Source organism: Pseudophryne corroboree, chromosome 3, assembly GCF_028390025.1.
Source record: "Pseudophryne corroboree isolate aPseCor3 chromosome 3, aPseCor3.hap2, whole genome shotgun sequence".
NCBI classification, from domain to species: domain Eukaryota; kingdom Metazoa; phylum Chordata; class Amphibia; order Anura; family Myobatrachidae; genus Pseudophryne; species Pseudophryne corroboree.
Window position 1 is genome coordinate 41,435,125 of NC_086446.1, and position 144,179 is coordinate 41,579,303.

Genomic DNA, 144,179 nt, shown 5'->3' on the forward strand with positions numbered 1-144,179 from the left:
TTCAAGTTTAGATGACCTTCGGTGGACGAAAGCCTTTTCTAAATGTATATGGAAAGGCAAAAAAACCTAAAATTTCCAAACTAAAGATGATTCAACCAAAGTCTAGAGGAGGCCTTCATCTACCAGATATTCAGACATTTTCTAAATAAGCATTTTGTTATATTTCCCACTGTTTACGATTGTCTCGTTTCACTAGTTTACCATTAGAGGAAGAGCTATTTTCACCATTCTCTCCTGCCGCCCTTCTGCATCTGCCCCGTACATAACGTCCTAGAGGTATACTGTCACATATTTTATTTACAGACACTTATAAGACTTGGGTGACTATTAATACATGTTTACATACAGATCTGCATTGTTCCAGATATGTTCCATTTTCAGGCAACCCTGACCTCTTACCCTCTCTCACAATAGCTCACTATCAGACATGGAAAGATAAAGGTATTCCAGCATTTCAGGAAATCTTGGGGCACTATTTATTCCTATCAACAAATGTGTACAAAGTACAATCTCCCACATTCCCTATTTTTCTTATACCTACAGTCCAGACACTATGTGTTTAGTAACCTTCCTCCTAAAGTTTCCCATTTACCTGCAACTCCATGTCCTCACGCTAGCTTCTCTATGTCTGTTGAATAGTTTATTTTCATGTTGTATGAAGTAACAGATTGAATTGGATTCAGTTTAATAAAGAATTATTTATTCCAAAGACCACGCCCTTGTACAGACTGAGAGACAGCATTTGTTTCTCTCAGGGTTACAGGAAGATAACTTGAAATTTGATGGTGCACTTATTTTATAATACTTGGTTACACCCAATCCTTTTGCCACACCCACTGATCTCATACATTCTTGAAGAATCTGTCTATGCTCTTATTCAGAAAGGATTGTAAAATTTGTAATTCGCAATCTGGCCGATTATCGAACGACTGTGCAGGTGCAGCGTTCGCATTGCACAAGCGTTAGCAAAAATAGCAACATATATTATGTACAAATCATGAGCGCAATGCAGCCGCTGTTTGACTGACAGGAAGTTGGCGTTTCTGGGCGGAAACCTGCTTTTTTCTGGCTGTGTCTGACAAAATGCAAGCGTACCCAGGCGTTTTTAAGGAGGGCCTCTGACATCAGCGATGACCACTTCCAGCGTTTGTGTCACACGAATTGTGGATGACCTTGCCTGGCGCAGATAGGAAAAAATCGACGATGCTCCGATAACTGTGTATGGTTTTGCGATCAACCCGCATATTGCGATGCATTAGCAATTTCTGCAATGGGCGTTTTCAAAATCTTTCTCTAATTGGCAAAACCATGTGCACTGTAGGTGGGGCAGATGTAACATGTGCAGACAGTTAGATTTGGGTGGGTTATATTGTTTCTGTGCAGGGTAAATACTGGCTGCTTTATTTTTACACTGCAATTTAGATTTCCGTTTGAACACACCTCACCCAAATCTAACTCTCTCTGCACATGTTACATCTGCACCACCTGCTTTGCACATGGATTTTCCCATTAGAGGAAGATTTTCCTTTTGCGATCGACCTTGAATTAGGCCCATAGATGCTTATATAACACTATGGTCTGTTATTGATGTGGAGAGTGGTGCCGATATCTACTGCCAGGGACGAACTGGGGCTCCTGTTTGGATTGGGCATTTGTAAACTTGTGAGCGCACATCACTGGGGGGGAGGGGGCGCAAGGACATGACACACGAGGATGTGCTCTGAGTCAGGGGGGCATGGACTTACTGCACGCCCCCATTTCCATGGAGATAGACATTTTGGGAAGTAGGGGTGGCTAAACCAGAGAGCCAGAGGCTGCGCTGCACACGGCCTTCCCATCTCTCTGTGGAACTGGATGAAACCACCAGTCCATTGGCACTTCTGGAATATGCCACAGGTGACTGATGGGCAGTCCGGACCTGTCCAATGCAATAAAGAGTGTTGCTACAACCCTGTTGTGTATCAGATCATAGTAATGCTTTACTCCTGTGTGATTTCTGATGTTTAACTAGATACGATTTGCCTGCAAAACTTTTCCCACACTCAAGAGCATGGAAATGGTTTCTCACCTGTGTGACTTTTCTGATGTCTAACAAGACGTGATTTGAGTGCAAAACTTTTGCCACACTCAGAGCATGGAAATGGTTTCTCACCTGTGTGACTTCTCTGATGTCTAGCAAGCTGTGATTTGAGTGGAAAACATTTCTCACACTCAGAGCATGGAAATGGCTTCTCACTTCTGTGACTTCTCTGATGTCTAACAAGTTCTGATTTCCACAGAAAACATTTTCCACACTCAGAGCATGGAAATGTATTCTCACCTATGTGAATTCTCTGATGTCTAGCAAGCTGTGATTTGAGTGGAAAACATTTCTCACACTCAGAGCATGGAAATGGCTTCTCACCTGTGTGACTTCTCTGATGTCTAACAAGTTCTGATTTACACAGAAAACATTTCCCACACTCAGAGCATGGAAATGGTTTCTCACCTGTGTGACTAATCTGATGTCTAACAAGTTCTGATTTACACAAAAAACATTTCCCACACTCAGAGCATGGAAATGGTTTCTCACCTGTGTGGCTTCTTTGATGTCTAACAAGATGTGATTTGAGTGGAAAACATTTCTCACACTCAGAGCATGGAAATGGTTTCTCACCTGTGTGGCTTCTTTGATGTCTAACAAGATGTGACTTGAGTGAAAAACTTTTCCAACACTCAGAGCATGGAAATGGTTTCTCACCTGTGTGACTTTTCTGATGTCTAACAAGACGTGATTTGAGAGCAAAACTTTTGCCACACTCAGAGCATGGAAATGGTTTCTCACCTGTGTGACTTTTCTGATGTGTAACAAGCTGTGACTTGAGTGCAAACCTTTTCCCACACTCAGAGCATGGAAATGGTTTCTCACCTGTGTGACTTCTCTGATGTCTAACAAGTTCTGATTTACACAGAAAACATTTCCCACACTCAGAGCATGGGAATGTATTCTCACCTGTGTGAATTCTCTGATGTCTAGCAAGCTGTGATATGAGTGGAAAACATTTCTCACACTCAGAGCATGGAAATGGCTTCTCACCTGTGTGACTTCTCTGATGTCTAACAAGTTCTGATTTACACAGAAAACATTTCCCACACTCAGAGCATGGAAATGGTTTCTCACCTGTGTGACTAATCTGATGTCTAACAAGTTCTGATTTACACAGAAAACATTTCCCACACTCAGAGCATGGAAATGACTTCTCACCTGTGTGGCTTCTTTGATGTCTAACAAGATGTGATTTGAGTGGAAAACATTTCTCACACTCAGAGCATGGAAATGGTTTCTCACCTGTGTGGCTTCTTTGATGTCTAACAAGATGTGATTTGAGTGCAAAACTTTTCCAACACTCAGAGCATGGAAATGGTTTCTCACCCGTGTGACTACTCTGATGTCTAACAAGCTGTGATTTGCCTGAAAAACTTTTCCCACACTCAGTGCATGGAAATGGTCTCTCACCTGTGTGACTTCTCTGATGTGCAACAAGATGTGATTTGAATGTAAAACATTTCCCACACTCAGAACATGGAAATGGTCTCTCACCTGTATGACTTCTCTGATGTATAACAAGTTGTGATTTGCGTGCAAAACTTTTCCCACACTCAGAGCATGGAAATATTTTATCACATGTATGAGCTGCACGATGTGTAACAAAATCTGAGGTATTAGATGAACAGTCATCGCGATTAGAGGGATCAGATGAAGTATCAGTACTGTGAGGTACTGGATGTATAGTTAGAGTAATGGGGATGTCTCCTGGAGAATCTTGTGTGATGTTATCTTCTATTTTACTATCTGCAGACAAGATGAGATCTCCCTCCAAGGAATTCCTGCTTGTGCCTCCATCTGCTGGAAATAATATAACTATTATAATGCACAGTTCTATATACAGTACACACATATTACTCCGCTCTACAGAGGTTATCTAGAAAATCACATTATTTCCTGCCCCGGTGGAGCTAACAATCTATATTCCACATGACACACTAGGGTTCATATATGTCAGAAGCCAATTAAACTACCAGTATGATTTTTGCAGAGTTGTAGGAAACACATACAGACTCCACACAGATAGAACCTTGGCTGGGAACTGAACTCATCACTAATGCTGCGAGACAACACTGCTCACCACTACACCACTGTGTCACTATTATGAATAATGTTTAGTTGTTAAATTTCAACTTATAACCTATGACCACATTATTACAATTATAAATGTACTAACATCAAGTAAGACTCTCGGAGAACAGATAATAAGATTTTATTCACCGGTAAATCTATTTCTCATAGTCCGTAGTGGATGCTGGGGACTCCGTAAGGACCATGGGGAATAGACGGGCTCCGCAGGAGACTGGGCACTCTAAGAAAGAATTAGGACTACTGGTGTGCACTGGCTCCTCCCTCTATGCCTCTCCTCCAGACCTCAGTTAAGGAAACTGTGCCCGGACGAGCTGACATTACAAGGAAAGGACTTTGGAATCCAGGGTAAGACTCATACCAGCCACACCAATCACACCGTATAACTTGTGATAACATATCCAGTTAACAGTATGAAAAACAACAGAGCATCAGACAACCTGATGCAACATAACATAACCCTTATTTAAGCAATAACTATATACAAGTATTGCAGAAGAAGTCCGCACTTGGGACGGGCGCCCAGCATCCACTACGGACTACGAGAAATAGATTTACCGGTGAGTAAAATCTTATTTTCTCTAACGTCCTAGTGGATGCTGGGGACTCCGTAAGGACCATGGGGATTATACCAAAGCTCCCAAACGGGTGGGAGAGTGCGGATGAATCTGCAGCACCGAATGGGCAAACACAAGGTCCTCCTCAGCCAGGGTATCAAACTTGTAGAATTTTGCAAAAGTGTTTGATCCTGACCAAGTAGCTGCTCGGCAAAGCTGTAATGCCGAGACCCCTCGGGCAGCCGCCCAAGAAGAGCCCACTTTCCTTGTGGAATGGGCTTTTACTGATTTTGGATGCGGCAATCCAGCCGCAGAATGAGCCTGCTGAATCGTGTTACAGATCCAGCGAGCAATAGTTTGCTTTGAAGCAGGAGCACCCAGCTTCTTGGATGCATGCAGGATAAACAGCGAGTCAGTTTTCCTGACTCCAGCCGTTCTGGCTACATAAATCTTCAAAGCCCTGACCACATCAAGTAACTTGGAATCATCCAAGTCACGAGTAGCAGCAGGCACCACAATAGGTTGGTTCAAATGAAACGATGACACCACCTTCGGCAGAAATTGCGGACCTAGTCCGTTATTCTGCCCTGTCCATATGGAAAACCAGATAGGGGCTTTTACATGACAAAGCCGCCAATTCTGACACGCCTAGCCGAAGCTAAGGCCAATAGCATGACCACCTTCCACGTGAGATATTTTTACTCCACGGTTTTAAGTGGCTCAAACCAGTGTGATTTCAGGAAACTCAACACCACGTTAAGATCCCAAGGTGTCACTGGGGGCACAAAAGGGGGCTGAATATGCAGCACTCCCTTTACAAACGTCTGAACTTCAGATAGAGAAGCCAGTTTCTTTTGAAAGAAAATGGATAGGGCGACTTTATGGACCCTAATTTTAAGCCCATAGTCACTCCCGACTGTAGGAAGTGAAGGAAAAGGCCCAGCTGGAATTCCTCTGTAGGGGCATTCCTGGCCTCACACCAAGCAACATATTTTCGCCATATACGGTGATAATGTTTAGCCGTCACGTCCTTCCTAGCCTTTATCAGCGTAGGAACAACCTCATCCGGAATGCCTTTTTCTGCTAGGATCCGGCGTTCAACCGCCATGCCGTCAAACGCAGCCACGGTAAGTCGTGGAACAGACAGGGCCCCTGTTGCAACAGATCCTGTCTGAGAGGCAGAGGCCATGGGTCCTCTGTGAGCATTTCTTACAGTTCCGGATACCAAGTCCTTCTTGGCCAATCCGGAACAATGAGTATTGTTCTCACTCCTCTTTTTCTTACGATTCTCAGCACCTTGGGTATGAGAGGAAGAGGAGGAAACACATAAACCGACTGGAACACCCACGGCGTCACCAGTGCGTCCACAGCTATCGCCTGAGGGTCTCTTGACCTGGCGCAATACCTCTGTAGCTTTTTGTTGAGGCGGGATGCCATCATGTCCACCTGTTGCAGTTTCCACCGACTTGTAATCTGCGTGAAGACTTCTTGATGAAGTCCCCACTCTCCCGGGTGGAGGCCGTGCCTGCTGAGAAAGTCTGCTTCCCAGTTGTCCACTCCCGGAATGAACACTGCTGACAGTGCTTGCACGTGATTCTCCGCCCAACGAAGAAACCTGGTGGCTTCTGCCATCGCCACCCTGCTTCTTGTGCCGCCCTGGCGGTTTACATGAGCCACTGCGGTAATGTTGTCTGATTGAATCAGCACCGGTTGGTTGCGAAGCAGAGGCTCCACTTGACTCAGGCCGTTGTATATGGCCCTTAGTTCCAGGATATTGATGTGCAGACAAGCCTCCTGACTTGTCCACTGCCCTTGGAGGTTTCTTCCCTGAGTGACTGCCCCCCCACCCTCGGAGGCTTGCATCCGTGGTCACCAGGACCCAGTCCTGTATGCCGAACCTGCAGCCCTTGAGAAGGTGAGCACTCTGCAGCCACCACAGAAGAGACACCATGGCCCTGGGGGATAGGGTGATCAGCCGATGCATCCGAAGATGCGATCCGGACCACTTGTTCAACAGATCCCACTGAAAGGTCCTCGCATGGAACCTGCCGAAGGGAATGGCTTCGTATGACGCCACCATCTTTTCAGGACTCGCGTGCATTGATGCACCGACACCTGTTTTGGTTTTAAGAGGTCTCTGACCAGAGTCACGAGCTCCTGGGCCTTCTCCTCCGGGAGAAACACCTTCTTCTGGTCTGTGTCCAGAATCATGCCCAGGAAGGGCAGTCTCGTCCTGTGCTGTTGTAACACCTCCCGAGAGTGTGCTAGGCTGATCAGCAACTGCTCTCTGGACTTCGCCTTTATGAGGAGATCGTCCAAGTATGGGACAATTGTGACTCCTTGCTTTCGCAGGAGCACCATCATTTTCGCCATTACATTGGTAAATATTCTTGGTGCCGTGGACATACCAAACGGCAACGTCTGGAATTGGTAATGACAGTCCTGTACCACAAATCTGAGGTACTCCTGATGAGGTGGATAAATGGGGACATGCAGGTAAGCATCCTTTATGTCCAGAGACACCATAAAATCCCCCTCTGCCAGGCTTGCAATGACCGCTCTCAACGATTCCAACTTGAACCTTTTCAGGTATATGTTCAGGGATTTTAAATTCAATATGGGTCTGACCGAACCGTCCGGTTTCGGTACCACAACATGGTCGAATAATAATCATTTCCTTGTTGAAGGAGGGGCTAACCTTGACCACCACCTGCTGAAGATACAATCTGTGAATTGCAGTGAACACTGTTTTCCTCTCGTGGGGGGAAGCCGGCAGGACCGTCGGTGAGGGGGCATCTTCTCAAAGTCCAGCTTGCATCCCTGAGACACAATATCTATTGCCCAGGGATCTAACAGGGAGTGAACCCACTTGTGGCTGAACTTACGCAGGCGTGCCCCCACCGGGCCTAGCTCCGCCTGTGGAGCCCCAGCGACATGCGGTGGATTTTAGTAGAGGCTGGGGAGGACTTCTGTTCCTGGGACCTAGCTGTGTTGTGCAGCTTCTTTCCTCTGCCCCCGCCTCTGGCAAGAAAGGACGCACATCCGACTTTCTTGTTTCTTTGTTCTAAAGGCTGCATTTGATAATGTCGTGCTTTCCTAGGCTGTGCAGGAATATAAGGCAAAATATCAGAATTACCAGCTATAGCTGTGGAGACCAGGTCCGAGGACCCTTCTCCACACAATCCTCAGCCTTCCATATGCCTCTTAAGTCGGCATCATCTGTCCATTGCATATTCTACAGGACACGTCAAGCAGAAATCGACATAGCTTTGTCTCTAGGACCCAGTATACTCATGCCTCTTTGAGCATGTTTTATATATATATATATATATATATATATATATCTCTTAAGACAGCATCTTTAATATATATATATATCTCTATATATACATAGTAACATAGTATCTGAGGTTGAAAAAAGACAATTGTCCATTGAGTTCAACCTATTTGTGGTGTCCTATGCATGATGATTTGACTAAAATTTCTGACTGATGCTGCTGTCAGCCATTGCATTTTATCCCTATTTATAGTAACTATAATGCATGACTATGCACCATACCCCAGGATATCCTTATCCAATAGGAATTTATCTAACCCATTCTTAAAGGTGTTGACAGATTCCGCCATTACAACTCCCTCGGGCAGGGAATTCCAAACACGTATTGTCCTTACCGTGAAAAAGCCTTTACGCCGTATTGTGCGGAATCTCCTCTCCTCTAACCTGAGCGAGTGTCCACGAGTCCTGTGTTGATCTAACTAAAAACAGGTCCCGCGCAAGCTCTGTGTATTGTCCCCTTATATATTTGTAGATGTTGATCATATCCCCTCTTAGTCTCCGCTTTTCCAATGTAAACATGCCTAGTCTTTCAAGCCTTTCCTTGTATTCCATCGTCTCCATGCCCTTAATTAGTTTGGTCGCCCTCCTCTGTACCTTTTCAAGCTCCAGGATATCCTTTTTGTAGTACGGTGCCCAGAATTGTACACAGTATTCAAGGTGTGGCCTCACTAGTGATTTATATAACGGGAGTATAATACTCTCGTCCCTAGCATCAATACCCCGTTTTATGCATGCTAATATCTTATTAGCCTTCTTTGCTGCAGTCCTACTTTGGGTACTACTGCTTAGCTTGCTATCTATGAGGACACCTAAGTCCTATATATATCTACATACTAGGGTCTCAATTTCTGCTGATAAGGTACCTGTCAACGCTGCCACAGCGCTATAAACCCATGCCGACACAACCGCCGGTCTTAGTGTCCAGAATGTGCACGCGATCTGCAGGATCCCTGAGAATAGCTGTTACGACAGGGCTACCTTTTGGGCAAACGTGACACCCTGGGGGAAGATTCCCATCGTATCCTGGCCCTAGTGGGGAAAGGATACTGCCTGAGAATTCTTTGTGGGAAACTGCAGTCTCTGGTCTGGAGATTCCCGCTCTTTTCCATCATGAGAGGAGGAAAATTTACCTCAGCTTTCTTCCCCTTAAACATGTGTACCTTTGTGTCAGGGACAGATGAGTCATCAGTGATATGCAAATCATCTTTTATTACAATAATCATATATTGAATACTTTTCTGCCATTTTGGCTGTAACTTTGCATTATCGTAGTCGACACTGCAGTCAACCTCCGTGTCGACATAAGTGTTTATTATTTTGGATAGTGAGCATTGAGAGACACTGAAGGTCTCTGCGACAGAGGGACAGACATGGGTAGATTTCCTGTCTGTTCTCTAATCTTTTGTGCAATAAATTCACCTTAGCACTTACACATATCCAAACAGGTGTCGGCGTTGCCGACGGAGACACCCTCTCACACACATATTAGTTCCATCTCCTCCTTAGGGGAGCCTTTTACCTCAGACATGTCGACACACACGTACCGACACACCACACACACACAGGGGATGCTCTATTTGAAGACAGTTCCCCCACAAGGCCCTTTGGAGAGACAGAGAGAGAGTATGCCAGCACACACCCCAGCACTATATGACCCAGGAATCACACAGTAACTTAGTGTTAACCCAGTAGCTGCTGTATATATTGTTTTTACGCCAAATTTATGTGCCCCCCCCTCTCTTTTTACTTTCTTTCTACCGTGATTCTGCAGGGAAGAGCCTGGGGAGCTTCCTCTCAGCGGAGCTGTGGAGAGAAAATGGCGCTGGTGAGTGCTGAGGAAGAAGCCTCGCCCCCTCAGCGGCGGGCTTCTGTCCCGCGATTTTGTGTAAAATAATGGCGGGGCTCATGCATATATACAGTGCCCAGCTGTATATATGCCCTATTTTGCTAGGAGGTACTCAATTGCTGCCCAGGGCGCCCCCCCTGCGCCCTGCACCCTACAGTGACCGGAGTGTGTGGGTGTAATGTGGGAGCAATGGCGCACAGCTGCAGTGCTGTGCGCTACCTCATATGAAGACAGGAGTCTTCTGCCGCCGATTTTGACGTCTTCTTGCTTCAACCGCCGGCTTCTGTCTTCTGGCTCTGCGAGGGGGACGGAGGCGCAGCTCCGGGAACGGACGACCAAGGTTAAGTTCCTGTGTTTGATCCCTCTGGAGCTAATGGTGTCCAGTAGCCTAAGAAGCGCAATCTAGCCGCAGTTAGTAGGTTTGCTTCTCTCCCCTCAGTCCCACGTAGCAGAGAGTCTGTTGCCAGCAGAAGCTCTCTGAAAATAAAAAAACTAACTAAAATACTTTCTTATTAGCAAGCTCAAGAGAGCTCACTAAAATGCACCCAGCTCCGTCCGGGCACAGATTCTAACTGAGGTCTGGAGGAGGGGCATAGAGGGAGGAGCTAGTGCACACCAGTAGTCCTAATTCTTTCTTAGAGTGCCCAGTCTCTTGCGGAGCCCGTCTATTCCCCATGGTCTTTACGGAGTCCCCAGCATCCACTAGGACGTTAGAGAAAAAATATTGTCTTCTGCTCCCACAATCACAGATGTCATAGCCCCAGCCACAGGGATATGCAGATGGCACATCAACAATGATTATCAGGTTGCCCCCACACATACATACAGGACACTTGTGGGCTGAGCTACCAACATCTGCTTCCACACTACACAAAGTGCTCCAGGTGGATACGTATGTTGCAACAGCAACCTCTATATGGTCCTCTGGTCATCCCCAGGTAGAATAGTCCCACCAGACTTATGCTAGTAAATTAAGCCAATAAGTCAATCATTATTGTGACGACCTAATTACTGTTGTATGAGATACACCAAAGAGTGTGGGGAGGAGACTAGTCAGGTCTCTGGGTTGGATACACACACAGTGACATGATGTGATGGGGAGAGCAGGAGTATAATAGGGGCTGATGGCTCCTGATGTATGAGATACACCAGAGAGTGTGGGGAGGAGACTGGTCAGCTTTCTGGACTGATAACACACAGTGACGTGATGTGAGGGGGAAAGCAGGAGTTTAATAGGGGCTGATGGCTCCTGATGTATGAGATACACCAGAGTGTGGGGAGGAGACTGGTCAGATCTCTGGGCTGGTAACACACAGTGACATGATGTGAGGGGGAGAGCAGGAGTACAATAGGGGCTGATGTTACCCGACTCCCACATTGAGCAGATACATTTCCCTCATTAGTCTGTACTGATAGAGGAGGGAGTAGGGGAAGAGACTTCTGTAGTGATGCAGCAAGGAAAATATGTGTGTTAGGCGCCGTGGTCCGGGACTTCCTCCCGGCCCGGCGCCTAGCAACTAGGGACACCGAGCGCACTTAGCCGCCGGGTCCCTAGCAACGCTGGGACGCCGTGCGCGCTGAGCCGTCGGCTCCCTAGCAACGCTAGGACGCCGGGCGCGCCGAGCCGCCGGGACCCTAGCAACGGGGACGCCACAGGCGGATCGCGTTCCCCGTTGCAGGGTGGATTAATCACTGTGCACACATGTTTCTGGTCGTGCAGCAGGGCAGCTGCACGACATTCGTTAAATGCCTTCTCAGTGCCTCACACAGACGCCGGTGATAGCTTCCTGCATGCTGCTCATGTTTGGTTTATATCTGTTCCTGGTCTGCTGTGTCCGGTCGTTCCAGTCTTCTGAGTTCCTGAGTCTTGGTGTTTGTCATCTCATCCCAAGGAGTTCTCCTGGTACTCATTTACCTGTGACACTCTATAGAGGATCTCGCTTGGTTTCGTGAGTGACGGCTCTGCCGTGTGCTGCGGCCTAGGCCGCTTAATATTGTTTGCTGGTTTTGGAGCATTTGCGGAGGGTTCCGCTTCCACAGTCCTCTCCGGTACTTGGCGGTGCCGTGTAGGAGAGTGGACAAGTGGAGTATTTTGGTTGTCCTTTTCCCTGGCGGTAATCCGCACATACTTTAGTTTTAGGTTTGTCAGTAGCCCCTGGCCTTGTTGTTTAGTTAGAGGGCCCCTTGTTATCTCCCTGTCTCGGTTCACTCTTTGTCTCCCATTAAGACCTGAGGGGGCATCGGAGTTGGGCAAACGTAATCCGCCCTTCAAACGCGGCTGCCATGGGCTCAAGAAACCATAGTCTCGCAAGAGTGTACTGACAGCACGGGCGAGACAACGGAGATAGGGTGCCAGGGGCTATTCCCATTCCTTTCCCCTTTCCCAGCATTACGTTCCGGTATTCAGGTCCCTTCACATAAGATCACCCCAGACCTGAGTACTAGAATCATAACATTATCACCGGCCCAAAAAACGTTAAAAAAAAAAAGGGGGGGGGGGTTTGAATTTTTCCCCATTCTGTTTTGGTGAGAATAAAATCCGGCTTCATGAATCCGGCAGGGTTAGGACCAAATCCCGGTCAGCTTTTTGCTAACCAAATTCAAGAACTAACTCAGATGGTTCAGGACCTTTCTCTTCGGGTGAGATCGCAGGAAGATCTTTTGCGAGCCTCCCCGAGTGTGGTCCCGGAACCAAAGATGCATTTACCCGACCGTTTTTCGGGTAACCGAAAAGATTTTTTTCATTTTAAAGAAGCTTGTAAGCTATATTTTCGTTTAAGGCCTCGTTCCTCTGGTACTGAATCTCAGCGGGTTGGGATTATTATGTCGTTGCTCCAGGGGGATCCACAGACCTGGGCGTTTGGGTTAAAAACTGAAGATCCTGCTTTGTTATCGGTAAACGCCTTTTTTAAATCATTAGGTCTGTTGTATGATGACCCAGATAGAGAGGCGTCAGCTAAGAGTCACCTGCGTGCTCTTAAACAAGGGAAAAATCCAGCAGAGGTGTATTGTACCGAATTTCGCCGTTGGTCGAACGACTGTGGCTGGAATGACCCGGCCCTGCGCAGTCAGTTTCGCCTCGGTTTATCTGAACTTATTAAAGACAGTCTCCTTCAGTACCCCACTCCTGAGACTCTCGATAAACTCATGGAGCTTGCTATTAAAATAGATCGTCGTCTCCGAGAGCGGAGGGCTGAAAGAGGAACAACTTTTAGGCCTAGTCCTTGTGTTTATACCTTTCCAGAGGACGTCGAGGAGCCCATGCAAATGGGTCTCTCCCGGCTGTCCCCAGAGGAAAGAACCAGAAGATTAAGTTCTGGTCTCTGTTTGTACTGTGGTGGTAAGGGACATATTGCTCGCAACTGCCCGAACAAGTCGGGAAACGCTCTGACCAAGTGAATTGTGAGGGGGTCCACTTAGGTCTGCAGCTTATCTCCTCAAATGACTCTCTCCTAGTTCCTGTTAAGATTTCCTTTGGCAGCCTCAGTTCATTGGTGTCAGCCTTTGTCGACAGTGGAGCTGCAGGAAATTTTATGGATTTAACTTGGGCTAAGGCCTTAGGCATTCCTCAGATACCGTTGAATAAACGTATCACCATGCACGGGTTAGATGGGGGTCCGCTTTCCAATGGGATAATTACTCACCGCACACATCCAGTATTACTTACAGTAGGAGCCTTACATTCTGAAGAGATAGAATTCTACCTTACACATTGTCCGGCAGTTTCTGTAGTTTTGGGTCACCCTTGGCTTGCCTTTCATAATCCCACCATTGATTGGCGGTCCGGGGAGATTTCCCAATGGGGTCCTTTTTGTGTTAAGGAATGTATTTCTCATCCAGTCCGGGTTGCAGCAGTCGTCCCAGAGCTTATTCCTGTGGAATATCAAGATTTTGCCGACGTGTTCTCCAAAGGCAATGCGGACATTCTGCCTCCCCATCGGTCCTACGACTGTGCAATTGAGTTAGTTCCAGGTGCCACTTTGCCTAAGGGGAGATTGTATGCCCTGTCCGGGCCAGAAACCACGGCCATGAATAATTACATTCAGGAAAGCCTTAAGAAAGGTTTTATTAGGCCTTCAAAATCTCCGTTGAGTGCAGGATTTTTCTTTGTTGAGAAAACAGATGGGTCGCTTAGACCATGTATTGATTTTAGGGCCCTGAATAAGATCTCTGTGAAAAACACCTATCCTTTGCCATTAATTTCAGTGCTTTTTGATCAGTTACGCTCCGCTGTGATCTTTTCGAAAATTGATCTTAGGGGAGCTTACAACCTCATCCAAATAAAATCTGGGGATGAGTGGAAGACGGCTTTCAGCACTCAGTCGGGTCACTATGAATACCTGGTGATGCCGTTCGGCCTGTCAAATGCTCCGGCGGTTTTTCAAGACCTCATTAACGATGTTCTCCGTGACTTCCTTGGGAAGTTTGTGGTCGTTTATCTAGACGACATTTTGATATACTCAGAGTCTATGGAACAACATGTTACCCAGGTGCGTCTGGTTCTTCAAAAGTTACGAGAGAATCATTTATATGCTAAGCTTGAGAAGTGTGATTTTCACATCACAGAGGTGTCTTTCTTGGGGTACATTATTTCTCCCCAGGGATTTTTCATGGAACCGAAAAAACTCCAGGCCATCCTTAATTGGGCGCAACCCACTAATTTAAAAGCAATTCGGCGCTTTTTAGGGTTTGCTAATTATTATAGGCGGTTCATTCATACTTTTTCTGACCTGGTCGCTCCCATAGTAGCTTTGACTAAGAAAGGAGCGGATCCCTCCAATTGGTCGCATGAAGCTGAGTTAGCCTTCCGGGCCTTGAAACAGGCCTTTGTCTCGGCTCCTGTCCTTAGACATCCTAATCCGGAGCTTCCCTTTATTGTGGAGGTTGATGCCTCAGTGGTTGAAGTGGGAGCAATCCTTTCTCAGGAAGATCCGGAGTCTCAGGAGTTACATCCTTGTGCTTTCATGTCCAGGAAATTCTCCTCCTCTGAATCCAACTATGACGTTGGTAATCGGGAATTACTGGCAGTAAAATGGGCTTTCGAGGAATGGAGGCATTGGTTGGAGGGAGCTAGGCATACTATTACTGTTTTTACTGACCATAAGAACCTGCAATAAATTGAGTCAGCTAAACGACTTAATGCTCGGCAGGCACGTTGGGCATTGTTTTTTACTCGTTTCAGGTTTATAATTACCTTCAGGCCTGGTTCCAAGAATACGAAAGCTGATGCCCTGTCACGTTGCTTTCTTCCGGTTCACAATAGCAATCCTGTTACTACCCCCATAGTTCCATCTTCAGTCATCCGGGCAGGCCTCACACAGGATTTATTTACTCAGTTAAACCAGCTTCAACACCAAGCTCCTAGACTTACTCCTGCTGGTCGTCTTTTTGTCCCTGAATTTTTGAGAGGCACTGTTTTAACTGAGTTTCATGACAACAAAGTCTCGGGGCATCCGGGTATCACTAAGACCTTGGAGTTAGTTTCTCGCTCAGTGTGGTGGCCGAGTCTTTCTAAAGATGTTAAGGAATTCGTCCATTCCTGTCAGGTTTGTGCACAGCATAAGGTTCCTCGTTCGTTGCCTATCGGGCAACTCATGCCTTTAGCCGTTCCTCTCAGGCCATGGTCTCATATTTCCATGGATTTCATGGTGGACCTTCCCCTTTCAGCCGGATTTCGAGTCATTTGGGTGGTAGTGGACCGTTTTAGTAAAATGGCTCATTTCATTGCTCTTCCCCGATTACCCTCTGCTCAAGGGTTGGCAGTTTTGTTCCTCCGTCATGTGTTCAGGCTCCATGGTTTGCCCACTGATGTTATCTTTGATCGGGGTCCGCAATTCATCGCACGATTCTGGAAACGTTTTTGCGCCTCATTGAAGATGAAACTGTCTTTAACATCTGGTTACCATCCACAGTCTAACAGGCAAACCGAACGAGTCAACCAGTCATTAAAACAGTACTTACGCTTGTATTCGGCCAAACTCCAGAATGATTGGTCCGAGTTTCTTCCTTTGGCCGAATTTGCTTATAATAACTCTCGTCATTCCTCCACCAAGGAGTCCCCATTCTTTTCAGTCTTTGGTTTTCATCCTAGAGCCAATTCTTTTTTCCATCATTCTCCAGTTTCCCCATTGACCTTAACCTCCCATCTCAGAGCAATTTGGAGAAAAGTGCACCTTGCCCTCAGAAAAGCGGCCTTCCGAGAAAAGAAATTTTCTGATAGACTCCGACGTCCTTGCACTTTTAAGGTGGGAGATAAGGTATGGTTGTCAACTCGTAACATCAAGCTCCGACAACCCTCGGCTAGACTGGGACCTAAATTTATTGGACCATTTCTTATTATTAAGAAGGTCAACCCAGTTGCTTTTCGGCTACGCTTGCCAAGATCTCTCAGAATTGAAAATACTTTCCACTGTTCCCTGTTGAAACAATGTGTTTCTTCCAGGAGATTTCCTCGGAGGACCTTCCAGGGTAGATCTCCAGTGGATGTGCAGGGACAACAGGAGTCCTTGGTAGAGAAGGTTTTAGATTCTAAAGAGTCCCGAGGCTGGCTTTATTTTTTGGTTCACCGGAAGGGCTATGGTCCGGAGGAAAGGTCTTGGGTCCTGGATAAGGATCTGCATGCCCCTAGACTCAAGAGGTTGTTATTTCAGGAATTTCCTCAGAAGCCTGGCTTTAGGGGTTCGTTGACCCCTCCTCAAGGGGGGGGGGGGGAACTGTTAGGCGCCGCGGTCCGGGACTTCCTCCAGGCCCGGCGCCTAGCAACTAGGGACGCCGAGCGCACTTAGCCGCCGGGTCCCTAGCAACGCTGGGACGCTGTGCGCGCTGAGCCGCCGGCTCCCTAGCAACGCTAGGACGCCGGGCGCGCCGAGCACCTAGCAACGGGGACGCCACGGGCGGATCGCGCTCCCCGTTGCAGGGTGTATTAATCACTGTGCACACATGTTTCTGGTCGTGCAGCAGGGCAGCTGCACGACATTCGTTGTAATCAGGCTCTGGACTCTGATTGGGGAATTCCCTGTTAAATGCCTTCTCAGTGCCTCACACAGACGCAGGTGATAGCTTCCTGCATGCTGCTCATGTTTGGTTTATATCTGTTCCTGGTCTGCTGTGTCCGGTCGTTCCAGTCTTCTGAGTTCCTGAGTCTTGGTGTTTGTCATCTCATCCCAAGGAGTTCTCCTGGTACTCATTTACCTGTGACACTCTATAGAGGATCTCGCTTGGTTTCGTGAGTGACGGCTCTGCCGTGTGCTGCGGCCTAGGCCGCTTAATATTGTTTGCTGGTTTTGGAGCATTTGCGGAGGTATCCGCTTCCACAGTCCTCTCCGGTACTCGGCGGTGCCGTGTAGGAGAGTGGACAAGTGGAGTATTTTGGTTGTCCTTTTCCCTGGCGGTAATCCGCACATATTTTAGTTTTAGGTTTGTCAGTAGCCCCTGGCCTTGTTGTTTAGTTAGAGGGCCCCTTGTTATCTCCCTGTCTCGGTTCACTCTTTGTCTCCCATTAAGACCTGAGGGGGCATCGGAGTTGGGCAGACGTAATCCGCCCTTCAAATGCGGCTGCCATGGGCTCAAGAAACCATAGTCTCGCAAGAGTGTACTGACAGCACGGGCGAGACAACGGAGATAGGGTGCCAGGGGCTATTCCCATTCCTTTCCCCTTTCCCAGCATTACGTTCCGGTATTCAGGTCCCTTCACATAAGATCACCCCAGACCTGAGTACTAGAATCATAACAATGTGACTCTTTTCTGTAATAAGGATTATTACCTGTGCTGATATCTGTAGGGATTTCCTCTTCCTTACACTTCTGATCTCTCCTCACATACGTCTCTTCTTCTCCCTCTATATCTTCTGCCTTCATATCAGTCACATACGTCTCTTCTTCTCCCTCTATAGCTTCTGTCTTCATATCAGTCACATATGTCTCTTCTTCTCCATCTGCATCTTCTGCCTTCATAACAGTCACATACGTCTCTTCTTCTCCCTCTATAGCTTCTGCCTTCATATCAGTCACATACGTCTCTTCTCCCTCTATATCTTCTACCTTCATATCAATCACATACGTCTCTTCTCCCTCTATATCTTCTGCCTTTATATCAGTCACATACGTCTCTTCTTCTCCGTCTATATCTTCGGCCTTCATATCAGTCACATACGTCTCTTCTTCTCCCTCTATATCTTCGGCCTTCATATCAATCACATACGTCTCTTCTTCTCCCTCTATATCTTCTGCCTTCATATCAGTCACATACGTCTCCTCTTCTCCCTCTATATCTTCTACCTTCATATCAGTCACATACGTCTCTTCTTCTCCCTCTATATCTTCTACCTTCATATCAGTCACATACGTCTCTTCTTCTCCCTCTATATCGTCTGCCTTCATATCAGTCACATACGTCTCTTCTTCTCCCTCTATATCTTCTGCCTTCATATCAGTCACATACGTCTCCTCTTCTCCCTCTATATCTTCTGCCTTCATATCAGTCACATACGTCTGTTCTTCTGCCTTCATATCAGTCACATACGTCTCTTCTTCTCCCTCTATATCTTCTGCCTTCATATCAGTCACATACGTCTCTTCTTCTCCCTCTATATCGTCTGCCTTCATATCAGTCACATACGTCTCTTGTTCTCCCTCTATATCTTCTGCCTTCATATCAGTCAAATACGTCTCTTCCTCTCCCTCTATATCTTCTGCCTTCATATCAGTCACATACGTCTCTTCTTCCTTCTCTGTATCTTCTGCCTTCATATCAGTCACATACGTCTCTTCTTCTCCCTCTATATCTTCTGCCTTCATATCAGTCACATATGTCTCTTCTTCTCCCTCTATATCTTCTGCCTTCATATCAGTCACATACGTCTCTTCTTCTCCCTCTACATCTTCGGCCTTCATATCAGAAAGGTGCTCATCCTGAATAACAACAAAATAACACTTTAGTAATGTCTGATTACTTTAAGACTGAACAACAGAATATCACTGTATAAGACACACAGCTCCTCTACAGATCCTATAGGGATAGTGTGGCCGGAGATCCAGTCAGCCACAGGGACAATGGCGTCAGCGGCACTGAAGGAGTTATTCTTCCGTGTCCATCGCCATTTTACAGACAATGGGCGCTAGGCGCCCCATTCAAATGTACTAACGGCGCCGGGAGCGGAGTGTTTAAAAATGTGTCTATGTTATATGACTGCGCTGTGCGCAGTTGGAGAGTTATACACTGCACGTTTTATAATGTATTTGTATCAAAGATGATCTTAGTAACTATAGGATAAGGTATGGTACACTCTCACATAGGAAGTCATATGCGCAGTAACCTCCTAGTGTGATCAGACCTTTTGATGTGTTGGTCAGGGCACAGCAGGTAATGTGCTTGGGTTCTGCAGTTCCTGAGAAGGTGTAAGAGTGAAATGACCAATGCTTTGGTTACAGCACTTTCTGTGAAATGACCCATAGGTGGTCTTTTGGTGTGTCTATGCTACTGGGGAAATCAGTTTGTTTTCAATGATTTCCTGTATATTCACACCAGATACGTGAATGGCAGGGGGAAACAATTTCTATACTTTCTATAAGTTGTTTTCCTGTACCATTTGTTACAAATACAAACACCACTGTATAAACTATAGAATCTATGTAATCAAAGGAGAATTGTAAATTACCAGGTGGTAAAGGAAGCAGTTTAAATAACTTCAAACTTTGTCTGTGTGACAGGAAGGAGGAAATTGCTTTATGTAGTTACATCCTTTTAAAATGTAATTTATTTATTTATATTTTGTAAGATATCCTGATTGGATGGAAAAGACTACCCCATGAGATTCAGAGTGGTTTTACTGTATAAAAAGGGTCCTGCGGGGGGGCGTGGCTTGAGGCCTAACTAAGAGGAAGTGTCCCGAGGGAGCTCCTGCCGATTCAAACCCCTATAACCATTTAAAACAGCTTTTACCCTACCTGTCTCTCCCCCATACCACCCCACAATTGCCCCTGTTAATTAGGGCACTAAGGGAGTGAGCTGCGGAGCCGGAGCACGGGCTTGCCCTGTGCTTGCGGGTTGCGGCCTTCCCTGTGAGGTGAAGCCGGGGCCTAAATTTATTAATACCCCCGACCGGGATCGCCCGGCTGCTAAAACGTTGCCCCGGACTTACCCCGCCACCACATCCCGTACCCCTTGCCTGGGGAGGCCTGACAGGGCAGCCGAGGAGGAATTCAGAGCTCCTGGAGGTGCAGGGCCGGAGCCGATCAGAATCACGGAGCTCCGGTGGCGGCGGCCATCTTGGGTGTGGCGTCTGACAGGAAGCAGGCGTTACACCGCTCCGAGAGGCCTGCTGGCCGCGGCAACTGGCAGGGGGGGACGGGCGGAGATAGATGAGGGACCTGGGGGCATCTAAAAGTAAAATAAACCCCTGGGGGCACCGCTGTGAATGCCCATAAGTCTCTCCACACACTATTGACGGCGGCCATCTTGGAGGTGGCAGATTAGACACATCCTATCTTATCTGCACTCTGCTGCCCCTGCTGGAGCTGTGAAAATACACTCTCCCTATTTTCACAAGGAATCAAGTCAAAATCTCAACCCCGGGGACGTGGTTTGGCTGCTGAGGGAGAAAGACGTGCACTCCGGTGTCGACGCGGCTTCCCCACCAGGGATATGTGAGCCTCAAAAACGGAATATGGCCGACAGGGTTCTATATGCTGCCGCATTGCTGACTTCGGTATTTCCAGGCATTCGCCTGACGTATATTATGCTACATTAAGACCAAACCACGCAGAGGGGATAGCGGGTTGAGCTTCCAACTGGGATATGTCCTAATGCTCTCTTCCTTGAGGCCCTGTTCTGGACTCTGTTCTCTTCACTTAGACAAATGACAAGACGGCGCCGCTCTGGTAAAGCATCAAAAGTTAAATCCGCAACCACACAAGCCGCAGCCTTCCATACTTTATTTGGCACCCCCGTCCCTGACCCTATCACCTCCACCGCTCTCATTGATCACTTGCCGCCAATCATCATGGAAGATACCGGGGTCCCGCCCTCTCCAAAACATCGCCAAGCTGGATCTGCCAGTAAAGACTCTGCCGATATGGCGGCAGTCCTCACACAACTACGCTCTCTTCCGACTCGCCAAGACATCCAACAAGATTTATCCAATATGGAAAAAAGAATCCATGATTCCCTACAAGCGAGTCTCTCCAATATCCAATCTGATCTCACGCAAGTAGCAAACAGAGTAGTTGACCTGGAAGATCATAGAGATGAAACGGACTCTAAGCTCGCAGATCTCCACGATCTTGTATCCCGATACTCACATACCACCACTGAAATGAGGCGTAGACTGGATGATATAGATAACAGAGGGAGGCGGAATAACTTGAGGGTCAAAGGTCTACCCGAAGATGTGCTACCCCAGGGCCTGGTTGCGGCATTGACTACAATATTTAACGACCTGCTGGGTGCCGACCCCAGCTCTCAAATAGTGTTTGACAGAGCACATCGGGCACTACGACCGAGGGGAGCACCTACGGAGCGGCCTAGAGACGTCATCTGCCGGCTACATTACTTCCAGGTGAAAGAGACTATCCTACAGAAGTCCAGACAGGCCTCGAACATAGCTTTCAATGGCCACCCCATCCAGATTTTCCAGGACCTTTCCTGGATGACTTTACAACAGAGGCGTCTCCTCCACCCCCTCACGGAAGCTCTTCGGAAGAAGGATATCAGATTCCGCTGGGGCTTTCCTCTAAGCGTCCAAGTTACCCGCGATGGGAACCGACATGTCCTGGAAGACTATGATGGCGTCCCAGCATTCTGCACGGCACTGGGCCTACCGTTAATCTCACTGCCAAATTGGACAGACCCTCTGCAGCTTCCCACTACGGCATTACCCCGCAGGGAGCCTTGGAAAAGAGTGGACGCCTCAAGACGACGCAACCGGGCGGGCAGATCCAATGAAACATCTGAAACCTCATGATGCGTCTGCCACCCTAAACTGTGATATCCTTTTTATGCTACCTTACTGAAAGCTCACATTGATCTTTTTTTTTATTTTATTTTTTATTTAATAGGTTGTTTCAAATTTGAGCTTCAATTACCCTGAGAATGCCTACCACTCCTGCACTATTACAAGTTATTACTGTAATTAACTTGAGAGGCTTCCTGTGGGCCGGGAAGGATTAGGTGGCGAGATGGAGGGAGGCGGTTGATTGATTTCCCTCCTCCCATCTCCTTCCTGACCATGATATATCCCTTCCAAATACCTCTTTACTTAACTATCTAATATTGTTGAACCCGCTGTTACCCTTTGGACCCCCTTCTCTGCTGTATATTTCTTAGACCATGGGATGCTTAATTTATACCCATGGCTATCAATGCAGAGATTACCACTACATGTTGTTGTTTAAGTCTATGTTTCTTTTTTGGTTTCTCCCTTTCTTTTTCTATGTTCATGTACTCATGTCTTCCTTTCTTTCCTCATGTGTTTACCCGACTACCCCCCCTCCTTTATGCCACAACCAATTTCAGGTTACTTATGATCCAGCACTGGGTCAGAGTCCTGATATATCGTTAAGCCAGTTGATCCCTATACTTTTTATGTATGGCTAGCCTAAAAATTGTTTCCTACAATGTGAAGGGTTTAAATATCCCTGAAAAGAGGTCGGGCCTGCTACATACCTTACATACTGATGGGGCAGAGGTTATTTTCTTACAGGAGACGCATTTTAAACGAGAGGCCTCCCCTGGTCTTCGCTCCCGTCACTTCCCCAATGGTTATTTTAACGATTATTCTGGGGCGAAGGCTAGGGGTGTTGCTATCCTTTTTGCCAAACATCTCAGATTGCTGGATGTCTCTGAAATGTTGATAGGTGATGGGAGGGGGATTTTGGTTAGAGCTACTATAGCACATCAGACATTTACCTTCGTAAATCTCTACCTTCCTAACCGAGGCCAAACTCGATTTCTTAAAGAATCACTAGAACTAATCGAGCAAAACCTGATGGGCACTTTGGTAGTGGGAGGTGATCTTAAGTGGGTCCTTGAACCTCGCCTGGATTCCTCCTCTGGGTCCCCGCGGAACACGCTTAAAGAATCCAGACGATTTAGAGCTGTTCTACATGATTTTCAACTAGTTGATACCTGGCGTCTTTTGCATCCTTCAGATAAAGATTATACTTTTTACTCACCCCCACATAATACATACTCCCGAATAGACTACCTCTGCGTGAGCCATGCTCATCTAGATCTATTGATTGATGCGACCATCGGCCAAATAACAATATCGGATCATGCCCCAATTACGCTCACACTCTCTCTCCGCCATCCTCCCCCCAAACACTGGCGCTGGCGATTCAATGAACAACTCCTCCGGGACCCTGTTTGTAGAGCCCAAATTGAGACAGCAATAGATGACTACATCTCTTTGAACACAACTGGCGATGTATCCCCGGTTGTACTATGGGAAGCACATAAATGTGTGATCAGAGGCCAATGCATACAATTAGGCTCACGTCTGAAAAAACAGAAGGTTGAATGTAGAAATGCCTTACTAGAAAAAATAAAAAAACTGGAACTGGCCCACAAGTCTACGCTGGCGTCGGATACTTATGCCGAACTCCAAACAGCGAGACAAGCTCTTAATACTTTACTTAGTGACGGTACCCGCAGGGCGTTCCGTAAATGCAGACATAAATATCATAGATGGGGAAACAAACCTGGTAAACTCCTGGCACGTGCTCTTAGAGCTCAGAGATCTTTAACGTACATATCTAAACTCACAGGCGCTGACGGGATATCTCGGGCCTCTGATACAGAGATAGCGGAGATTTTCCACAATTATTACTCAGCCTTATACAATCTGACCTCCACGCGGACATCAACTGCACGCAAAGACCACATACGCAACATACAAATTTTTTTAGACGAAATCACTTTCCCGACTCTCCCGACAGACATTGCTCAGGCCCTAGACGATCCTTTTACTGGGGAAGAACTGCTGGCTGCCCTAAAGTCATCTCCTAACGGTAAAAGCCCAGGGCCGGATGGCTTTCCAGTCACGTATTACAAGGCCTTTCAGGAGAAACTCAGCCCCCTTCTTCTTCAGGCCTGCAATGCCATTTCATCAACGACTCCTCTATCAGGCCAGTCCTTAAGCGCCCATATTACTGTCATCCCAAAAGACTCTAAAGACCCGACACTCCCTTCCAACTATAGACCGATATCGTTATTAAATGTAGATATTAAATTGTTCGCAAAACTTATGGCTAATCGCCTTAAACCATTACTGCCAGATATACTACACCCTGATCAGGTCGGCTTTGTTATGGGCAGAGAGGCAAGGGACAATACTATTAGAGTCATTGATCTGATAGCGCATGCGCAGATAACTGATACTCCCCTCATGCTTCTTTCCACAGACGCAGAAAAGGCCTTTGATCGGGTGGATTGGGATTTTATGGAGGCAGTGCTCCGACGCTTGGGTCTAGGAGATGTTTTTTTGCAGAGAATCCTTTCATTATATAAAGCCCCGTCGGCCCGGGTTAGGGTGAATGGCGTTCTTTCTGAACCCATATCAATCTCCAATGGCACACGTCAGGGTTGCCCGCTGTCACCCTTAATTTTTGTTCTATGCATGGAGGCCCTGGCTCGGGCAATTAGATCCAACCCTAGTATCACGGGCCTGCGAGTGAGCAAAATTGAGCATCGTCTGGCCCTCTTTGCAGACGACCTATTGGCGGTCATAACAAATCCTTTGATTTCCCTACCCAACCTTATGAAAGAATTCATACGATTCGGAGACATGTCGAATTTTAAAATTAATTATTCAAAATCCATGGCAATGAATGTCACGCTCTCACCTGCTGCGGTATCCTCCTTATCGCAATCATTCCAATTCACATGGCAAAAATCCCATATTACATATTTAGGAATTCAAATCCCATCGACACTCACTACTATAGCTAGTATTAACCACACTCCTTTATTGCGCAAATTGCGACAGGAGATGAAGCACTGGCTCACGCAGAGATTCTCATGGCTAGGCCGTATAAATATAGTAAAGATGAACATTCTCCCCAAGTTGCTATACCTTTTCCAAACCATCCCTCTGAAACTTCCCCCACAATTCTTAGCCGAAGCACACAAGGCAATAAGCCATTTCATTTGGGACGGCCGGAAGCCTAGGTTCAAGCATAGCCATTTATCTAGGCTGAAATCACAAGGCGGGCAACAATTACCTATGATTTCCACATATTACCATGCCGCACTACTACATAGAATTATAGACTGGTCTCGCCCTGCTTCCCAGAGGAAACAGTGGGTCGACCTGGAATCTTCTTCCACTAATCTTAACCTACAGGCAGTGCCCTGGTCCCCTAGGTTTGGTCGCTCACCACATCTTACTGTGGGGCCCACATTGGCTCTATGGCGGACACTTCGTTATAAAATGGGACTCACGTCTAAACAAACGTCCGTTATGCCTATATTCGACAATCCATTATTCCCCCCGGGCAGGTCCAATGAGATTGCTTCTAGATGGGGGGAGGCGGGTGTGACTAGGGTGATTCACTTGATTGCACATGGCAAACTCAAAACGTTCGCTGAAATACAGAAAACGGGCGATATACCCGCTAAAGACTATTGGTTCTACCTTCAGGTACACCATTTTGTTACATCACAGCGAGAGACGACAGACCTTTATAAGGCTCTCACTCCCTTTGAATCCATGTGCAGTCAGGAGATAGCCCCCTCACATGTGGTGTCAGGCATCTATAAGATTCTTCGACAGAGTTCTTTTCTCACGGTCCCCTCTTTCTGTGACGCCTGGGATAAAGATCTGAAACATCGGGGAATCAAGATTCAATGGGACACACATTGCAGGGTTATGGCACAGTGCTCCACTAGTTTGGACATTGTGGAAACACAATACAAATTACTGACTAGATGGTATAGATGCCCGTCTCTCTTACATAAAATTTACCCCTCAGTCTCTCCCCTATGTTGGAGATGCAGTAAGGATACTGGCACATTGATCCACATATGGTGGGACTGTCCGTTAATTATCCCATTTTGGAACACAATTATGGACCTATCAACAAAGATTTTGGGAAGCCAGGTCCCACTGGGTCCGGACTTCTGGCTACTATCACATTCAGATATACCCCCTTCTCGCTACAAGAAATCCCTTCTTAAGCATTTAAATAATGCGGCAAGAGCTATACTCCCGGTGCATTGGAAATCCACTAACCCACCGACAATATGGGAGTGGTTCCAGCGCATTGACTTCTATATGTACATGGAAGATGTTTATTCTGCTGCCTTAGACAAATATTCGGACTATGTGGCAACCTGGTTTCTTTGGATTGACTTTAAGACCACTAAGACCTATGCTGACTATGCACCCTGAATACACACTGAAAATGGAAGCCCATGGGGCCCTCATACTGCCCTCTAAATGTCTTTACGTCCGTGGCTTGTTGCCCCCCCCCCATTTTTCTTCTCCTTCCTCCCTTCTTTCCCTTGTCTCCCCCCTCTTTTTGTCTGTTTTTGATGGTTTTTTGCGACCTCACACTTTGTCTAAATACTGTGTTACTATGCAATATTGCTCCGAGGTTGCTCTTTATTCCAGATTCTGTAACTTTTTATGAACGTTGCACGGTTTAGGATAACGTATATGAATCTGTTAATTTCTCTTTTCGCAACCATTTATTGATGTTTTGTATATTTACAGCTGACAAGATATGAGACTGTTGTATACGCTCTATTTGTGATATGTGTGTTGACATATTTGGAAAAATGTTCTATATTACAAAATGAAAAATAAAGAATTAAAAAAAAAAAAAAGGGTCCTGCGAGCCTCAGGGGGATATACACTATCTTCTGTCTGCTGTGAACATTTGATGTATTGCTGTTGCCCCTAGAATTAGGGAAGAGTTCTATTCAGAACTATTTGAGCGAATAAACATCTTTTGCCTAAAGACGACCGCTTCATCTTCTGACCTGCTGGGTTATGCCAAACATAGCCCCGTTATTCGGCTGTTTTGGGTACATCCAGCGTCTCCAAGCTCCGCCTTCCACCAGCTACCATTCCGTGCTTGGGCAAACGATTAGTGGGGATCAGTCAACGCCACACAGGTGTGGTAAGACAGCGTGTCGACGCATACACAGCATAACCGTGGTTCCAGACGCCACAGGAAGGAGTCTGGTGGTGGCAGCATAGTACCCACCCACTGCGCAGTGGGTGAAGTCAGTAACAGGCGGTTACTGGCGGTAAGCGTGAATCCCCTAATTGGCCAGGTCCCATGTGACCTGGACTCCATTCTGTGACGGCGGGGCGCGAGGCGATGAGTGCTGTCGCAGGTGTCCGGTCACAGATAGTCACTTTGGTATATTGGTGAGACCCTAAATCCCACCTACCTGATCCTCCTGTGGGATCCTGTGATTCTCCTTTGTAAAATCCTGGAAATACAGAGAACGAGGACATCTCTCTGGGGTATTCCTGTTACTGGGTCCATCTGTAGGAGACACATAGTGACTGAGTACAGTGTATATATGTTATTATCAGATGATGTGTGTATATAGGGGGCCCCCATACCTGCTCTCCCCTGTACAATACATGACAGTCTCCTCTTACCCAGTGATGTGAGGGGCTGGTGATTCTCCATCATCACGTCCTTGTACAGACCCCTGTGTTCCTCTATATACTCCCCCTCCTGCATGGAGAGATAGACAGTGACAATGATACACACTATAGAAAAAGATCATCCTCACAGATTATCCTGACATTCTTAGTGTTATGTTAGTCAATGTGAATTTAAGGAGATGCTACCTACTACCACAGTTTATACACACGGTCACGTCTCATATATAAAACACAAGCTTTTATTAAAAAATATTAAAATAATAGAAATCCTCACAAAACAGCCCATAAATAACAAAAGCAGCGGCTATGGTAGACTTACCTAGATAACGCTATTTCTCTGAAGTCCACAGGATCTACCTTGGGATATATAGTAGCGACAGCAGAACGGGCACCAAACAGTTAAGCTTTTCAGACTCTCAGGATGCAATGGGCCAGCCCCCTATATCCCCGCCTCCCGGCTCAGGCAATTCAGTTAGTTCCAAAGCTCAAGGCAGGAGTAGTTCAAGAGGGAGACCTATTCAGGTGAGAAGAACATACACACACTTCTATTCCAAAGGACAGGAAGAGGTTAGTAAGTGTACAAAATCTCAAATCAGGTGCCTCAGGGTGGGATTCCTGTGAACACTGTGGACTTCAGAGAAAGAGGGTTATCTAGGTAAGTCTACAATAACCTCTGCTTTCTCTATCAGGGTCCACAGTGATCCACAGGATCTATCTTGGTACGTCCCAAAGTAGCTACTAGTGAAGGGGATGCTCCTGATTGCAAAGGAGAATCCTTCGCCCAAATGCAGCATCCTGAGAGGCAAATGTGTCAAAGGCATAATGTTTAATAAATGTGTTAATGGATGACCATGTGGCTGCCTTACAAATTTGATCAGCTGAGGCGCCATGGTAGGCTGACCAAGAAAGTCCTACCTTACGAGTAAAGTGGCCAGACACATTGGGCCTAATCCAGATCTGATCGCTGCTGTGCGTTTTCGAAGCACTGGGTGGGCGCCCAGCATTCTCTACGGACTACGAGAAAAGGATTTACTGGTAGGTAATTAAAATACTATTTTCTCTTACATCCTAGAGAATGCTGGGGTCCATTTTAGTACCAAGGGGATGTACCAAAGCTCCAAGTATGGGAGGGAGAGTGCTGAGACTCCTGCAGATCAGACTGACCAAACATGAGGTCCTCAAAGGCCAAAGTATCGAACTTGAGGAACTTAGCAAACGTGTTCGACCATGACCAAAAAGCTGTAAGCCGAGACACCCCGGGCAGCCGCCCAGGATGAATCCACCTTACGAGTAGAGTGGGCCTTAACAGATTCTGGACACGGCAAGCCTGCCGTAGAATTAGCATGCTGGATAGTGAACCTGATCCAACGAGAAATCGTCTGCTTAGAAGCAGCACACCCAACCTTGTTGGGATCATAAAGGACAAAGAGAGAGTCCGATTTCCTGTGGCGAGAAGTCCTCTTCACATAAATCTTCAAAGCCCTCACAACATCCAAGGACTTGGAGGAAATTGAGGAGTCAGTAGTCAATGGCACCACAATAGGTTGGTTGATATGAAAAGTTGACACAATCTTAGGAAGAAACTGCCGACGCGTTCTGAGCTCAGCTCTATCTTAATGAAAAATCAAGTAGGGGCTCTTGCAGGAAAAAGCCCCCAATTCCGACACACGTCTAGTAGATGTTAGAGCCAACAGTGTGACCACCTTCCAAATAAGAAACTTGACATTCCCCTTCTGCAAAGGCTAAAACCAATCCGATTGTAGGAACTGCAGCACCACATTAAGATCTCAAGGTGCCGTAGGAGGCACAAAGGGTGGCTGGATGTGCAGACCCACTTTCAAGAAAGTCTGAACCTCAGGGAGAGCAGCTAATTGTTTCTGGAAGAAAATGGATAAGGCCGAAATCTGGACCTTAATGGAGCCCAAGCGTAGGCCCACATCCACACCCGCTTGCAGAAAGAGGTGAAACCGTCCCAGTTGAAACTCCACCGTAGGAAACTTCTTGGATTCACACCAAGACATATACTTCTTCCAAATCCAATGATAAGGTTTAGACGTTACTCCCTTCCTAGCCTGGATCAGGGTAGGGATGACCCTCTTCGGAATACCCTTCCGAGCTAAAATCAGGCGTTCAACCTCCATGCCGTCAAACGTAGCCGTGGTAAGTCTTAATAGGCGAACGGCCCCTGTAGGAGAAGGTCCTCGCGAAGAGGAAGAGGCCTCGGATCCTCCAGCAGTAATTCCAGAAGATCCGCATACCAAGCCCGTCTTGGCCAGTTCAGAGCAATGAGGATTGCCTAAACTCTTCTTCTCTTTATTAGTTTGAGAACATTTGGAATAAGTGGAAGTGGAGGGAACACATACACTGACTGGAACACCCACGGAGTTACCAAGGCGTCCACCGCCACTGCTTGTGGGTCTCTCGACCTGGAACAGTACATCCAAAGCTTTTTGTTGAGGCGGGAGGCCATCATGTCTATCTGAGTTACTCCCCACCGACTTGTTACCTTTGCGAACACGAGGCCCCATTCTCCTGGATGGAGATAGTGTCTGCTGATGGAGTCCACTTCCCAGTTGTCCACTCCCAGAATGAAAATGGCTGACAGCGCCAGCATGTGCTTTTCTGCCCAGAGGAGGATTCTTGTCACCTGACATCGCCGCTCTGCTCTTCGTTCCGCCTTGACGGTTTATGTAGGACACTGCCGTTACATTGTCCAACTGAACCTGAATGGCCCGACTTGCAGAAGATGTGCCGCTTGTAGAAGACCGTTGTATACTGCCCTCAGTTCCAGAATGTTTATCGGAAGGATGGATTCCAGACTTGACCACTTTCCTTGAAAGTTTACCCCTTGGGTGACTGCTCCCCAAGCCTTGCATCCATGATTAGAAGGATCCAATTCTGAATCCCGAACCTGCGGCCCTTGAGAAGGTGAGAAGCTTGCAGCCACCATAGGTGCGAAATCCTGGCTTTCGGCGACAGGCGTTTCCGCTGGTGCATGTGTCCAGAAAATCCAGTTGGAAGGACCGTGTGTGGAATCTTCCATACTGTAGAGCCTTGTAAGAAGCTACCATCTTCCCCAGATGGCGAATGCACTGATGAACCGATACCCAGGCTGGCGTGACCAGTGTTAGGGTACAAGCGCCGGCCCAGGACGCCCCTCACGCGCCAACACAGTGTGTTCTGAGCCAGCCGGACCGCAGCCTGCGAGGGTTGCGCTCCCACACTTGTGCCGCCATACCCGCCGGCTTCCCTCTAACCAAGTCGCCGGCGTCATACTCACCACCTCTTCTTTCTTCTGCCTCTGTTAAGGGGTGGCGGCCGTGCTGCGGGAATGATCAGTCACCTCGGGGGCTTGCGATCATCACCCTCAGGAGCTCAGTGTCCTGTCAGTGGAGATAGAGAACCATTAACTTCTAGAGTTGTTTCCTACTCCCCCCTTAAGTCCCACAAAGCAGGGAGGCTGTTGCCAGGAGCCTGCCTGTGACCTAACAACTCAGAAAACAATAAAAACTAGAAAAACTCCTAAGAGCTCTCCTAGCTGTGACCGGCTCCTCTGGGCACCTTTTCTAAACTGGGTCTGGTAGGCGGGGTATAGAGGGAGGAGCCAGCCCACACTATCAAACTTTTAAAGTGCCCATGGCTCCTAGTGGACCTGTCTATACCCCATGGTGCTAAAATGGACCCCAGCATCCTCTAGGACGTAAGAGAAAAGAACTTTAGCTGTCAACCATTTGAGATCCACTCGAATCAGTGGTTCAAAAGGAGCAACTTGAAGTGCCTTGAGAACTCATTCTAGATCCCAGGGAGCTGTAGGGGGGAACAAAAGGAGGTTGAATGTGAAGCAATACCTGGAAAAAAGTGTGAACATCCTCTAGGTTAGCAATTTTCTTTTGAAATCATACAGATAATGCTGACACTTGTACCTTCAAGGAAGCTATACGGAGACCCTTGTCCATTCCTGCTTAAAGAAAAGCTAGAATTCTAGAAACTCTAAAAGACCTAAGATCTAAACTTATGGCAGCACACCACAGAAAATTAGCATGCCATATTCGGTAAAAGATGCGAGCAGAGGATGGTTTCCTTGCGATCACCCGTAGTGCTGCTCAGCAATCTAGACCTCCGTGGCAGAAGGCGTGGGATTCAGCTGAAGAGAGCCGGGTGCATTTACAGCGGTGTGCGGGAGCTGTTTGAGATAGCGGTGAATAGCAGTCGGAGAGTACTTTCAAAGAAGTGGGCGTCAACTACCTATTTACTACTAATTAGATTTTATACATAAAAGCTATTAAATTACTCAGATTTGTATAATAAATATTACATGTTGACAATCTTAGATAAAAAATATTAATATACAAAGTCTCACTGAGTTATTTATTCGACATGACAGACCACACGTAATATAACTTTAAGGTGTCTCTAAAGCGCAGAGTTATTCTCTTTTGTGTTCTAATTGTCTTTGTTGTGCAGCTTAGCAAGCTGTTTACTCAGCAGCTTTAAAGAGACAAAGATCTTAATAAAATAAAATATAACTAATTAGCGCCGGTTGTGGATATCTGGGACCCCTGTCTCAAATTATCCGTTTTTTTCCAATTTATGAGCCAGTCGTGATCCTGTACATAGGCTACTGTCACTTGGAGATGGCAATGCAAAGTTTCCTGGGACTGAGCCAGGATAAGCAAGTCGTGGAGATATGGGAAAATCCTTACTCTCTGACGACGGAGATGAGCTGCCATCACCACCATGATCTTGGTAAATACCCTTGGAGCTGTAGCCAGTCCAAAAGGTAGAGCCTGGAACTGGAAATGCTGTTGGAGGATAGAAAACCTGAGATAACACTGATGAGAAGCTGCTATCGGTACATGGAGATAAGCATCCTGTATACCCAGGGACACCATAAAGTCCCCCGGCTCAAAAGCTAGAATAATGGACCGCAAGGTGTCCATACAGAATCGGGGCATCCAGATATATTTGTTCAGAGTCTTAAGATCGAGAATGAGTCGGTAAGATCCATTCGGTTTCTGAACTAAAAACAGGTTGGAATAGAAACCTCGTCCTCTCTGTGCTGTAGGAACCTGCACTATTACTCCTGACTGCAGCAAATTCCGAAATGCATCCTCTAAAGCCCTGGCCTTCGATTCCACCGGAGACGGGCTGGTACAAAAGAATCTTTGATGGAGGTTTTTCCTGAAGGAAAAAGCATTACAGTGAGACACCGCTTCTTGCACCCAGATATCTGCGGTGGACTGCTGCCATACCTGTGCAAAAAGAATTCGGCCTCCCACCCTGGATTCCCACAGGTGGAGGCCCGCACCATCAGGCCGATGACTAGCTTTCTGGTATAGAAGCCGCGCGTCTGGTTGACTAAGGCTGCTTGGTCTTAATCTTACCAGTTTTATCTGATTGAGGCTGCGTGCTGTAAACCTTTCCTTTTGCTTTACCATGAGCCCGAAAGCCAGAAATCTAGCTTATATATGAAGAAGGAAACTTCACCTTTTTGGAGTCTGTCTCAGACACAAGAATATTATTTAATTCTGTGCCAAACAGAATATCTCCAAAAAAAGGCAGAGATTCCAGGACCTTCTTGGATTCCAAATCAGCCTTCCATGCACGTAGCCAGATAGCTCTGGGAGCTGCTACCAAAAAGGCACAGCCTGAGAAGCTACTGTACCAATATCTAGGGCAGCTTCTTCAATAAATGCAGCTGCCTGCTTTATACATGCACTATGGGGTAAATGTTCTCTTGTAGCTGATGAAAGATCTTTTTCCAACAAATCTCCCCAGCCTGACACTGCTTTAGCCACCCAGGCTGTAGCCATAACTGGGCTAGTCACTGCCCCTGCTAAGGAAACCACAGTCTTAGGAAAACCATCAATCTTTCTGTCAGTCATATCATTTAATGATGTTGAAGGCAGGGGTAATGTAGATTTATGCACAAGTCGCACTACGTGTGCATCTACCTTGGGAGGAACCTCCCTTTTTAACCAGTCTACAGTAGGAAAAGGATAAAAAGAACCCCATTCTTTGGGAATCTTAAACTTCTTACCGGGTGTAACCCATGCCTCTTGCATAATTTCTTTCAGCTGATCTGAGTTAGGAAATTCTGCTTTTACTGTTTTTGGACGTTTAAACACAGGAGACTTGGATTTTAATACAGGCTCTGCTGCCTCCACAATTGACAGAATTGACTTTACCGCCGCATTAAATTCAGGTATAACCACTGAAGAAGAGTGCTCCTCCTCTCTAGATGCAGATTCAGAATGGGAGGATTCAGGCTCATCACCTGAAGTATCCTCTGATTCTGAAAATTGTGTCGACAGTGAATCTCCGTGTCTATCTGACTTCCAATCCTTGGATAAATACTGTGAGGCACTATATTAGCGGACCCTGATGCACCTAGCCTCGTAGGGTACAGAATATAGTGACAGTTATATCTGGGAAACACGGAGAGTGAAACCTCACAGCAGATACAGGCACACACAGTCACAGGCAATGCAGAAATTATTACAACAATAAAGCTGCACTGGACTAGTATGTATACATATAACACAGCGCGGTCCTAGACCGGAGGTATATATCACTAACACTGTCTGTATAATGACATGTAGAATACCCAAGTGTTTGTAAAGACATAGTGCTGTATACAGGCGGCTTTACAAGGGAGACCTTGGCCTGAAGTCCCGGAGACCAGCCGCAGCTATGCTTATAAGATGGCGCCCAGCGTCTCAGTCAGGGAGTGAGGGAGAGTGTGAAGAAGCTCCAGGGCGGGAAATCTGCAGTAAATGGCGCCCTGGGCCGGGGGAGGGGCTACAGGTGAAGCGCTGGCTCCCCTATGCTGGACTTCCACTTGGGGTACTATGAGCCTTATTAAATGGGGTGTTAGTACACCTGACCTGTACTCAATACGCCCCGGTGGTCTAGTGGGGTCCACGCCAGCGCCGCGACCCATGTGATTTCTTCGTTTTTTATTTGTAATAAATTAGCAAAAATCTCAAATTCACATTTTTCACATAGTCATTATGGGGTAATGTGTGTAGAATCTGGAGGGAAAAAATTAATCTATTCCATTTTGGTATAACGCTGTAACATAAAATGTGGAAAAAGTCAGGCGCTGTGAATACTTTCCGGACGCACTGTAGGTAGGAAAAAACATTACTGCATTACCTTAAACCAGCTACCGTATTCAGACACTTATTCAACTACTCAATATCACCAAGGGTAGGTAGGAACTCAGCACTGTATCACCTGCCTCAGGAGAGGGGGAGACAGGTAGACTTAACCCCACTCCGTATTCCAGCACATTTCTAACAGACGGCTGAGAGAATCAGACGCACCAGCGAACACAGCTGCACCGCGACTCTGAATGAACTGTATTGCAACAAGGGTCTCAGACGGAAGAGGAAAAATAGGATTTTAATTACCGACCAGTAAAACCTTTTCTCGTAGTCCGTAGAGGATGCTGGGGTCCACATTAGTACCATGGGGTATAGATGGGTCCACCAGGAGCCATTGGCACTGTAAGAGTTTAATAGTGTGGGCTGGCTCCTCCCTGTATGCCCCTTCTACCAGACTCAGTCTAGAAACTGTACCCGAGGAGACAACATACTTCGAGAGAAGGAAATACACAGAGAGATTCATACCAGCTCACACAACAAGGCAAACCCGGACAACAGGCCGGAAAACTCAGCAACAGCTGAAACAGTACTGAAACAGTAAAGAACGCAGAACTTACCTAGGAACCAGGCAGTATTGATCTAAATAACCACTGCAGGATAAAGAAGCGCTGGGCGGGCGCCCAGCAACCTCTACGGACTACGAGAAAAGGATTTACCGGTAGGTAATTAAAATGCTATTTTCTCTTACGTCCTAGAGGATGCTGGGGTCCATATTAGTACCATGGGGTTGTACCAAAGCTCCCAGAACGAGAGGAAGAGCGCGCAGGCTCCTGCAGAACTGCTTGACCAAACTTGAGGTCATCAGAGGCCAAAGTATCTCGAACTTGTAAAACCTAGCAAACGTGTACGATCCAGACCAAGTAGCTGCTCGGCAAAGCTGTGAAGCCGAAACACCTCGTGCAGCCGCCCAGGAAGAACCCACCTTGCGAGTAGAGTGGGCCTTAACTGATTTTGGACACGGCAATTCTGCCGTAGAATATGCATGCTGAATGGTGAACCTGATCCAGCATGAAATTGACTCCTTAGAAGCAGGATCATAGAGGACAAACAGAGAGTCAGATTTTCTGTGACGAGTCGTCCTCTTCACATAAATCTTCAAAGCCCTCACAACATCCAAGGCCTTTGAAGCAATGAGGACTCAGTAGCCACTGGCACCACAATAGGTTTGTTGATATGAAATGCCGACACAACCTTAGGAAGGAACTGTTGACGAGTCCTGAGTACCGCCCTATCTTCATGGAAGACCAGATAGGGACTTTTACAGGACAAAGCCCCCAATTCCGACACACGTCGAGCAGAAGCCAAGGCCAACAAAGTTACCGCCTTTCACGTGAGAAACTTGATTTCAGCCTCCTGTAGAGTCTCAAACCAATCCGATTGCAGGAACTGCAACACTATAACACGATCCCAGGGTGCCGTTGGCGCCACAAAGGGAGGCTGGATGTCCAGAACCCCTTTCAAAAAGGTCTGAACCTAAGGAAGGACAGCCAATTGTTTCTGGAAGAAAATGAATAAAGCTGAGATCTGGACCTTGATGAAACCCAATCGCAGGTCCATATCCACACCTGGTTGCAGGAAAAGGAGAAACCGTCGAAAGTTGAAACTCCACCGCAGGAAATTTCTTGGATTCACACCAAGACACATATTTTTTCCAAATTCGGTGGTAATGTTTAGACGTTACCCCCTTCCTAGCCTGTATCAGGGTAGGAATAACCTCGCTCTAAATACCCTTCCGAGCTAAGATCTGGTGCTCCACCGCCATTCCGTCAAACGTAGTCGTGGTAAGTCTTGATAAGTGAACGGCCCCTGCAGTAGAAGATCCTCCAGAAGAGGTAGAGGCCTTGGATCTTTCAGCAGTAGATCCAGCAGATCCGCATACCAAGCCCTCCTTGGCCAGTCTGGCGCAATGAGGATTGTCAGAACCATTGTTCTTTTTACAAGTTGTAGAACTTTTGGAATTAGAGGAAGTGGAGGGAACACATACACTGACGGGAACACCCACGGAGTTACTAGTGCAACCACCGCCACTGCCTGTGGGTCTCTCGACCTGGAACAGTACCTCCACAGCTTCTTGTTGAGTCGGGAGGCCATCATGTCAATGTGAGGAACCCCACACAAATCGGTTACCTCCTCGAACACCTCCGGGTGGAGGCCCCACTCTCCTGGATGGAGATCGTATCTGCTGAGGAAGTCCGCTTCCCAGATGTCTACTCCCGGAATGAAGATTGCCGACATCGCTACAGCGTGCCTTTCTGCCCAGAGGAGGATTCTTGCCACCTCTGACATTGCAGCCATGCTCTTCATTCCGCCTTGTCGGTTTATGTAGGCTACTGTGGTTACATTGTCCGACTGCACCTGAACAGCCCGATCCTGCAGAAGGGGTGCTGCTTGAAGAAGGCCGTTGTATACGTCTCTTAGCTCCAGGATGTTTATCGGAAGAAGGGATTGTTGACTTGACCACCCCCCTTGGAAAGTTTCCCCTTGAGTGACTGCTCCCCAACCTCTTAGACTTGCATCCATGGTCAGAAGGATCCAGTCCTGAACACCGAACCTTCAGCCCTCCAGAAGGTGTGGTAGTTGTAGCCACCAGAGAAGCGAAATCCTGGCTTTCGGTGACAGATGTATCCTCTGGTGCATATGTAGGTGAGATCCTGACCACTGGTCCAAGAGATCCAGTTGAAAGGATCGAGCATGAAACCTTCCGTACTGCAGAGCCTCGTAGGAGGCAACCATCTTCCCCAGAAAGTGGATGCACTGATGAACCGATACCCGAGCAGGCTTCAAGACATCCCGGAACATTGTTTGAATCACCAACGCTTTCTCCACCGGTAGAAACCCCCTCTGCACCTCCGTGTCGAGGATCATCCCCAGGAAAGACAGCCTACTTGTCGGCTCCTTGTCGTGAGAGCAATGGCTCTTAACAACTTCTCCCTGGACGATGCCTTGATCAGCAGATCGTCCAGATATGGAATTATGTTCACCCCCTGCTTGCGGAGGAGAACCATTATCTCTGCCATTACCTTGGTGAAGACCCTCGGTGCCGTGGAGAGACCGAATGGCAGTGCCTGAAACTGAGAGTGATCGTCTAACAGTGCAAACCTGAGATAAGCCTGATGCGGCGATCAAATTGGAATGTGGAGGTACGCATCCTTGATGTCCAGGGACACCAGCAACTCCCCCTCCGTCAGTACTGAGATAACTGCTCTCAGAGACTCCATTTTGAATTTGAAGTCCCTTAAATAAGGGTTCAAAGATTTCAAGTTCAGAATTGGCCTGACTGAACCATCCGGCTTCGGTACCACAAAAAGGTTCGAATAGTAACCTTTGTTCAACTGATGAGGTGGAATTAGAACAATAACCTCGTACACTACCAATTTTTGGATAGCGTCCAGTAGAATAGCTCTGTCTGCCGGCAAAGCCGGCAAGCCTGATTTGAAGAATCGGTGAGGTGGGAGAGTTTGAAACTCCAGCCTGTACCCCCGGGACACAATATCCTGTATCCAGGGGTCCAGGCCAGACGACACCCAGACGTGAGTGAAATGCCGGAGTCTTGCCTCCACCTGACCTACCTCCAGGCTGAGTGGTCCATCGTCATGCTGAGGACTTTGAGGTGGTCCTGGAAACCTGCGGGAGCAGGCTTTTTGGATTTGGCACGACCACCTCTAAAGAAGGTGTGAGAGGGCTTGTTCTTTCTAGGCCTAGCGGGTCGAAAGGACTGTGACGTGTTGGGAGTAAACGGCTTCTTTGTAGCCGGTGCAGCTGAGAGGAGAAAAGGAGACTTACCCGCGGTAGCCGTGGCAATCCACACATCCAGCGCCTCCCCAAACAGAGCCTGACCTGTATAGGGTAGGTTCTCCACACTTTTCCGGGATTCCGCGTCCGCAGACCATTGGCGCAGCCAGAGACCCCTGCGAGCCGAGACGGACATGGAGGAGATCCCCGCATCCATGGAACTCAGATCCTTCATACATTCTACCAGGAACCCTGCAGAATCCTGTATGTTACGTAAAAATAAATCAACGTCACTTTTATCTATTGTAGTCAAGTCCTCCTGCAGAGTGATTGACCACTTTGCTATTGCTTTTGAAATCTATGCACAGGCAATAGTAGACCGCAGTATCGCCCCTGAAGCCGTGTATATGGATTTGAGCGGTAGATCCCGGGACTGGTAAGACCGCCTGTTTTGACAGCCTGGAGGCATCAACTATACGCGGGTACTCCCATTTTCTTCTACTGTCCTCCGGGAAGGGAAAAGCAACCAGAACCCTTTTTGGGATCTGGAATATTTTCTTTGTGTTTTCCCAGGCTTTTTCAAATAATAGGAATTTAGTTACCTACCGGTAAATCCTTTTCTCATAGTCCGTAGAGGCTGCTGGGGTCCATATTAGTACTATGGGGTATAGACGGGTCCACCAGGAGCCAATGGCACTTTAAGAGTTTAATAGTGTGGGCTGGCTCCTCCCTCTATGCCCCTCCTACCAGACTCAGTATAGAAATTGTGCCCAAGGAGACGACATACTTGAGAGAAGGAAATACACAGAGTGTGGTGAGATTCATACAAGCTCACACAACAAGGCAAATCCGGTTAACAGGCCGGAAAACTCAGCAACAGCTGAAACAGTACTGAAACAGTAAAGAACGCAGACCTTAACTAGGAACCAGGCAGTAATGAACCAAATAACCACTGCAGGATAAAGAAGCGCTGGACAGGCGCCCAGGATCCTCTACGGACTACGAGAAAAGGATTTACCGGAAGGTAACTAAAATCATATTTACTCTTACGTCCTAGAGGATGCTGGGGTCCATATTAGTACCATGCACCAAAGCACCCAGAACGGGCGGGAGAGCGAGCAGGCTCCCGCAGAATTGCTTGACCAAACCTGAGGTCATCAGAGGCCAAAGTATGTCGAACTTGTAAAACTTAGCAAACGTGTTCGAGCCAGACCAAGTAGCCGCTCGACAAAGCTGCAAAGCCGAGACACCCCGAGCAGCCGGCCAGGAAGAACCCACTTTACGAGTAGAGTGGGCCTTAATGGATTTTGGACACGGCAACCCTGCCGTAGAATACGCATGCTGGATGGTGAACCTGAGCCAGCGAGAAATCGTCTGCGTAAAAGCAGGAAACCCAATCTTCTTGGGATCATACAGGACAAACAGAGTACGATTTTCTGTGACAAGCTGTCCTCTTCACAGAGATCTTCAAAGCCCTCACAACATCCAAGGCTTTTGAAGCAATTGAGGAGTCAGTAGCCACTGGCACCACAATAGGTTGGTTGATATGAAAAGCCGACACAACCTTAGGAAGGAACTGTTGACACGTCCTGAGTTCCACCCTATCTTCATGGAAGACCAAATAAGGACTTTTACAGGACAAAGCCCCCAATTCCAACACACGTCGCGCAGAAGCTAAGGCCAACAAAGTGACATCCTTCCACGTAAGAAACTTGACCTAAATTCCCTGTAGAGGCTCAAACCAATCTGATTGCAGGAAATGCAACACCACGTCAAAATCCCAGGGTGCCGTCGGCGCCACAAAGGGAGGATGGATGTGCAGGACCCCATTCAAAAAGGTCTGAACCTCAGTGAGGGCAGCCAATTGTTTCTGGAAGAAAATGGATAAAGCCAAAATCTGGACCTTGAGGGATCCCAATCTCAGGCCCATATCCACACCTGCTTGCAGGAACAGGAGAAAACCTCCAAGTTGAAACTCCACCACAGGAAACTTCTTGGATTCATACCAAGACACATATTTTTTCCAAATGCGATGGTAATGTTTAGACTTTACCCCCTTCCTAGCCTGTTTCAGGGTAGGAATAACTGCGCTCTGAATACCCTTCCGAGCTAAGATCTGGCACTCAACCGCCATGCCGTCAAACGTAGCCATGGTAAATCCTGATAAGCGAACGACCCCTGCATTAGAAGATACTCCCGAAGAGGTAGAGGCCTTGGGTCTTCCAGCAGTAGATCCGCGTACAAAGCCCTCCTTGGCCAGTCCGGAGCAATGAGGATTGCCAGAACCTTTGTTCTTCTTACAAGTTGTAGAACTCTTGGAATGAGAGGAAGTGGAGGGAACACATACACTGACGGGAACACCCACGGCATTACCAGTGCGTCCACTGACACTGCTTGTGGGTCTCTCGACCTGGAACAGTACCTCCGCAGCTTCTTGTTGAGGCGGGAGGCCATTATGTCAATGTGAGGAACCCCACACAAATCGGTTACCTCCTCGAACACCTCCGGGTGAAGGCCCCATTCTCCTGGATGGAGATCGTGTCTACTGAGGAAGTCTGCTTCCCAGTTGTCCACTCCCGGAATGAAGATTGCCGACATCGCCACTGCGTGTCTTTCTGCCCAGAGGAGGATTCTTGCCACCTCTGACATTGCAGCCATGCATTTGGTTCCGCCTTATCGGTTTATGTAGGCCACTGTGGTCACGTTGTCCGACTGCACCTGAACAGTCCGATACTGTAGAAGGTGTGCTGCTTAAAGAAAGCCGTTGTACACGTTGTGCCAGGATGTTTATTGGAAGAAGGGATTCCTGACTTGACCACCTTCCTTGGAAGGTTTCCCCTTAAGTGACTGCTCCCCAACCTCTGAGACTTGCATCCGTGGTTAGAAGGATCCAGTCCTGAACCCCGAACCTTCGGCCCTCCAGAAGGTGAGGCAGCTGCAGCCACCAGAGGAGTGAAATCCTTGCTTTCGGCGACAGACGTATCCTCTGGTGCATGTGTAGGTGAGATCCCGACCACTGGTCCAGGAGATCCAATTGAAAGGGCCGAGCATGAAACCTTCCGTACTGCAGAGCCTCATAGGAGGCAACCATCTTCCCCAGAAGGCGGATGCACTGATGAACCGATACCCGGGTAGGCTTCAAGACATCCCAGACCATTGACTGTATCACCAATGCTTTCTCCATTGGTAGAAACACCCTCTGCACCTTCGTGTCGAGGATCATACACAAGGAAAGACAGCCTCCTTGTCGGCTCCAGATGAGACTTGGGAAGGTTCAGGATCCAACCGTGCTCCCTGAGCAGATGCGTTGTGAGAGCAATGGACCATAACAACCTCTCACTGGACGACGCCTTGATCAGCAGACCGTCCAGATATGGAATTATGTTCACCCCCTGCTTGCAGAGGAGAACCATCATCTCTGCCATCACCTTGGTGAAGACCCTCTGTGCTGTGGAGAGACCAAATGGCAGTGCTTGAAACTGATCGTGATCGTCTAACAGTGCAAACCTGAGATAAGCCTGATGCAGCGACCAAATCGGAATGTGGAGGTACGCATCCTTGATGTCCAGGGACACCAGGAACTCCCCCTCCGCCAGAACTGAGATCACTGCTCTCAGAGACTCCATTTTGAACTTGAACTCCTTCAGATAAGGGTTCAGCGACTTCAAGTTCAAAATTGGCCTGACCGAACCATCTGGTTTTGGTACCACAAAAAGGTTCGAATAGTAACCCATGTTCAGCTGATGAGGCGGAACTGGAACAGTGACTTCTGACATTACCAATTTTTTTATGGCGTCCAGAAGGATTCCCTGTCTGCCGGCAAAGCCGGCAAGCCTGACATGAAGAATCGGTGAGTGGAAGAGTTTGAAACTCCAGCCTGTACCCCCGGGACACAATATCCAGTACCCAGGGATCTAGGCTGGACGACATCCAGACGAGGCTGAAATGTCGGAGTCTAGCTCCCACCTGACCGACCTCCAGGCTGTGCGGTCCACCGTCATGCTGCAGATATTGATGACTGCAGCGTCCCTGATGTGACCCAGCGTCAAAAGCACGCTTTCCCTATCCAGGGTGCCTATTTCAGATGACAAGTGATCTGCCCACTTTTCAATAGCGCTACTCACCCATGCCGATGCCACGGCCGGCCTGAGCAGCGTACCCGTAGTGACATAAATAGATTTCAAGGTAGTTTCCTGCTTACGATCGGAAGGATCTTTAAGTGCTGCAGTGTCCGGGGACGGTAGCGCCACCTTCTTGGACAAACGCGCCAGGGCTTTGTCCACCGTAGGGGAGGATTCCCACCGTAAACTATCCCCCGCGGGAAATGGATACGCCATAGGAATCCTCCTGGGAATCAGTAGTCTCTTGTCAGGAGATTCCCAAGCTTTTTCAAAAAGAGCGTTCAGTTCATGAGAGGGAGGAAACATTACCTCAGGTTTCTTTCCCTTAAACATACAGACCCTTGTCTCAGGAACAGTGGGGTCTTCTGTGATATGTAACACTTCTTTTATTTCCACAATCATGTACTGAATACTCTTAGCCACCTTAGGATGTAACTTGGCATCATTATAGTCGACACTGGAGTCGGAATCCGTGTCGGTATCTGTGTCTGCTATCTGGGTAAATGAACGTTTCTGGGACCCTGAGGGGGTCTGAGATTGTGACAAAACATCTCCCATGGATTGTCTCCATGCTTGGTTCTGAGCCTCAGATTTGTCCAACCTCTTGTGCAACAAAGCCACACTTGTATTTAAAACACTCCACATCTCTACCCAATCAGCAGTCGGCAGTGCCGACGGAGTCACTCCCTCATTCTGTTCAGCCCCCACCACAGCCTCCTCCTGGGAAGAGCATTCAGCCTCAGACATGTCGACACACGCGTACCGACACCCACAAACACACTGGGCTATAGGGGACAGACCCACAGTAAGGCCCTTCAGGGAGACAGAGAGGGAGTTTGCCAGCTCACACCCAGCGCCTCACCGGTCTGAAAGAATTAAATAATGCCCCAGACCTATAAGCGCTTTTATATAATAGTAACCAATACCAAATTTCGGTGTGCCCCCCCCCCCCCCCCCCTTGTTTTTTGCACCCTGTTACTTGTGACAGCAGTGAAGGGCCAGGAGCAGCGTCTCTGCAGCAAGCTGTGGAGATAAAATGGCGCTGGTTAGAGCTGGAGGACGAAGCCCCGCCCCCTCAATGGCGCGCTTGTGTCCCGCTTTTCTTTATACTGGCGGGGGTCTGTATACAGTGCCTATGCACTGTATACCAACTTGCCAGTCTCAGTTAGAGGTTTTATTGCTGGTCAGGGCGCCCCCCCTGCGCCCTGCACCCATGTAGTGCCTTGTGTGTGTGGGAGCAATGGCGCGCAGCGCGACCGCTGCACGGTACCTCAAGGAAGAACTGAAGTCTTCTGCCGCCTCTGAAGTCTTCTTGCTTCTGCTACTCACCCGGCTTCTTACTTCAGGCTCTGCGAGGGGGACTGCGGCGCGGCTCCGAGAACGAACAGCTAGGCTATACCAAGTGATCAGACCCTCTGGAGCTAATGGTGTCCAGTAGCCTAAGAAGTAGAGCCTTTGAACTCACAGAAGTAGGTCTGCTTCTCTCCCTTCAGTCCCACGAAGCAGGGAGCCTGTTGCCAGCAGTGCTGCCTGAAAATAATAAACAAAAGTCTTTTTTAGAGAAACTCTGTAGAGCTCCCCTAGTGTGTGACCCAGTCTCCTCTGGGCATAGAATCTAACTGGAAGAGGGGCATAGAGGGAGGAGCCAGTTCACGCCCATTAAAGTCTTAAAGTGCCCATGTCTCCTGCGGATCCCGTCTATACCCCATGGTCCTTTTGGAGTCCCCAGCATCCTCTAGGATGTAGGAGAAAGGAATTTAATACCTACCGGTAATTCCGTTTCTCGTAGTCCGTAGTGGATACTATGGAACTGTACTTTCATACTGGTATAGATCGAGTCCACTGGAGCCCGGCACTTTAAAACCTTTAGTGTGTGTGTGTGTGTGTGTGTGTGTGTGTGTGTGTGTGTGTGTGTCTGTGTGTGTGCTGGCTCCTCCCCTCTATGCCCCTCCTATCAGACTCAGTCTAGGAAAACTGTGCCCGAGGAGACGGACATACCACGAGATAAGGAATAAATACAACAGCGGTGAGGCAACAAGCCAACACACAACCAAAACAAAAAGGAGGGCGCTAACCAGAACAGAGGATAGCAACACCAACCTAACCAGGATAGCACAGCTATCCCAACAACATAATGGGACTGCAACGGCGGACCAACCAAATACTTACTCAAGAAAGCAGGAATCGAAGCACTGAGGCGGACGCCCAGTATCCATTACGAAGTACGAGAAAAGGAATTACCGGTAGGTATTAAATTCCTATTTTCTCTAACGTCCTAGTGGATTCTGGGGAACTGTACTTTAGTACCATGGGGAAGTCCCAAAGCTCCCAAACGGGTGGGAGAGTGTTGAGACCCCTGTAAAACCGCCTGGCCAAACTGAAGGTCATCCCTGACCAAAGTGTCGAACCAATAAAATTTCACAAAAGTGTTCAAACCAGACCAAGTAGCAGCTCGGCACAACTTTAAGGCCGAGACACCCTGGGCAGCCGCCCAGGGCATGAATAGACGTCGGCAAAGGCAGAGCCGCCGAAGTATTGGCCTGTTGAATGGTCAACCTGAGCCAACGAGCAATGGATTGCTTGCAAGCCGGACGACCAATCTTGGTGGCATCATAAAGGACAAACAGCAAATCATATTTCCGATGAAGAGCCGTCCTCTTGACATAAATCTTCAGAGCCCTCACCACCTCCAAGGACTCTGGCCCAATGGAAGCGTCAGACAACACCTGAACCACAATGGGTTGATTGACATGAAGGACGGGTCCTGAATTCCGCCCTGTCTTCATGAAAAACCAAATAAGGGCTCCTACCCCCAATTCAGAGACATGTCTTGCAGATGCCAACGCTAATAACATCACCGTTTTCCAGGTGTGACATTTTAACTCCACCCTATGTAAGGATTCAAACCAATCCAAGTGAAGAAAGGACAGACCCACATTGAGATCCCATGGAGCCGTGGGAGGTACGAAGGGCGGTTTGCATATGAAGAACTCCTTTTAGGAAAGTTTGTACTTCCGGCAACATGGCAAGTTGTTTCTGGAAGAAAATAGAGAGCGCCGAAATCTGGACTTTGATGGAGCCTAAAACGTAGGCCCATATCCACTCCCGCTTGCAGGAAAAGTATAAACGACCAATTCTAAATTCCACGGGAGACACCTTTCTACTTTCACACCAGGAAACATACTTTTTCCAGATACGATGATAATGTTTTGATGTCACCATCTTCCTGGCTTGGACCATGGTAGAAATAACCCGGGAGGGAATACCTTTTCTTGCTAGAATCTCCCTCTCAACTTCCAAGCCGTCAAATGTAGCCGCTGTAAGTCTGAATAGACGAACGGAACTTGTTGAAGAAGATCCTTTTGGAGCGGTAGAGGCCAGGGATCCTCCAGAGCCATGGTTAGGAGGTCAGAGTACCACGCCCGTCGAGGCCAATCCAGGGCAATAAGAATTGCTTGAACGCTTTACCTTCTTAGTAATTTTAGAACCCTTGGGATTAACGGTAGAGGAGGGAACAGGTACACAAACTGGTACGTCCAAAGCGCTGTCAGCGCGCACACTGCTACAGCCTGCGGATCCCTTATTCTGGAACAGTAATGGTATAGCTTCTTGTTGAGACAAAAAGCCGTCAGATCTATCTGCGGACAGCCCCACCGGTGAATTAACTGTTGAAATACCTAGGGATGTAGGCCCCATTCCCCCGGATGGAGGTCGTGTCTGCTAAGGAAGTCCGCTTCCCAGTTGTCCACTCCATGAATATGGCTGAGATGGCCCTTGCATTGGCCTCTGCCCAGAGTAGGCATTTGACACTTCTCGCATCGCTGCTCTGCTTCTTGTTCCCCCTTGTTGGTTTATGTACGCCACCGCAGTGGCGTTGTCCGATTGAACCTGGATCGCCCGATTCCTCAGGAGATGGGAAGCTTGTAGAAGGGCATTGTAAATTGCACTGAGTTCCAGGATGTTTATCGGCAGAGTAGATTTCTGACTTGACCATATCCCCTTGAACTGGGCGCCTTGGGTCACAGCCCCCCAACCCCGGAGGCTGGCATCCGCTGTCAATAGAATCCATGATTGGATATTGAAAATCCTGCCTTCTACCAGGTGAGGAACTTGTAGCCACCATAATAGAGAAATCCAGGCTTTCGGAGATAAGTTCACCTCCTGATTCATGTGAAGGTGAGACCCCGACCATTTGTCCAGCAGATCCAGCTGAAATGGCCGGGTATGAAATCTGCCGTATTGGATTGCCTCGTAAGCAGCAACCATCTTGCCCACCAAACGTATGCAAAGATGTATGGACACCTTGCAAGGACGGAGCACTTAGCGGACCAAAGTCTGGATAGCCAAGGGCTTGTCAATTGGAAGAAACACCTTTTGAGACACTGTATCCAGTATAATTCCCAGGAATTGGAGACGTTGGGTCGGATCCCGGTGAGATTACTGACGGTTAGGATCCACCCATGATCCGTAAGCAGGCGAGTCGTCAGACCGATGCTGTGCAATAGACGCACCCTGGAAATAGCCTTTATCAGGAGATTGTCCAAGTAGGGGACTATGTTGACTCCCATCCTGCGCAGTGGCAGCCTCATCTCCGCCATGACTTTGGTGAAGACCCTTGGAGCTGTGGATAGGCCAAAGGGCAAGGCCTGAAACTGGAAATGGTCATCCAAGATGGCAAACCTGAGGTAAGCCTGATGAGGGGGCCACATGGGAATATGTAGGTAAGCATCCTTGACATCTAGGGATACCAAGAATTCCCCCTCCTCCAGACCGGACACCACTGCCCGCAGGGATTCCATCTTGAATTTGAACACCCGCAGATACGTGTTTAGAGACTTCAGGTTTAAGATGAGTTGCACCGAACTGTCCGTTTTGGAACAACAAAAAGACTGGAGAAAACCCCCTGTTTGTGTAACGGAGGAGGTACTGGAACCACCACCCCTGTCCGCAAAAGTTTTTGAATGGCCTCTTGCAAGGTAACTTTTGCAGCGGGCAGAATTGGTAAGCCCGATTTGAAAAATCTGTGAGGAGGAAGAGCATTAAATTCCAGCCGGTATCCCTAGGAAATGAGATCCCTCACCCAAGGATCCCGGCAGGACTTCGCCCACACGTGTGCATTTGCAGGTTTACGGGAATTACCACGAGATCCTCTCGGAGTGGTGAAGACTCCCCGGCCCCTGCCTCTGAACCTTGCTACGCGAAAGGACTGCAAGGAGGGTGGAGCGGCAAAAAGGTAGACTTACCCGCCATTGCCTGGGAAAGCAGGTGGCACAGCCGACGGCAGATAGGTAGACTTGCCCGCCATTGACTGGGAAATCCATTTATTTAATTTGTCCCCAAACAAGGCATCACCTGTAAAGGGAAGATTTTCTACACCCTTTTCGGAATCAGCATACCCTGACCACTGACGCAAGCACAGAGCTCTGCGTGCCGAAACTGCCATAGCAGTAGTGCAGCCATTTATCTTACACAATTCCTTTATAGCCTCGCTTATAAAATTTGCAGCAACCTGTATGTTTTGCAGTAGAGTAATGACCTCATCCTGGGGCAGATTGTCTAATCCATTAATAATATTATCGGACCACTTGACCACTGCCCTGGAAAATCCACCCACAAACTATTGTGGGGCACTGTGCTACACCCGCTGCCATATAAATTGCCTTGACAGTGGTCAACCGACTCTTTTAGGGATAAAGCCCCTGGCACCGGCAGTACCAATTTCTTAGACAGTCTGGACACAGACGTATCCACTGACGGGGGGTTTTCCCATACCTTCTTCAGCTGGGAGGGGAAAGGTCGCTAAAAACCTCTGAGGAATTTTACATTTCTTATCAGGGTTTAACCATACTTCCCTAGCCAGGGAGTTTAACTCTTTAGACACAGGAAAAGTTGCTGAGGTCTTTGATCTTACATTAAAAGCACAACGCCTCATCTGGTTCTGACTCCTGATCCGGAGTGTGAAGAACCTCTCTTACCGCAAAAATGAGGGCCTCCACCCTTGGAGAAAAAGAGAGCTGTCCTCATCCATATCATCATCCACATCGGGCGGATCAGAATCAGACTGGAGCACCTGTGGCAGTGAGCGTTTATGTGAAACCAACAGAGTGGGCTGAAAAGCCTTTCTGGTATCTGCTGCTTTTGCCATAGAATCAATAGACTGTTTTAACACCTGTCTCTCCTTTATAGCTGCAGCTAAATCTGAATTAACATTCTGAATCATGCTTTAAAGGTATCAAGCCAGTCAGGTACCTGTGAACTGTGTCCCTGAGGAGATAAGGAACATTGCTCACACATGAGGGACCCCGCTGATGAAGGGGCAGAGTTACAAGCAGCACACATAACCATGTCAACAGACATCTTGACACAACTGTAATACAGCGCAGCTCACTGGAAAACACCCCCACACAGACCCTAGAGAGCCCCTGGAGTGACACTGAGGAACGGAGACCAGCACACAGAACACAGCGTGTGAAATAATGTGTATAACCTGATAAAAGTGCAGCGGCCCTACCGCTGTAGTGCTCCCCACTAGCTATGATCCCCTGGTTCCGGTACACAGTCTGTAACAGCGTGGGTCTGTGGAGGAGCAGCGTGCATGCAGCCTTACTGATCTGCAGCAGCAGGAAATGGCGCCATCCCGCCTCTGGTCCAGCTCCGGGAAGCCCCGCCCCTTGCAATGGCGTGCGGTCCCTCACATTATTATACTGACCATGTGTAAATTTCATATAGATAACAGCACAGACAAGCCCTAAGGGGCAGTGAGCACTGCGGGGCATGAGCCCTGAGCCAGTTTTGTCCGCGGCGGGCACCGCAGCTCATGGCCCGTGACCGCCACACGAAATGCTGCCAAACTGCAACGGGGACCCACTAACCAGGACCCCGGTGTAACACTCACAGCACCTCGATCTTCGGCATCTGTTAGAGGGTGGCGGCTTGCTGCTGGCGTGGGCACACATACTAACGATGTGTGATCAGCACCTCAGGAGCTCAGTGTCCCGTCAGCTGGGATTACGAACCATTAACCCTCAGGAGGTTGGTTCGGTTTCCCCTCTAAGTCCCACGAAGCAGGTAGCCTGGTTGCCAACCAGAACTACCTGAAAACAATATACTAAAACAAAAATTAAAGCAAACTCTCTGGAGCTTCAGAGAAATGCACCCGATTCCTTGGGCACATTTTTCTAAACTGAGTCTGGTAGGAGGGACATAGAGGGGAGGAGCCAGCACACACATAAACACACTAAAGGTTTTAAAGTTCCAGGATCCAGTGGACCCGATCTATAACCCTATGAAAGTACAGTTTCCCAGTATCCACTAGGATGTTAGAGAAATAGCAGGTCATGGCAGGAAACTCTGCAGACACTGGTCATGAACTGGGAGGAGGTACGACCAGGGGAGCGTCTGACTCCCCACTGCTGACATCAACCTCAGGGATAACGGCCTCTACTATTCCCCAGAACCTATGATCTCTGAGGTCTAGCGCTGGTGCACCTGATGTGGCAGCAGCATCAGCGACTGTCCGGTAGTCTCCACCCGAGACAATAAGGTTGCGTTATACGCATCTTAAACCGCTGATCGGTAACAGACGCCTTACCTTCTCCCGTTCTCCGGCCGCAGCCTAGGATAATCAGTACATCCAGTCTGAAGCCCGCCGAAACAGCAGTGTACTTGGAGGTAACAGTTGTCGCAACCCGGCAGAGAGTTCTTGGAGCATCTTTATTAAGACGCATAGAGAGATCACTCATAAAAAGAAAAAATACTATAAAATAACAAAAGCTTGTGGCTGCAGAAATTTTTTTTGTAGCCCAACTGTTCTAGTGGTCCGGCTCCTGCCACACCAAACTAAAACTGATTTGCCTGAGCCGGGAGGCAGGGATATAGGGGGCTGGCCCATTGCATCTTGGGAGTATGAAAAGCGTAACTGTTTGGTTCCCGTTTCACTGTCACTACTATATATATACGTTATGGTAAGAACTTACCTATGATAATGGTATTTCTCCAAAGTCCACAGGTTCCACAGGATAACAATGGGATATGATGGAGCGATAGCGGATTGGCACCAATCGATCACAAGCTTTCAGTCCTCCCAGGATACAACGGGCTTGTCCATATATCCCACCCACTAGCTGAGGCAAATCAGTTTATTCCAAAGCATTTAGGCAGGAGCATTATGTAGAACCCTATTCAGGCGAGAAGACCACACACGCACACCCTTCCCTACAAGAGGGAAGAGGTTTAGTGAGTGTAAAGATTCTCAAATCAGATGCGTCAGGGTGGGATCCCTGTGGAACCTGTGGACTTAGGAGAAATACAGTTATCAACGGTAAGTTCTTACCATAACATATATTTCTCCGGCAGGGTCCACAGATTATCCACAGGATGACAATGGGACTTCCCAAAGCAACCCTAGTGGTGGGGACACTTCTGATTGAACAGAAGAATCCTATGCCCGAATTAAGCATCATGAGAGGCAAAGTATCCCAGCATAATGTCTATTGATTGTGTTAACGGACGCCATGCGGCTGCCTTCCAATCTGTTCTACTGAAGCACCCTGTTGTGCTGCCCATGAAGGACCTACCTCATGAGTAGTGTGAACAGAGACATTAGCCGGAACAGGGAGATCTGCTTGAGATTATGCTTGCGAAGTCCTTATTCGAAACTATCTAGCCAGTGTATATTTAGTAACCAGCCATCTATTCTTATGGAATTCATAAAGAATGAAGAGAGAATCTGTCTTTCTGATGGCACCGGTATGATTCACGTAGATCCTAAATGTTTAGACTACGTTCAGCGACGTATCTCCCGCAGAGAAGTCCTGCTACCTGATAAGGATGGGACTACCATATCTTCATTAAGGTGGAATACAACTCCACGTTAGGAAGATTCCCAAGACCTAGGTCTGGGAACTATTTTACCTGGATAAAAAAAATCCAGAACTAGGAAACGACATGACAGCGTTCGTACATCTGATGCTATAATCAGTAAAAAGAGTACCTTTGTTGTCAACCATTTAAGATTCACATATTAAGTGGTCCCAATGGGCAACTTGAAAGGACCTACATGACTAGACTTTAGTCTTCTGTAGGTGAAAAAAGCGATTAAATACGCAGCATTCCCTGAAAAAAGTGCGCACAACCTGTAATTTTGGCAATTTACTTTGGAACCATACAGTTAATGCCAACACTTGCATTTTCAAGAAAGCCATCCTCAACCCCTATTCCTTCCTGTATGAAGGATTGGCAGAACTCTGGACACTCCAAAAACTTTCGGGTGCAAGCCTCTTTCAGTGTTACCAATGAATAAACCATATTTGGTAAATATGAGCTGAGAAGGTCTTTCCTTGTTCTGAGCATAATTTGAATTATTTGGGAGAATCCTCTGGAGTTCAGGATACAGATCCAAGAACCACGCCGTCCAAGACAGGTGATGCAGATGTCTGTAACAACCAGGACCCTGTATGAGTGGATGTGGGCGTTGAGAAGCAGAAGTGGAGCACCATTCCCTGCAAATCTTAGTACCAACGCCTTCTGTATCAAGCCGGAACCATTAGATCATGGCACTTACCTTATTTCATTTTCCTCACCATCCTGACTTAGCAGAATTGATTGGAGGACACACATAAGTGAAATAAATTCCCATAGCGCCCACAAAGATCAGTCCCTGATCCTGTGTGACCCGTATTACTGTACCAGAGTCTGAACCGACCGTTAAGCCCATTCGTCTACTGAAATGGTATGTCGAGATGAGAAACGCTTCTCTATCTAAGACTCCTAGTCACTTGCTACGGAAAACCTGAAAGATGGAGTTCTGGCCACTTTTGTACGTGACCTACCTCCTTCCTTTTTATCTGCGCTTTCCTCTTGAAAAGTTGAAATACGCTACTGTCGTAGCCTCGTCTGGCCAGACGTGGACTGGTTTTCCCTTAGGAATGTCCTTTACCCGAACAATACCATGTATAGGCCTGAAGTGTAAACAGACTTATTAACAGGCAATTTACTTCTGTGGTCTATTGTCCCTAGAATATTCTTCTGGACAGTGACCCCTGAAGACTTGCATATATTGTCAGGATACTCCAAACCGATATCCAAAATGATATCCCCTGTCTAGATGAGCTGTCTGTAGCCACTAGGCCAATGACCATCCTTAACTCTTCTGACAGTAGCTTGTTCACAGATACCACACCTGACACTTACAGGTGTTTTTTTTACCCAAAGACCAACCATACAAACATTTGTGTAGCTTCCAAGGACATCTGAGATTGGGCATCTCCAGTGTGACTCGGCTGCCGATAAAAGAGATACTGTAGAAGCCCTGAGTGCAATTGCGCACACTTCAGCATGCCGATTTGTTAACACCGTTAACCGCTCATTTGCACTATTACGTGAAAAGATATAATCACCTGTGTAACAAGTCAAAAGTCTTATCATACCTTGGATACTTACTTCAAAGTAAATACTTCCTGCAGACTTGAGTCAGACAAAATCCATTATGAGTAATCCGTTGTTACGAAACCAGACATGACTTTGCCCATTAAAAAACCCACTGTGCCACTGTTGACAAGTTATTGTCTGTCAGAAATAGCACAAAATCCTGACAGGATAAGAAGTGGTCAAGAATGGCAATTGTCTTATCTCCTATCTATGGGGATAAAACTGTCCGGTAAATACTCTGGGATTGTGGCTCACCCAAAGGGTGAGGCCTAAACTGACATGTTGCTTAAAGAGAAAAACCTTGAAATAACACAGATGGACAATGCCATAGAAATTTCTGCTAGGCTTGTCACAAGATTAGACACACACGGTGCACATTTCAGTATGTGTACAAAAAAAGAATGTATCAAGAGTACCGTGTTGGTAGTGAGAAATACATATAGCACCTGGTATTCCCAGGTGATTTCCCATCCAAGTACTAACCAGGCCCAACACTGTTTAGCTCCTGAGATATACAGTCTGCATGCCATAACCTACAGAAACTGATAATTATCCAGAGATACTAGGTATTCTCCTGGATCCCCAAACTATGGGACGTAATGTTTCCATATAAACGCGGTACCCAAACTTATCTGTTTTGATTTTATGAGAATGGAGTCCCCATCCTTCTATATCAACCAGATTAGACAAACCCCTCTATTTGGATTACCGAAAAGCATTATCTCCTGTGATGAGATAGTCGCTGTACTGACTTCCACTTCTATGGGACCTGAATCCCCTGCCCAGGAGGCCAGTACCCCCATTAAGCCCCTGGGGCTCAGTCTGTGGTAAAACAATTTCAACTGCTTTCCTACAAAACCCCTGCCGTCGCCTCTACCCGAGACGAGCTGGAGCAAGGGAACCTTCGAGAGGACTACTTCATGAAAAGATAAGTAAGGATACCCCTTTTCTGCACTCCCGCACCTGCCTGGGTCAATATTTGCACAGCCCCACTCGGTATCAAACCCGGGATGCACACATTGCAGGCAGACACTGTATTCATATTATAGTCACCATGAAGAAGTCAGCCCACTACTCTGGGTATCCCCCAGAAAAGAGGCCCACACCATCTCCTGATCGTGAATGTGATTCGACAGCTGGCCCTCTGGTTGCTGTCACCATCTTAAGTTTTCCGTTTTATGCCCGTGAAGGCCAGAATTAGACTCCTAAATAAGGATTAAATGAGGGGAAAAGGTAAGACTTCCTGAAGTCTGCTACTCCAAAATCAAGTTCCCAGAACCCTTTCCCGACTCTGAATCACCTTTCTTATAAAGAAAATAGCTCTGCCACCCGCTTTAATTAAGGGTGATACCGCAGCAGCATTACAAACATCTATAGCTGCCTCAAGCTACAAATGGAGCCACGTCTATCCTGGCCTGCCCTGGGATTTATTGCCCTGGGACAATCAAACCCTGTCTCTTCTCTGCATTGTCACAGAGACCGCAGATATGCTAATAAATATTAGCCCCTTACAGAAACCAAGATAACGTGACTCATATATGGAATCTTGTTCCTAACCAGGAACTGAACGTTTCCAGTACCCTAGCCCAAACAGCTATTTGCTTTCATGCCATCTGAAAATCCGGGCTGGCCTTAATCTGATGTAGAGGCCATTGTAACAAATATGCATATTTAAAAGACATTTTTAAAGACAGTACCCAGCTGGAAAAGGAAAAAAAAAACAGATATCCCATTTAGTGAGATTTCTATTTTATTTGGGTGTCACCCAACTCTCTCCCCTTTAAACCGCTGGTGCCCCCGTCAGGAGGTCCTACCTTATTCTGGGATTTTCCTAAAATAAAAGCCTTATACAACCTAGGCTCTGTTGCCTCCAAGGACAGCTAGCCCCCACTGCTCCATAATAACAGTTTACTTACTGAGTAAATATCTTTTACCTTGTATGCTGAAGTATAGAGCTTTCATCGTGTGATGAATTATCTGTGTAGCCTGTGAAGTGGATGCTTTATTTGTGTTTGGTTTCTCAGCTTGCTTTACTCTGAAAAGCTGTAGGGGACATACCGTATGAAGAGAGCTGCATTTGTAAAAAAAAAAATTCAAGTTAAACCTAGACAATTTGCTTAGGTCAGAGAGGATAATACAGTTCATGCAAACAACATATGTATATGAGTATTGGTTACTGTAAATACAACCTCTTAACTTGCCGCTCTAAGACATGCTAACATCTAGCACCTTCACAGTGTTATACACTATTTATGACTGTAATCACAATACCTCTGAAAGTGATATCAAACTGACCCTCCAGAGACAGTACCCACATCAGTACTGAGGTCAAAAAAGAACCACTGACAATATTATAACAAAGTCAGTAATCAAAACTAGCAGTCAGTCATAAATGTAATCTATAAATTAGACATATGAGCATATCATCAACTACAACACATTTGAAAGTATGTAGGGGTACATATTACTGAATTCTGTTCCATACAGACGATAATGTATTCATATGTAACACAAAAGTGAAGAAAACCACAGTATGTAGACAGACTCATATGCAACAGGCACTAAGCTTAACTATTCATACTGACAAGTAGATAGAATTGTAGTGCTGTATCGCCCGCACTCAGTAGAGTGGGATACAGGGAGACTCACCTCACTTCCAGGCTCGATCAATACGTTAACAAACGCTGAGTGGAACCAGACGCTACCAGTGTACACCGATGCTCTGGGATTACAGCGAACACAGACGCATTGTGCACACAGACGCTCCGGGACTATACAGATACAGTAACCGGGTCTCCACACGGTAGCGTTTTAGTGAACACAGAAGCAGCGGCCTAAGCTGCGACCGAGACCCCTCATGGTAGCGTCTGAGACACGCAGAAACTGGTCATGAACGGGAGGGGGGACGACCAAGAGAGCGTCTGACTCCCCACTGCTGACATCAACCCTAGGGATCGCAGCCTCATCCTAATCCTGGTGCCTATGATCCCTTAGGCCTAGCTCTGGAACACCCGTGGTGGTGGCGCATCAGCCACTGTTTGGTAGTTTCCCCCAATACAGTGCGGCTGTGTCCGTATTAACCTAGTAAGCGGCACCGATGCCTTACCTTCTCCCCGTGCTCCAGCCACAGCCTGGTAACGTCTGCTGGACCTGCTAGAATATCCGACACAGACGCTTGCCGAGACAGCACTGTACACGTGGGTAAGCGTTGTTGCGACACGGCGGAGAGTTGTTGTAGCGAGTCTTTCTAATATGGGTATAAGACGCTGTTAAGAAAGATCGCTGAAAACATAGTAAGACTATAAAAATAAAATAATAAAGCTTAGGGCTGCCTAGAACAGCAGCCCTGTGACCATGGTCCGACTCCAGCAGCACCAAATAAAAAAAAACAAGAATTTACTCACCGGTAATTCTATTTCTCGTAGTCCGTAGTAGATGCTGGGTACTCCGTAAGGACCATGGGAATAGACGGGCTCCGCAGGAGACAGGGCACTCTTAAAAGAAAGATTAGGTACTATATCTGGTGTGCACTGGCTCCTCCCTCTATGCCCCTCCTCCAGACCTCAGTTAGGGAAACTGTGCCCGGAAGAGCTGACATTACTAGGAAAGGATTTAGAATCCAGGGTAAGACTCATACCAGCCACACCAATCACACCGTACAACTCGTGATAACTATTCCCAGTTAACAGTATGAACAACAACTGAGCCTCATTCAACAGATGGCTCATACCAATAACCCTTTAGTTAAGCAATAACTATATACATGTATTGCAGAGAGTCCGCACTTGGGACGGGCTCCCAGCATCCACTACGGACTACGAGAAATAGAATTACCGGTGAGTAAATTCTTATTTTCTCTGACGTCCTAGTGGATGCTGGGTACTCCGTAAGGACCATGGGGATTATACCAAAGCTCCCAAAAGGGCGGGAGAGTGCGGATGACTCTGCAGCACCAAATGAGCAAACTCAAGGTCCTCCTCAGCCAGGGTATCAAACTTGTAGAATTTTGCAAAAGTGTTTGAACCCGACCAAGTAGCAGCTCGGCAAAGTTGTAAAGCCGAGACCCCTCGGGCAGCCGCCCAAGAAGAGCCCACCTTCCTCGTGGAATGGGCTTTTACTGATTTAGGATGTGGCAGTCCAGTCGCAGAATGTGCAAGTTGAATCGTGCTACAGATCCAGCGAGCAATAGTCTGCTTTGAAGCAGGAGCACCCAGCTTGTTGGGTGCATGCAGGATAAATAGCGAGTCAGTTTTTCTGACTCTAGCCGTCCTGGAAACATAGATTTTCAGGGCCCGGACTACGTCCAGCAACTTGGAATCCTCCAAGTCCCGAGTAGCCGCAGGCACCACAATAGGTTGGTTAAAATGAAACGCTGATACCACCTTTGGGAGAAATTGGGGACGAGTCCTCAATTCTGCCCTGTCCATATGGAAAATCAGATATGGGCTTTTACATGACAAAGCCGCCAATTCTGACACACGCCTAGATGAGGCCAAGGCCAACAGCATGACTACCTTCCACGTGAGATACTTCAACTCCACGGTCTGAAGTGGCTCAAACCAATGTGATTTCAGGAAATCTAACACCACGTTGAGATCCCAAGGTGCCACTGGAGGCACAAAGGGGGGCTGAATATGCAGTACTCCCTTTACAAACGTCTGAACTTCAGGCAGTGAAGCCAGTTCTTTTTGAAAGAAAATAGACAGGGCCGAAATCTGGACTTTAATGGATCCCAATTTTAGGCCCATAGTCACTCCTGACTGTAGGAAATGCAGAAAACGACCCAGCTGGAATTCCTCTGTAGGGGCATTCCTGACCTCACACCAAGCAACATATTTTCGCCATATACGGTGATAATGCTTAGCTGTCACATCCTTCCTAGCTCTTATCAGCGTAGGAATTACTTTATCCGGGATACCCTTTTCCGCTAGGATCCGGCGTTCAACCGCCATGCCGTCAAACGCAGCCGCGGTAAGTCTTGAAACAGACAGGGCCCCTGTAGCAACAGGTCCTGTCTGAGAGGCAGAGGCCATGGGTCCTCTGTGATCATCTCTTGTAGCTCTGGGTACCAAGTCCTTCTTGGCCAATCCGGAACGATGAGAATTGTTCTCACTCCTCTTTTTCTTACTATTCTCAGCACCTTGGGTATGAGAGGAAGAGGAGGAAACACAAAGACCGACTGGAACACCCACGGTGTTACCAGGGCATCCACAGCTATCGCCTGAGGGTCCCTCGACCTGGCGCAATATCTTTTTAGCTTTTTGTTTAGGCGAGACGCCATCATGTCCACCTGTGGCCGTTCCCACCGATGTGCAATCTGCTCGAAGACTTCTTGATGAAGTCCCCACTCTCCCGGGTGGAGGTCGTGCCTGCTGAGGAAGTCTGCTTCCCAGTTGTCCACTCCCGGAATGAACACTGCTGACAGTGCTTGCACGTGATTCTCCGCCCAACGCAGAATCCTTGTGGTTTCCGCCATTGCCACCCTGCTTCTTGTGCCGCCCTGGCGGTTTACATGGGCGACCGCCGTAATGTTGTCTGACTGAATCAGCACTGGCTGACCTCGAAGCAGGGGCTCCGCTTGACTCAGGGCGTTGTATATGGCCCTTAATTCCAGTATGTTTATGTGAAGACAAGTCTCCTGACTTGACCGCAGCCCTTGGAAGTTTCTTCCCTGAGTGACTGCCCCCCCATCCGCGGAGGCTTGCATCCGTGGTCACCAGGACCCAGTCCTGTATGCCGAATCTGCGGCCCTCGAGAAGATGAGCACTCTGCAGCCACCACAGAAGAGACACCCTGGCCCTCGGGGACAGGGTGATCATCCGATGCATCTGAAGATGCGATCCGGACCACTTGTCCAACAGATCCCACTGAAAGATCCTGGCATGGAACCTGCCAAAAGAAATGGCTTCGTATGACGCCACCATCTTTCCCAAGATCCGCGTGCAGTGATGCACGACACCTGCTTTGGTTTCAGGAAGTCCCTGACCAGCGTCACCAACTCCTGAGCCTTCTCCTCCGGGAGAAACACCTTCTTCTGTTCTGTGTCCAGAATCATACCCAGGAAGGGCAGACGTGTCGTAGGAATCAGCTGCGACTTTGGAATATTCAGAATCCAGCCGTGCTGTTGCAACACCTCCCGAGAGTGTGCTACGCTGATCAGCAACTGCTCTCTGGAATTTGCCTTTATGAGGAGATCGTCCAAGTATGGGATAATTGTGACTCCTTGCTTTCGCAGAAGCACCATCATTTCCGCCATTACCTTGGTAAATACTCTCGGAGCCGTGGACAGACCAAACGGCAACGTCTGGAATTGGTAATGACAGTCCTGTACCACAAACCTGAGGTACTCCTGGTGAGGCGGATAAATGGGGACATGCAAGTACGCATCCTTGATGTCCAGAGATACCATAAAATCCCCCTCTTCCAGGCTTGCAATGACCGCTCTGAGCGATTCCATTTTGAACTTGAACGTTTTCATATAAATGTTCAAGGATTTTAAATTCAGAATGGGTCTTACCGAACCGTCAGGTTTCGGTACCACAAACAGTGTGGAATAGTAACCCTTTCCCTGCTGAAGGGGGGGTACCATTATTATCACTTGCTGGAGATACAGCTTGTGAATTGCCGCCAGGACTACCTCCCTCTCCGTGGGAGAAGCTGGCAAGGCAGATTTTAGGTAACGGTGAGGGGGGGGGTCACTTCGAACTCCAGCTTGTATCCCTGAGATACAATCTGTATAGCCCAAGGATCCACCTGTGAGCGAACCCACTGATTGCTGAAGTTTCGGAGACGCGCCCCCACCGCTCCTGGCTCCGCCTGTGGAGCCCCAGCGTCATGCGGTGGACTTAGTGGAAGCCGGGGAGGACTTTTGTTCCTGGGAACTGGCTGCATGATGCAGCTTCTTATCCTCTACCCCTGCCTCTGGCAAGAAAGGATGCACCTCTGACCTTCTTGCTTTTTTGAGAACGAAAGGACTGCATTTGGTAATACGGTGCTTTCTTAGGTTGTGAGGAAACCTGTGGTAAGAAAGTCGACTTTCCAGCTGTCGCTGTGGATACGAGGTCCGAGAGACCGTCCCCAAACAATTCCTCACCCTTTTAAGGCAAAACCTCCATGTGTTTTTTTTAGAGTCGGCATCCCCTGTCCATTGCCGAGTCCATAAGACCCTCCTGGCAGAAATGGACATTGCATTTATTCTAGAGCTGTTACACACACCAGTGCTAACAGGAGTATACCGGTGTATGAACAGAGAGGGAAGCGAAGCAAACGAACTCACAGACAGTATAACATAACATACACAGGAGGTGATGGAATAACTAATAAACACAAAGTGAACGGAGAAGCCCAAAGGCTCAGGAATTGGGTGTCTCCCTAGTGTCAGGAATGCTCAGATGGAATAGAGCGGACAATGAAGCGAGGTGTAGTGATTTAACATGTGGAGCACCTGAAATAATGTTGCTAAGAGCAACAGCAAAAACCCCAAAGGGTTACCAACGGGTGTGGGAATAAACTCCTTGGTCAGAGATAGAAATATAGACACAAGGAGAGTATCCACAATCTTAACCCCCACTTGCAGGGCACAGGTTCAGCTTACTGCCACTAAACTGACACCTTGACGCCCTGCACAGTGAGGGAGGATTAAGCAAGCAGGTCTGAGAGTACAGCCGCAAACCTGCTGGGTTCACAGAATAGCAAAAGAACCCCAGCAGGTCAAACAACTGACTCCAGACTTACTGCTAGGTCCGGATTGGCAGAATGAAGTACCGAATCCCAAGGCCTATTCGCAGTAAGCAACAAGTAAATACAAAGTCACACAGTACTAGCTAACTCTCTGGAACTGACTAACAAACAAAGATTCAGCAGCATTTGCCTAGCCTGAGAGGATGGTTTATATAGCAGGTGCTGTCCACGCCCCACTCAGACCTCACAGACTGTGAGCACAAAACCAGCGCCGGATTCCCTGCCGTGCACAGAGCCTGTAACCACTACACAGTAAACACCCAGACCGGAGTATCAGCTGCGCTCAGGTTACTTCGCTAACACTTGCCTCCCGGTTGCCATGGCGACGTGGCAGCACAGAGCAGGAGATCCTAACAAGAGCCCAGCAGGCAAATGTCCCTCTGGGCATCCCGCATATATAAGACGTCTTTAATATGGCCAAGGGTTAGCAATACGGTATCCCTGTCCAGGGTATCTAACCCCTCCGACAGAGTATCTGTCCATGCTGCTACAGCACTGCACATCCAGGCTGAAGCAATAGCCGGTCTCAGTAGAGTACCAGAGTGTGTATACACTGACTTCAAGATACCCTCCTGCTTCCTATCCGCAGGCTCCTTTAGGGCGGCCGTATCCTGAGACGGCAGGGCTACCCTCTTAGATAAGCGCGTCAGCGCCTTGTCCACCCTAGGGGAGGATTCCCAACGTAACCTATCCGTTGGCGGGAAAGGGTACGCCATTAGTAATCTTTTGGGAATTACCACTTTCTTATCAGGGGAAGACCACGCTTCTTCACATAACTCATTTAATTCAAGAGACGGGGGAAAAGTCACTTCCTGCTTTTTCTCCCCGAACATATGTACCCTCTTGTCAGGGACAGGGTCATCCTCTGAAATGTGTAAAACAATTTTCATTGCAATAATCATGTATCGGATGGCCTTGGTCATTTTAGGCTGTAATTGTGCCTCATCCTCGTCGACACTGGAGTCAGATTCCGTGTCGGCATCCGTGTCAACCAACTGAGATAGTGGGCGTTTTTGAGACCCTGACGGCCTCTGAGGCGCCTGGGCAGGCCCGGGTTGAGGGCCCGGCTGTAGCGTCATCAAACCTTTTATGTAAAGAGTTTACATTGTCATTTAAGACCTTCCACATATCCATCCAATCAGGTGTCGGCCCCGACACCACATTTATCTGCACTTGCTCCGCCTCCACGTAACCCTCCTCATCAAACATGTCGACACAGCCGTACCGACACACAGCACACACACAGGGAATGCTCAGACTGAGGACAGGACCCCACAAAGGTCTTTGGGGAGACAGAGAAAGAGTATGCCAGCACACACCACAGCGCTATATAGCTCAGGGATACACTGATTACCCAATAGCTGCTGAAATATAACTTTTGCGCCTAAATTTATGTGCCCCCCCTCTCTTTTTACCCTTCTGCTACCAGGATACTGCAGGGGAGAGCCTGGGGAGCGTGCTTCCAGCGGAGCTGTGAAGAAAAATGGCGCTGGTGTGCTGAGGAAGAAGGCCCCGCCCCCTCAGCGGCGGGCTTCTGTCCCGCTTTCAGTGATAGAAAATGGCGGGGGATTTACATATATACAGTTCCTGACTGTATATATGTAGGTTTAATGCCACAAGGTACTCAAATTGCTGCCCAGGGCGCCCCCACCCAGTGCCCTGCACCCTACAGTGACCGGAGTGTGTGGTGTGCTGTGGGAGGAATGGCGCACAGCTGCGGTGCTGTGCGCTACCTTAATGAAGACAGGAGTCTTCAGCCGCCGATTTCACTGTCTTTCCAGCTTCTGTTCTTCTGGCTCTGCGAAGGGGACGGCGGCGCGGCTCCGGGAACGGACGATCGAGGACAGCTGCCTGTGTTCGAACCCTCTGGAGCTAATGGTGTCCAGTAGCCTAAGAAGCGCAACCTAGCTGTGAACAGGTACGTTTGCTTCTCTCCCCTCGGTCCCACGTAGCAGTGAGTCTGTTGCCAGCAGAAGCTCACTGAAAGTAAAAAACCTAACAAATACTTTCTTTAACTAGCAGGCTCAGGAGAGCCCACTAGGAGCACCCAGCTCTGGCCGGGCACAGATTTTAACTGAGGTCTGGAGGAGGGGCATAGAGGGAGGAGCCAGTGCACACCAGATAGTACCTAATCTTTTCTTTAGAGTGCCCAGTCTCCTGCGGAGCCCGTCTATTCCCCATGGTCCTTACGGAGTCCCCAGCATCCACTAGTACGTCAGAGAAACTGATTTCCTCAGCTAGTGGGCGGGATATATGGACGAGCCCGTTGCATCCTGGGATGACTGAAAGCTTGTGATCGTTTGGTGCCAATCCACTATCGCTCCATCATATCCCATTGTTATCCTGTGGATAACCTGTGGACCCTGCCGGAGAAATACCAAGGTAGATCCTGTAGATCACTGTGGACCCTGATAGAGAAATATTAGTTAACAAACAAAGGGAAGAAAGAAGTAGTTTTACAATAAGACAGCAGTATATAATGTCACTATGTGGGAGCTCTACACTTACTTATACCACTTGTACTGACTACATCACTCACCTAAACATGATTTACACGTAGGTACCGTACATCATACAGACACTGCAGGGTCACTACATCTCATGTGCTCCTATTGTGAGGGGACCGTACATCATGCAGACACTGCAGGGTCACTGCATCTCATGTGCTCCTATTGTGAGGAGACCGTATATCATACAGACACTGCAGGATCACTGCATCTCATGTGTTCCTATAGTGAGGGGACCGTACATCATACAGACACTGCAGGGTCATTGCATCTCATGTGCTCCTATTGTGAGGGGACCGTACATCATACAGACACTGCAGGGTCACTGCATCTCATGTGCTCCTATTGTGAGGGGAGCGTACATCATACAGACACTGCAGGGTCACTGCATCTCATGTGCTCCTATTGTGAGGGGACCGTACATCATACAGACACTGCAGTGTCACTATATCTCATGTCATGTGCAACTATTGTGAGGGGACCGTACATCATACAGACACTGCAGGGTCACTGCATCTCATGTGCTCCTATTGTGAGGGGACCGTACATCATACAGACACTGCAGGGTCACTGCATCTCATGTGCTCCTATTGTGAGGGGACCGTACATCATACAGACACTGCAGGGTCATTACATCTCATGTGCTCCTATTGTGAGGGGACCATACATCATACAGACACTGCAGGGTCACTGCATCTCATGTGCTCCTATTGTGAGGGGACCGTACATCATACAGATACTGCAGGGTCACTACATCTCATGTGCTCCTATTGTGAGGGGACCATACATCATACAGACACTGCAGGGTCATTACATCTCATGTGCTCCTATTGTGAGGGGACCGTACATCAGACACTCTTGTGTAAAGTGATTTCCATGTATGTAGGTGTTAACCTTGGTACAAAACCCTTTGCTGTCAGCATATCCTGGGTTACATTACTTCAGCACTGACACTAACAGATAAAGAGCGCTCAGTCACAGCACAACGTCCCCCTATCCCGGTTTCTGTATTTTGTCAGAAGTATATAAACACATACATACACTTTGTGAATTTTTAGCAAATTAAAAACCTGAACTCGGAGCGCTGTAATAATAGCGTAATATGACATGGTATTATTTTGTGGCTAAGCCTCTTACCCATGAAGCCACGCCCCTACATTTTGGTTGTGCGTGCACTGGCCCTGTATTAAATATGGGGGGGGGGGAGCCGATGCCGTTTCTTGCACACAGCGCTCAAATGTCTAGTTACGGCACTGATATATACTGTATACTTACTGAATTGTTGGCAACAAAGAACTAAACTCTGATATCTGTTTTCTGAGACTGTGAAAATGAAGGTCTCTCAGAATTGCTCCTAGTTGAGGCCATTATCTCCGGTGGGAGCATTATCTCAGGCTGGGGTCACCGTCTGTCTGATGCGTCTCCGCTGTGAGAGCTTCAAGTGTCAGACTGACCCTAGAATTAGATCTAGAATATAATGTAATATTATAACAGACAGGCTGACGGGACTACACAGACACAGAGCCGAGAGCGCCCCGTTATAGCTGGGACTGGCTCCCTCACTGATTCCCTGACAAAGGCAAAACGCGTGGTGCCAGGACAATAGGGGGTCATGTGCGCCCACCACACAGCACGCCTCCGCCGCCCTCACTGCTATAACATGGGGCATGCTCTGCTTTATTTCTACCTCCTGTCACAGAGCCATAACCCCGCACTGCCCCCACTGCAATCCCCTATTGGAGCCACAGTTTTATATATATATATATATATATATATATATATATATATATATATATATATAGGTGGTCTTCAGTATGCCGGCGGTCAGGCTCCCGGCGACCAGCATACCGGCGCCGGGAGCCCGACAGCCGGCATACCGACACTTATTCTCCCTCGTGGGAGTCCACGACCCCCCTGGAGGGAGAATAAAAGTGTGGCGCGCGTAGCGCTCCACCATGCCCGTAGCGTGGCGCGCGTAGCGCTCCACCATGCCCGTAGCGTGGCGAGCGCAGCGAGCCCGCAAGGGGCTCATTTGCGCTCACCACACTGTCGGTAAGTCGGCGGTCGGGCTCCCGGCGCCGTATGCTGGTCGCCGGGAGCTCGACCGCCAGCATATCGTAGTGAACCCATATATATATATATATATATATATACATATATATATATATATATATATATATATATATATATTTTCTTTTTTTTTTTCAGCCTTAATATAAGGGCACGACCGTGCCCTTATAATATATAGAGGGTAATGCCTGCGCTCACTGAGAGGCGGATGTGTTACACGTGATATACAGACCACAGGCCGCTCCCCCTGTATAATAGTTATAACAACAGGACACTACAGGCCACTCCGCCTGTATAATAATAATAATAACAGGACACCAAAGGCTGCTCTCCCTCTATAATAATAATAACAGGACACTCCGCCTGTATAATAATAAGAACAGGAAACTACAGGACCCTCCGCCTGTATAATTATGACAGGACACCACAGGTTGCTCCCCCTGTATAGTAGGACCCCATTACCTGCTTTTGCGGACGGCTGATTCTCGCTCGAGGGATGCCCGGAAGTAGCCGCGAAAGAAAAAACCTCTCTTCCTGTATGTGGAACGCAGGGGCCGGAAGTTGGATGGAACGCACAGGCCGGAAGTGAGGTGTGATTGGCAGGGGAACACAATCTGCTTCCTCCTCAGTAACGGGACAGAATGATGATCATATCCCCGCCCACGGCCCCTCCTCCAGCCCCGCCCCTGGGCTCAGCACAGGGAGAGGGCGCTTCCCGCACATGGCAGTGTGACAGGCGCTGGGGGCAGGCAGGGAGGTGTGAGAGAGGGCGGGTACCCGTGCAGCTGCTGCAGGACACAGAGCAAGGGCTGCATAGGTGCAATGCTTTCTGTGTGTATATCCAGAGATAGATGTACAGGGCGCCGGCACATCTGCAGCGCAGCCTCATCCGGGCATGGTGGTGGGGGAGGGAGAGCGCTGCTCTCATGGTGCCAGGGTGGTCTGTTTACTGGGTGTTTGTGCACCATGTATCTACCCAGCATCTGCGCGTCGTATCCGGGCGTCTGTACACTATGTCTGGCCGTCGATGCACTGTATCTAGGCGTCTGTGTGTCGTTCTGGGGCGTCTGTGCACCGTCAGGGAGTCTGTGTGTCGTATCGGGGTGTCGGTGTGTCATACCGGTATATCTGTGCCTCGTGTCTGGGTGTCAGTGCCTCATGTACGGTGTCTGTGTGCATCTTGATGTGGTATCTATGCATCTGTGAGTTGCGTCTGTCCGTCATTCCGGGGCATCTGTGCATTGTGTCTGCAACGTTCGGGGACATCTGTGCCTCATTTCCGGGCGTCTGTGTGTTGCATCTGTCCATCATTCTGGGGCATCTGGGCATTGTTCTGGGGCAGCTGTGCCTCGTGTCCGGGCGTGTGTGCCTTGTGCCGGGGTATCTGTGCTTCGTGAGCAGTCAGCGGCTCTGTCACTCATGCCTGACTGTCTATCTCTTATAGACTTGACTCTTCCCTCATGTACTCTTCCTTCCAGTTCCATGGGTGAAACATGAAACCAGGCTCCAGCACTCAGATTTGGGGCATGCGTTTGGGATGTTGGCCATTTCATCCTTAGATGTCCGATTTTCCTGCAGCCATAGCCCGCGGCCATATTGCGGCTTCAATGGTGTTATGAGTAGAGATGAGCGGGTTCGGTTCCTCGGAATCCGAACCCGCCCGAACTTCAGTTTTTTTAACACGGGGCCGAGCGACTCGGATCTTCCCGCCTTGCTCGGTTAACCCGAGCGCGCCCGAACGTCATCATCCCGCTGTCGGATTCTCGCGAGGCTCGGATTCTATCGCGAGACTCGGATTCTATATAAGGAGCCGCGCGTCGCCGCCATTTTCACACGTGCATTGAGATTCATAGGGAGAGGACGTGGCTGGCGTCCTCTCCGTTTATAGAGAAGAGAGTGAGACAGTAGAGAGAGACACAGTAGTAATTTTGGGGAGCATTAGGAGGAGTACTAGTAGTTACTTGCTGAAGTGATAGATAGTGTGACTGTATTATCTGACTTGTGGGGGAGACACTGACAGTGGGGAGCAGTTAGAGTCTGAGAGCAGGACTCAGGAGTACATATAACGTACAGTGCACACTTTTGCTGCCAGAGTGCCACACTGCCATTGTGACCACACTGACCACCAGTATAATATATATTGTGATTGTCTGCTTAGGAGTACTACTTGAAAGTTGCTGATAGTGTGACCAGTGACCTGACCACCAGTTTAATAATCACCACCAGTGAGTTTAATATATATATATATATATATATAATTGTATATGATATATATATAATATTGTATACCACCTACCCGTGGTTTTTTTTTTTCTTTCTTCTTTATACATACTACTATAGTAGCTTACTGTAGCAGTCTGCGGTGCTGCTGAGCTGACAGTGTCCAGCAGGTCCGTCATCAGTCATTACATAATAAATATATATACCTGTCCGGCTGCAGTACTAGTGATATTATATATATATATATTGATTTCATCTCATTATCATCCAGTCTATATTAGCAGCAGACACAGTACGTTAGTCCACGGCTGTAGCTACCTCTGTGTCGGCAGTCGCTCGTCCATCCATAATTGTATACCACCTACCCGTGGTTTTTTTTTTTTCTTCTTTATACATACTACTATAGTAGCTTACTGTAGCAGTCTGTGGTGCTGCTGAGCTGACAGTGTCCAGCAGATCCGTCATCAGTCATTACATAATAAATATATCTACCTGTCCGGCTGCAGTACTAGTGATATTATATATATATATATATATTGATTTCATCTCATTATCATCCAGTCTATATTAGCAGCAGACACAGTACGGTAGTCCACGGCTGTAGCTACCTCTGTGTCGGCAGTCGCTCGTCCATCCATAATTGTATACCACCTACCCGTGGTTTTTTTTTTCCTTCTTTATACATACTACTATAGTAGCTTACTGTAGCAGTCAGCGGTGCTGCTGAGCTGACAGTGTCCAGCAGGTCCGTCATCAGTCATTACATAATAAATATATCTACCTGTCCGGCTGCAGTACTAGTGTGATATAATATATATTGATTTAATCTCATTATCATCCAGTCTATATTAGCAGCAGACACAGTACGGTAGTCCACGGCTGTAGCTACCTCTGTGTCGGCAGTCGCTCGTCCATCCATAATTGTATACCACCTACCCGTGGTTTTTTTTTCTTTCTTCTTTATACATACTACTATAGTAGCTTACTGTAGCAGTCTGCGGTGCTGCTGAGCTGACAGTGTCCAGCAGGTCCGTCATCAGTCATTACATAATAAATATAGCTACCTGTCCGGCTGCAGTACTAGTGTGATATAATATATATTGATTTCATCTCATTATCATCCAGTCTATATTAGCAGCAGACACAGTACGGTAGTCCACGGCTGTAGCTACCTCTGTGTCGGCAGTCGCTCGTCCATCCATAATTGTATACCACCTACCCGTGGTTTTTTTTTTTTCTTCTTTATACATACTACTATAGTAGCTTACTGTAGCAGTCTGCGGTGCTGCTGAGCTGACAGTGTCCAGCAGGTCCGTCATCAGTCATTACATAATAAATATATCTACCTGTCCGGCTGCAGTACTAGTGATATTATATATATATATATTGATTTCATCTCATTATCATCCAGTCTATATTAGCAGCAGACACAGTACGGTAGTCCACGGCTGTAGCTACCTCTGTGTCGGCAGTCGCTCGTCCATCCATAATTGTATACCACCTACCCGTGGTTTTTTTTTTCTTTCTTCTTTATACATACTACTATAGTAGCTTACTGTAGCAGTCTGCGGTGCTGCTGAGCTGACAGTGTCCAGCAGGTCCGTCATCAGTCATTACATAATAAATATAGCTACCTGTCCGGCTGCAGTACTAGTGTGATATAATATATATTGATTTCATCTCATTATCATCCAGTCTATATTAGCAGCAGACACAGTACGGTAGTCCACGGCTGCAGCTACCTCTGTGTCGGCAGTCGCTCGTCCATCCATAATTGTATACCACCTACCCGTGGTTTTTTTTTTTCTTTCTTCTTTATACATACTACTATAGTAGCTTACTGTAGCAGTCTGCGGTGCTGCTGAGCTGACAGTGTCCAGCAGGTCCGTCATCAGTCATTACATAATAAATATATCTACCTGTCCGGCTGCAGTACTAGTGATATTATATATATATATATATTGATTTCATCTCATTATCATCCAGTCTATATTAGCAGCAGACACAGTACGGTAGTCCACGGCTGTAGCTACCTCTGTGTCGGCAGTCGCTCGTCCATCCATAATTGTAAACCACCTACCCGTGGTTTTTTTTTTTTCTTTCTTCTTTATACATACTACTATAGTAGCTTACTGTAGCAGTCTGCGGTGCTGCTGAGCTGACAGTGTCCAGCAGGTCCGTCATCAGTCATTACATAATAAATATAGCTACCTGTCCGGCTGCAGTACTAGTGTGATATAATATATATTGATTTCATCTCATTATCATCCAGTCTATATTAGCAGCAGACACAGTACGGTAGTCCACGGCTGTAGCTACCTCTGTGTCGGCAGTCGCTCGTCCATCCATAATTGTATACCACCTACCCGTGTTTTTTTTTTTTTTCTTTCTTCTTTATACATACTACTATAGTAGCTTACTGTAGCAGTCTGCGGTGCTGCTGAGCTGACAGTGTCCAGCAGGTCCGTCATCAGTCATTACATAATAAATATAGCTACCTGTCCGGCTGCAGTACTAGTGTGATATAATATATATTGATTTCATCTCATTATCATCCAGTCTATATTAGCAGCAGACACAGTACGGTAGTCCACGGCTGTAGCTACCTCTGTGTCGGCAGTCGCTCGTCCATCCATAATTGTATACCACCTACCCGTGGTTTTTTTTTTTTTCTTTCTTCTTTATACATACTACTATAGTAGCTTACTGTAGCAGTCTGCGGTGCTGCTGAGCTGACAGTGTCCAGCAGGTCCGTCATCAGTCATTACATAATAAATATATCTACCTGTCCGGCTGCAGTACTAGTGATATTATATATATATATATTGATTTCATCTCATTATCATCCAGTCTATATTAGCAGCAGACACAGTACGGTAGTCCACGGCTGTAGCTGCCTCTGTGTCGGCAGTCGCTCGTCCATCCATAATTGTATACCACCTACCCGTGTTTTTTTTTTTTTTCTTTCTTCTTTATACATACTACTATAGTAGCTTACTGTAGCAGTCTGCGGTGCTGCTGAGCTGACAGTGTCCAGCAGGTCCGTCATCAGTCATTACATAATAAATATAGCTACCTGTCCGGCTGCAGTACTAGTGTGATATAATATATATTGATTTCATCTCATTATCATCCAGTCTATATTAGCAGCAGACACAGTACGGTAGTCCACGGCTGTAGCTACCTCTGTGTCGGCAGTCGCTCGTCCATCCATAATTGTATACCACCTACCCGTGGTTTTTTTTTTTTCTTTCTTCTTTATACATACTACTATAGTAGCTTACTGTAGCAGTCTGCGGTGCTGCTGAGCTGACAGTGTCCAGCAGGTCCGTCATCAGTCATTACATAATAAATATATCTACCTGTCCGGCTGCAGTACTAGTGATATTATATATATATATATATTGATTTCATCTCATTATCATCCAGTCTATATTAGCAGCAGACACAGTACGGTAGTCCACGGCTGTAGCTGCCTCTGTGTCGGCAGTCGCTCGTCCATCCATAATTGTATACCACCTACCCGTGGTTTTTTTTTTTCTTTCTTCTTTATACATACTACTATAGTAGCTTACTGTAGCAGTCTGCGGTGCTGCTGAGCTGACAGTGTCCAGCAGGTCCGTCATCAGTCATTACATAATAAATATAGCTACCTGTCCGGCTGCAGTACTAGTGTGATATAATATATATTGATTTCATCTCATTATCATCCAGTCTATATTAGCAGCAGACACAGTACGGTAGTCCACGGCTGTAGCTACCTCTGTGTCGGCAGTCGCTCGTCCATCCATAATTGTATACCACCTACCCGTGGTTTTTTTTTTTCTTTCTTCTTTATACATACTACTATAGTAGCTTACTGTAGCAGTCTGCGGTGCTGCTGAGCTGACAGTGTCCAGCATGTCCGTCATCAGTCATTACATAATAAATATATCTACCTGTCCGGCTGCAGTACTAGTGTGATATAATATATATTGATTTCATCTCATTATCATCCAGTCTATATTAGCAGCAGACACAGTACGGTAGTCCACGGCTGTAGCTACCTCTGTGTCTTTTAGTTGTGCCTATTAAAATATGGAGAACAAAAATGTTGAGGTTCCAAAATTAGGGAAAGATCAAGATCCACTTCCACCTCGTGCTGAAGCTGCTGCCACTAGTCATGGCCGAGACAATGAAATGCCAGCAACGTCGTCTGCCAAGGCCGATGCCCAATGTCATAGTACAGAGCATGTAAAATCCAAAACACCAAATATCAGTAAAAAAAGGACTCCAAAATCTAAAATAAAATTGTCGGAGGAGAAGCGTAAACTTGCCAATATGCCATTTACCACACGGAGTAGCAAGGAACGGCTGAGGCCCTGGCCTATGTTCATGGCTAGTGGTTCAGCTTCACATGAGGATGGAAGCACTCAGCCTCTAGCTAGAAAACTGAAAAGACTCAAGCTGGCAAAAGCACCGCAAAGAACTGTGCGTTCTTCGAAATCCCAAATCCACAAGGAGAGTCCAATTGTGTCGGTTGCGATGCCTGACCTTCCCAACACTGGACGTGAAGAGCATGCGCCTTCCACCATTTGCACGCCCCCTGCAAGTGCTGGAAGGAGCACCCGCAGTCCAGTTCCTGATAGATTGAAGATGTCAGTGTTGAAGTACACCAGGATGAGGAGGATATGGGTGTTGCTGGCGCTGGGGAGGAAATTGACAAGGAGGATTCTGATGGTGAGGTGGTTTGTTTAAGTCAGGCACCAGGGGAGACACCTGTTGTCCGTGGGAGGAATAGGGCCGTTGACATGCCTGGTGAAAATACCAAAAAAATCAGCTCTTCGGTGTGGAAGTATTTCACCAGAAATGCGGACAACATTTGTCAAGCCGTGTGTTGCCTTTGTCAAGCTGTAATAAGTAGGGGTAAGGACGTTAACCACCTCGGAACATCCTCCCTTATACGTCACCTGCAGCGCATTCATAATAAGTCAGTGACAAGTTCAAAAACTTTGGGCGACAGCGGAAGCAGTCCACTGACCAGTAAATCCCTTCCTCTTGTAACCAAGCTCACGCAAACCACCCCACCAACTCCCTCAGTGTCAATTTCCTCCTTCCCCAGGAATGCCAATAGTCCTGCAGGCCATGTCACTGGCAATTCTGACGAGTCCTCTCCTGCCTGGGATTCCTCCGATGCATCCTTGCGTGTAACGTCTACTGCTGCTGGCGCTGCTGTTGTTGCTGCTGGGAGTCGATGGTCATCCCAGAGGGGAAGTCGTAAGCCCACTTTTACTACTTCCACCAAGCAATTGACTGTCCAACAGTCCTTTGCGAGGAAGATGAAATATCACAGCAGTCATCCTGTTGCAAAGCGGATAACTGAGGCCTTGACAACTATGTTGGTGTTAGACGTGCATCCGGTATCCGTCGTTAGTTCACAGGGAACTAGACAATTTCTTGAGGTAGTGTGCCCCCGTTACCAAATACCATCTAGGTTCCACTTCTCTAGGCAGGCGATACCGAGAATGTACACGGACGTCAGAAAAAGACTCACCAGTGTCCTAAAAAATGCAGTTGTACCCAATGTCCACTTAACCACGGACATGTGGACAAGTGGAGCAGGGCAGGGTCAGGACTATATGACTGTGACAGCCCACTGGGTAGATGTATGGACTCCCGCCGCAAGAACAGCAGCGGCGGCACCAGTAGCAGCATCTCGCAAACGCCAACTCTTTCCTAGGCAGGCTACGCTTTGTATCACCGGTTTCCAGAATACGCACACAGCTGAAAACCTCTTACGGCAACTGAGGAAGATCATCGCGGAATGGCTTACCCCAATTGGACTCTCCTGTGGATTTGTGGCATCTGACAACGCCAGCAATATTGTGTGTGCATTAAATATGGGCAAATTCCAGCACGTCCCATGTTTTGCACATACCTTGAATTTGGTGGTGCAGAATTTTTTTAAAAACGACAGGGGCGTGCAAGAGATGCTGTCGGTGGCCAGAAGAATTGCGGGACACTTTCGGCGTACAGGCACCGCGTACAGAAGACTGGAGCACCACCAAAAACGCCTGAACCTGCCCTGCCATCATCTGAAGCAAGAAGTGGTAACGAGGTGGAATTCAACCCTCTATATGCTTCAGAGGTTGGAGGAGCAGCAAAAGGCCATTCAAGCCTATACAATTGAGCACGATATAGGAGGTGGAATGTACCTGTCTCAAGCGCAGTGGAGAATGATTTCAACGTTGTGCAAGGTTCTGCAACCTTTTGAACTTGCCACACGTGAAGTCAGTTCAGACACTGCCAGCCTGAGTCAGGTCATTCCCCTCATCAGGCTTTTGCAGAAGAAGCTGGAGGCATTGAAGGAGGAGCTAAAAGGGAGCGATTCCGCTAGGCATGTGGGACTTGTGGATGGAGCCCTTAATTCGCTTAACAAGGATTCACGGGTGGTCAATCTGTTGAAATCAGAGCACTACATTTTGGCCACCGTGCTCGATCCTAGATTTAAAACCTACCTTGGATCTCTCTTTCCGGCAGACACAAGTCTGCAGGGGTTCAAAGACCTGCTGGTGACAAAATTGTCAAGTCAAGCGGAACGCGACCTGTCAACATCTCCTCCTTCACATTCTCCCGCAACTGGGGGTGCGAGGAAAAGGCTCAGAATTCCGAGCCCACCCGCTGGCGGTGATGCAGGGCAGTCTGGAGCGACTGCTGATGCTGACATCTGGTCCGGACTGAAGGACCTGACAACGATTACGGACATGTCGTCTACTGTCACTGCATATGATTCTCTCACCATTGAAAGAATGGTGGAGGATAATATGAGTGACCGCATCCAAGTAGGCACGTCAGACAGTCCGTACTTATACTGGCAGGAAAAAGAGGCAATTTGGAGGCCCTTGCACAAACTGGCTTTATTCTACCTAAGTTGCCCTCCCACAAGTGTGTACTCCGAAAGAGTGTTTAGTGCCGCCGCTCACCTTGTCAGCAATCGGCGTACGAGGTTACTTCCAGAAAATGTGGAGAAGATGATGTTCATTAAAATGAATTATAATCAATTCCTCCGTGGAGACATTGACCAGCAGCAATTGCCTCCACAAAGTACACAGGGAGCTGAGATGGTGGATTCCAGTGGGGACGAATTGATAATCTGTGAGGAGCGGGATGTACACGGTGATATATCGGAGGATGATGATGAGGTGGACATCTTGCCTCTGTAGAGCCAGTTTGTGCAAGGAGAGATTAATTGCTTCTTTTTCGGTGGGGGTCCAAACCAACCCGTCATTTCAGTCTCAGTCGTGTGGCAGACCCTGTCACTGAAATGATGGGTTGGTTAAAGTGTGCATGTCCTGTTTATACAACATAAGGGTGGGTGGGAGGGCCCAAGGACAATTCCATCTTGCACCTCTTTTTTCTTTCATTTTTCTTTGCGTCATGTGCTGTTTGGGGAGTGTTTTTTGGAAGGGCCATCCTGCGTGACACTGCAGTGCCACTCCTAGATGGGCCAGGTGTTTGTGTCGGCCACTAGGGTCGCTTATCTTACTCACACAGCTACCTCATTGCGCCTCTTTTTTTCTTCTTTGCGTCATGTGCTGTTTGGGGAGTGTTTTTTGGAAGGGCCATCCTGCGTGACACTGCAGTGCCACTCCTAGATGGGCCAGGTGTTTGTGTCGGCCACTAGGGTCGCTTAGCTTACTCACACAGCTACCTCATTGCGCCTCTTTTTTTCTTCTTTGCGTCATGTGCTGTTTGGGGAGTGTTTTTTGGAAGGGCCATCCTGCGTGACACTGCAGTGACACTCCTAGATGGGCCAGGTGTTTGTGTCGGCCACTAGGGTCGCTTAGCTTACTCACACAGCTACCTCATTGCGCCTCTTTTTTTCTTCTTTGCGTCATGTGCTGTTTGGGGAGTGTTTTTTGGAAGGGCCATCCTGCGTGACACTGCAGTGCCACTCCTAGATGGGCCAGGTGTTTGTGTCGGCCACTAGGGTCGCTTATCTTACTCACACAGCTACCTTATTGCGCCTCTTTTTTTCTTCTTTGCGTCATGTGCTGTTTGGGGAGTGTTTTTTGGAAGGGCCATCCTGCGTGACACTGCAGTGCCACTCCTAGATGGGCCAGGTGTTTGTGTCGGCCACTAGGGTCGCTTATCTTACTCACACAGCTACCTCATTGCGCCTCTTTTTTTCTTCTTTGCGTCATGTGCTGTTTGGGGAGTGTTTTTTGGAAGGGCCATCCTGCGTGACACTGCAGTGCCACTCCTAGATGGGCCAGGTGTTTGTGTCGGCCACTAGGGTCGCTTAGCTTACTCACACAGCTACCTCATTGCGCCTCTTTTTTTCTTCTTTGCGTCATGTGCTGTTTGGGGAGTGTTTTTTGGAAGGGCCATCCTGCGTGACACTGCAGTGCCACTCCTAGATGGGCCAGGTGTTTGTGTCGGCCACTAGGGTCGCTTAGCTTACTCACACAGCTACCTCATTGCGCCTCTTTTTTTCTTCTTTGCGTCATGTGCTGTTTGGGGAGTGTTTTTTGGAAGGGCCATCCTGCGTGACACTGCAGTGACACTCCTAGATGGGCCAGGTGTTTGTGTCGGCCACTAGGGTCGCTTAGCTTACTCACACAGCTACCTCATTGCGCCTCTTTTTTTCTTCTTTGCGTCATGTGCTGTTTGGGGAGTGTTTTTTGGAAGGGCCATCCTGCGTGACACTGCAGTGCCACTCCTAGATGGGCCAGGTGTTTGTGTCGGCCACTAGGGTCGCTTATCTTACTCACACAGCTACCTCATTGCGCCTCTTTTTTTCTTCTTTGCGTCATGTGCTGTTTGGGGAGTGTTTTTTGGAAGGGCCATCCTGCGTGACACTGCAGTGCCACTCCTAGATGGGCCAGGTGTTTGTGTCGGCCACTAGGGTCGCTTATCTTACTCACACAGCTACCTCATTGCGCCTCTTTTTTTCTTCTTTGCGTCATGTGCTGTTTGGGGAGTGTTTTTTGGAAGGGCCATCCTGCGTGACACTGCAGTGCCACTCCTAGATGGGCCAGGTGTTTGTGTCGGCCACTAGGGTCGCTTAGCTTACTCACACAGCTACCTCATTGCGCCTCTTTTTTTCTTCTTTGCGTCATGTGCTGTTTGGGGAGTGTTTTTTGGAAGGGCCATCCTGCGTGACACTGCAGTGCCACTCCTAGATGGGCCAGGTGTTTGTGTCGGCCACTAGGGTCGCTTAGCTTAGTCATCCAGCGACCTCGGTGCAAATTTTAGGACTAAAAATAATATTGTGAGGTATTCAGAATAGACTGAAAATGAGTGGAAATTATGGTTTTTGAGGTTAATATACTTTGGGATCAAAATGACCCCCAAATTCTATGATTTAAGCTGTTTTTTAGGGTTTTTTGAAAAAAACACCCGAATCCAAAACACACCCGAATCCGACAAAAAAAATTCGGTGAGGTTTTGCCAAAACGCGGTCGAACCCAAAACACGGCCGCGGAACCGAACCCAAAACCAAAACACAAAACCCGAAAAATTTCAAGTGCACATCCCTAGTTATGAGTTGCTACCAAAATCATGAGGCTACAGAACCCACTTGGCGAGTGCTTCGCCTATAACAGCCACTTTCCTGGAATTTATATATACTGGTCTGCTAGCTTGGCCTCTGCTTTCAAAGTGGGTGGTTCCTGGTCTAGCATCCTCTGCTTCATCTCTGGAGGGCACCCGCTGTAGAACTGCTCTTGGCACATCAGGTCAGTTAGTGCTTCCCATGTGGTGGTACGAGATCTCTTCCTACAACTTCACCATGTGCTGCTTCTGCTGTTTTCTGAATTGCTCATGGGTGCTGTGAGGGTGCCGGAAATAATTAAAGACTGCTTTAAGAGGGCACTTCCTAATCCACCATTACTACCTTCCCTGGTATAGAATTCCAAATCCACCATTACTACCTTCTCTGGTATAGAATTCCAAATCCACCATTACTACCTTCACTGGTAGAGAATTCCAAATCCACCATTACTACCTTCACTGGTAGAGAATTCCAAATCCTCCATTACCACCTTCTCTGGTAGAGAATTCCAAATCCACTATTACTACCTTCTCTGGTATAGAATTCCAAATCCACCATTACCACCTTCACTGGTAGAGAATTCCAAATCCTTACTGCTCTTACTGTGAAGAACTCTTTCCTCCGTTATGTATGATTTTTTTTTCTATGAACCTCAGGGGGTGTCCTGTGTAGCTTTTTTTTAAATAAACAGATTGTCTAATAAATCCTTGTATTGTCCCTTTATGTATCTATAAATATTAATACTGTTTCCTCTCAGCCGCCTCTTTTCCAGTGTAAACATACCTAACCTTGTAAGTCTTTCCTCATAGTCCAGTGCCTCTAACTCCTTAATCAGTTTGGTGGCTCGCCTCTGAACCCTTTTGAGTTCCAAGATATCTTTTTTATAGTGCGGTGCCCGGAACTGTACACAATATTCCAGGTGTGGCCGCACCAGTAATTTATACAGTGGCAGGATTACACTCTCATCCCATGTCTCCGTTCGCCGTTTTATGCATGCTAACACCTTATTAGCTATTGTTGCTGCATTGTGACATTGCGTACTGCTACTAAGTCTACTATCGATGAGCACCCCCAAATCCTTTTCAACTACCGTTATCCCTACATTTTCCCCATTTAATTTATAAGCTGCCCGATTGGTCTTAATCCCAGAGTGCATAACTGTACATTTTTCTATATTGAACCTCATTCTCCATTTGTCTACCCAGACCTCCAGTCTAGATAAATCATTCCGCAGAGACTCAACATTCTTGTCTGAATAAATGACTCTACACAGTTTAGTATCGTCTGTGGAAATTGACACTGTGCTTTCCAGGCCCACTCCTAGGTCATTAATGAGTATGTTATACAGCAATGGCCCAAGTACTGAACCCTGCGGTATTCCACTAAGCACCGAGGCCCATTCAGAGAACATCCCATTAACCACCACTCGCTGTTCCCTGTTGTACAGCCAATTACTCACCCAAGTACAAATAGTGGCCCTCATTCCGAGTTGATCGGTCGCAAGGCGAATTTAGCAGAGTTACACACGCTAAGCCGCCGCCTACTGGGAGTGAATCTTAGCTTCTTAAAATTGCGACCGATGTATTCGCAATAATGCGATTACTAACTACTTAGCAGTTTCAGAGTAGCTCCAGACTTACTCTGCCTGTGCGATCATTTCAGTGCTTGTCGTTCCTGGTTGACGTCACAAACACACCCAGCGTTCGCCCAGGCACTCCCACCGTTTCTCCGGCCACTCCTGCGTTTTTTCCGGAAACGGTAGCGTTTTCAGCCACACGCCCCTGAAACGCCGTGTTTCCGCCCAGTAACACCCATTTCCTGTCAATCACATTACGATCGCCGGAGCGAAGAAAAAGCCGTGAGTAAAAATACTTTCTTCATAGTAAAGTTACTTGGCGCAGTCGCAGTGCGAACATTGCGCATGCGTACTAAGCGGATTTTCACTGCGATGCGATGAAAAATACCGAGCGAACAACTCGGAATGAGGGCCAGTGTTTCTTACCCCAAGCTCTCTTATTTTGAAAATTAGTCTCTGATGTGGGACTTTGTCAAAGGCCTTAGCAAAGTCCAAAAAGACCACATCTACTGCTTTACCCTAATTAATATTACCGCTCGCTTTCTCATAGAAGCTTATTATATTAGTTTGACATGACCTGTCACAAAACCATGCTGATTCCTATTAATAACCTTGGAGGTATCCAAGTACTCTAGTATGCTATCCCTTATTATACCTTCCAGTATTTCTCTTATGTCCTAGAGGATGCTGGGGTCCACTTTAGTACCATGGGGTATAGACGGGTCCACCAGGAGCCAATGGCACTTTAAGAGTTTGAGAGTGTGGACTGGCTTCTCCCTATATGCCCCTCCTACCAGACTCAGTTAAGAAAATGTGCCCGGAGGAGCCGGTCACAGCTAGGGGAGCTCTACAGAGCTTTTCTAGTAAAGTTAATTTTAGAGTTTATTTTTTTACAGGAGGCTGTTGGCAACAGCCTGCCTGCAGCGAGGGACTAAGGGGGGGAGCAGTGTCCGCCCTGCGGGGTCTGAGCCACTGTCTCCACTGACTGGACACTGAGCTGCAGAGGGGTCGGATCGTTCTCTGTCACAGGGGATTGCTCGCCCCACCAGCATGCCGCCAACCCCTTACAGAGCTAAAGAGTGGTGAGTGAGTCACCGAACCCCCTAGCAAGCAGGGGGCAGGTGTGAAGATGGCGGCTACAGGGAGGGAGCGCAGTATTAACTGCGCTCCTGGGAGGCTCAGAGGCTCATGGTGCGGCGCTGTGAGGGGCGCCCTGGGCCATGCTGAGCGTGGATTCACACTTTTAAACAGGTTTTTTGACCATCGTAGGGTATTTTTTTGGGGGTCTTTGTATACAGAGGGGATTCCGGACCACCTTCTAGTATTTGGAGATTTCTTTCAATCTTATCTCCCGATACCCCCATTCTTCTGCCCGACGAATAAGGTCAAATTGTAATTACCTGTACTTTTTTACCCTTTTTGACTTATGTCAAATAAAAACTTTTTCTTTTACAAAAATTCACCGCTTTGGACCATTATTAAAGACCGCTAAAGATACCTTTATATGTGGAGAACACCTGCTGGACATGTGAGTGAGGTACGCTGTACCTAAAATCATACAAAGATACCGTTATATGTTTATTCCTACTATACATTATGTGAGTTTCGGTACGTCTTGAACCCTGAGAATATTGGTGGTGGCGAGAATCTATCCTTTCTACTATCAAGCCCCTCATTCACCAGGGTTTCATTTTCTGGACACCTTTATTAAGACATTTCAACAATTATACTACACATTGGTTTTTGTTCTACATTTTTGTTTTCACATATCAACTGAGGATTGTCTGAGGATTTAAATCATAGACGGACAGCTGATTGAGAACATCTAGAAGAATTCACAAGTATTATTGCATCCACCATTTTCATTTTATGTAACATTTATTGTTTATTGTTTATGACTTACATTTTTACCAAACTTTCCTCCTAAATTTTGGGCGCCTTTGATCACATTCCCTCACCCCTTTTTTTCTCTCAGCGCTTACCCCCACACTGGTCCAGAATCTCAGCCAGCACATTTTACCTCAGGCCAGTATAATCCTTGAAGAGCGGGAAGACAGCGCCATTAAGGGGGTGGAGCTTCTCAGAGTGGACCCAGCAGCATTCCAGCACCATTTTCCTGCCTGCACAGCGCTGAGAGGAAGAGCGGGTCCCTCCACAGCAACTCCAGCTATCTCTGTGTCTCTCTTGTCATTATTGTGGGGGAAACTGTCTGCCCCCACCTGTGTGTGTGTGTGTGTGTGTGTGTGTGTGTGTGTGCGTGCGTGCGTGTGTGTGTGTGTGTGTGTGTGTGTGTGGTGTTTGGTGGTCTCCTTTAGCTATGTCCAGGGACACTGTTTCATATGCTGCAGAGGATTTATCCTCCCAGGATGAGCCCATTCCATGTAATCAGGATAGCACTGGTTTAGCACAGATACCTGCAAGGGAACCAGGGTGGTTTTCCTCTATCAAATCTTGGATTTCTCAGATTTCTGACAGGGTTGCAAGTAATGAATCTGCAACCCAGGTATTACAGAGCTCTATGGCAGTATGGCTGGTTTCTGGTACCTCAGGACGCTCCACTATGTACCCCCACAAACGTGCGCTTGTGCATGTCACACAAGATAACACGGATACCGATTGAGACACCACAGACGGTGTTGGGGTATGTGTTGCAGGGGTCCGCATCTCTTGCAAAGGGGCTGCAATTGTTGATAGCCTCTATCAGGAATGTGTTGAATGTTAATGATACCACACCTGAGCAGGTTGAGGAGGATTTTTTCACTGAAAATAAAAATGCCTCGCTAATTTTCCCTACATCAAAGAAATTGAATGCTATATTTGAAAAGGAATGGGTAAACTCTGAGAATAAATTCCAGGTCCCTAAAAGGGTGCTGGTGGGGTTTCCTTTCCCTGAGGAGGATAGAAAAAAATGGGAAAACCTGCCGATTGTTGTACACTGCTTCAGGGGCCATATTATGTCCCACTATTGCTACTGCATGGATTGCAAAGGCTATAGTAAAGTGGTCGGCTACCTTACTTGAGGATTTGGATACGATGGAAAGGGATGACGTTGCTTTATATTTAAGCAACATACATGATTCACCAGGTTTTATGGTAGAATCCATGAAAGATCTGGGTTCCATGGCTGCGGGAATATCTTCCATGTCTGTTTCAGCTCGTCGGGGACTGTGGCTGCGCCAGCGGTCGGCCGACACGGAATCCAGGAAAAGTGTGGAGGCCCTACCCTATACAGGTCAAGCTCTCTTTGGGGAAGCTCTAGATGCATGGATATCCATGGCTACAGCGGGTAAGTATCCGTTTCTTCCCTCAGCATCACCTGCTCCGAAGAAGTCCTTCTCTTCACCTGCAACGCAGTCCTTTCGGCCTAACAGGCCTAGAAAGGCCAGAGCGTCCAATACCTTCTTTAGGGGAGGTCAGTTAAGTCCAAAAAACCTGCAGCTGCAGGTTCCCAGGAACAAAAGCCTGCTTCAGGTACGCCAAAGTCCTCCGCATGACGCCAAAGTCCTCCGCATGACGCGGCCTGGAAATGGGGCCAGTGGGAGCCAGACTCAGACACTTCAGTCACGTCTGGGTATCGTCCGGCCTGGATCCCTGGGTGATGGATATTGTATCCCGGGATACAGGATGGAATTTCAAAGTCTCCCTCCAGATCGCTTTTTCAAATTAGGCTTGCCGACTCTGTTGGCAGACAGCACTGTACTACAAGACACTGTCCAAAAACTGGTGGAGGCACAGGTCATTGTACCAGTACCGCCTCACATGCAGAACAAAGGTTATTATTCAAACCTTTTTGTGGTACCGAAACCGGATGGTTCGGTCAGGCCCATTCTGAACCTAAAATCATTGAACCCCTTTCTAAAGGAGTTTAAGATGGAGTCTCTCAGGGCGGTGATATCAGGTCTGGAAGAGGGGGAATTCCTGGTATCCCTGGATATCAAGGATGCGTACCTCCACAATCCGATATGGCTGCCACATCAGGCTTATCTCTGTTTCGCATTCCTGGACTGTCATTTCCAGTTCCAGGCCCTGCCATTCGGCCTTTCCCCAGCACCAAGGGTGTTTACCAAGGTGATGGCAGAAATGATGATTCTCCTCCGCAAACAGGGTGTGAACATCATTCCATATCTGGACGGTCTGCTGATAAAGGCATCGTCCAAATAGAAGCTGCTGCAATCCATTGTTCTCACAACACGCCTCCTCTGGAGTCATGGTTGGATTCTGAACCTTCCAAAGTCACATTTGGAACCAACCCAGAGGTTGTCCTTTCTGGGAATGATCCTGGACACTGAAGTGCAGAAGGTGTTTCTTCCGCAGGAAAAGGCATTGGTGATACAAACTGTGGTCCGGGATGTCCTGAAGCCAGCCCAGGTGTCGGTTCATCAATGCATTCGCCCATTAGCAAAGATGGTGGCCTCTGACGAGGCTCTCCAGTACGGGAGATTCCACGCTCGGACCTTCCAACTGGGTCTTCTGGACAAGTGGTCGGGTTCTCATCTCCACACACCAGAGAATTCGTCTGTTGCCAAAGGCTAGGATTTCACTCCTCTAGTGGCTCCAGTTGCCTCACCTTCTGGAAGACCGCAGGTTCGGGATTCAGGACTGGGTCCTTCTAACCACGGATGCGAGCCTTCAGGGCTGGGGAGCAGTCACTCAAGGAGTAACCTTCCAAGGACGGTGGTCAATCCTGGAAGCCGGCTTGCCCGTCAACATTCTGGAACTAAGAGCCGTCTACAACAGGCTTCTTCAAGCGGCCCCTCTTCTAAGAAATCGGGCCATTGAAGTGCAGTCGGACAACGTAACAACAGTGGCTTACATAAACCGACAAGGCGGAATGAAGAGCAGAGCGGCAATGTCAGATGTGACCAGAATACTCCTCGACTGAAAAGCACGAGTTGGTTTTGTCAGCCATCTTCATCCTGGGAGTACACAACTGGGAAGCAGACTTACTCAGCAGACACGATCTCCATCCAGGGGAGTGGGGTCTCCATCAAGAGGTGTTCGCAGAAGTAACAGACCTTTAGGGTTTGCCCCAAATAGACATGATGGCCTCTCGTCTCAACAAGAAGCTTTGGCGTTATTGTTCCAGGTCGAGGGACCCACAGGCAGTGACAGTGGACGCCCTGGTGTCTCCGTGGGTGTTCCGGTCAGTGTACGTGTTTCCACCACTCCCACTCATCCCAAGAATCCTAAAGCTCATAAGGAGAACAAGGGTTCAAGCGATCCTCATTGCCCCAGACTGGTCAAGAAGGGCTTGGTACGCAGACCTTCTGAATCTAATGCAGGGGCCGTTCGTCTATCAAGACTTAGCGGCTACATTTGACGGCATGGAAGTTGAGCGCCTGATACTTGCTCGGAAGGGTATTTCGAAGAAGGTTATTCCTACCCTCATACATGCTAGGAAAGGAGTAACGTCTAAACATTACCATTGTATTTGGAAGAAATATGTCTTTTGATGTGAATCCAAGAAGTTTCCTACGGTGGAGTTTCAACTGGCACGTTTCCTCCTATTCCTGTAAGCAGGAGTGGATATGGGCCTGAGGTTGGGTTCTGTATAGGTCCAGATTTCGGCCATATCCATTTTCTTTCAGAAACAATTGGCGGCCCTCCCTGAGGTTCAGACCTTTTTGAAAGGAGTTCTGCATATCCAACCTCCCATTGTACTGCCTACGGCGTCTTGGGACCTTAATGTGGTGTTGCAGTTCCTCCAGTTGGATTGGTTTGAGCCCCTACAGGAGGTAGAGGTCACGTTTCTAACATGGAAGGTGGTCACGTTGTTGGCCTTAGCTTTTGCTAGACGTGTGTCCGAGTTGGGGGCTTTATCCTGTAAAAGCCCTTGATCATCCACGAAGATAGAGCTGAGCTCCGGACATGTCAGCAGTTTCTTCCGATGGTTGTGTTGGCATTTCATATCAACCAACCTATTGTGGTGCCAGTGGCTACTGACTCCTCAATTACATCAAAGTCCTTGGATGTTGTAAGGGCTCTGAAGCTATATGTAAAGAGAACTTCTCGTCACAGAAAGTCGAACTATCTGTTTGTCCTATATGATCCTAAGAAAATTGGGTGTCCTGCTTCTATGCAGACGATCTCTCTCTGGATCAGGTTCACTATCCAGCACGCTTATTCTACGGCAGGACTGCCGTGTCCAAAATCTGTTAAGGCCCACTCTACTCGTAAGGTGGGGTCTTCCTGGGCGGCTGCTCGGGGTGTCTCGGCAGTGCAACTTTGCCGAGCTGCAACGTGGTCTGGGTCGAACACGTTTGCAAAGTTTTACAAGTTCGATACTTTGGCCTCTGATGATCTGAAGTTCAGTCAATCAGTTCTGCAGGAGCCTCCGCGCTCTCCCTTCCATTCTGGGAGCTTTGGTATATCCCCATGGTACTAATGTGGACCCCAGCATCCTCTAGGTCGTAAGTGAAAATAGGATTTTGGTTACCTACCGGTAAATCCTTTTCTCATAGTTCGTAGAGGATGCTGGGAGCCCGCCCAGCGCTTCATTTTCCTGCAAATGTTATTTGGATCAGTACCACTTCGTTTTAGTTGAGTACTACATTGTTACTTGGTAAGTAATGTTTCAGCTGTTGCTGAATGTTCAAGCTACGTTGGCTTGCCGTGCCTTGTATGTGTGAGCTGGTACGAATCTCGCCACTATCTGTGTATAATCCTTCTCTCGAAGATGTCCGTCTCCTCGGGCCATTTCTAGACTGAGTCTGGTAGGAGGGGCATAGAGGGAGGAGCCAGCCCACACTCTCAAACTCTTAAAGTGCCAATGGCTCCTGGTGGACCCGTCTATACCCCATGGTACTAATGTGGACTCCAGCATCCTCTACTGACTACGACAAAGGATTTACCGGTAAGTAACCAAAATCCAATTTTTTCCCCACTATAGATGTCAAACTTACCGGTCTATAGTTATCGAGATGAGTTTTAATTCCCTTTTTAAATATTGGGGCTACCTCTGCTATATGCCAGTCCTTCGGTATCATACCTGATGTAATTGACTCACTGAAAATCAAATATAGGGCCTCAATAGCTCTGAGTTAAGTTCCATAAGAACCCTGGGGTGAAGTACATCCGGCCCAGGAGATTTATTTATCTTAATTTTACTCTTGGACTACTTCCTCGTTTAACCAAGTACTTAGCAACGGGTCGTTATTATAGCTTATGTTTTGCACTACTTTCGTCAACCTGTCCTCTCTCGTGAATACTGATGAAAAGAATTTATTCAATCTGATTTTCCCTATCATCATTAATCAAGACATCCAACTCTCCTTTTTTAACCTTTTACCATTTAAAGACTTAAAGAACTTTTGGGGGCTTGTTTTACTCTCCTTTGCCACTTGTTTTTCGATTTAGCTGCTCTGATTTTATTTTTACATTTTTTGTTACATTCCTTGTAGAACTGGAATAATTTCACTTTCCCGGCAGACTTAATTGCTTTGAAAAGCTTGCCTCTTTTTATCAGTTAGAATTTACTACTCCTGTTTTTGTTGACCTTGGGAATGAGCAAATGAGTGTACTTATTGAGCAGTTGTAAAAACATCCCACATTTCAGCCGTATTCTTACCATGAGATACAATTTCCCAATTGATGTCCTTCATTGTTTCAGCAAGTTGAAATTATCTTTTTCTAAAGTTAAGTCTTAGTTAGACCATTATAGTGTTTTTGGAAGCTCATATCGAATGTGATCATATTAAGATCATGATTTCCCAAGGTTTCCCCTACTTTAGTATTTGATATTATCTCCACATTACTAGTTAGTACTAGGGCCCTCATTCTGAGTTGTTCGCTCGCAAGCTGCATTTAGCAGCTTTGCACACGCTAAGCTGCCGCCTACTGGGAGTGAATCTTAGCTTCTCAAAATTGCGAACGAAAGATTCGCAATATTGCGAATAGACACTTCTTAGCAGTTTCTGAGTAGATCCAGACTTACTCGGTATCTGCGATCAGTTCAGTGCTTGTCGTTCCTGGTTTGACGCAACAAACACACCCAGCGTTCGCCCAGACACTCCTCCGTTTCTCCAGCCACTCCCGCGTTTTTCCCAGAAACGGTAGCGTTTTTTCACACACACCCATAAAACGGCCTGTTTCCGCCCAGAAACACCCACTTCCTGTCAATCACATTACGATCACCAGAACGAAGAAAAAACCTTGTAATGCCGTGAGTAAAATACCTAACTGCATAGCAAATTTACTTGGCGCAGTCGCACTGCGGACATTGCGCATGCGCATTAGCGACTAATCGCTTCGTTGCGAGAAAAAAATACAGAGCGAACAACTCAGAATGACCCCCATGGTCCAGTATAGTCCTAAGTCTAGTTGGTTCCTCGTTTACCTGGGACAAGTAATGATCTTTTAGCATGTTTAAGAACCTGTTACCCCTAGCTGTATTTACTGTTTCGGTGTTCCAATTTATGTCTGGGTAATTAAAGTCCCCAATGATAATGACCTCCCCCATTCCTGCAGCTTTTTCGATTTGCTGCAAGAATTGTAATTCCTCAGACACTAATATCTGGTGGTTTGTAGCATGTCCCTATTAAATGCTTTTCTGTATCTTTACACCCACTCGAAATCTCAACCCAGAAATACTCCACGTTATCTCCAGTCCCCTCGTAAATGACCTCCTTTAAATATGATTTTAAGAATGGCTTAAAAAGACAAACACCCCCTCCTTTTTTACTAGTCCTATCTCTCCTGAAGAGAGTGTACCCCTCCATGTCTCTGTAATGCCTATGATATCATATTGGTCATTAAGTGCAATCGTTTCTAATTCACCCATTTTACTTGTTATGCTTCTTACATTTGCAAGCATACACTTAAGTTTAGTAATTCCCTGATCTGTAAGTATTGTTGTAGATCACGTTGAAGCGTGTACTGCTTCAGCTGTTTGCTGAACTGCTCATGGGTGCTGTGAGGGTATCAGGTATTGGCAGTAATTGAAGACTACTTTAGGAGGGCACTTACAACTTTGGTATAGCCTCCAGAGTCCTCATTGGCCAGTCCTTAATAAGCCTCCAGTGCCTGTCTTTGCAGATTGGGCACTAGGCCCACTCCTGCCAGGGCAAGACATGCCTGGGTTGTAACTACTTTCAAAAGCCTGCAAATGCCCATCAAAATCCCCAACACTGTCCTCATATTTGGAAAAATAGATGGGTCCTGATCTGGGCACAGCAGCTGGCAAAGGTTCTCCTGGTACCACAGCCAATGGTGCCTGCTTATTGTGCCACCTCTGGATGATAAGAATCTTTTTCATTCTCTATTGTACGATCTGCCAATCTTTTAGCTAGGGTATCAGTCACACCCATCTTGGTACATTGGGATGCCCGTCTTGCTGGAGAATGTGGGGAAATATGGCTTCTGCTTGATGGGGATTGGTATGAAGTTGTCAATATTTTAAGTTAAGTGTCTGCTGTTAGGCTGCCCTTGTGGTTGATATTGCCTCCAGCTTCTTTCTCCTCATGATGCTTTTGGTTGTGTTTTAGTAGATAATAATAATCCTTTGCTGAACAACTTCAAGATCTTTTTTCGGACCTTCCACTGTACTGTGCATCCTCCTGTGCTGTACTTACTCTCCTGAGTAATGTTGGGCAAACACTGTCAAATAACATGTCTGTCAGACCAAGAGATATTTTATCTGACATCCTGAAAACCAGCAGATACTGTGGCCATATACTGTGAATTCTCACAGTGTATGGTCACACAATCAGCGGGATGTAATCCTGCCCGAGTCCTGTGACCCGTGCGGTATGCCGGCTGTACTCAGACGTTTTTTAAAGGGGCAATCACAAGGCATGGTTTCTCCTTGTAAGGGATTGTCCCTTTAAAAAAAGTCAGAGTTCGGCTGGCATGGTCTCCAGACTCAGACGGCATTACATCCCACCGAATATCTACATTCCTTCCCTGGGGTGGAGATATTTCCCCGTTCCTCCATTGTGAATGGCAGTCCATACACTTCCCAATGTGGCCGACCAATGATCTATTGGACATGCTGGATGAAAAACCAATCATCGCTGATCTGTTGCAGCAATACACTGTTATTACCTGTATGATATGCTGATAATATAATATATGCCTGGTGTCATGATTCCAGCCTGCCCTCAGATACCGCAATCTAAAACAGCTAGGTAATGATGGTTGCGCACTTTGGTCACTCAGGATAAGACACAATACCACTGCCACCACCAAAGATCTTAAGGGAGTCGTTATGTTGTATGCACAAATAGTAATATTTCACACTTAATTACACATAGATACGTAGCATTGTTCCTCACAGGTGCAAGTTCAATAAGAACACAGAGAATACGCTAGATTAAATGAATTTTAATCTGAAAATACTTAATAAGAATGACATACAGGTTATGATTTGCAAATAATTTCACAAATAAGAAAAGGAATCCGTTCAGAAAACATGGTTGCTTACATACGAGTCCTAGTTTTCTACTGTGGAAAAGTTCACAGAAATAGATCGATGCACCCTCAATCATAGTTGACCTGTTTTCGGGCAGTGGACACGTTGTGTTGTGTGCATCTCATTCTTACCCCTCCCTCTGACAGCTATTCCAAAGATTCCACCCTTTTGATTTTTAATTCTTTCAATGTCAAAAGTAATGGATTGCGGCCTGATTGTGTAAAGGGCTCCATTGTTCCTGTAACACAGGGTTTCTCTGCCAGACAAGGAAGGCCAGGGTCACATAATTACCTGCTTCATTCTGTTTGAAGATCTGTGATTTATAAGTATTCTGGGCAGTTTTATGGACTGTCAGGAAAATGATTTGAGGAAGCCTACATCCACAGTAGATCTGTGATAGTTCTCCGTGATTGTTGGAACAACCTCCCTGCCGAGTTCCCTCAAAAACTGTGTGTTATGATTCCCGTACTCCAGACCAGAGGAGATCTTTATGGCAGAGGTCTGAGTACTGGAAAGATATGCTGGTACGGGAGCAGGAAGGCCTAGTAACCCCTGGCGCCCTAACTCCGTTGTCTCGCCCGTGTTATCATAAATCCCCTGCGAGACTATGGTTGCTTGAGCCCATGGCAGCCGCGTTCGAAGGGCGGATTATGTCTGCCCAACCCCGATGCCCCCTCAGGTCTTAATGGGAGACAAAGGGAAATCCGAGACAGGGTGATAACAAGGGGCCCTCTGACTAAGCAACCAGGCCAGGGGTTACAAGCTATCTAACTTAAACCAAAAGTATGTGCGGACAAACCGCCAGGGAAAAGGACAACCAAAGATCCACTGATCCGTACTCCTATCCAGCACCGCTGGATACCAGAGTGGATTTGTGGGAGCGGAATCCTCCGCAAAAGCTCCAGAACACAATAAACTAAATAATAATAGTAAGCGGTCAAGCCGCAACACACGGCTACGCCGCGACTCACGAACACCACAGGATGTTAAAGGTGCTCGGTCGGACTCCAGGAATAGATGACAAATTCCGAGTACTGGATCACTGAGGACAGGAACAACCGGGTTGAGCAGAACTGGAAACTCTCTGTAACTGACACAGCAAACAGGAAGCTATCACCGGCGTCTGTGAGAAGTCCTGGGAGTGCTTTTAATTGGGAGCCCTCCAATCAGGAACCAGACAGGGTAATGATCAATCATGCCGTGCAGCTGCATGCTGCACGGCCAAGCTACCAATTAACTGATTCATTTAGACCCAGCAACGGGGAACGCGGTCCGACAGTGGCGTCCCCGTTGCTAGGGTCAGAGCGGCTCTGTGCGCCCGGCGTCTAGCGTTGCTAGGGAGCCGGCGGCTGTCTGCCTGCGGCTTCCCTAGTTGCTAGGCGCCGGGCCGCACTGACGGGCGGACCCTCGGCGCCTAACAGTACCCCCCCCCCTGAGGAGGGGTCAAGGAACCCCTAAGGCCAGGTTTCTGAGGAAATTCTCGAAAAAATGCCTTTTTGAGCCTCGGGGCATGGAGATCCTCATCCAGGACCCAGGACCTTTCCTCTGGACCATAACCTTTCCAATGTACCAAAAAATAAAGTCGACCCCGGGACAACCTGGAATCAAGAACCTTCTCCACCAAGAACTCCTGCTGACCCTGTACATCTATTGGTGATTTCCCCTGAGAGATCTTGCGAGGAAATCTACTGGACGAAACATAGGGTTTTAACAAGGAGCAATGGAAGGTATTTCCGATCCGTAACGTTTTTGGTAAACGTAACCGGAAAGCCACTGGATTGACTTTTTTGATAATATGAAATGGTCCAATAAATTTAGGACCCAATCTGGCTGAGGTTTGTCGAAGTTTAATGTTGCGAGTCGACAACCATACCCTATCTCCAACTTTAAAAGTGCACGGCCGCCGGAGCCTGTCAGAAAATTTTTTCTCCCGAAATGCCGCTTTTCTGAGAGCCAGGTGCACTTTTCTCCAAATGAGTTTGAGATGAGAGGTCAAGGTCAGCGAGGAGACAGAGGAATGTTGAAAAAAGGAATTAGCTCTGGGGTGAAAACCAAAAACTGTAAAAAATGGAGATACATTGGTGGAGGAATGACAGGCATTGTTGTAAGCAAACTCTGCAAACGGAAGAAACTCAGACCAGTCATTTTGGAGTTTGGCCGAGTACAAACGCAAATATTGTTTTAATGATTGATTAACTCGCTCAGTCTGCCCGTTGGATTGGGGATGGTAGCCAGACGTTAAAGATAATTTCATCTTTAATGAGGCACAAAAAGACTTCCAAAACTGTGCAATGAATTGTGGACCCCGATCAGAAACAATATCAGTGGGTAACCCATGGAGTCTGAAAACATGGCGGAGGAACAAGACTGCCAATCCCTGGGCAGATGGCAATCTGGGAAGAGCAATGAAATGGGCCATCTTACTAAAACGGTCCACTACCACCCATATGACTCGGCATCCGGCTGACAGAGGGAGGTCCACCACAAAATCCATGGAAATATGAGACCATGGCCTAAGAGGAACATTCAAGGGCATAAGTTGACCGATAGGCAAGGAACGGGGAACCTTATGCTGTGCACAGACCTGACAAGAAAAAACAAACTCCTTAATGTCTTTGGAAAGACCAGGCCACCATACCGAGCGGGAAACTAATTCAAAAGTTTTAGCGATCCCCGGATGCCCGGCAACCTTGCTATCATGAAACTCCGTCAAAACCGTTGCTCTCAAAAACTCGGGGACAAAAAGACGACCAGCAGGAGTATTTCCAGGAGCTTGATGTTGAAGCTGCTTTAACTGGGTAAATAAATCTTGTGTGAGACCTGCCCGAATGACTGAAGACGGAAGTATGGGAGTAACAGGACTGTTGTCTTGAACTGGAAGAAAACTGCGTGACAGGGCATCTGCCTTGGTATTCTTGGAACCTGGCCTGAAGGTGATAATGAACTTGAAACGAGTAAAAAATAAAGCCCAACGAGCTTGCCGGGCATTCAGCCGTTTAGCTGATTCAATGTATTGAAGATTTTTGTGATCAGTCAAAACTGAAATGGTATGAGTGGCTCCTTCAAGCCAATGCCTCCACTCCTCAAACGCCCATTTAATAGCCAGTAATTCCCGGTTACCAACATCGTAGTTGGATTCAGCAGATGAGAATTTCCTGGACATGAAGGCACAAGGATGTAATTCCAGGGAATCCAGATCCTTCTGAGATAGGATAGCCCCTACTCCAACCTCCGAGGCATCAACCTCAACAATGAAAGGCAATTCTGGGTTGGGATGTCTGAGGACCGGGGCTGAGACAAAGGCTTGTTTCAAGGCCTGAAAAGATAACTCCGCTTCACGCGACCAGTTGGTAGGATCTGCTCCCTTTTTAGTCAGTGCCACAATGGGAGCAACTAGGTCAGAGAAAGAGTGAATAAATCTTCTATAGTAATTCGCAAACCCTAAAAAGTGCTGAATTGCTTTTAAATTGGTGGGTTGCGCCCAACTAAGGATGGCTTGGAGCTTCTTTGGTTCCATACAGAATCCCCGAGGGGAAATAATGTACCCTAAAAAGGATACCTCCGTGACATGAAATTCACACTTCTCCAGCTTGGCATATAGGTGATTTTCACGTAATTTTTTTAGAACCTGACGCACCTGGGTAACATGTTGTTCAATAGAGTCAGAATATATCAAAATATCGTCTAAGTAGACTACAACGAATCTTCCAAGAAATTCACGGAGCACATCGTTAATGAGATCCTGGAAAACTGCCGGAGCGTTGGACAGGCCGAATGGCATAACCAGATACTCATAGTGGCCTGATTGAGTACTGAATGCCGTTTTCCACTCATCCCCTGACTTGATTCTGATGAGGTTATATGCTCCTCTCAGGTCAATCTTAGAAAAAATCACAGCCGAACATAGCTGATCAAAGAGGACAGAAATCAGCGGCAAAGGGTAAGTATTCTTTACTGAGATTTTATTCAAGGCTCTAAAGTCAATGCAAGGTCTGAGTGATCCATCCTTCTTCTCCACGAAGAAGAAGCCTGCACTTAAAGGGGATTTAGATGGCCTGATAAATCCTTTCCCTAGGCTTTCTTTAACATACTCATTCATGGCCACAGTTTCAGGTCCGGACAATGCATATAACCTTCCCTTAGGCAAAGTGGCACCAGGAATTAACTCAATAGCACAATCATAAGGCCTATGGGGAGGCAGAATATCCGCATTGCCCTTGGAAAATACATCAACAAAATCCTGGTATTCCACAGGAATGGGTGCGGGAATAACAGCAGCTATTCTGATGGGAAGCGTAATACATTCCTTATTACAGATGGTACCCCATTGTAAGATCTCCCCCGACTGCCAATCAATGATGGGATTATGAAAGGCCAGCCAAGGGTGACCCAGAACCACAGGAACTGCTGGGCAATGGGTAAGGAAAAACTCAATCTTTTCAGAATGCAGAGCTCCTACCGAAAGTAGAACAGGAGGTGTACAGAGAGAAATAACCCCATTGGACAAGGGACTCCCATCTAAACCATGCATGGTGATACACCTACCCAAGGCTAACTGAGGAATACCTAAGGCCTTAGCCCATGTTAAATCCATAAAGTTCCCTGCAGCTCCACTGTCCACAAAAGCCGAGATCGAGGAACAGAGGCTGCCAAAGGAAACTTTAGCTGGAACCAACAGTGAATTATTTGAGGAGATAAGCTGCAGACCAAAGTGAACCCCCTCACAACTCACTTGGTCGAGGCGTTTCCCGACTTGTTCGGACAACTACGGGCAAAATGTCCCTTACCCCCACAGTATAAACAAAGACCAGAATTTTGCCTTCTGGTTCTTTCTTCAGGAGACAGTTTGGAGAGGCCTATCTGCATGGGCTCCTCTATGTCCACAGGAATGGAAAAAACACAAGGAGAAGACCCGACAGATGCTCCTTTTTCAACCCTCCGCTCTCTGAGACGACGATCAATCTTAATAGAAAGCTCCATGAGTTTATCGAGAGTCTCAGGAGCGGGATACTGAAGGAGACTGTCTTTTATAGACTCGGATAAGCCGAGGCGAAACTGACTGCGCAGGGCTGGGTCATTCCATCCACAGTCGTTCGACCAACGGCGAAACTCCGTACAATACATCTCTGCGGGATTCCTACCCTGTCTGAGAGCACGCAACTGACTCTCAGCGGATGCCTCTCTATCAGGGACGTCATACAATAGCCCTAAAGATCCCAGAAAGGCGTCTACAGACAATAAAGCCGGATCGTCTGTCTTTAAGCCAAAAGCCCAGGTCTGAGGATCCCCCTGTAGCAAAGAAATAATAATTCCTACCCGCTGAGATTCCGTACCTGAGGAGACTGGTCTTAAGCGAAAATACAGTTTACAAGACTCTTTAAAATTAAAAAAACTGCTTTCTATCCCCAGAAAAACGGTCAGGCAGATGCATTTTTGGTTCAGGAATGACCCTCGGGGAAGTCCGTAACAGATCTTCCTGTGACTTCACCCGAAGGGACAGATCTTGAACCATCTGAGTAAGCTCTTGAATCTGGCTAACTAAAAACTGGCCAGGATTTGGCCCAACACCGGAGGGATTCATGAGGCTGACTAATCTCCCAACAGAATAAGGGAAAAAATTAACTCCTGTTAATTTTAAATTTTAGTCTGGCCGGTGATAATGTTATGATTCCCGTACTCCAGACCAGAGGAGATCTTTATGGCAGAGGTCTGAGTACTGGAAAGATATGCTGGTACGGGAGCAGGAAGGCCTAGTAACCCCTGGCGCCCTAACTCCGTTGTCTCGCCCGTGTTATCAGAAATCCCCTGCGAGACTATGGTTGCTTGAGCCCATGGCAGCCGCGTTCGAAGGGCGGATTATGTCTGCCCAACCCCGATGCCCCCTCAGGTCTTAATGGGAGACAAAGGGAAATCCGAGACAGGGTGATAACAAGGGGCCCTCTGACTAAGCAACCAGGCCAGGGGTTACAAGCTATCTAACTTAAACCAAAAGTATGTGCGGACAAACCGCCAGGGAAAAGGACAACCAAAGATCCACTGATCCGTACTCCTATCCAGCACCGCTGGATACCAGAGTGGATTTGTGGGAGCGGAATCCTCCGCAAAAGCTCCAGAACACAATAAACTAAATAATAATAGTAAGCGGTCAAGCCGCAACACACGGCTACGTCGCGACTCACGAACACCACAGGATGTTAAAGGTGCTCGGTCGGACTCCAGGAATAGATGACAAATTCCGAGTACTGGATCACTGAGGACAGGAACAACCGGGTTGAGCAGGACTGGAAACTCTCTGTAACTGACACAGCAAACAGGAAGCTATCACCGGCGTCTGTGAGAAGTCCTGGGAGTGCTTTTAATTGGGAGACCTCCAATCAGGAACCAGACAGGGTAATGATCAATCATGCCGTGCAGCTGCATGCTGCACGGCCAAGCTACCAATTAACTGATTCATTTAGACCCAGCAACGGGGAACGCGGTCCGACAGTGGCGTCCCCGTTGCTAGGGTCAGAGCGGCTCTGTGCGCCCGGCGTCTAGCGTTGCTAGGGAGCCGGCGGCTGTCTGCCTGCGGCTTCCCTAGTTGCTAGGCGCCGGGCCGCACTGACGGGCGGACCCTCGGCGCCTAACACTGTGCAAGTGTACCTAGAAAAACTGTTGCTGTTTTGAAGGCAAATGGTGCTCACACCAAATGTTGATTTGATTTAGATTTCTGTTCAGTTACTTTGCATTTCTTTAATTGATAAAAATAAACTATTAAACACTTCTATTTTTGAAAGCAGTCTTAGTCTGCAGCATTTTTTCCACATCTGCCTAAACTTTTGCATAGTACTATGGGGATAATTCAGAGTTGTTAGCAAACAAAAAAGTTAGAAATTGGGCAAAACCATGTGCACTGCAGGTGGGGCAGATGTAACGTGCAAAGAGATGTAGATTTGGGTGGGTTATTTTGTTTCTGTGCAGGGTAAATACTGTCTGCTTTATTTTTACACTGCAATTTAGATTTCAGTTTGAACACACCCCACCCAAATCACAGTACTATATATGTAAATAATTTGTCACATACCTATCACATTCCTACATGGACATGAGCTGAGGAGGGGGAAGTAGCTTCGTGGTCATCTTATCAGCATCTCCTAATCAGCTGTTGGACTGAACCATCTGATAGCATTGCTCCTCCTGGCTAATTGCTGTTCCCAGCTTAGCCAGATGACTTACCTCCACGCATTACCTTATCTCCTAGGGTAGGCACTGAGAGCGTCTGCCCCTGTCAACTCTCTCTAGTTAGGGTGAGAGAGGGGTGCATTGCCTGTGATCCAGCCACCCCTCCTCTGAATAAGAGTGTGGTTTGGCTCCTGAGGGCCAAAGGATTTTCTGAAGCGGTTATTCAGATTATGCTGAAGGCCCGTAAACCGGCATCTGCACGTATTTATTACAGGGTCTGAAATTCTTACTTCACCTGGTGTGTTGCTAAGAATTACGATACATACAAATTCAGAACTTCCAGACTTTTGGCTTTTCCCGCAACATGGTCTGGACTTAGGCCTTCGTCTGGCATCCCTCAAGGTTCATATATCTGCCTTGTCGGTGTAGTTTCAGAGGACAAATTGCTTCTATTCCTGAGGTTCATACTTTCACTCAGGGTGTTTTATGGATTCAGCCTCCCTATGTCCCTCATGTGGCTCCATGGGATCTGACTGTTGTCCTGAATGCCCTGCAAGAGTCTCCTTTTGAACCTCTGGAGTCTGTGGACCTTAAATGGCTTATGCTTAAGGTCTTGTTTCTGATGGCTATTGCCTCTGCTAGGAGGGAGTCAAACTTAGGCGCTTTGTCCTGTCATCCGCCATTCTGCTATTTCACCGTGACCGGGAAGTTCTTCGAACTCGCTCTGGTTATTTGCCTAAGGTGGTGTAATCTTTTCACCTTAACCAAGAGATTATGGTTCCGGCCTTCATCTCTGGATGTGGTACGGGCTCTACGTATATATGTGGAGAGAACTGCCTCTGTCAGGAGGTCAGATTCCCTTTTCTCTGACGTCCTAGTGGATGCTGGGAACTCCGTAAGGACCATGGGGAATAGACGGGCTCCGCAGGAGACTGGGCACTCTAAAAGAAAGATTAGGTACTATCTGGTGTGCACTGGCTCCTCCCTCTATGCCCCTCCTTTAGACCTCAGTTAGAATCTGTGCCCGGCCAGAGCTGGGTGCTCCTAGTGGGCTCTCCTGAGCTTTCTAGAAAAGAAAATATTTGTTAGGTTTTTTATTTTCAGTGAGATCTGCTGGCAACAGACTCACTGCTACGTGGGACTGAGGGGAGAGAAGCAAACCTACCTGCTTGCAGCTAGCTTGTGGTTCTTAGGCTACTGGACACCATTAGCTCCAGAGGGTTCGAACACAGGGCCTGACCTCGATCGTCCGTTCCCGGAGCCGCGTCGCCGTCCCCCTTGCAGAGCCAGAAGACAGAAGAGACGATGAAATCGGCGACAGAAGACTTCTGTCTTCATTAAGGTAGCGCACAGCACCGCAGCTGTGCGCCATTGCTCCCACAGCACACCACACACTCCGGTCACTGTAGGGTGCAGGGCGCTGGGGGGGCGGGGGGGGGGGGCGCCCTGGGCAGCAATTATAATACCTTTTGCTTAAAATACACATAATACAGTCTGACAACTGTATATGTGTAAAACCCCCGCCATTAAGTTATATAAAATGCGGGACAGAAGCCCGCCGCTGAGGGGGCGGGGCCTTCTTCCTCAGCACACCAGCGCCATTTTCCCTTCACAGCTCCGCTGGAAGCAGCTCCCCAGGCTCTCCCCTGCAGTATCCTGATACAAGAAGGGTAAAAATGAGAGGGGGGGCACATAAATTTAGGCGCAAATAAGATAATTAAGCAGCTATTGGGAAAAATCACTTATTATAGTGTAAATCCCTGTGTTATATAGCGCTGTGGTGTGTGCTGGCATACTCTCTCTCTGTCTCCCCAAAGGACTTTGTGGGGTCCTGTCCTCAGTATGAGCATTCCCTGTGTGTGTGCGGTGTGTCGGTACGGCTGTGTCGACATGTTTGATGAGGAGAGTTACGTGGAGGCGGAGCAGGGGCAGATAAGTGTGGTGTCGCCCCCGACGGGGCCGACACCTGATTGGATGGATATGTGGAAGGTCTTAACCGACAGTGTCAACTCCTTACATAAAAGGTTCGATAACGCAGCAGCCTTGGGACAGCCGGGGTCTCAGCCCGCGCCTGCCCAGGCGACTCAGAGGCCGTCAGGGGCTCATAAACGCCCGTTACCTCTGATGGTAGACACAGATGTCGACACGGAGTCTGACTCCAGTGTAGATGAGGATGAGACAAATGTACAGTCTACAAAGGCCATCCGATGCATGATTACTGCAATGAAAGATGTATTGCACATTTCTGACGTTAACCCTGTTACTACCAAGAAGGGTATTATGTTTGGGGAGAAAAAGCAGCCAGTGACTTTTCCCCCATCAGATGAATTAAATGAATTGTGTGAAGAAGCGTGGAGTTCCCCTGATAAGAAACTAGTGATTTCTAAGAGGTTACTGATGGCGTACCCTTCCCGCTAACGGATAGGTTACGTTGGGAAACATCCCCTAGGGTGGACAAGGCGCTCACACGCTTATCTAAAAGGGTGGCACTGCCGTCTCAGGATACGGCCGCCCTAAAGGAGCCTGCGGATAGAAAGCAGGAAGCTATCCTGAAGTCTGTGTATGCACACTCTGGTACGCTACTGAGACCTGCTATTGCTTCAGTCTGGATGTGCAGTGCTGCAGCAGCATGGTCTGATACCCTGTCAGACAACATTGATTCCCTCGACAGGGATACTATTTTGCTAACCCTAGAACATATAAAAGATGTCGTCTTATATATGCGGGATGCCCAGAGGGACATTTGCCTGCTCTCATCTAGAATTAATGCAATGTCCATTTCTGCCAGGAGAGTATTATGGACTCGGCAGTGGACAGGTGATGCTGATTCTAAAAAACACATGGAGGTTTTGCCTTATAAGGGTGAGGAATTGTTTGGGGACGGTCTCTCGGACCTCGTATCCACAGCAACAGCTGGAAAGTCGACTGTTTTACCTCAGGTTCCCTCACAGCCTAAGAAAGCACCGTATTATCAAATGCAGTCCTTTCGGCCTCAGAAAGGCAAGCGGGTCAGAGGCGCATCCTTTCTGGCCAGAGGCAGGGGTAGAGGAAGGAAGCTGCACCAGGCAGCCAGTTCCCAGGAACAAAAATCCTCCCCCGCTTCCACTAAGTCCACCGCATGACGCTGGGGCTCCACAGGCGGAGCCAGGTGCGGTGGGGGCGCATCTCCAAAACTTCAGCAACCAGTGGGTTTGTTCACAGGTGGATCTCTGGGCTGTACAAATTGTATCTCAGGGATACAGGCTGGAGTTCGAGGCGACTCCCCCTCGCCGTTACCTCAAATCAGCCTTGCCAGCTTCCCCCAAGGACAGGGAGGTAGTACTGGCGGCAATTCACAAGCTGTACCTCCAGCAGGTGATAATCAAGGTACCCCTCCTTCAACAGGGAAGTGGTTACTATTCCACACTGTTTGTAGTACCGAAATCAGACGGTTCGGTAAGACCCATTCTGAATTTAAAATCCTTGAACACTTATATAAGGAAGTTCAAGTTCAAAATGGAATCGCTCAGGGCGGTTATTGCAAGCCTGGAAGAGGGGGATTTTATGGTGTCGCTGGACATCAAGGATGCTTACTTGCATGTCCCCATTTACCCACCTCACCAGGAGTACCTCAGGTTTGTGGTACAGGACTGTCATTACCAATTCCAGACGTTGCCGTTTGGCCTGTCCACGGCACCGAGAGTATTTACCAAGGTAATGGCCGAAATGATGATACTCCTTCGGAAGAAGGGAGTTATAATTATCCCGTACTTTGACGATCTCCTTATAAAGGCGAGGTCCAGAGAGCAGTTGTTGGTCAGCGTAGCACTCTCTCAGGAGGTGTTGCAACATATCCCAAAGTCGCAGCTGATTCCTGCGACGCGTCTGCTTTTCCTGGGCATGATTCTGGACACAGAAGAGAAGAAGGTGTTTCTCCCGGTGGAGAAGGCCCAGGAATTGTCATCTCTCGTCAGGGACCTCCTGAAACCAAAACAGGTGTCGGTGCATCACTGCACGCGAGTCCTGGGAAAGATGGTGGCTTCTTACGAAGCAATTCCCTTCGGCAGGTTCCATGCAAGTATCTTTCAGTGGGATCTGTTAGACAAATGGTCCGGATCGCATCTTCAGATGCATCGGTTGATCACCCTGTCCCCAAGGGCCAGGGTGTCTCTGCTGTGGTGGCTGCAGAGTGCTCATCTTCTCGAGGGCCGCAGATTCGGCATACAGGACTGGGTCCTGGTGACCACGGATGCAAGCCTCCGAGTATGGGGGGCAGTCACTCAGGGAAGAAACTTCCAAGGACAGTGGTCAAGTCAGGAGACTTCACTACACATAAATATACTGGAACTAAGGGCCATTTACAACGCCCTGAGTCAAGAAGAGCCCCTGCTTCAAAACCAACCAGTGCTGATTCAGTCAGACAACATCACGGCGGTCGCCCATGTAAACCGCCAGGGCGGCACAAGAAGCAGGATGGCAATGGCAGAAGCCACAAGGATTCTTCGATGGGCGGAGAATCACGTGCTAGCACTGTCAGCTGTGTTCATTTCGGGAGTGGACAACTGGGAAGCAGACTTCCTCAGCAGGCACGACCTCCACTCGGGGGAGTGGGGACTTCATCAAGAAGTCTTCACACAGATTGCAAATCATTGGGAACTGCCACAGGTGGACATGATGGCGTCCCGCCTCAACAAAAAGCTAGAAAAATATTGCGCCAGGTCAAGGGACCCTCAGGCGATAGCTGTGGACGCACTAGTGACACCGTGGGTGTACCAGTCGGTTTATGTGTTCCCTCCTCTTCCTCTCATACCCAAGGTACTGAGGATAGTAAGAAAAAGAGGAGTAAGAACTTGGTACCCAGAACTGCAAGAAATGATCTCAGAGGACCCATGGCCTCTGCCTCTCAGACAGGACCTGTTACAGCAGGGGCCCTGTCTGTTCCAAGACTTACCGCGGCTGCGTTTGACGGCATGGCAGTTGAACGCCGGATCCTGACGGAAAAGGGCATTCCAGATGAAGTGATTCCTTTGCTGATAAAGGCTAGGAAGGATGTGACAGCAAAGCATTATCACCGCATATGGCGGAAATATGTTGCTTGGTGTGAGGCCAGGAAGGCCCCAACAGAGGAATTCCAGCTGGGTCGATTTCTGCACTTCCTACAGTCAGGGGTGACTATGGGCCTAAAATTGGGGTCCATAAAGGTCCAGATTTCGGGCCTATCTATTTTCTTTCAAAAAGAACTGGCTTCACTGCCTGAAGTTCAGACATTTGTTAAGGGAGTGCTGCATATTCAGCCCCCTTTTGTGCCTCCAGTGGCACCTTGGGATCTTAACGTTGTGTTGGATTTCCTGAAATCCCACTGGTTTGAGCCACTTAAGACCGTGGAGCTAAAATATCTCACGTGGAAAGTGGTCATGCTTTTGGCCTTAGCTTCGGCTAGGCGGGTGTCAGAATTGGCGGCTTTGTCATGTAAAAGCCCATATCTGATCTTCCTTATGGACAGCGCAGAATTGAGGACTCGTCCCCAATTTCTCCCAAAGGTGGTATCAGCGTTTCATTTGAACCAACCTATTGTGGTGCCTGCGGCTACTCGGGACTTGGAGGACTCCAAGTTACTTGATGTAGTCAGGGCTTTGAAAATCTATGTAGCCAGGACGGCTGGAGTCCGGAAAACTGACTCGCTGTTTAGCCTGCATGCACCCAACAAGCTGGGTGCTCCTTCTTCAAAGCAAACTATTGCGCGCTGGATCTGTAACACGATTCAGCAAGCTCATTCTGCGGCAGGATTGCCGCATACGAAATCAGTGAAAGCCCACTCCACAAGGAAGGTGGGTTCTTCTTGGGCGGCTGCCCGAGGGGTCTCGGCATTAGAGCTTTGCCGAGCTGCTACTTGGTCGGGTTCAAACACGTTTGTAAAATTCTACAAGTTTGATACCCTGGCTGAGGAGGACCTTGTGTTTGCCCATTCGGTGCTGCAGAGTCATCCGCACTCTCCCGCCCGTTTGGAGGCTTTGGTATAATCCCCATGGTCCTTACGGAGTTCCCAGCATCCATTAGGACGTCAGAGAAAATAAGAATTTACTCACCGGTAATTCTATTTCTCGTAGTCCGTAGTGGATGCTGGGCGCCCGTCCCAAGTGCGGACTCTCTGCAATACATGTATATAGTTATTGCTTAACTAAAGGGTTATTGTTATGAGCCATCCGTTGAATGAGGCTCAGTTATTGTTCATACTGTTAACTGGGTATGGTTATCACAAGTTGTACGGTGTGATTGGTGTGGCTGGTATGAGTCTTACCCTGGATTCCAAATCCTTTCTTTGTAGTGTCAGCTCTTCCGGGCACAGTTTCCCTAACTGAGGTCTGGAGGAGGGGCATAGAGGGAGGAGCCAGTGCACACCAGATAGTACCTATTCTTTCTTTTAGAGTGCCCAGTCTCCTGCGGAGCCCGTCTATTCCCCATGGTCCTTACGGAGTTCCCAGCATCCACTACGGACTACGAGAAATAGAATTACCGGTGAGTAAATTCTTATTTTTGTACTGTTTGGTTTTCACAAATGTGGCTGGCCTGCGAATAAGCAAAACTTGACCAGATGGATTAGAATGGTGATTGCACAAGCTTATGCGCTGGCTGGACTCCCAGCTCCTGCTTCTATCAAGGCCCATTCTACTCGGTCTGTTGGACCTTCTTGGGTGGCCCACCATGGCGTGTCTGCTGAACAATTGTGCAAGGCGGCTATGTTCATTAGGTTCTATGCCTTTGCTACTTCCGCCTCCCAGGATGCTTCCTTTGGACACCGGGTTCTTGTACCTGCTACTGTGTTTCCTCCCATGAGGAACTGCTTTAGGACATCCCCGATGTATTCCCTGTTTACCCCGCTGCAGAAAAAGAGATTTATGGTAGACATACCATAGTTAAATCTCTTTCTGCGAGGTACACTGGGTTCCACACGCACTTAGCTTCTTTGGGTTTGTATGGCATTAGCTGCTGGTCCCTTCTCCTGTCGTGAGAACGTGGTTCTATGGGACTAACATCTGCCTTCTCTTTTACCTGCTACTGCATTGGACTGGTTAACGAAACTGAGCTCCAGTGCCCGGAGGTGGGGTTGTAGAGGAGGCCCCGCAATGCATCCTGGGAACAGTCAAAGCTTTAGCCTGTTGGTGCCTCTGGATCAAGATACAACTCTACACCCCAATGTATTCCCTGTGGAATTCAGTGTACTTCGCAGAAAGAGATTTAACTATGGTAAGTCTACCATAAATCTCCTTTTTTTAAATCAAGAAAACACCATTAGTTGCTTATTTCTCCTAAAAAGGTGAAGAATCTTAAAAAAAGAAAAAGAAAAAAAAATGTAAAATGCAATTGTAAAACATTAAAAAGAAAGCTAATGTTTTATTTTTTCTCTACCAACCACCAAGAAACACTGCCCTGTAAATCCACCATTCCAAACCAGCAAATGCTGGAATCTACCCTTAAGTTTCCATAATAAAATGTGTTTATAAATGATACCGCTGGGGCGCGGCTTGGAAGACGAATGGAGTGAGATCACTTTCCTGGAGCTACCGGCTACCTGCTGCCACACACATCGGGGGTACATCCAGCTTAGTGCTCAGGCCTGACGGAGGTGCGCTTGGTGCTAACTGTAGCACTATATACATAGCGGCTCTCCTCACTGCAACACCCGTGGTTGTGGTCTCTCATAGCCCCAGTACCTGCTGCTTGTAATACAGTAGGTAGCACTGGCTACTGCCCGCCGCTGCTGAGCAGAAGTCCGTGGATGACTGCTAGTCATATATCATGTTGGGTCCTGCTGCAGCTACACTGTGTATGGCGGCCATTTTCTCCCCTCTGCTGCTGTATGTGATGTGCCAGCTCACAGCTTATATCCTGCAACTTCCACATGCCTCACAGCGTGCTCAATATAAGGATGCTGCTGCTTCAATTTTTTCTTTTGCTCCTCTGATCTATTTCTCACAAGCTGCAAGTCTGTAACACCGTGCTCTGCTAACATTATTATGACACAGACCTGGATGTGGCGGCTTCTATTTCTACCATTGTGATGTGATATTCTCACTTATGGAAGTGACTCTGGGGTATATACTCCTTTACCTCTGGCTCCTGCTTCACGTTATCGATAATTTAATTATAGTCTTTACTTTTACATTATTTTGCTGGACACTCTATATATGTTGATCTTTCTCTCGGTCTATGCTGACACCTTGTGGCTGAATGGATACAATTATCTCCACACAGACCCCAGCTAGAGTGTCTCATACTAGAGCAGGGGAAAGAAATGGATGCGGGTGTTCAAATAATTCAACTGACATTGAATCTGCAGGAGTTTCACCTGACTCACTGAGTAATAATATGGACCTTCCTACCACAATGTCCTCCTCAATGTCTTCTGAATACTCATCATTCCCTCTCATATGATGACATGGTACGTGCCATTAAAGACACTATGGCTCCTATTCTCCAACAACAGGCCCTTCAATTTACCAATTCAGTCAAAGATTGGAATTCCCACCTGGAATCCACAGAGATCCAAGTGGTGGATAATGCATTAAGACTTGGTGACCATGAGCAGGCAATTACAGAATTACAAGAACAAATTCACTCTGCGATCTAGCAAAACCGCCAATTATTTAATACGGTTGATGACTTGGAGAACTAATCGCTGCTTAACAGTTTGCGCATTGTTGACCTGCCTGAAAGTCTCTGCAGCTCAGAATTGGAAAATTTCCTACAGTCCACAATTCCAATCTATTGGGTATCTCTGAAGCTATCCCCCACTTTGTTATTGAAAGAGCACACTGTCTGGGTACCCCAGGGACTCACCCCATCCGAGGACAGTCCTACTCTGCTGCCTGAACTCCGCACACAAAATGGCCTTGTGGACCAGTCTCGGAAAATGGGCCATATTGAATGTAGCACTCACTGCCTACTGCTGTTCCAAGACTATTCTGATGAAGTATCCTGGGCTCGGAAGGAAATGACTCTAGTTTGCACTAAATTGATCCAATCTTAAACAAAATTTGCACTCCTGTTTCCATCCCACTTAAAACATTTTTAAGGCAAAGACTTTAATTCTGCTCAAGACGCATTGACATTTATAGATGAGGAGACCTCGACGCCCGCTGATACCTGATTTAGTCCACTGCCTAAATAGTGTGACGTATATTTCCTTGTTTTTATGTTATTGTTTTTGTTCTCGTAGATCTGACATCTAGTATGTTTTGTATCCCTCTATAGCGATGCCCGTATTATACTTATCGTTCACTTATATCAAACGATTGTCATGCCATTTTCTTTGAGCTTCTATTGCTGTGTTGCTCGAGTCGGAATACCTATGGTTGCTACTTGCTTTGACAGCCCCCAGGGAATCACTTCCCCTGTGGACTTTGTCCCCCTTTTCTTTTGGTTAAAGTTTTGGCTATCCCATCACCTTTCCTTTTATGTGTTTACCGTTAGTCATTCAGGTTTGTAAAAAAAAAAAAATCACCTGTTGTTGCAGAAAAAGCTTTATTTTTGTACAATGGTTGTGGCCTGCTCCGTAATCTCCACCTTTTCTCTTTTGTCTCTTTCTCTTCTCTTTTTCTGTCCCACAACGCCTGTTCACCTGTAGTCACCATCTCTCATTATTAGTGACTGTGTTTGCACTGGCGCCCGGCCGTTGCTTGCCAACTGGGCTGGCGCGTCACGTCTGCCGCACCTCCTGCTGATCCCCGCCCGGTGCCTGGCAACGGGCTTATGCTGGGCTCTGGGAGCCGCTGGATCCTTGGTAATGGGGATGCCAGAGGCAGACGGCATTCCCTGTTGCTGTGCAATTAGTATCCACCTGGCGGTTCTGCCTCTAGTCTTAGGTCACCCCTGGCTTGCCCTCCATAATCCTACCATAGATTGGCAATCTGGGGAAATTTCACAGTGGGGTTCCAATTGCTCTAAGAGGTGTATTTCTCGTCCGGTACAGGTCGCGGTCATTGTTTCGGAACTTATTCCATCAGTATATCAGGACTACGCAGATGTGTTTTCCAAGGAAAATGCGGATATCCTTCCACCCCACCGCTCTTATGACTGCACCATTGACCTCGATCCTGGTGCTATGTTGCCAAAAGGGAGACTATATGCACTTTCTGGCCCAGAGACTAAGGCCATGGATGACTATGTGCAGGAAAGTCTAAAAAAGGGGTTTATTAGACCCTTGAAATCCCCTTTGAGCGCAGGGGGGGGGGGTTTCGTTGAAAAAAAAAGACAGGTCTCTTAGGCCGTGCATAGATTACAGGGTCCTGAATAAGATTTCTGTAAAAAAAAACACTTATCCGTTATCTTTAATTTCTGTACTGTTCGACCAACTCCGCGCCACGGTCATTTTTTCTAAAATTGATCTAAGAGGATGCAAACAAAATGAGACAGCGCTACCCACTTTCGTTTTTAACTTTTTCATATATATGTAAAGATGTTCACAAAAATACAAATACAAACATAAAGATACCGGCCAGTATCACACTAATAAAATACTGATTAATATAATTGAAATTTAATCATAAAATACAAATACCAATTGATTCAAGATCTATCCTAAAAAAGCTTGCATTAATATCATATCATTTAATACTAGCATTGATATTGTCGTTGTCCCTCACAAACGCGTTTCTCCGCCTCAGGGTCCGTTTTCAGCGGCTTCATCAGTGTCCGATGTGTCTGCCTGTCTGCAATACCGGGTGTGTGGCTCACAACCTCCACTGACCGACCGGTGAACTGTTTTCATTCATACCCCAGTGCACAGGGGAATGAGTGTTTTAAAGTTTTGGTGACCCTTTGAATTATATGCTGCTAGCTTGTGCAGCCAGAAAGGATATAATCTATGTTGAGTGCTTTGGCTAAATGTGCTCTAATCCTGGATCAATGCAAGATGTGGGTTAACCTATTTCATTAATTCTGCTTCTATCTTTGGCAATTGGGCTGTCAGTCTTTGCAGTCTTACAGGAATTCATTTATATCATTTCTGCTTCATCCATTTGGGCTGAAAGAACTTTGTGTGGCTACATAACAATACTAACTCTGTCATATATCCCTTAAATAGGGATGATTGGAAGGCTGCTTGGATAAAAGGAATGCATGCTTGCTTACTGGGGTTTACTAATCCATTGTGCTAATTCCCGGGACTTTCAATACAGTGCTTTCCATCTTTTTGCACTTTATATTATAAGTCTGGATATTTCTTCTTATCATACTGTTAGGGCATTTTTATGCATGAATCAATATTAGTACAATATCAATGCTAGTATTAAATGATATAATATTAATGCAAGCTTTTTTAGGATATATCTTGAATCAATTGGTATTTGTATTTTATGATTAAATTTCAATTATATTAATCAGTATTTTATTAGTGTGATACTGGCAGGTATCTTTATGTTTGTATTTGTATTTTTGTGAACATCTTTACATATATATAAAAAAGTAAAAAACCAAAGTGGGTAGCGCTGTCTCATTTTGTTTGCATATTCTTCTTTGGAGGGGTTGGGATCATCCCTCAGAGTTCAGCTGCATTCACTTTGGTGAGTGACAGCGCCAGTGATAGCCAAACACTGCTGTGAAAAAATACAAATCGTAAAAAATAAGCAGTTTTAAAACAGACCTGCTTTTTGTACCGTGTTCTGATAGTCATGCACGGATCCATGAGATCCGTGCATGAGTATCAGTGGGAAGGAGTGGGAAAGTGTTTAAAATCTGAAAAAAATATTGCGTGGGGTCCCCCCTCATAAGCATAACCAGCCTCGGGCTCTTTGAGCTGCTCCTGGTTGTAAATATATGGGGAAAAAATTGACAAGGGTTCCCCCATATTTAAACAACCAGCACCGGGCTCTGCGCCTGGTCCTGGTGCCAAAAATACGGGGGAAAATGTGATTTTCATATTTTCAAAGTGTCCTTTTTGGGATATATTATTTCTCCAGAGGGGGTTTTTATGGAACCTGAAGAACTCCACGAAGTCCTGAATTGGGCTCAACCAACTAATTTGAAGGCAATTCAGAGGTTTTTAGGTTTTGCCAATTACTACAGACATTTCATTCAAGCTTTTTCCGAGTTGGTTGCTCCTATTGTGGCATTGACTAAGAAGGGAGCTGATCCTTCAAAGTGGTCGCCTTAAGCCGAACAAGCCTTCCAGGCTCTGAAACAGGCCTTTGTCTCGGCTCCCGTCCTTAGACACCCCATCCCTGATTTTACTTTTATCGTCGAAGTGGATGTCTCTGAGGTTGGAGTGGGAGCTATTCTGTCTCCAGAAGACCCCAAGTCTCTGGTGTTACACCCTTGTGCTTTCATGTCCAAGAAATTCTCCTCTGCAGAATCCAACTATGATGTTGGTAATAGAGAATTATTAGCGGTCAAGTGGGCGTTTCAGGAATGGAGGCACTGGCTTGAGGGAGCAAAGCATACCATCACGGTGTTTACAGACCACAAGAATTTACAGTATATTGAGTCGGCTAAACGGCTTAATTCTCGGCAGGCTCGCTGGGCACTGTTTTTACACGGTTCAAGTTCATCATCACCTACAGGCCCGGTTCTACGAACACCAAGGCCGCTGCCTTGTCATGCTGTTTTCTTCCTGTTCACAATAACCATTCTCCTGCTACTCCCATTATCCCAGCATCCTCTATCCAGACCAGCCTCACACAGGATTTGCAAACACAGTTAGTTCAGGTTCATTAGCATGCTCCCACTAATAAGCCTGTTGGTAGTCTCGTTGTTCTAGAGTTCTTGAGAGGCAGTGTCCTTGCCGAATTTTACGATAGTAAGGTTGCTGGCCATCCTGGTGTTGCTAAAACTTTGGAGTTACTTGCTCGCTCGTTGGGGTGGCCTAATCTTTTCAAGGATGTTAGGAAGTTCATTCTCTCCTGTCAAGATTGTTCTAGGCACAAGGTGTCCCGGTCTCTGCCCGTTGGGCAGCTCATGCCTCTAGGTATTCCAGTCAGGCCATGGTCACACATTTCCATGGATTTCGTGGTAGATCTTCCACTCTCTTCTGGTTTTCAGGTGATCTGGGTGGTCGTAGATCGTAGATCGTTTTAGCAAGATGGCCCATTTTACTGCTTTACCCCGATTGCCGTACGCTCGGGGCTTGGCAGTCTTGTTCCTCCGTCATGTTTTTAGGCTCCATGGATTACCGCTGGATATTGTCTCGGACTGGGGACTGCAGTTTATTGCCCGTTTCTGGAAGCTTTTCTGTGCTTCGTTACATATGAAACTCAGTTTAACCTCGGGATACCATCCACAGTCCAATGGGCAGACGGAGTGTGTGAATCATTCGCTGAACCAATATCTGCGCCTCTATACGGCCAAGCTTCAGAACGATTGGCCAGATCATCTTCCCCTGGCTGAGTTTGCTTACAATAACGCCTGTCATTCATCCACCAAGGTGCCTTTCATCATAGAGCAAGTTTATTTTCTCCTAATTGTCCATCTTCTTCCTTGGCCTTAACTTCCCTACTCAGAGCTATTTGGAAAAAGGTACACCTTGCTATTAAGAAAGCTGCCTTCCGGGAGAATTTTTTTCGGATAAGTTAAGACGTCCATGCATCTTTAAGGTGGGAGACAAGGTCTGGTTGTCAACCCGTAACATCAAACTCCGACAACCTTTGGCTAAATTGGGACCTAGATATATCGCCCCGTTTCTCATTCTCAAAAAGGTCAATCCGGTTGCTTTTCGGCTGCAGTTGCCAAAGTCACTTAAAATTTCCAACACCTTTCATTGTTCCCTGTTCAAGCCATGTGTTACTGCCAGGAAATTTCATCTAAAAATTCTCCACGGTAGACCTCCGGTTGATTCTACCGGAATTCCTGGTAGAAAAGGTTTTGGATTCTAAATTTTCTCGTGGTCTGCTGTATTTTCTGGTCCATTGGAAGGGGTACGGCCCAGAGGAGAGGTCTTGGGTCCGGGACAAATATTTGCATGTCCCTAGACTTAAGATGTTCTTTTGGGAATTTCCTCATAAACTCCTCAAGGGAGGGTACTGTTAGCAGCGGCACCTCCTGCTGGTCCCCGCCCGGTGCCTGGCAACGGGCTGATGCTGGGCTCTGGGAGCCACCGGATCCTTGGTAACGGGGACGCCAGAGGCAGACGGCGTTCCCCGTTGCTGTGCAATTAGTATCCACCTGGCGGTTCTGCGACGTGCAGCTGCACGATATTTCTAATATGGTTCTCTGCAGGGATTGGGGGAAGTTTCTGTTACTGTATATCCTCCTCCAGTACTGGACTCAGACACCGGCTTCGTGAGCTGTGTTCTGCCTTGGGGGTATTCCAGTGCTGTCAGTCTGTTCCTGCATGCGGCATCCTGTGTCCAGTTGTCCAGAGCCTCATCCCTGATATCCAATCCAGACCTCCTCTTCAGTGATCCTGCATCGGCTACCTTGGGGTGCACTGTTCCTTCTGTGTGCACCGTACCAGGTGTCGTGAATAGCGGCTCTGCCACACCTTTCGGCTTGGCCGAGTTATTTCTTTCCTTCTTGCTTTTGGGTTTTCTGCGGAGGTTCCGCAATTGTTGTCCATGCCAAGTGGCGACGATTTGTTTGCGTTTAGGACGTTACTTTTGTTACGGTGAGTCTTGGCGGCCGCGCCACACATAATTTAGCTATAATTTTTTTAGTCAGTCTTCCCCTTGTTCTCTCTCAGCCTCGGTTAATGCCTTGTTACTCACTAAGACCGGGGGGCATCAGAGTCGGGCAGACCTACTCCGCTTGTCAAACGTGGCTGCCGTGGGCCCAAGAAAAACATAGTCTTGCAGGCGTTGACCGACCACTTGGGAGAGACAACGGAGTCAGGGTTTCTGTTTGGTGTTGCTACATACCTCAGTTCCGTCGCAGCATCACGCATCTGCACCTGGAACTCCTCTGCTGCCACCCTATTTACTGAGTTCCTAGTACAGAGAACATAACAGTGTTTATATGCTCTATATGGATGTCCAAGCTTTGCTTTTAGGTCTCTCGCCTGATGAGTTGATGGCCATTTCCTCCCCTCATGACTGACATTACATTTTGCTCCTAGAATGCTCAAGTATTCCCCTGCTAAGAGACGTAAACATATTACTTATCTTAATCTGATGAAAGCTAATATAACATTTCTGCAGGAAACACATCTTACTGATGCAGAACATCAAAAATAATCAATGCTCCAACAGAAAGTTTTAGCCTTTTCCTCAAAATCCAAAGGTGTGGCCATATTGCCTCGAGAGAATCTACCTGTTACAGTAGTCAGTCAGGCGGCAGACCCTAGTGGCAGATACATTCTAATTGTAATTTAATTATTTAGCTCTACATGTATTATATGCTGTCATGAACCGGGGACTCACCTCCGGTGGCTCTCTGTCCGGTGGCTTGTGGTATGGCGGTGGAGGTCTGCAGGAGCTGCTGGTGTGTTGCAACCGAGGGGGAGTGGGTGACTGTGCAGCCTGCGGACGCTGGAGCACTGTGCGGGGAGGCTGTCTGAGCAAGGTCCCATTATCTGGCATGTCTGAAGTGCTGGGGGCCACCATGTTGGAGACCAATTTACTTTGTGCCAATGAGATTTAGTCTCTGGTCTCTTCCAGCCAATCACGGGCTGGCTGCTCAGGTAAAAAGGGTCGGTTCAGGCTCAGACCTTGCCAGTGCTTTTATGTTTCTGTACCAGTACAGGTGTCTTAGTTCTGCGCTCCCACAGGTTCACCTGTGTGCCTTTCCAGTGTCTCTAGGATTTCAGCTCCACGGAATAGTCACCTCAGCTGCCGTTTGCTCCACTACCATCAGTGGTTATCCCGGTTCCGCGGGCCACAGCTTGCCACTTAGGATGGCTCCTCCTGGAGCTTTATCCATAGAGGATTACCCAGCAATCTTCAAGTGTGTCACAGCCGCACCTAACAATTATCCATTCTACAAAACTCCTTCAGTGTTCTTCAGCCACACCTATCAATTATCCATTCTACAAAACTCCTTCACTGTTCTTCAGCCACGCCTAACAATTATCCATTCTACAAAACTCCTTCGGTGTTTTTCTGCATTGTACAAGCTCTTTCAGTGTTCTTCAGCCATGCCTAACAATCATCCATTCTACAAAACTCCCTCAGTGTTCTTCAGCCACGTCTAACAATTATCCATTCTACAAAACTCCTTCATTGTTCTTCAGCCACGTCTAACAATTATCCATTCTACAAAACTCCTTCAGTGTTCTTCAGCCACGTCTAACAATCATGCATTGTACAAGCTCTTTCAGTAGTGTTTAGCCACGTCAAACAATCTTTCATTCTACAAACTCTTTCAATTAACTCTGCCCTACGAATATTCAGCATTCAAGTCTTCCGGAATTCTTCATCTGTGTTCTTCCGATTTTTGCTCTTATATGTCTTTTCTTTAATAAAAGTACATGAAAAGCAACTACATTCATCCTCCTCGTTTTCTCCTCACAGAAGCATTCCCTTCCTCTGCTAACACTCATCCAACGGAGTCACAAACACAGCAGTTTGTGACAGTAAGCACTGGCCACATGAATCCGACGGGTGATCAAGCATCTGAAGGTGATGCCATGGCTAATATTCTGGCCTGCCTAAATGAACATGAATCCACACAGGTGCAGTTGGTACAAGCCATGCAATCTGTGTCTGCGCGGCTGGATGCGCTTCATGCCGCTATCACGACGCCACAGATTCCAGCTCCGGCAGTAGCAGCACTGCCTGTTCCAGTTCCAGTATCTCATTTACAGTTACCCTTGCCTAGTAAATCTGATGGTAATCAGAAGCTCTGCAGAGGATTCTTTGACCAGTGCGAGACTCAGGTGGAGCTACAGGCCGCAAGTTTTCCATCTCCGTGAACAAGAATAGCCTACATTATATCCCTTATAACCGGACAAGCAGTGGAGTGGGCGTCCCATTTATGGGAAAGGGCTGATCCTATTATTTCGAATTACTGTATACTGAGTTTGTATCTTCTTTGCGCAAGATCTTTGATTAGCAGAGCAGAACTACTTCAGCCTCTCTGGAAATTCTCTCTCTCCATCAGGGATCTCACTCAGCCAGCCAGTATGTTATTCAGTTTCATACCCTGTCCTCCGAATTGAACTGGAATGAGGAGGCATTGGTTACCACGTTCTGAGCAGTTTATTGAACAAAATCAAGGACAACCTAACCACCCAAGATATTCCTGCAAAACTGGATGATTTAATATCTCTATGCAATAAGTTGGATCTCCATTACAGGGAACGGTGCTTAGAAAGGTCCAGGTGTGAGCGTCCCAGTTTCTGACCTCGATCAAGACCACAGCAGGATCTTTCTTTTAGGCCACATTCACCTCCATCCGAGGAGCCAATGCAGGTTAATCGTTCTCGACTTACTGACGAGGAATGGCTACGCCGACGCCAAATAAATCTCTGTATATACTGTGGCTAATCCGGTCACTTCATGAAATCCTGTAGTCTTCGTCCAGGAAACTCCCACTCCTAGCTTATTCAGGAGAGGTTAAGGTAGGAGTATCCAGTGAATCAACTGCTAGGAAGGAACCCATTCTACCTTTTTGTTTAGAAATTCCATCTACTTCCGTCAAGATTTCTGCTTTGCTAGACTCTGGTGCACAGGAAAATGTAATTATTTCAGCGCTAGTTCTACATGTTGGAATTCCGACTGTGCCGTTGGATTGGGTGGTATCTGTCACAGCTGTAGACGGAAGTCATATTCCAGATGGAGTCATTACTTAGCATACTGTACTTCTTAAAATAGAAATTTAATACCTACCAGTAATTCCTTTTCTCCTAGTCCGTAGTGGATGCTGGGCGCCCACCTCAGTGCTTTGTTCCTGCTTACCTGTGTAAGTATTTCGTTGGACCGACATTGTGGTCCCATTTTATTGTTGGGATAGCCGTGCTATCCGGTTTAGGTTGGTGTTGCTACCCTCTGTTCAGGTTAGCGACCCCCTTTCATTCGAGTTGTGATGGCTTGTTGCCTCACCGCTGTTGTATTGTTCTTCTCTCATGTTACGTCCGTCTCCTCAGGCGCAGTTTTCCTAGACTGAGTCTGGTAGGAGAGGCATAGAGGGGAGGAGCCAGCACACACATAAGCACACTAAAGTTTTTAAAGTGCCAGGCTCCAGTAGACCCAATCTATACCCCATGGTACTAAAGTACAAGATCCCATTATCCACTATGGCAGGGGTGGGGAACCTTTTATCTACCAAGGGCCATTTGGATATTTATAAACTCCTTCGGGGGCCATAAAAAGAATTATCAACTTAAAAATGACCATGCCCCCCAGCAGTTATGCCCCTTAGTGGTACTGAGTGCATGCGCATATCACCCCAATAGTGCAGTGCCAGATACACAAATGCCCCCAGCAGTGCCATATATGCCCCCATAGTGCCAGATACACAAATGCCCCACAGATTCCCCACCCCACCTTGCTGCTCACCGCTGTCAGGGACCAGGCAGGGAGGAGCGCGCGGCTATGTCGGGCGACGGTGGCGGCGTGTAGGACCTCAAAACAGATGCCGGTTTGTGAGCCAATCAGCGCTCTCTGACGGGCATCGGTTTAAATACCTATTTTCTCTTACGTCCTAGTGGATACTGGGATCTTGTACTTTAGTACCATGGGGAAGTCTCAAAGCTCCCAAACGGGTGGGAGAGTGCTGAGATCCATGTAAAACCGCCTGACCAAACTGAAGGTCATCCTTGGCCAAGGTATCAAACCTATAGAATTTGACAAACGTGTTCTAACCAGACCAAGTTGCAGCTCGACACAATTGGAGGGTGAAGACACCCTGGGCAGCCGCCCAGGAAGAGCCCACCGACCTCGTCGAGTGGGCCTGAATAGACAACGGCAAAGGCAGAGCCGCCAAAGTATAGGCCTGATGAATGGTCAACCAGAGCCAATGAGCAATAGATTGATTAGAGGCTGGCTGACCAATCTTGGAGGCATCATAAAGGACAAACAGCGAGTTAGATTTCCAATGACGGGCCATTCTTTTGACATAAATTTTCAGAGCCCTGACCACATCCAGGAACTCAGGACCAATGAAAAATCAAATAAGGGCTCTTACAGGATAAGGCCCCTAATTCAGAGACACACCTAGCAGACGCCATAGCCAATAACAACACCGTTTTTCAGGTGAGAAATCTCAACTCCACCCTATGTAAGTGTTCAAACCAATCCGACTGGAGAAAAGACAGAAACACATTGAGGTCCCACGGAGCCGTGGGAGGTACAAAGGGCGGTTGCATATGAAGAACACCCTTCAGCAAAGTCTGTACTTCAGGCAACATGGCAAGCTGTTTCTGGAAGAAAATAAAGAGCGCTAAAATATGGACTTTGATATAGCCGAAGCGTAGGCCCATATCTACTCCCACTTGCAGAAAAAGTAGAAAACTACCAATTCTAAATTCCAAGGGAAAAACCTTTCTACTTTCACACCAGGAAACATACTTTTTCCAGATACGATGATAATGTTTTGACGTAACCATCTTCCTGGCCTGGACCATGGTGGAAATAACCCAAGAGTCGCTAGAATCTCCCTTCAACTTCCAAGCTGTCAAACATAGCCGCTGTAAGTCTGGATAGACGAACAGACCTTGCTGAAGATCGTCTTGGAGTGGCAGAGGCAAGGAATCCTCCAGAGTCATGGCCAGGAGGTCCGAGTACCACGCTCATCGAGGCCAATCTGGGGCAATTAGAATTGCCAGAATGCTTTCCCTTCTTAACCTTTTTTTTGTTCAAAAATATTTTTATTGCAATTGTACAGGTAAAATGACAATAATAAGAAATACTAATATCCAATGTACACATTTTCTTGAAATTTTCTGTCTCTTGATATAACAACGCCGATATACATAGCGATTTTGTGTTGTAAAAGTATATCATTGACATCATAGATCAATAGAGAAGAAAAAAATAAAAATGAAGAAAAGATCATGTTGAACTAATACAGTCTCTAGTTGATTTTTGTTATGACTTATCAGCATACAATAGATGATTGCATTTTAAAATCTAATTAGATGGAAATTAGAGAAAGCAAAGAAAGAGGGAGAGGAGGGAAAGGGGGTAAAGAAGAAGAGAGAGAGAAACGAGAAGAGAAAAAAAGGGGGGGAGGGGGGGTAAAGCCATGCGCGTCCGAGCCATCCGTCATCTCTCAACTCAAAGTGACTGGCGGATCTTGTATGAACAATCTAGTCTCATACCAGATAGTCATGCGAAAACATTTGTGTATTTCCTGTCTAGTCTCAATGGGTAAAGTGTCTATGTAACTCCCCCATACTGAAAAGAAGTTCTCAATTTGGGAGTCTTTATGAAGTGTGGTTTCAGTCCATTCAAGTTTAAACATTTGACATAAATTTTCTTTAAACATGGTGAGGGACGGGGGTGTGGGAGAGATCCATTGCTGTAGTATGCATTTTCTGGCTACCGAAGAGACAAACAGCAATAATTTCTTGCATCCAACTGAGATTTTTGGAATGTTTGGCAAAAATCAGAGGATTGCCCATTCTGGGGTCAATAATAGAAAATTCACCAGGTGATCAATTGCAAATTGTCTTATCGACAACCAGAAACGCTGAATCATGGGACATTCCCACAAACAGTGGTATAAGGTTGCTTCAGGGCAAGCACATTTATGGCAAACGGGTGTATTACTTATACCAATTAAATTACATCGGCGGGGGATAAATACCCTTTGTAGAATATTTTGAAAAACCTGTCTTTGTAGGATGTAGCTGAAATAGTTTTGATAGAGTATAATAGACTTTTCAAAATATCCTCTTCCTTTAAATTGGGAAAGTGTGCTAGCCATTTTGTGATACCCGTTTGGAATTGGCCAGAATGATAAGGCAACCTTAATATTTTATAAAAGTAAGTTATGGCTTTCGTGGAATAGTTCACATTTAGAAAGGCGTCATCAAGCGGATTACACCAGTCCTCCTCATTTAAAAAAAGTAATTACTTTATTAGTGTAATGTTGTGCCTGGAGAAAGGCCAAATTGCACATTGGCAAAAAAATCATAACGAGACTTTGCTTGTACATAAGTGAGAGGTTTTTTTGTTTACAAATTTGCGAGGTGTCTGACTGAACGCATTCCCCGCTCATGCCACGATCTAAATGGCTGTGTTGCCTAAAAAGGGAAGATGTAAAGAGTATAGAGTATGAAGTTTAGCTTTATTACGTATTGTGTGCCATGTTGACCATGCCGACATGAGTAAGGGATTTTCCAGTATATGTGTGGGAATCCCATGTTTGGGTAAGTGTAAAAAGCAAGTCAAGTCGAGATTGGAAAGAAATTGCTTTTCAAGTGTGTAATTTGCATATTGATCTCTCCCATGGAGCCAATCTTTGATATATCTACAAGTGGCTGCTTGATTATATAATTTAATATTAGGGAAGTTTTTTCCACCCTCTTCTCTAGTCTTTTGTCGTATTTTTAGGCTATTTCTTTGCCTCTTCTTGGACCAGATAAAGTTTCTGAATAGTTCCATAATTTTTTTTTCATCAGATAAAGTAAGTATGAGTGGGAGGACTTGTAACGGGTATAATAACTTTGGGAAAGTGATGAGTTTGATTAAATTGGCTCTTCCCAGATACGATAGCTTTAGGTGCTGCCACCCCTCTAGTTCTGCTGCAATATTTGCAATAAGTGGGGTTATGTTTGCATAGTACAGGTTATGGATATTTTTGGTTAAGTATATCCCTAAGTATTGTATCTGCGAAGAGGTCCACTGCAATCCTCCAAAGGGGTTAGCTGTTTTATAAGGACGATTGCCTAAAGCCATTGCCTTTGACTTAGATAAATTAATCCGAAATCCCGATAGTGAGCCAAAATAATTGAGTTTATTAAACAAAGGTTCCAAGCATACCTCGGGATTAGAGATAAAAAGTATTAAGTCGTCGGCAAAAGCCTGTAGTTTTAATTCCTGATCCCAATTTTTGCCCCCTGAAAGGTCGGCCAATGTTGTAAATGGTGCAACAGGGGATCCAGTGCCAGGTTGAACAGTAAAGGTGACAGTGGGCAACCCTGGCGTGTCCCTCACTGCATCTGAAGCGGCTTACCGAGAAGGCCATTAATCAACATTCTAGTACTGGGCTTTAAGTAAAAATATTTAATCATCTCCACAAAGAGAGATCCAAAACCTCTGTAATCCAGCACCTTGAATAGGTATTCCCATAAGACTTTGTCAAAGGCCTTCTCAGTATCCAGACCCAGTATTATAGTTGAAGAAACTTTGTTTGCTGAGGAGGAAGCCAATACCGCTATAGCCGAGCGAATCCCCAAAACAGAGTGATGACCCGATGTGAAGCCTAGTTGGTGTGGGGTTAGGAGAGATGGCATTAATTTCTGTAGTCTAGTGGACAATATTCTAGCTAGAATCTTGTAGTCCTGGTTTAACAATGCGATAGGTCTATAAGATTCCATAAGAGAGATGTCTTTTCCTGGTTTAGGTAATAATATTGTTATGGCCTCGTTGAATGATGGGTAAGAAACCTTGTCATTAAAAATCTGTTGGAATAAAGTGGAGAGTGTTGGGATTATATCTGATTTTAACAATTTGTAGTAATTTGCATTTAAGCCGTCAGGACCTGGTGCTTTGTTTAATTTAAGAGAATCAATAGCTGTAAGAATTTCCTGCTCTGTAATTGGATCATTAAGGCCGTCCCTCTGTTCTGCCGTTAACTTAGGCAACCCAACGGTCTCCAGAAAATCATCTACGTTTTTTTGATTGGGTTCACTAGTTTTATATAGGTCAGTATAATATGATTCTAGTAAGTTCAGTATGTCTGGGTGGGAAGTAACGGCCATTCCGGAATCCCTGTCTAGTAATTTAGTTATATAACATTTTTTCTTTTGCTGTTTTGCCATAAAGGCCAGAAGTCGACCAGACTTGCCGCCCCAGCGATGATAATGATTTTTCATATATAGAGTTTTAAGTTTTGCTTCTTGTAAGAGAAAGGCTTCCAGTAAGCCCTTCTCCTGCAGATATATGGATTTGTTTTCCTCCGTAGTATTGAGTAGATATTGTTGATGTGAGTGACGTAATCTTTCAGTTAAAGAGCGTAATTGTTCTTTTTTATCTTTGTTACGCTTAGCTACATATGATATGATATGTCCTCGCATTACTGCTTTTGAAGTTTCCCAAAATAAGACTATATTGTCCCAGTGTTGTATATTGTCATCCACATAAGCCTGCAAGTTAGTTTTGAGATATTTTTGGAAATATTCATTTTGTGACAAGTAAATTGGGAAGCGCCATAGTTTAGATGTATGCAGAGGATTCCTCCTCTCAATATCACATAGTATCGGGGCATGGTCAGAGATTATGATGTTATCTATAAAGGTGCGAGTAACCCGTGTAAATAAGGATTCCTCTAGTAGAATATAGTCTAGCCTCGTAAAGGTGTCATGCACTCGTGAGTGGTATGTATACTCTCTGCTAAAGCCATTTTGGAGTCTCCAGACATCTAACAAAGAATGTAGAGAGCATAAAAGAGAAATGCCTTCTCCATTCTGAGCAGACATATGTACTGGAGATCTAGAATGGTCCAGGGCAGCATCATGAAACGAATTCATGTCACCTCCAATGATTAAGTTAGGTGTGGCGTGTTGCATTAACAAATTAGATATCGTCTGAAAGAATGTAAAATTAGGGGAATTTGGTGCATAGATGTTAAGTAATGTAAATTGCTCACCATGTAATAGTACATTTAGCATGAGGTATCTGCCTTCTGAGACAGCGATAGTTTTGGTTACTTCAAAATTGAGGTTCCTGGCAAATAAAATTGCAACTCCTCTTTTTTTCTTACAATAAGAGGCCGAAATACAATCCCCTATCCAGGGGCTCTTTAAAGTGAGGTTTGAGTTTTTCTGCCAGTGGGTTTCCTGCAGAAATATTATATCTGGATGAGCGCACTTTAAGTGCGTCAATACTCTACGTCTTTTGATAGCTGAATTCAGGCATGCCACATTCCATGATAAAAGTCTAAATGAATATGAGGTGACCTGCGGAATCTGCATATTAATTGTCTGTTTGTGTCATCCTATGCCAATTGTAATGGTACTTGCGCGTAACTTGACTTGAAAGTACAGCACATCTGCTCTGTCCCAGCTAGCAGAGCACATGTGAGATCTCCTACCAGGTCAAGACCAAGACTCGGACACGCATGGCCTAGGAAGGGGGGGTAAGACAAGGGGGAAAGAGAAAAGTAAAAGGAAGAACAACCAAATTAACATCAACAGTGACAATATTATATTTGGATCAGGTGTAACACCCATTAGTGCAGGGTGAGCCATTCAGAATTACACCAAAACTAACTTAATAGTACGGCATCACTAGCCTTAGTAACTTATGACAATTTAAGTTATCACCCATTTGGGGGCGGGTTGCTGGCTGCAGCGAGTGAGGCAAGTTTAAGGCAACTCCTGGCCTGAGTAGGGTCATCAAACATTTGTGTTTTGCCATCAGTAGTAATTCTGAGTTTGGCAGGATACAAAAGTGCGAATTTAATGTTGTTTCAAAAAGGTGTTTACAGATAGGTGTAAATTCTCTACGCTTCTGAGTAACCGCAATAGAAAAATCTTGAAAGATCAAGATTTGAGCACCATGCACTAGGAGAGTGCGTCTTTTGCGGTAGGCCATTAGAACATTCTCTTTATCCCTATAATTAAAATTTTTTGCTATGACCGGCCTTGGCCTTACATCTCGATTCTCTCTCTCATGTCCTTTATGATGTGCTCTTTCAATCATAACTGTGCCTGAAGAAGTGGGAACATTCAGTATGGATATGATGTCAGTGCTAAGGAGATCCATTAGGTCTGACCCTTTTACGGATTCGGGGATGCCTAAGAACCGCAGATTACTTCGTTGGGTTCTATTCTCTAAATCTTCTAGTTTAGATTCTAGTTTGATGTTAAGTTGGGCCTGTGCCTCAGCGAATTGTTTGAGTTCAGAAATGGCATCCTCATTGGTACTGGTGCGTTGTTCCACCTCAACCAGGCGTTTAGTGTTTGTTTCTAGATGTGTTAGGATGGTGTTAATAGAAGCCTGAATGGCGTCTAGTTTTTGTTCAATTTGTGATGTCTGTGCAGGGTTCAGCAGACTAGGGGCACCACCTGTGTCCCCCAAAGGGGGGCTTTCTGGAGGTGTGATGGGTGGGGAAGAGCTAACCGAGCCACGTGTAGTGGAGCTCAAGGGTTGTGTGTTCTTAACCTTATTCCTGTTTTTCATGGTTGACATTTGAGACCTATCTAGAAATTTGTCCATACTATGGACGGTTGTCTTAGGCCAGAAATTGAATGTGCCCCCAAAATAGGCAGAAAAAATAATAAAAATCACATATTACAATAGGTAGGCTAGCGATCCATTAAACCTCTGAATCACATGACTGTGTTCAATTGAGTGTCACTCACCATACAAATTCTAGGATGCTATAAGATTTATACAATCCTATGATTCGTGCCCAACAGTGCTGTTAGCGCCAAGAAATGCTAGTTACACCTAGGATATTAATTTTTAAAAAAAACTTATATATATAATAGTAATGGTATGTATAAAATTGATATTAGATGAAAAATGCAGCAGACAAATACCTTCTTATAGAGATTATGATATTACAGTCTTGCACCACCAGATGGCACCGTTGCTTTTCTATAGTAGAATTGACAAGATTAGGTACCAAACACTTATGAGGTAGGGAACTGCAGTAGGGTAATGGAAGAGACCAAGTATCCTACAATATACAATGCATATAAGCGCATCAGAGCAAATCTGAAGTAGTGATCCCGTTTGTGTTATGGGATTGCTTTTTATATAGTGAATCAGCTCTGAGTATGCAGGTATACGAACAATTGTAAGGCTATCTGGCTATGTACCTCAAGAGCCAGGCGTGCACCGTATTACCTAATGAACAGACTGTTAAGAAAGTAAAAAGTTAAAAAAAAAAAAAACTAGTACTCTTACTGGTGCTGGATACACTGGGAGATATGGCAGCGCTCAGAAAATGAAAGCTAAATTAAAAAGGAAAGGTGTAGAAAGAGAGAGAAAAGATATTCTAGGAGAAGTATGGAGGAACACTAGTAAAGATGTAGAGAAGGAGTGAGAACAGAGTAAATAATATAAAATTAGTATAAAGAGAGTCTTGTCCCTTCTTTAAGAGGTCCTTTCTGCAGCCCGGACACCAGCACTACCTGAGTAGGTACGTCCCCAGTAAGATTGTGTCCCAACTAGGCAGTCCTCCAGTTGCTGGCTAGCAAAGTCCCTCTTCTCTCACTCTCTGATGAAACTGGTCACCGCTGTCCCGGTCACACCACTCCTATGTCTAGATGATCTCCCGAAGTAGCGGGACCCCCAGCAATCAGAAGTCGAATGGTAAATGCAGTGGGCAGAAGTACCACAGTCATACAACAGTCCACCTAAGATGTTCGGGGGTACGGTGTCCCTCCCCGCGTCTTCGGCTCTCCATCTGTTTTGTCTCCCGAGCAGGACAGAATGCCAGGCGGCCTCAGTGGTTGTAAGGCAGGCCCAGCGCCATCGTTCAATAGGCGCCTGTCGTTCGGTCCCGCAGCTCCGATCCCTTCAACACTCGGTGCGTCAGCCTCGATGAGTCTTGGGGTTCACGGGTTTCCCAATCGTGTCACCCGGGGCAGTCAGCAATGTGGGTCCGGTCAGAGTGTTCACTGTAGCGCTTGCATTATACAACCCATGCGGCGGGCTCCGCACTCAGCAAGGTCTCGGCTTTCTCTTCAGCGAGCCACCTCCCGTCCCTCTCAACGCACAGGACGGTCGGTAGAGAATCCCGGCAAGGCTTCCAATGTGCGGTGAGGTCCAGGAAGGGAAATCCGGCCCAGCACCAGGAAAGCAACTGGGTCAGTAATGGCGCCGGGCCACGCCACTGGGAGCCAGGTAGGCCTCAGATTAAGTAGGCTGGATTCTGGTGGGTAACTGCTCCGATCTTCCCGATAGATAGTTCATTAAACAAAGCTGAGCATCCACTACAAACTCTACTAGGTATTGCTTTGTTTGTGTGAAATCTGCCGTTTGATGGAAGCAGATTCTATCTCAGGGAGACGGAGACCTCAGTAAAATGTGGCCATCACGATGCTCCGCCCACCGGAAGTCTGCATAACCTTTTTAACACCCTTGGGGGCAACGGTAAAGTAGGGAACAGGTACACATACTGGTACGTCCACAGAGCAGTCAGTGTGTCCACTGCTACAGCTTGTGGATCCCTCATTCTGGAACAGTAATGGCATAACTTCTTGTTGAGATGAGAAGCCATCAGATCTATCTGCGGACAGCCCCACCGGCGAAGTAGCTGTTGAACACCTGGGGATGCAGGCCCCATTCCCCTGGATGAAGGTTGTGCCTGCTGAGGAAGTCTGCTTCCCAGTTGTCCACTCTTGGAATGAATATGGCTGAGATGGCCCTTGCGTTGGCCTCCGCCCAGAAGATCTTTGACATTTCTCGCATCGCCACTCTGCTTCTTGTTCCCCCTTGTCGGTTTATGTACGCCACTGCTGTGACGTTGTCCGATTGAACCTGGCTTGCCTCACCCTTCAGGAGATGGGAGGCTTGTAGAAGGGCATTGTAAACTGCCCTGCGTTCCAGGATGTATATTGGTAAAGTTGATTCCTGAACACCACAGCCCTTGAAACTGGGCCCCTTGGGTCACCACTCCCCAACTCTGGAGGCTGGCATCCGTTGTCAGTAGAATCCACAGGTGGCTATTGAAGCATCTACCCTCTACCAGGTGAGGAATTTGAAGCCACCATAATAGAGAAATCCGGCCTTTCGGAGAAAGTGTCACTTCCTGATGCATATGCAGGTGAGAACCAGACCACTTGTCAAGCAGATCCAGTTGAATGGGCCGGGCATGAAACTGCCATATTTGATTGCCTCGTAAGCAGCCACCATCTTGCCCAGTAATCTGATGCAAAGATGTATAGACACCCTGCGAGGACTGAGTACCGAGCGGACCATAGTCTGGATAGCCAAGGCCTTGTCCATTGGGAGAAACACCTTTTTGAGTTACCGTGTCTTGTATCATTCCCAGGAACTGAAGACACTGGGTCAGTTCCAGGTGAGATTTCTGGAAATTTAAGATCCACCCATGATCCGTCAGTAGTCGGGTAGTCAGATCAATACTGTGTAGCAGATGTTCCCTATACAAAGCCTTTATGAGGAGATCGTCCAAGCAGAGGATTATGTTTACTCCCATCATTTGCAGTTGCAGCAACATCTCCGCCATGATCTTTGTGAAGACCCTCGGAGCTGTGGATAATCTGAAGGGTAAGGCCTGAAACTGGAAATAGTCATCCAATATGGCGAACCTGAGGCAAGCCTTATGAGGGGGCCACATGGAAATGTGACATCTAGAGACACCAGGAACTCCCCCTCCTCCAGAGCAGACACCACCGCCCTCAGGGACTCCATCTTGAATTTGAACACCCACAGATACGGGTTGAGAGACTTCAGATTGAAGGTGGGGTGCACCGAACTGTCTGGTTTGGAAATGACAAAAAGACTGGAGAAAAAACCCATTGCGTAATGGAGGAGGCATAGGAACTAACCCCATGTCTGCAAAAGTTTTTGAATAGCCTCTTGCATGGTAACTTTTGTTGTGGGTAAAGCTGGTAAGCCGACTTCAAAAACGTTTGAGGAGGGAGTGTTTGGAATTCCAGCCGGTATCCATGGGAAATTAGGTACCTCACCCAAGGATCCTGTCAGGACTCCGCCCACACGTGGGCGAAGTGGTGAAGGCGAGCACCTACCTGAAAGTCACCTTGTCGCTGGGGCCAACCGTCACAATGAGGGTTTAGCGGCAGGGGATCCGGTGGTCTGGTCCAGGAAGACAGCAGGTGCAGGTTTACGGGACTTATCACAAGATCCTCTGGAAGTGGTGGAGACCCCTCGGCCCCTGCCTCTGAACCTTGCCACACGAAAGGACTGCAAAGAGGGTCCAGTGTAAGAATGTCTAGCAGGTGGCGCAGCCGACGGCAGATAGGTAAACTTACCCACCGTTGCTTGGGAGATCCATTTATTCAATTCGTCTCCAAACAAGGCATCACCTGTAAAAGCCAAAATACAAAAAGATATAGTGTTGCGCTAGATGTATTAATTAATAAATACAGGCAGGTGTCTGCTTTGACTGTATACTAAAGTTAATAAACAGACTCGCCTGGTCTGTTAATAGAGTGCAACAAATCTGCAACAATAACAGGTGCCTGTGGAAGATTGGTAACACAGTTTCTCCTTTCCTCCTTCAACTGGCGTCCCAGTGCAGAGGATACGCTGTAGTAATAATTACCCGAACCAGCGGGAAGTGTCCAATTTACAGCAAAGTTCTTCCGGAGATATTCCTGTGGCATATAGTAACAGCAATGTGCTCCACCGTTGGCATACGTAGTGAGATCTTATCACTATACCGGCAGGCTGGTGGTAGCGCTCAACAGCCGCTTGAATTGTGACCGCTGGCTGGAGCGCTCAAGCAGGTGCGCTCAGTGGGATACTTCTGTAAGTGCTTTCGTCAGTGGGTGGAGCTCGGAGAGATGACGTCAATGCGTTTCATCCCGTCACTAATCGGAACTTCCTCAAGACTATAGGGCTCGCTCTCCCTGAGCCCTTATTTATCTCTCTATACGGACCGCCTTTGATTGAGATTAAAAACACCAGTGTGCTGTAATCTCAATACTCCGTAAAATAGGCTCATACTTAAGCTTAGTATACATAATATAACCAACGCTCCGGAGGTTTGCTAACCTGGCGTACCAGTGTAGAAGCTTCACAGGCTGGTTCAAAGTTAACCGCTAAGTGCGGATTCAACAGTCGGCAATCTGTCAGTGTGCAAACTGAGCGAGGGGATGACGTCAACGCGTTTCGTCCCGTCACAGCTCGGGACTTCCTCAAGACGTCTTGAGGAAGTCCCGAGCTGTGACGGGACGAAACGCCTGTTGAATCCGCACTTAGCGGTTAACTTTGAACCAGCCTGTGGAGCTTCTACACCGGTACGCCAGGTTAGCAAACCTCTGGAGCGTACGTATCCGCCCGCCAGGACAGTTACATCTGCACCGTGATAGTGCCGGCGGCGGACACTGTGAAGACACCTCCGTGACTCCTGCGCTGCAAGACTGATCACTCCCGCAGGTCGGGTAATTATAACCAGCAGCATTCCTCTGCACTGGGACGCCAGTAGCATAGAGGACTGGAGTTACACAAGCTATATTGTCTCTATTTCAACTATAAAGTGGCAATGAATTTTGAACGTTCTATCAGTGTGCCTGAGCTCATATATTGGTTTTAGTAGTTAATGTTTATGTGTTAATAAATTTATTTTTATTCAAATATACTAGCAAGTTCCATGTGTGCTGAATTTGGTACAAGCAGACACCTGTGTATATACTTTTGATAACTTAAATACAAACATTTATACATCAAGCGCAATACACATTTTGTATATTTTCTTGTTTCTACTTTTGGGGGGAATTTGCCAACCCTCAGTGTATGCAGCTGATGTATAATTAATTTATTCACAATTATTTGCGCCAGGAGTTGGAGTGGTAAAACACTCTGACCAAATACATAATATAACCATCCTATTAAATAATACAGGCAAGTTCCATAAAGATTATCTGTATGAAAGGCTGATATTCATGAGAATATATACAAATACACACATATACATAAATAAGGTAAGAAGATAAATAAGCAAATAATAATAACCAACAGGCAAAGTTTAAAACAATCAATTATTAGATGAAAAACAATTCATGTATGGTATTACAAAATTGTTCAACCACCGTTATAGACAGACCCTTCGGGTCACCATTATGATATTTAACAAAATGTCTAGAAATACTGTGTTTCATAGACTTATTTATAATGTGACATCTATGTTCCCTAAAACAATTTTTAATTGACCTGATCGTCCTGCCAACATATTGCAGTTGGCAAGGGCATTGCAGAACGTACACAGAATAGTTAGATTCACTGTTTAAATATTGTTTGATAGGAAAAATTCCCCCGCTACTAGTTGAGGTAATACTTGCCACACCATTACTGGGTATAGGGGTTAAACATCAGTTACGAGATTGTTAGGGTTAATATTAGAGGTGGTTTAAATTCCAAAATGTTGTAGTACTATAAATATAGAGGACAATATTATTTTGTTTTTCTGGTTATTAACGGTGCAATGCTATTGGGAACAGCGTTATATATATATATTGATAATGTCAAATATTACCTGCAAAACATAAAGCTATACACTATTACCGTGGAGCCGCTATGGCCGCTAGACTTATTATACACACTACGGACTAAGTACGCTGTTAGCACACTGAGTACCGTATTGATACGCTATTAGCGTATCAGACGCCGTGCCGTGGGTGCAACGTACACACGGCGCGGACGCACACAGAGTGATATACAGTAAACCTTTAGTAATGAAACAGTGTAAGGATGTGCTTATACTTAAAACCTTAGCAACCTAGTACTGCAATGATGTAATACCTTGAAACCTTAACAATGCTTATACACCTTATAGCGATTGAGACGCTAAGAAAGCCCTTTGCAGGAAAGTGAAACACAACACCGGTTTGTGGTAAACCACTGGGCTCTAACACCGCAGTGGATTATTCAGAGAAAAGGGGTAAACAGATACAAGTTATACACTACTGGCTAACAAGGAAATCTAAACAGAATAATAGAGAATAATGGCTACAGAGAATATACATACGTGGGGAATCGTTCACAAGCGCGTCCTGGACCAGTCCTCAGCTATCAGGTAGAAAGCCTTCAGAGTCTTTGATAGTGACCTGGCCTGCTGCTCGCTCTTAATTCAGTAGCTCAAGACATAATACAATAGACACTGTGTGCTCTTCTTCCATTGGTTAGGGGGTAAGACATGTCCTGCACCGGGGACCATTGGTTAGTTCAAGAAGTGGGTGATGGCTAGGACTTGGGATGTGGAGTTTCCGCCCCATAATCAGTTTAAACCCATCACATTAAACATAAATCTGGTATTATTAATATCTTAATGAGGTAAATTTTAACAATGTTCTTATTCCCACCAGATTAATGTTCATGTGACTCTGAACAATATGAACCCACACATGATATCACTATCTATCTCAATCTTCAAGATATTCATATATCCACATATTTTTATATATATATATATATATATATATATATATACACACACTCCTGCTATTACACTTTGTTAGGAATTATATATTTATTCACACACACATATATATATATATATATATATATATATATATAATATATATAAATGAATACCTCTATTCATGTGTGACTGGGTTCCATTCTCGTCCCCTCCCTATTCGTAATATTTTTAAATACATTTTATATCTATTTTCTACTTCTGCACATAACTATACACAGGAACATGCGATTCTTTCCTAACTAACACCGGAATGTTACCCTTAAAATACCCTACAGCTGGATACTAGACATCACCTACCAACCTTTATCTGACCCTTCCTATCATGCAAAGAGGAATCTCTCTATCCAGGAACTGTTTAAACTAACATTACTCGCTTACATGGTCTAGGGGAACAATATCTACAAAATGCACTATTTGGGTTAACTATGCTATATTCTAATAGCACGCTACACGCTCACAAGCTCCGCCGTAAATACACATATCATGCGCACGAGTCGCCGGGGCGTCTCTTACGCAACTTGCGGATATGTGTACGCACGGGGGACCAGGTGCACGAGCAGCGTGCATGTGCATGAGGGGTTAGTGCAAGGCATATGTATCATGACATTTTTGGACTTTGACAGTCCACCCTTTGGCAGTCAACAATAACTGCCACTATCTAAACGGAAAAACAGAAAAATATACAATATAATGAAATACCTATAAATGATTGGGTGGAGGGAGGAGAGGAGAAGGCAGGAAATGTATGACCTAGTGGGATAGTAAAAGCATGTATGTATGAAATTCATGTCGGAGGGGCATGTATCATCGTGCCGTACATGTTCTAGATAAGCTTCGAGGTATTGCGAAGTATACATTAAATCCTTCTTATCCCGTATTAAGGGTCTGTAAGTGGGCCAACAAACACTACCGAGCTCTTTTCGGCTTCTTGTTCCAACAAATGGGGTGCACATTAGTTGATGATAAATGGAGGAGGGGAAAACATGTGAGTGCTAATATATGTACCTATATCACCTGTCGACTATGTGTGTCACTACCTGAAGATTGTAGAGATGAAGATAAGAAACATGTCACAAATACATTCACATAATAATGTGTGCAATTGTTCTTGGGTGTCTGTTGAAGTCTTGTCCGGATGGCTGTATCCTTACTGTCGGTGATAATCAGAGTCTTTCAAGTGTCTATAAAAAAGCTTTAAAGTCTCTAAAGTGTCTATTAAAGTCTGTAGAAATGTCCATCAAAGTCTGTAGAAATGTCCATCAAAGTCTGTAGAAATGTCCATCGAAGTCTATAGTCTTCTTCCGAATGGATGTCTTTTTGCTTGGGAGAAAAACAAAGGAGAAACGGGTGAAAGAAATGGACCGTGGAATCACGTCTTATCACAACATTGTCTCAATTGATGGGTCGTAAATTAAACCATTTTTTTGTAACAATGCCCTCGCTCCTCAAACTCATCACTTGGGTACTGCGCTTGCACTGCATTAAAATCCAAACACACCTAAATATCAAACCAATCATTATGACAACTCCCAGGATACAAAGGAGAAACTTTCCTACATTCACGATAACATTTTGAGCCCATTTTCCTAAACCTGAGAACCAATTGCGTGGGTTCAACCATGAAACCCAGCCGGTCAGTTCATTACTCACAGCAGTAAGGGTAAGGTTGTGTCTCCTTCGGAACTCCCACTTCAATTGCAAGATATCGTCCATCTTTTGATCTATGACCTCGGTTGGGTCATCAGTGCTGTTTGTGATATATGTACAACACTTCACACCATACTGAGTTGCTAGGGTGACACAATACCCACCTGTCACCGCTGTGATGTAATTGAGAACCATCCTGTGCTGGATCAGTTTCGTTTTGTAAGCTTGCAATTCCCTCCCAGTATACCTGAAGGTGTCATCATACATCTCGGTGATATTGTCTATCAGGTTCGCTGGCGCATGAATATACCTAAAATGTATAATTCCTCTGGCGGTATGGGTGATATCTAACGTGAGTAGGAATTGAATCCCGGTGGATTCGTGGATCAAATCAGAGGCTGCGTGCTCTGTCCTATCTATAAGGTGTCTCTTAATTATGTGTTCATAGTGAGTGTAAGGAGCTTGAGCATTGCGGTGAACGTCTTTCATCTTATTATGGGTAATGGTCATTACTTCTGGCAACACTCTTCCAATGTAACACAATCCCTCTGAGTTTGGGGCAAGCCACTTATACGCCTTCCTCCCACATATGAAATATGCATCATCGGGGAGAACATATGGGACAGAATATGACATCACCATATTGCAAACCTTCCAGGTGAAAATTCCTATCCCTAACTCTCTCATTTGTTCAGTACACGTATCAGGCTGTATGATATGTGCACAGTACCCTGGAGATACTTCTCCAACCCACATGGTCCTACTTCCTAGAGTATACCTGTACCGAAAATACCTCCCACCGTCGGCTATTTGGCGTATAGGTTCAGGGTCTACGGGCATTCTATCGGCTCTGTGTGAAAATGCCATGGTTTGGTTATTCCATGTCACTTCCCAATTTCCCGGCTTTCGGGGATTGGAAATGTTGAAACATACTAAGGATCTATCCACATGATATTGGTGGAGCTTCAAACTAGGGGGCCTAGAAATATTAAATTTCTTGTCCACCGGTCTCCCACCCCTTAATTCAAATACCTCATCTATTGGTAATGGATATGGTACTAGTCCTGACTTGCTCTGACCTTGAGGTACTTGTGAGCACACCCAGCATTCGGTTTGGATTAAAACCTTACCCACTAATGAGTGATAGTCACTCAATGGATGAAGGTCCATGTTGATATTAAGGCTGGACTGACATCTCTGGATGCACCCGTCCTCAACTATGTTTTCACAATTCCTACAGATACAATTTTCCTCAGCTAACAATCCTTCACAATGTCTCCTAGTGTCATGACTACCAGATCGTTTTCTGATACTCGCCTTTGCTCGGTGACTGTGTTGCTCTTGGAATTCTACTAATCCGTCCTTGTCATCAGAACCCATTCCAGATCCTATCTCGACCTCTCTGGTACTCTCACCGAAATAGACTGCTCTGGTCAACAACAGGGTCAACAGGAAAACCCGGAACGCAGTCTCTTGGGGTAAGTCCATCTTGCAGGAGGAGAAAGAAAGAGTGGTAATGGGAGGTAAAGAAAATAATAGAAGGGAAAGAAAACTGGTGCAACAAGCACCTCTGGTCTTGTAGTTCTCTGTGCTCAGGTGCCGTGACAACAGTCCTGCCTCTCAACCTTCCCAGAACAGGCACTCCAGTGACACGGTTTCCTCCACACTCTGCTCTTTGTCACGGACTCTCTCTGGGTCAACGACCTTCTTACAGTGGGACGAGTGGACCCAAGTCTCTCTTTCGGCAACCTTCAGTGCTGTCGTGCTGGTTAGTAAGACTTGGTACGGTCCTTCCCACCGGTCAATAAGGCAACCTGAGTGTAAAAAATTTCGAATCATTACATAATCCCCAGGTTCAGTGTCATGACAATTACTGTCTGGCAGATCAGGAATCACCAGCTTTAGATTGCTGTTTTGATTCCTCAACTGCTTGCTCATCTTAACCAAATACTTTACAGTCACTTCATTATTGCATTTCAAATCATCCTGGGGGTCAATCATTACATGGGGTTGTCGACCAAAAAAAATCTCAAAGGGTGATAGGTTAAGAGGGGACCTGGGAGTGGTTCTGATGCTGTACAATACAAGTGGCAAAGCTTCTGGCCACAAAAATCCAGTTTCAGCCATCACTTTGCTCAGCTTGTTCTTAATAGTGCTGTTTACTCTTTCCACTTTCGCACTCGCCTGTGGGCGGTACGGAGTATGAAGCTTACTATTAATTCCCATTAATTTGCACATTACCTGAAAGACTTCACCTGTAAAATGGGTACCCCTATCACTTTCAATTATCCTAGGGATACCATACCTGCACACAAATTCCTGCACAATTTTCTTTGCAGTAAACACAGCAGTATTTGTGGCAGCGGGGAACGCTTCTACCCAATTTGAAAACACATCAATACAAACCAACACATACTTTAAATTTCTACAGGGTGGCAATTGTATGAAATCAATCTGTATTACCTGAAAAGGGCCGTCTGTTGGCGGGATATGGGATGGTTCTGTTGGTATTGCCTTTCCAATATTCTTCCTCAAGCAGGTAAGGCATGTCATTGCTCTTTTACCCGCATGAGAAGAGAATCCTGGCACGCACCAGTAGGCTCTTACCAACTTGCACATTCCTTCTTTGCCTAGATGAGTCAGACCATGTGCCGCCTCAGCTAAACTTGGAAGGTATGCTCTGGGTGCCACTGGCTTACCCTGTCCATCTGTCCAGAGGACTCCTGGCCATATCCTTTCGACCTCCAGACTGCCATTTCCTGTGGGGAACACAAATTTAGCATTTCACTCAATTTCTGTGTGTTGACGGTATTGAATACCATCAGTTGTGTGATGTCTGCCTGTATGGGGGTGCTGGCTGCTGATTTAGCAGCTTCGTCTGCCCAGCTGTTACCAAGTGACACTGGGTCTTGGCTGTACGTGTGGGCTTTACACTTGATAACAGCCACTCTGTCAGGTTCCTGTATCGCTGCTAGAAGTCTTTTGATGTGGGTCGCATGCGGCACGGTTGTGCCAGCTGCCGTCATAAAATTTCTGAGGCGCCATAGGGCCCCGAAATCATGCACTACTCCAAAGGCATACCTAGAATCCGTGTAGATATTGGCTGACTTACCCTTAGCCAATTCACAAGCTCTGGTTTGGGCGACCAAGTCAGCAACTTGTGCTGAGTGAGGTGGGCCCAGGGGTTCCGCTTCTATGATACCTTTGTCATCTACGACTGCGTATCCAGTGCACAAGTCTCCCGAGTCCGTCTGTCTGTGGCAACTACCGTCAGTGTAAAAAGTAAAAACTACGCCTTCCAGTGGGTTGTCACTAATGTCGGGCCTTGCAGTGAAATCTTGGTTCAAATATTCCATACAATCATGTGCGTCAGTGTCTGTACTAAATCCTCCTTCACCATCACTCTCATCCCCCACCCTTTGTGCCTGCCCAGGCACACCTGGGAGATACGTTGCAGGGTTTAGTGCGCTGCATCTCCTTATGGTGATGTTTACAGGGGCCATTAGTGCTAATTCCCACCTTGTAAACCGTGCTGATGAGACGTGTCTGGTTTGGGCAGAATTCAGTAAGGCTGACACTGCATGAGGTGTATGGATTGTCAGGCTGTTTCCCAACACTACATCTTCACTCTTACTCACTAGCAATGCTATCGCTGCAACACTTCGCAAGCATGTGGGGAGAGACCGTGCTACGGTGTCCAATTGTGCACTGTAATAAGCTACCGGCCTGCTGGCATCACCATGTCTCTGGGTTAAAACACCTGCCGCACACCCAGCACTCTCTGTACCGTACAATTCAAAGGGTTTCCCATAATCTGGCATACCTAATGCTGGTGCCTGTGATAGGCACTGTTTGAGTCTCTCAAATGCCAGTTCGGACTCATCTGTGTGCGAAATACGATCTGGTTTGTTTGACGAGACCATCTCTTGTAAAGGTAAGGCTAGTATGGAAAACCCTGGGATCCAGTTTCGGCAATACCCACACATTCTTAGGAAAGTGCGAATCTGTTGCTGGGTTTGTGGCAGAGTCATGTCGCGAATCGCCTGATTTCTATCAGCGGTGAGGTGTCTCAGTCCTTGTGTTAAGCAATGTCCCAAATATTTTACCTTGGTCTGGTATAACTGCAACTTATCCTTTGAAACCTTGTGTCTCGTATCAGAAAGATGAAACAAAAGCTATTTCGTGTCTCTCAAGGACGATTCGAGTGAATCAGAACACAGCAGTAAGTCATCTACATACTGTATTAATACTGATCCGCTCTCAGGTTGAAAGGATTGTAAACAGTCATGCAAAGCCTGTGAGAAAATACTTGGGCTGTCAATGAAACCTTGGGGTAAGCGAGTCCCGGTGTACTGTACTTCTCTGTATGTAAATGCAAACAAGTATTGGCTATCAGGGTGCAGAGGGACCGAGAAGAAGGCGGAGCAGAGGTCAATAACAGTGAAAAATTTCGCAGTAGGAGGGATTTGCATAAGGATGACAGCTGGATTTGGCACTATGGGGAATTGGCTCTCAACTATTTTGTTTATCCCCCTTAGATCCTGCACTAGCCTGTAACCCCTCCCCCCACTCTTTTTCACAGGGAAGATGGGACTATTGTCAGTGCTGGACGTCCTAACTAGGATGCCCTGTTGCAGCAAGCGCTCTATTACTGGGTAAACTCCTAACTCCACCTCTGGCTTCAGAGGATACTGTGGGATTTTTGGAGCTATCCTACCATCTTTTACTTGAACTACTACAGGAGCTACATTTGCCATCAATCCAGTGTCTTGTCCATCTTTGGTCTAGAGGGACTCCGGTATCTAGATCATTTCCTCTACCCTGGATGGACACCTGTCTGTAACAGCAGTGTGTGACATTAACCTTTGTGGGGAGTCCAACATATCCTGCACTTCCTGAGCGTGATTCTCGAGTATATCTAAGAGAACACCTTCAGGAGTACAATGTATGACACACCCCATCTTATACAGTAAATCTCTCCTAAGTAGATTAGTCGGAGCCGATGCAGCTAGCAAAAAGGAGTGCTTGGTCTGCAAAGGCCCTTTCGTAATCTCTGCTGGTTTACTTAAAGGGTAGTGTTGTACTACTCCTGTTACTCCCATTGTTGGAATTGTTTTACCCATGGTTTTCATACCCACCGTTGAATTGAACACTGACTTGGCCGCCCCCGTATCTACAAGGAAGGGTAGTGATCTACCAGCTACATCAATTGTGACCTCAGGTTCACTTCCAAGGCTCACAATTAATTTCACTGGCTGCAGACTACAGTTGTGGCCCCACCCCTATTGTGTGTGGTGACCCCCCCACAGCGCGCTGGCAGCTACAATATGTGAGGGGGTAACTGAGAATTTTCAGAGACCTGCCAGTCTCTCCTTGGTGGGTACCTCTTTGTTTCCCCTGTATGCGGTTCATAGCTTACCCTCTGCGGTCCCTGATCCCAATTATGTGTGTCATACTGTGTGTCATGTTCTGGTCTAGGGGGTCGATATACCTTATGTGGGTCTTTAAAATTAGTTTCGTGAGTAATGTCCTTCTCTCTGACATTTATAACATGTTATCACATACGACTTACCAACAGGGGTCTGGGGTTTAGGCTGATGTGGCTTCGTTGTCAGGGCTTTGATACTTACTGTCATCAGCTTATCCCCCTGTGACTCCCTGTGCCTAATGATGTTCCGATTATGCTCAATAGCGGACTCTCTCAAGGCAGCCACCGAGATACCTCTCCAGCTAGTTTGAGTGGTTTGTACCCTGGTTCTCAACACTTCCTTTAACCCGTCCATTAATACGGACACTGCTACCTCCCTATGGTGCACATTATCCTTAATGTCTTCGATCCCAGTATATCTAGCCATTTCCTGCAGTGCTCGATGGAAATAGTCAGAAGCAGTTTCACCTTCTTTTTGTCTAATGGAGAAGATTTTGTTCCATTTGACAACAGTTGGGAAATATACTCCTAATTGCAGATTGATCTGTTTTACGTTCTCCTGATTGTATTCATCAGTGAGAGGTACCTCTGCATCTAATTTACAGTCGGCAATGAATTTCACGGGGTCAATATTGGAGGGCAAACATGCCCGTAGCACTGTCCGCCAATCTTTGATATTGGGTTCGGCGGCGTTACCTAGTTCTTTAATAAACTTTTGACATGCGGCTAGATCTTTCCTGGGATTGGGAAATTCAGACATAATTGTTCTCAATTCTGTCCGGGACCAGGCGCAATGCATAGCAATGTTCCTGACGGGAGTGATTCCCAGAGCTTCAGTCTTCCCATTGGGGACTGCGATCACCCTGACAGGATTCAGTTCAATTACATCATTTTGTGTTGACTCTACAATGTGAGGTGCAATTGTTTCTGCATAATGTACAGTACCGTACTTACCTGTGGACACGACCTCACCTGTACCTCCACTAGGGGCCTTTGCTACTGCTCTTACTGGTTGGGCCGTGCCCACTTGAGTTTCTTGTATGGTGGCTGCTAGAGAGTGTGCCGATATCGTGCTGGGCTCATCTTCTTGGTCGCAGTCCTGAGGGAAGTTTAAGATGGGATACAACTTGCACGGGTTAGCATTTGCATTAATACATTTATCTACTTTACTCTTATCATCATTAATATATTTATTAAGTGCACTCTTATCGTATACCAGTATGCAATTCTCTGTAGCCATTTTCTCCCCTGTAATGTACAGTGGTGGTGGTGCAGTTGCTATCAGTTTCCTGCTAGGGTTGCAACCAGCTGCTTGAGCTAATCCCCGTTGTATCTCACCCTCCTGTTGCCATAACTGTAAACAATCATAATGTCTAATCCTTTGTTTCCTGGATTTTATCAGACATATCCTCCTTGAATTTTGCAACACCTCAGGACTAAAACTGACTACCTTAGGGAACAGTTCCCTATCTTCCACAGTTCATACGTTCCCACTCATTGCATAAGACCTCTGCGTGTGATCCATATTTCTCACACATTATGTACCTCGCCGACCCTTTGGGCCGCCAAATATCAACCTGAACCCTGGTTGATCGTCCCTTACTTGAGCAACTGGCCCCCATTCTTTTGCAGGTATTGCCTTCTCAGCTAATTCCTACAAAAACCAAATTAATCAGTGGTAAGGCGATGGTGAAAGTTCTCCGAGCGCTCTCACCCACTCACGCCCACGTTGGCCAGTAGACCCACACAACGTTCCCAATGCTGGTCGTACCCAACCTAGGGCCCTGCGTAACCACTATTTACTGAGAGCGTGTGGGAGTGTGCTACCCCTCCCAGTAAATATCAGTTGTTGGAGATTTCCTGAGTGAACAGCGAAACTCCCTTGAAATAAAAAAAACCTGTTACACAAATCACGTCTGCGTGTACAAATGGCGTCTATGATCCCACGATTGTACGCAAATTGCGTAATGGGTATCAAGTTGAACTAACTATTGCACACACTAACGTGCGGTACAGTCGCACTGCGTATAAGTAACTGTTACTTACCTGCCGGACGACCAACGGAATCGATTGTTTAGGCTGCGAAACCTCAGCCAGAGCGTATTCTCTAAACGGGCCTATATGGGTACTACGCAAACCCCCGGGGCTGCGCTCTCACCGCTGCCCTTTCTCAGGCCACGGTTTTCAGAGCTTCGCTTGACCTAGTCAGCGGATTTCTGACTTTGCTGACCTTTTGGTCTGCTGTTATACTAATTGCTCCTTTATACCTTATACAATGTTAAACGTGAGCGAGTCAATCTCACGCCACCAAGTGTTCACTCCACTGGTGTACTCCTACGGGATCCCGAATTCTGGGTTCACAAAACCTTTATTTGCATACACACACTCATAAACACTTTGATTTTTCTGTACAGAAAATTAACTTTCATTTAGGTGAAACAGCCTAGTCCCAGAGGTGACACAATAAGAGATGGTTCTTTTAAACTAAATATTGGAAACTGAACAAATTTGTGCTATTATCGCGTGGCTACCGTATCGCCTAAACTAAAACAATGCTATTGTGTGATTTGTATTAAGTGGGCGTACCTGTACGCACATTGCGTAAAATACGCCACGTGTGTAGGCCTTTGCATTGCGAACGCAGTCTCGCACACTGTCCAAAACACATGTACAAAGGCTGGATACGTCCGCAGTAATACAAATAACACGCTTCTATAAATGTAAACGATATTCAACTATAATCGCTTACCAAGCACCACACAGTATCTCCTGTATAAACCTTTATAACTAAGCCAGGCTACGTGTGTGTTTTACACTTACTCCCTTAAATATTACTCTTTATTTTTTTTGTAACTAAATAGCAACAAAATTCTCAGCACGTAATCAATGCTAATGGCAACAAGCGGGTAGATATGCAAAATACACAAATAAAATACAGGTGTGTGCGTGTGTTACGTGTGTTGTGTGCGCAGTTGGCACCAAACAGAAATTTAACAGATTTGAAAAAAAACAATAGCTTTACGTTCTTACCTTTCGGATCCCACCAGCATCCCTACAAACCGTGCGGAGCAGACGCTTATCTAATCAGCATCAGTGTATCCACCTGACCATGAGAAGGCTAACAGGGGATACCTTTATACCTTCCCACTCTTTGCTGATAGATAAAGTCTGCCTTGTCCTGGTAGGCTGCGGATATGAGGAGGACCGGACGATGCTCCCAATTGATAATGTCAAATATTACCTTAAAACATAAAGCTATACACTATTAGGAGCCGCTATGGCCGCTAGACTTATTATACACACTACGGACTAAGTACGCTGTTAGCGCACTGAGTACCGTATTGATATGCTATTAGCGTATCAGACGCCGTGCCGTGGGTACAACGTACACGCGGCGCGGACGCACACAGAGTGATATACAGTAAACCTTTAGTAATGAAACAGTTTAAGGATGTGCTTATACTTTAAACCTTAGCAGCCTAGTACTGCAATGATGTAATACCTTAAAACCTTAACAATGCTTATACACTTTATAGCAATTGAGACGCTAAGAAAGCTCTTTGCAGGAAAGTGAAACACAACATTGGTTTGTGGTAAATCACTGGGCTCTAGCACCGCAGTGGATTATTCAGAGAAAAGGGGTAAACAGATACAAGTTATACACTACAGGCTAACAAGGAAATCTAAACAGAATAATAGAGAATAATGGCTACAGAGAATATACATATGTGGGGAATCGTTCGCAAGCGCGTCCTGGACCAGTCCTCAGCTATCAGGTAGAAAGCCTTCAGAGTCTTTGATAGTGACCTGGCCTGCTGCTCGCTCTTTATTCAGTAGCTCAAGACATAATACAATAGACACTGTGTGCTCTTCTTCCATTGGTTAGGGGGTGGGACATGTCCTGCACCTGGGACCATTGGTTAGTTCAAGAAGTGGGCGATGGCTAGGATTTGGGATGTGGAGTTCCCGCCCCATAATCAGTTTAATCCCATCACATTAAACATAAATCTGGTATTATTAATATCTTAATGAGGTAAATTTTAACAATGTTCTTATTCCCACCAGATTAATGTTCACGTGACTCTGAACAATATGAACCCACACATGATATTACTATCTATCTCAATCTTCAAGATATTCATATATATATATATATATATATATATATATATATACACACACTCCTGATATTACAATTTGTTAGGAATTATATATTTATTCACACATATATATATATATATATATATATATAAACGAAGAGAAATGGGAGCACTCACCAGTCTTCATTAAAGCAGTAATTTATTTTGAATTCATGTCAGACAGAGCATCGACGTTTCGGTCCTCACTTGGACCTTTGTCAGGATAATTATACAATGGAACGGACAGACATATATACCCAGTGTATGCCCACCCACTACTTAATAAAAACCAATCACAATGAAATGCATATTAACCATTTAAAAACACATTAGTGGGTGATCGAGTTACAGCACTTATATCACAATCACACATGTATACACACCTATAACCATGGATGTCCTCCCTGTGTCCAGCGCGATCTCATGCTGAGTGGCGTGCGTTCCACCGCCGCCATCAGCTACTCATTGGGACCCAGAACGCCGGGGACTCAGCTCACGGCTGTGTCTCCCTCCGGCATCGTCACTTCCTGTCTGTGGAACGCATATCCGCTCCCGATCCCGGAAGCGTATGCGTTCCACTGCACACCAATACATATGTGGGCACTGTATGTGTGCTGAATTAACAGCATCACAATGAATCCCATATCGACGCTGGTGGATGGATGAATAAGGATACTGAATGTTAAATCAATATCCGTAAATGGTTCTCAGAGAATTGTTTTCATGAGTGGACACAGGGAATACATAACTCCATAGTGTCCGGGTGTATCTCATGCCTAGTGCAAAAATACTAATAAAGCAGGAAACCTATTACATATATATTAATGTGCACATAAATAAATTATGCATAGATCCATATTGAAAAAAACATGGATCCATGCATAGATATCATACATATATCTTAACCTAATAGTGGACAACAATCCCTAAGAGAGAATAAGAGAAAATAGTCATTAAAAAGGCTATAAACCCTCACGGAAGCGGACCTATTGCACAAACCCCAAAAAAAAGAAGGGGAAGGGAAAAATTTATAAAGTATGAAAAATGAATAAAAAATAAAAAATAGAAAATATATCGTATTGAGTTTAAGAGTTCCTTGTCAGTTCAAGAACACACTGTATTGAATGCCATCATTCAGGCCTTTTGGTCGTGTGGTGTCCAGTCGATAAATCCAGCCCGCTTCACATTTTGGAAGCATTTTACCACGGTCACCGCCCCTCCTCGGTTGGTCCACTCGGTCAATAATCATGCTCCTCAATGATGCTAATGAGTGACGAGCTTCCACAAAATGTCTAGCAACTGGCTTATCAGAGCTTCCACTCTCCAGTGCAGACCTGATTGATAAGCGGTGATTCGCCATCCTCTCTCGGAATGGGCGTATTGTTTTTCCCACATACATTAAGGAACAGGGGCATATAAGAATATATATCACAAAGTCGGTGGTACATGTCACCCTGTGTCGTATATATATCTTCTTTCCGGTATGGGGATGGTGGAAGAATTCACCAGTCATCATGCTCCTGCATGTTGTGCAATTAATGCATCTATAGCAACCCATCTTTCTAGGTTGTAGCCACATCACTGGAGATTTTGGAGATGCTCTGTCTGGTTGCATGAGAATGTCTTTCAAATTTTGTGCTCGTCTAAAACTCATCAGTGGCTTATCTGGTAATTTTTTAGTCAGCATCGGATCAGTCTTGACTACGGGCCAGACCTCCCTGAGGGCCTTCCGTATACTTGGACCAGCTGTGTCAAATGTGGCGGTGACCACAAAAGGATTTATAACCTTGCGTTTATTATTATTTCCTGTATGGAAAATTCTTTTTGCTTTGTTAAGACACCTGTTAATTATTTGTAGACTGTAACCACGAACCAAAAACCGATTCTTCATTTCCATAAGTTGAATTTCAGCCATCTCTTCATCAGAGTTGTTGCGTAAAACTCTCAAAAATTGAGAGATCGGTAAGTTTTGTTTTAAAGGGCCAGGGTGATGGCTCCCAAAGTGCAATAAAGTATTTCGGTCCGTAGTCTTCCTGAATAGTTTATAGCCATAACCCAGTTCAGTGGCATAGACGCTTACATCTAAAAAGTCAATAGTCTCCCTATGGTACTGCATAGTTAAGCGAATAGGGGAATCTAGGTGATTCAGATGTTGTACCATTGCTAATAGGGACTCTTCTGAAGAAGTCCAAATCAAAAATATATCGTCGATAAAACGACGATAAAAGGCGATACTATCCCCAAACGGCGGGATGATGTTTTCATTTTCATAAGCATCCATAAATAGATTTGCGTAAGAAGGTGCTATATTACTACCCATCGCGGTACCAGCCGTCTGGAGATAGTATCGCCCTTGAAAAGAAAAATAGTTATTAACCAGAGTCAATCTGAGTAACTCAATGAGGAAGTCAATGGGGGGCATCCCTCTATGTTTATCCATCAAGGCTCGTTTGATTGTCTCTATACCCGCTCCATGTGGGATTACGGTATAGAGAGGTGACGTCCATGGTGACCAGGATATCCTGTGACTTATGAGGCATTAATTTCAATAATCTTAAAAAATCATCTGTGTCTCGCACATAGCTTTTAGTCTGTTTTACACAAGTCTGTAGAAAACTATCTACAAACTGTGCTATCGGTGAGAATAATGAGTTACGTGCCGAGATTATAGGCCGGCCCGGGGGCCTGTCCAGTGTTTTATGAATTTTAGGTAATAGGTAAAGAATTGGACAGATTGGAAATTCCGTTTTGAGGAATGCCAAAATGTCCTCATCTATCCAATTATTATTCAAAGCATTTTGTAACAATGAATCCAATTGATTTTTGAAGGGTATAGTGGGATCACATGTAAGAAGTCTATATGTGTCCCGGTCGGCTAGTTGTCTATATGCTTCTGCCTCATAGTCACAGGTATCCAAAACCACCACAGCGCCACCTTTATCAGCCGGTCTTACAGTAATAAGTGAATTGTTCTTAATTTCACCTATAGCCTTCCTCTCTAGAGGAACCCATGGCACACCCGGTTGTCTGCAAGTAATACCTACCCTCTACCATAAAGAAATTCTTAGTCAACAATATTTCAAGAAGATTAATTATAATATCAATGTGAGCAATATCCAGAGCACCATCCCTGCTTAGTAAACCCCTAGTGGCGGTTAAACCATCACTGTGCGGTATAACTGTATATAAGCTTGATACATCCGCCGTAATAAGCCACAATTCATCTGGAAGTCCAGCACAGACTCGGCACTCCCATGGGTTCTGCCATGGCACCGGCGTATGCAAATACCTACATGTTTTCCATAGAGGATCAGATTTTCTTTCAGGATACTGTAATTAAGTCCAAAGTGTTCTTTTATACTCGTTTTATAGATGACCTATTGATTTTTTGGAGTGGTACTAGAGAGGAATTTGTAAGGGTTATGGAGGATCATAATAATAGTGGTTCTCCAGTAAAATTTACCTACACCATGAGTCAGTCTAATATTAATTTTCTGGATGTATCTATTGGTAAGCTGGGTGACAAAATCTCTACTACAGTGTTTGTTAAAGACACTGACCGGAATTCGATGCTACACTACAGTAGCTGCCATCCTAGATCATTGAAAATGGGTCTTCCCTATTCCCAGATGATTCGCATCTATAGAATTAATTCTAACCGGGAATCTGCTATAGCTCAGATCGATTCATTTATCGACAAATGTTCTGCTCGAGGATATAAACGGAAGTTCTTGGTAGATACAAAAAATAAGGTTCTTTCGTTCAATAGAGTTGATCTACTTAAAAAGAAAGAGTCCCAAAATAGATCTAATAAAATAACATGGGTTAACAAGTTCAATGAAGGATCTGGTATCACCAAAAAAACTTCCAGCAAACTATGGTCGATAGTTAAAAGTGACCGCGACTTGGGAATCTCTGATCACTCTCTCATGCATTGTTATTCACGTGGGAGTAATCTTAGAGACATCCTCGTGAAGACAGATTTACCCAACACAATATCTAGCAATGAAAAAACCTTTCTACCCCAGGCCAAAAACGGTTGCTTCAAGTGCACCTGCACCACATGTGGTTTTTTACTGACAGGTGATTCATTTTGTCACCCACATTCTGGTAAAAAATATTATATTAGACATCGCCTAACGTGTGAGAGTACCTATGTAATCTATCAATTAATTTGCCCTTGTGGGCTATCATACATAGGCAAAACTATCAGGAAATTTAAGGAGCGCATGACCCTTCATAGGTCGGTAATTAGGGCAGCTCTAGCAGGTGGGACCAAGGATCAACCAGTGGCGAGACATTTCGTTGAGGCTAAACACAGCCTAACGAGCCTGAAATATCGCATGATAGATCATGTCCCCCCTCTACGCAGAGGAGGTGATCGGGGTAAATTGCTCCTGAGGAAAGAATCCTTTTGGATTAATAAATTAGATGTGATAGCACCCAGGGGGCTTAATGAGATGTTACCATTAGCTTGCTTTATTTGAATTAATTTAATTTAATATAGTGACGGATTTACGGCTCCTTGCAATTTAAATCTATTGATAGTAACTTTGGAAATATAATAACCTTAGTAACTATGAACTTGATTAGCGCTTCCTGTACTCTATAC

General features: G+C 46.5%; 1 protein-coding gene across 2 annotated transcripts; it reads right to left on the reverse strand.

Annotated features, from left to right (window-relative positions):
* Positions 1 to 678: 678 nt before the first annotated feature.
* Positions 679 to 65,915, reverse strand: LOC135054655 (zinc finger protein 271-like). Of its 2 annotated transcripts, none has more exons than XM_063957895.1 (5): positions 65,768 to 65,915; positions 27,530 to 27,608; positions 27,313 to 27,410; positions 17,678 to 18,824; positions 679 to 3,886 (listed from the first exon to the last, which is right to left on the reverse strand). In XM_063957895.1, exons 2-5 carry the CDS (start codon positions 27,561 to 27,563, stop codon positions 2,043 to 2,045), a joined length of 3,123 nt encoding a protein of 1,040 aa, XP_063813965.1. In that variant the 5' UTR covers positions 27,564 to 27,608; positions 65,768 to 65,915; the 3' UTR covers positions 679 to 2,042. The 2 variants fall into 2 exon arrangements, with proteins under 2 accessions (XP_063813965.1, XP_063813966.1); XM_063957896.1 differs by lacking the exon at positions 65,768 to 65,915 and adding an exon at positions 54,923 to 54,993.
* Positions 65,916 to 144,179: the final 78,264 nt, after the last annotated feature.

What these genes read in the sequence shown, in the direction of transcription:
- LOC135054655 (XM_063957895.1), bottom strand. Translation starts at nt 27,563, where the DNA reads ATGATGGAGAATCACCAGCCCCTCACATCACTGG. An exon ending in CCAGCCCCTCACATCACTGG is followed by an intron (nt 27,411 to 27,529) that starts GTAAGAGGAGAC and finishes TGTCTCCTACAG; the next exon opens with ATGGACCCAGTAACAGGAAT. An exon ending in GGATCCCACAGGAGGATCAG is followed by an intron (nt 18,825 to 27,312) that starts GTAGGTGGGATT and finishes GTTGTTATTCAG; the next exon opens with GATGAGCACCTTTCTGATAT.